Raw genomic sequence first — 122929 nt, forward strand, 5'->3', positions numbered from 1 at the left:
TATTTCACAGCTTTTACAAACAATCGCTCTGGATTTTCTTTAGGAATGTAACACAACAGTTTTAATTACATCATGATGTTAAAACCCTTTATCACATCTTAAATTGTCTGTTATCTGATATGACACAAAAAAGCACATTTTTGCTAATGTTGCCAAACCCTAACCACTAGAGCTAACAAGTGTTTAATTAAATCAAGATATCAATATTAAAGAGGAAAAACCCACACACAGATCGTTGTTTTCAGTCACCTGTGTTTTTAGGAGTTTTTGGGTACGTTTTACTACAGTAAATACAGAACTTAGAGCAGAGATTTCTTGCAGGGAATAGTCAAACCTAATTCTCATGGAATGCTTGTTTCCTAGTAAAATACCACTAGTTCAAGCCAAGTTTCTTTCTGTCAGAACAATGCAAATGTCATTTCCAAGAAAGAATGGAAGCCCCGCTCTCACAGGGGTTTATAAGAAAGACAGTGTCTCTTGCACTTGTGAATGTATAAATTACGTATAGCTAAATATGATGATGCATTCTCAAATGTTACCAGCCTACTGATCTAGGATGAAAAAACTTGAACTAAACATTTTTCTTCTTTTTTTACGTTCTGATTTTTTTTTTTCCGTCTCCTTTAAAAACAAGAGGTTGAATTCATACTGTTTGTATAGAGACTGGTAGGAACCGATGTGCTTTAAAAAGAAAAAAAAAAAAGTCATCCTTTAAGATAGAATGTAAACACAGTTAATTTGAAATACAGTTTTGCCTTAATGGTTTTAAAAAAAAAAAAAAAAAATAAAGTATTTTTAAAAGTGAATTTAATGGCTCGTGCTGATCTTCTGTTTCCCGGAAAGTAATTCACTGTAATGTCGTGGTTTTGAGACAAACGTACTTGTTACCCCTCGGCGCTGGCGGCCTCTCGTAGGTTATGCAGAGCAGCTGCCAAGCCTTAGCCGAGTCCCTCACCCAGTGACCGTGCACGCACGAGTAACTTCGATGTCCCCGAGAGCAGTTCTGTTCTGCGCTCTTGTACAACCACTTACCACCCCAGCCTGGGGCTTGGGCAAACCTTGGCAGCATCGGGACCTGGGAATGCTCCTTCCGCGACCGTACCAGGGGCATGAACGTGTGTTTTGTGCTGCTCTACTGTAGTTAAGAACTTAGCCTGATTTGCCTTAATTTGGTATACAGACCCCTGCTTCAGAAAACGCTTAGCTGCTTAACTTTATACCGGGGAGTAATCACGCTGATTTTAGTGGTGAACAAGAGTGGATAAGCAACCTTGGCGGGACTGGTGCCCAGATTTTTTTGGGCTGGCATCAAATAGCTGTTAACAAATTATATTAAGTATGTTTACTACATAATAAGATGTGTGTATTGCAAGGATCTTTTAAAGGCGAAATGGTATTTGAAGCATCTTTAAAGTGCTGATTAACTGTTAGACACACCTTTTAGATTAGGAATGTGTAACATATGTACATATATATATATATATGTGCAATGTATGTATTTCATCAGTTTGTCTGCCGACCCGCTGTCCTGCTGTGTCTACCCATTCTCATTGACATTATGACCAGCTCGAGACATTTATTGAATTCAACAAGCATTGAATGCACTTCGATGTGAAGTGTAGCATACTATACTTTGATGAGCACGGCTTCAGTTAAATCAGTTGGGAGGACGCGTCACAGAGAAATGGTTTCCCTCAAGAACCTGGGGATTTATTAAGCTGGTAAGAGAGTGCTGAAGAAAAATTACAGCAAAGGGTAAAGAGTCAGATTTCTCCCTCAGCTGTGCTCAGAAGCATTGAGGGCCTGATTTTGAGCCACAGACGGCACTCGGGGAACCCGATGAAACCAAACTAGAGGTTCTGTGTGTCTTGAAGAGTAGGCTTCACGGCTGGTAAGTTTGGGGGTGATGGCGTTTGGTGTGTGAAATCACACGTACACCAAAAAATTATGATTCAAAGACCGTAATGCCCACGTTCAAGGGGAATATGAGAATGTAGAATACCTAAGTTTTAACAGCTGGGCACAGCTAATAACCCTTTGTCATTCCAGGAAATACCAAACTGCACGTAGGTCAGACTTCTTGCCCTAAAGCGCGGACCAGAGATGACAGACCACATCGGACGACCCTGGGCTACTGAACCACTTTGTGGTACTTGCTGAAAGTATGCTTTTCTTCACCTAGGCATATGCGTATCCAGGTGACTGTGAAGCACAGGTATCCTTCACTTGGCTTTTTCTGTTGTACTCCAGCTAAATAAATGAGCTGTACTGCGCCAGATTGAAAATCCCGTAGTTACAGATTCTGCTCTCTCAAAATACTGCGTTTGCTCCCCCTCTGGTTCAACTTAACGAGTACTTAAAGGTAGGGTCATTTCTGAGGGTTTTAAGTGATTCTTCCATCACCTCATGATGGCAAAGATAACAATTTATGAATAAACGAGTTAGTTAACTTCCTTTTTCTTAAAGGGCACAGAGGAGGTTGAACAGGAGGGAAAACAGCTCAGGGCCATTAGATCCTTCCCAGCGCGTTGGGTGGGTGCATCTCCCAGCCCCAAGACAGGCCTGCGTATCATGCAGCCCAACGGCACCTTCTCGTTCCGACAGGAACTGTGCGAACCAGGCTTTAAAAACTTAGTTTCAAGCTAAGACACAATCTGTTGCAAACAGCGTGAGATAACATGTTTTAGAAAGACATTTGCTGGTATAAACACAGAATGTGATCTCGCATGGCGATGCTGCTTTTTGTCAGCTTGTTTATGACGACTACAATTTAAAGGTGGAAAAGCGCTGTGATTCTCTTTCTAGCATCTCTCACTCTTCTTACAGTTCTGGGTTTTAGGACAGGATCTGCCTGTTATTTGTACAGAGGAGACGCGTTACAACTTTTAAACTGTGTGGGTGTCTAACATGAAACTGAAATTTAATACCACCCATTCTAAATAAGTTTAATATCAATTTCTTTGAAAGCTTAGTCTCTTGTTACTACAGAAAGGAATGTGAAATGTTGACTTCCAACGTGCATCTTTCTTTTTTTTCTTTTTTTGGTAATTAAAGATGTATATGTATTTTATGTCTTAAAGGATCTAGAGCTTTAAAAGGGTAGTAATAGGTCTATTATTGCTCCTCTAGTAACTGCAAGAAATTCCAGTCCCCAATAGAGGACAGCAATATACTAAGTTCAGGAAAAATAAAAGAAAGATTTTTAGGGCACTCAAATGTCCTAAAGAACTAAAAGTAAATCACTGAAATCGTGTTGATTTCTTTTAACAGACACATGGTTCATTCTACTAAAATGATCAAGTTTCAATGTTGACATACGACAAATTATATGGATGGAAGAGTTGAGCAAAGAGATGTTAACCAAGGCATTAACAGGTTCCGAACCAATGACCAACGAAAGCTCGAGTCAGTAATGTGATCGGGTGATTAGGGCGCAATTCTAGACATATCCTTAAGGTGTGTGACTAAGTAGTTTTATATAAATGCCACCTAAATCTTCCTTGTAATTAAGACAAAGGCAACACTGATAACTGAGAAGCTAATTTTTGAGCTAAAAAACATGCTGTTTCCCTAATAATTTTTTACCCTTTTATGACTGAAACAATGTTTCTGAAATCCCTATTCTAGCTGCAGTTTAACTGCCCAGTTCAGGAAAGAATTGAGCTTTTTAACGGAACTTTTCTATTTCCAGATTAACTGATGGGAAAGTGAAAAGAAAGTCATCTTTACTTATAAAGCATAAACTAGACATATTAAGGGTCCTTAACCTCTCCTATTGCTGTATTGAAACGGACAGGAAGACTGAGTGGAACATGACTGCAAGCGCAAGTGACTTGTAAGTGTAATTTTAATTTTTTTTATTATACTGGTATTTTACTAGAAGAGCACCTACCTTCAGAAGTCTTAATACTGTGATGGTATTGGGATTACAATCTTGAAGAATCTAGATATTTCCACGGGTATCTGTGACATGTTCTCATAGCAGTTTTATTTTAGACTTAAACATAAAGCTTTGAATTCCTCGCCTACTATAATCTTATCAGGACAGCACCTGTCAGGTTAGCAACTGGGGTATACCAACTTCCTTCGATGTATACTGAATTAAGCCAGATAAATCTGTCTCAGATTTTCGTAACACTGTAGGAGTGTTAAGAACAACACAAAACATGAAAAGAACAAATGTGAAAATTTGGACATGGTTCCCATGCTTTACACTGTTTAGTTTTTTACTGCATGCGTCTGACGTGGTGACAGCAGGCTCGTCTGCCCGCCTTTCTGGCTCTTCAACACCTTAAGGCCGTACTGCTGGCACGGCGATCGCTGCGTGATGACGTTTGAAGCCAAGCTAATTGTAAGGAAATGTGTTACTGTGTCCTGTAGTAGTGAGCTGATGAAGGTCACCTCTTCAAAAGGAGCAACATGATACTCTCCAAAAGGAGAGAGGAGAAACCCCAGCCAAAGAACTGTCTCTCTCGGTCCTTCGGTATTTATGTTCTTGTATCGCCTTTTTTACAGGAGGATTTTTGTTGGGGCTTCCTTTTATCCATATCTTCTTGTATTTCCAAAGGAAAGGCCTTTAGGTTTTCATTCACGCAAGGGAGGCAAAATCTTTTGGAGTAGAACAGACTGCACTCCTGTAAAGAAAATAACATTATTAGCAGGATACACAAAATGGAACTGCTGAAGTTCCACTCTCACTAAACCACATTTATATTTAGAACTCTTCTAAATTAATTTTTTCTTCTAGGTTGAAATATTCCAGCAATTTTGCTTCTTCCTATTCATTAATTCTAACATCTGGTTAGAGCTAACCGTGTGAAAAATAAAAACCGGGTCTGCAACAATCGCGAACCAAATCGACTGTCATGTTGCTCCTTTTAAAGAAGCGACCCTCATCAGCTCCCTGTTACAGGGGACAGGAACACATTTCCTTGCAATTGCCTTGTCCCTCAAGCATCATTCATGGTTCTCCTGGCGTGATCACTAAATTCCAAACAGGATTTAATGGGTAAGCTGGAGCTGGTGTTGCTGACAGATTATTCTTGGGGAGTTAAACATGAATAAAGGCATCAGCACGGATGGATCAGGACATCTTTCTGGGTGTAATGGATTCCATGGGTTTTACCTAAATAGCAAAGTTTTCCTCTAAGAGATTTCATCCATTTAATCACCTTCACCTTGAATAAATGTACTTGCTGATTAAAAACTAAAAGCATACATGGCACTAAAGGTTGAGCTCATGTCTCTTATCTGAATTCTTGATGGCAAAGTATAAAAGCCATTGTGCACAAAGAAGGTATTTACCCTGCCCTTGAAATGCAATGACGCTATGATCTGACGTTTTGTTCACAGTTGATTTGGTTAGCAAGCGTTACAGACCAAATATTTATTTTTCACCCACTTAGCTCTAAGCAGATATTAGTTATTGACTAGGAAGAAGCGAAACTGATGGAATATTTTGATCTATTTGCAGTACAGAGTTTGGACAACTGGAAGCAAAGCTTACTAATGTATTATTCCTTTGCCCTGCGGCGAGACTGAAACCCACGGTTCTCCTGGTGTGCTGACCACTAAATTCCAAATAGGATTTAACGAGTAAGCTGGAGCTGGTGTTGCTGATGGATTATTCTTGGGGATTTAAGCATGAATAAAGACATCAATTCAGATGGATGGGGACATCTTTTTGGGAGTAATGGATTCCAGGCGTTTTACCTAAATGGCAAAGTTTTCCTCTTGCCATGGTCATTTGTGGCTGGCCTATCTCTGGAGGCCTTGGCTTGGCTATTTCTGTGTTTCTGTTCTTGCTTTTGTTTCCCGTGTCACTATCTGGACTTCAGCAGCAGATGATTATATCAAAATCACAATCAGCCTGCCTCTGTGTGACTTTCAAGCCCGAGGAACAACTTCTCTTCATCATCTATTGTCCTTTTCTGCACTGACTGTCAGGCCCCTTCATATTCAGAGCTAGTGTGAAGCCTTGGTCTCTGAAAAGCCCTGAAACTGGATTTCAGTTGCACAACCTCCAGAGCCTATTGTTTTTTGTCTTTTAGCATCCTTAATACTTTAAGCTGCCAATTAAAAAGGGAAGATTAGAGTTTAAGTTCTTCTTGTTTGTATTGCAAAATGGCACACAGGTCCCCCAGGCCGCCCGCCCCAGACTCCAGGTTAAGTTCGTGGCTCCACAGCGATGGATGCTGACCCACAGGCTGCTCCTGGGCAACGACAAAGGAGGGCAGAGGCTTTTCCCCCCATTCTGCAGCCGGGGAAGGCTGATGTTAAGATGTAGCTCCTGATGGATATACAAGTGCTCAACTTGCATTCTTTTAGCTGAAGCGCGTTGCCAACTTTTTCTGATTTTGGAGAATAGGACTCACGCAAATCATGAATATGAACCATTGCACACCTGGGCACTGGTTCCACATACCCTTAGTCCTCCTCTCTCAGTCGTGGGATTATTCAGCCTAGCTGTTGTTTTAGTGAATTACACTTATTATGTATAGTCAAGCCGTTATTTGGGCCTTTGACCATCATCCCGAGAGAGTTCTGGGTTTAATCAGATAATTCTTTAATATGTTTTACCCCTGCCATGACCACAGCAGGAGGGACCATTTCAATTTCAAACTTAACAGTAAAATTCAGGCAAAACTGAGCTGCAAAAGCACACTGCCAGAGTTTATTTCGGTTTTCACACAGATCACGTCTGAAAGCAATACATACAGGGATATTATCTTTACCACACTTGTAAAGGAAACTCTATGTAAAGGAAAAGTTCTGACTAACCATGTCCAGGATTGACCTCGCATGACTGGAAGTTGAGTGGAAAGCAGCTGTAGTATTACGTTTATCACTTAATACCTACAATCACATCCAAGGTTAGTGTTTAGTCACCTTCTGCTGAGGTGAGCAATAAGGGATGAAAACTTGGCTCCCTTTCCTCCTTTCTTCTCCAAAAGCCATGTCTTTTCTTTTCCTATGTTTAGCAAGTGTTGCAATAAAAAAAGAAATAACTGTTTCAAATGACTAATATGGTCAGATTATATAATTTCCTCCCCCCTTTTCTGAAAGGGAAACAGGAAGAAAGGCACTCGACCTTCCTAAGGAGTTTTTGAAAGCATTTTTATTATCTTCCTTTTTGTGGAGTTTTGACATGTCTTAAGACATTACCGATAATCGTTAGAATTATTTCCACTTGGGCTGGAAATAATGGCACTTACCAATACGCTGTGCTAAAGATTGGTTCAGTAGGGTGACTGGAGTAAATTAATTGAATGACACTTAAGAGAAAATCTGAAGTGAGTTTATGAGCATTATCAGAACAGTTGCTAAGTCTTGACTTTCATTGGCACAGCACAGCCAAGGAAAGACACTTCAGCTAGCATGGGTTGTCTCATGAAAAGCTTAAAAGCTGGCAAATTAAATCCAAGCCCTTTGCCACATCTAAAGTCAGAAGTGTCTTAATTTTGCCACAGGTTAGTCTAGTGCTATTTTGACTTCACATAAAAATGAAAGCAACCTGTCGCAGGAAAGTTTCCATCAAATTGGTCCAACTGCTTTGCCAAAGAGGCCCAAGAAAGCCTAATTTTCTTCAGCTTCAATTCTTATGTTATAACATTATGGAAACATTCAGCATAGGGCTGAGTTGATCTGCTTGGGTCAAGTACAAGCAGGAACCAAAACCAATCCACAGAGATATTATCCTAACTTTGGCTCTCTCTACTGCCTTGGGTAAGTTTTTACTTCTCTGGACTTTTAATTTTCCCTACATGAAAGAGGAATAGTATGTGTTTACCTATGTTGTGGTGTGGGTGTTTAAAGCACTAATTATCATTTCTGCAGATCTCTTTCAATGTTACCTAAGCTGTATTGCTAAATACATTTTGAAACCATAGTCATATGTGTGATTCACTATCTGGCCTGGCCAGTTTGGTAAGAAATTTATTCTCAATTATTTACAATCAAGGTTTTGCTTTGAGTGATACCGTTGGGGGATCTTGAAGACTCAGATAACAAGTAAATGATTGACATATTTCCACGAGAGGCAAAATAGGCAGGAATGTCAAAAAGATTAGAAGAGGCTTCTATTAGCTCACTGCTAATCTAGGGCATAACAATGTAAGAAGATATTAACTGAAACAATTATTAAATCTTTTTTTTTTTTTTAAAAGCAAGCCCCATCTTCATTCAGAAACACACACTGCGTGGAAAGATACTGAGAGGCTGAAACTCTGTTTCTGACAGATTTAACTGCCAAGCTTGGGACCATCCATTGAATCCTTCATAAATTCAAGACACTTAATTTGGAATGAAAATAGCTAACTGTGCTCAAGTTTGCCCAAAATGTATCTGAGTTGCTAATCCTCTGCTGTTAAAAAGGAGGGATAAACCTGACGTGTCAGGGCAGGAATCAAGCTCATAAGCCCAAACTATCTGACTTGCTGCACTTGCCTCTTCCTCTGGCTGTGCGTGGGAGTGAGTCAACTACCAGCCAAGATGAGGACATTGTCACTAGGAAGATCTTGCTCACATGTGAGTTTTGCCTCCACACAACTGCCTTGAGCTACTTGGCTCTGGAAACTTGAGCCGAACTACCAAAGACATAACCAGAGAGCATTGGCATTTCATCTGACTCCCATGTAGTCCTCAGGTAGTTCCAGAAAAGAAAAAAAAAAAAAAAAAAAAAAATCTCAGTTGCAATCTCTAGTCTGAGCTTTTGGTGATTTTCATTTATTTAAGTGACAGAAAAGACTTCAGTAATAGGAAACAAACCTGATCAGGAGAAAGGTGTAATTGCATGCTCCTCTTAGGACAGTAGACCAAATCCATCCTTGGTGCTAACTCCCTGCAAGTCAGAATAGCAGCTAAACTTGTCCAAGCGTGCCAATTTCCTTTTGGATGTGTCTGCCTAAGCCTGTAAGTTTTCTCAGTGTAATTTGACCCTTTGTTTTGCTCAGGAGAATTTCCTCAAGTCCCCACACAGAAAACTGTCTGGCATTGGCATATGAGCTGTGTCAGTTGCCCAGATTATATCACCTCATGCTCTGAGCAGGCCAGAAGTGTTACTTTGTCCCACCAGCAATATAACTGGCCACCAAACATCATGAAAAAAAAATTCTACATCTTCACAGAGTCTTTAACAGGTCTGTCTGTTTGTTTTAAAACTCCTGCTACTAGCTACTTTCATTAAGGATCACGTCACGGGAACTGGCCCCTAACCACTGTAATTAGAGAATGGGCTGAAAAGGTTGAATTTGAAAATGGATAAAGATGACACTTAAGACCAAGGTGTGCTCTCACACATGCTATTAGCTGCACTCTAGATTTAAGCACATCACTTTAGGATAGCAAACAACAACTTTGAAAGAGAAGGCTGGGATCTGGCTGCTGTAAGGGCAACGGTATCTGGTGATACAAATACATACTGTTGTCTGTGTAAACAATCAGGTGACGTCTCCTCACGGGTTGAGTCATGCTTGAGTCCTGACTACTGCATTAGTCCCAAATCTCTTTCAACCACAGAATTGGCTTGCCAAGGGAAAGGAGCGGAACCTAAGTTTTCTTGGTTCATTGTACTGCCTCAAAGAAGCACAGTACAGCCTCCAGACACTGATAATTGTGTAATAACTTGTCTTCATTTTTGCTTTGAACTCACAGCAAACAAAGGGACTAGTTCTGCACTGAGGAGGAATTAAGACAACTGTAATTTTACAGCACCTTTCTGAACCACACTCAGATTTCATAGCTTAAGGTTGCCTACCAGCTGCTACTCAAATTCATTCTTCATAGAGTTATCACAGCATCGCACAACTCCCCTCCCTGCTCACTTTCTCTCTCACTTAGCTTTTGCAAATAGGATGCACAGCCCTGTGCTGTGCATGCAAACCTAACAATCCACGGATCTTTAGATCCCCTTTACAAGAAAAAAAAAAAAAAATCTACTGTTGGTATATCATGATCTACCCAACGTTAAAGGTCTTGAAGTAATATGTGATATCCCTTGCATTTTCATGTGCTGAGAAAGTGGGAAAGAGCACTCGTTATGTTTGTGAGGCTAGACCATGCTCATCTCCAAATAGAACGCTTAAAGTTGCTGATCATTTTAATTGAATACAAAGAACTTTATATGGGGGAATCGTACAATTAGCTTGTCTTAAAAATCGGCTGGTTAGGTTTTTGCTGTTTGTTTTTTCTCTAACAGGTCACCAGGACTGAAACAAAATGAAATGATTGGAGAAGCTTGTTTCACTTGTTACTTACTGCACCAACGCACACTGATCTGCTACACAAACTGCAATGAGACCCAAGGATGAGGAACTTGTCCTTGTAAGGGGTGAAAGGATCCTTCATGACATAGCTTTCTTCCAAAAGCCTGCAAGAGAATAATTTCAGGCTATTGAGGGTAGATTTCACAGCAGGGGAGAGTTGAAATGGGGAACCTGTGGAGGCTGAAAAGGTATCATCTCTTTCTACTTGATTTGCTTGGTCTGGTGTTGTACAGGAGGCAATGTAGCAGCTATGCAGCTCCCTTCCTCTTCAAAACCAACATTGTGGCTGCCTTCAGTCCTATACTGCACTATCTATCTTCCAGAATTAGGGCAACTGGTGATCCTCTCAACGGTCTCTTAGTAGGTTTTTCTCAGTGCTCTACCTTAAAGTATTTTTTTTTTATCTTCCATTTTTATGACAGGCACTCCTTACCACAGCTAACTTGAGTACCTTGTCAAGTTATCATTTCAATTGCACAGCTTTAAATTAGAAGTTCTCTTCTGAAGCTGCATACGTGTGAGTATAAAATAAAAAGATTATACTGCTCTTAGTTATGTCACTGCTGTAAAGCTAAGGATCCCATCTCTTGCAAGCAGGTGCTACTTGCACACAGGCATTACAATGACCTGAAATATGCTTACTTTATGTCTGAGACGGTACTGTTTGCTTCAGGGTATTAAGGGAGTGCATTTATTAATAATTTGGCAACCTGCTTGGAAAAGACTAAGGCCTTATTCTTCCTGGGAGCTCCAGGCAAAATATTACAGAAGTCAGTTGGGTGTCTGTCTGCACAGGGCACCCTGCAAGGCTTGCTTATTCTTGGACTTAAGTCAAACTTGGATTCTGTAGTAATATCGAGTACAATATATATTTAAAAGGTATTCTGCTAACTCATACTGCCTTCTCCTTGTCTACATACATACATACACAAACACATATGTGTGCATCCGGGAGTTTATTCCTTTTTCTCTCTACTCAAAAAAAAAAAAGCCTCAAGCCTTCCATTGTTAGGAATGATCAGGCCTCTTAACATGGCAGATCACCTTGTCAACAAGTCTCCTAGTGTACGAAGACTGCATTACCTTTGCAAAGCTCCCCTGGCAAGATTCACAGTCCTAATGTAGTCATCATCAGTGCAGAGAACTGGCCATTGTACAAGCCTTCACGTCTGGCGTATGTTTCCTGCAGCACTGCATTTAGGACATGTGAGTAGACCAGAGAGCCAGCTAATAAAGACAGCGTGTAAAGCTCTTATATGCACGTACAGAAGAGTTATGCTTCAGCATTATTCTTTCGCTTTTTGAATCGCAGTAATCCAAACAGAGCTGAGATGTAAACACTGAGCTTGGATAACCTAAAGTTAAGAAAGTTCAGCTTTGATTCAGACTCCTTACAAATGGACCTGATCAAAGCTGGGCCATTGCTCTGCTGAGTAGAAGTGGGGGAAAACAGTGGGATTTGGAATGATAAAAATACAGCTGCCCAAGGAAAACAGCCCAAGCAGGTGGTGATCAACAGCTATTTCCATTTTATAAGAAACTGAGCAGTCTTAATGGGGAGTCTTAATGCTGAGTACACGCTTAACTTCCAGTTCCAGTGAGCTCCTGACTGTGGTTGTCTGATGGGTTTGTTGACCAGAATGGCCTCAACAGAGCTAAGTAAACTCATACGTTTAAAGCTAAGTGCTTTGTTTTATGGGGAGTTTAATGTCTGCAGACAAAGTCTTAACTGCAAAGTTTCTATTCAAATTATCCCTGCTTAGCAGAGATGGAAAAAGCTTTGGTCTCCTCAAATGTAAATATGTACTAAATTTCCACACACTTTAATGCCATACAATCTGCCAAAGAATTGTCTAATTCATTCAAAAAAAGCACTGCCGTTCAAAACTCCACATCATGTCAAACAGCTCTTAAAAAGTGTTTTTACCATATATATTTAGTTCATGCTGTGTTTACATGTTGCCCAGCTGACACAGCTGTAAGGAAAGGGCTATTCCCAGAAATGTTAGGCTGACAGTCAACAGTATTCTAGTAAGAAAATAATGGTATAGGTAAATAGTAGGGTGGTCAGTGGGGATAGGAAATAGGTTAACTACAAATCTTTGCACGGTATTGAAACAGGACAGGAAAGTTGATTTTTTTGTCTTTGCTATCAATGCTGACAATTTTTAACATTTTTTCCCTTTGGAAAAAGAACGTCACTTTAAGTAGCAAGCCTCATATTCAGGGGCAATATGGCATATTATTGGGTTTATGCAGTGCACTTCATTCCATAGTACAAGGCTTCTAGTGCTCACAGCATAAATGAAGTCTGTAACATGAAAGTCTGTACTTACACAATAGAGCGTGTGTTTGGTGGCTTCTGCCCATAGTACGTGTATGGAGCTGTTAAGCCACATAGCTGACACGTGAACTCTCCTGTAGGCCGAACTTCTTTGGGAGCACCCATCTTTAAGCTACCTACAAGAAACACAAAAATCCTTTAGCTCAAAAATGCAATACTGGAAACATACCTGCAAGAAGATTAAACTGATGTGGGACATCTGGCTATGCAAATGAAAATCCAATGGAAAATAGACTATTGCAAACCTTGATTAACATGTGTTTTCTCCCGAATCAAGTTGGTTTCCCAGATCTCAGTTAAATTTTCAAATTCCTTGGACAGGTTTAGAAATTGCAGCCTGGGAGCCTAACTATAAACTTCACCTATTAATTTTGAACTTGATCCATAAAAAGAATTTCGGTAACAAAGTATAGGTCTGTGATCTGGAAAACCCTTTGCTCAACCAAGGCCTATGCTCCCTAAGCGCTTCCCATGAAACAACTCCTTATCTGTTGTGCAGAATCCTAATCCAGTTCTGCAATGCCTGTCTCCTCCCACAGACTGCAAATGGAGCTGTGAAAGGGTTTGGGACCCCACTCAGGAGGCAGGTGTCGCAATGATTTGCTATGTCTCTTTCTTTGCTTCTGGACCACCTTTGAATAGAGTTTTGGGAGCTTAACCCTGGCTCCCTGTTCTTATCTGGCTTTCTTTGGAAATGAGGCTGATGTAATCAACCTCTGCCTAGATAGAGTGTTGGCCCATTTAAGCCACAAAGGACAGAGGAGGAGGTACCCTTAAAACAGTTTAGGTCCTATAACTTTTATTAAAATAGGCAGAAGACGGAGACTCTGCTTTATCCTCATGGAGGATACCCATCAGAGAATCTGCGCATGCAAAAGCTGTTGTCCATCTGTCTGAAAGATTTCAGACACCCATTACAAAGCCATAGCTATCAGTCACGAGATACAAAATGTAGGAAACCATGCTTCACCAGCTTTGGTGCTTACAAGAGGACTTGCTTAAAATCTTGGCCATTGATTTACATTTGGGAGCTTATTCTTCACTGACAGCACTTTAGTTCAAAGTCACACCCCGAGTTTTTCAAAAAGCATGGTGTGGCAAGTATGCTCTTAGGACGGAGTTTGGTATGTACGTATGATCAGATCAAACACAGCTAACCATGTGCCTGCCAAAAACCTGCACCAATCCATGCATAAAATGCAATCGCTTGTTTCCAAATTGGGTATCTTCAACCACCTGCACCATTTTCTTGAACAGACACATTCGCCTTGCAGTTAGCAAAAAACCTCACGCTTTTAGCTAAAAGCCCTAACACTTTTCATGGTATGCAGTCTTCTGCTGCAAGCCTGTCAGCTTTTTTCAGTGAAGCAGAGCTGACATCAAGCTGTTAGGAAGGTGAGCACTAGGATTTGGGCAGTATCTCAGCATTTAGGTTGTGTGTGCTCACAGCTGAGCAGACATACAGCCCGCCAAAGGACAGCAGGTCATTCCCACTCTTCTAGCTTTGGAGCCATACCCTTCCTTCCCCTGCAGAGCTGATTCAGTTCACTAAGGCCATGTCTCATTTATGCTTTAGCTCAGCTCAGGGGTTTTCTTTGGGAACAAACTGCCTGACTGTCCTCCCTTACCCCACTTGGTTTGCATTGTGGAGCAATCTTAAAGCACACAAACCGGACAGTTTCAGATGAAACTAAACTGAAAGATGTGCTCCAGAAGCACACCTAACACACTCCAACTTGAATGCCCAACTAATGGCCATTCAGTCTACACGACAGGACCAGAGGTAGTCTGAGACATTCCGAAACATCAAAGAGAGGGAAGCTGCTAGCCAACGCCAAACACCTCAGTCTATGGTTTCACTCTAACTGCATCACAGTAGTTACTAATGTGGTAACAAATAAAAAGAACCCTTTTTTTTCTTCCAACATCTTTTTTTTTTTTTTCACCTCTTGTTTTAGGGAATCAAACTGGCTTGCAGAGGAATCCATCTGCTAACAGTAGTACAAGGTAAGAGGCAAAACTGCACAGCCAGGAGAAAGCGGGGACTGAGCTGAGGGACCTGTATTTCCTTCTTTCAATGACAGTAAGCTGCTATTTCTGCTCACCCTATGTGATGAAACTGAATCCTTAGAGACATATGCTGCTAAGGTGAATTAGGGGCAAGGTGAAGCAGAACTGTGACTACTTGTCATCTAATGTTCCAGAAGAACAGGGAGCCCCAAGATCCTCAGAGGTTACAGAGGCTTTGTAACCTTCGTAAACTTCAGAAAGTCCTAGCCTCTTAAATCCTGAAACTTAATTTTGGGAATAGTCTCCCTCACCCCATCATTCGTTCACCACTAGCCTTTCCGCTGCCATTCCTGGCATTTCAGTAGAACAGGGAGTTCTTCAAATGTAACACAAATAGGGCTGGGTACTCGTTTAAATTAATCCAACTTGTGAATACTTTAGGCAACTACATTTTTTCAAAAGTGATGTAACCCTTGGATATCATGTATTTTCCCTACCTCACAGGGATGCTTGAGAGAATTTAATTAACTAAAGTGCTTTCAGATTTTTCAGTTAGATATAAGGCACATACATGCAACCTATTTCCCGCTGTGTATTAAAACTGGGATTCTTCAAACTATACACAAACTCAACTAAGAAGTCTGCTTTGAACTCTGCACTTTAGGTTTACCAGATAAAGCCCCCAAACATACCTAAATGTACCTTTTGTGTAGGTAGTCGGTGGCAATACCAAGACACCCACCTGTGTGAATGAGATTCAGTCCCAAATATTGTATGCAATTTTTTGTAATCAGTCTTTTTTAAAAAAGAGAAAATAACTGACTCCACAAAGGTGGAGTACAGAAAGTCACTTAAATCAAATACAGAAGACCATTGTGGTGATTTTTTTCTTTAAAATAAAGCAGAACACTAAGAACAACAACAAAAAAAGTGAGTATTTATGGCAGCGAGGATCATCGACTTTGGAATGAATGTGTCCTGATTCCAAGTCAAAATAACAGCCCTGGGTTCAGAGCCGAAGTACGTTAGATATAGAAACACCTGCTCTCTTACAGACCATTGGCATGTAGAACAGAATCTGTTCAGTGACTACCACTGGGAAGGAATGATATCTATGTACAAACAGATTTTTGGCTATGCCAGTTGAAAAGCATATGATCCTGCCTGCGAGGCACAGATGAATTTATGATGCTTTCCATTTTACCCCCAGCTTACAAGTCATTGGTATCAGCTGTACCAACTTTTATTTCACTGGGAACATCATTTGTCCTGAGAGCTTGTCTACACAGCAACACTTGGGAAAGCTGAGGTCACTAACTCAAGGTGTGACATTAACGAATGTGAACGTACACATTTCAGAGTGAACGCTCCCATTCAGAAGTAAAGTTTGCTATATAACAAAGTAAAGCCATTTTCCTTCTGAAGAAAGAAATTTAATGGCAGATGTAATAACATTTTGGTTTATGTATGTGCTTCACACCTTTAGTCTAAATCCCCAAGCAGGCAAGTCCTAAGACGCACTCTCTCACAAAGCTTCTAGTGCTTCCAAAACCCTTATCTGCAATTAAAGGAACTGCATCTTTATGTCAGACAGCAAACGCACAGAAGCAATTCTGGGACAAAACCACAGTCAAGACAGACACTGGTTTATCACAAAGTAAGCTCATTGGTTTGGCCCTATACACCATCTTAGCAAGATGCCTGATATGACAACTATGACAAGGTATCTGCCTCCCCTCTCCAAGCAGACATATGAAACATGAGTGAGAACTCGTTTCTCTTTAGCATACCAACAACAGGATGAAGGATCTCTTGGGGAGATAAAAGTCTAGGGCACTAATCCCTTCATAATCATTACAAGCAAATTTGTGACCTCAAGTGACTCAAATCATCATCAGTGCTAACACTGGCTTTTTCTCTTCTCTTTGAGCAGCACCACGTCCCAGTAACATGTCAAATATCTGGCTGGCATGTACTGCAGAAGTCTTTTAGAACAGCTCGTTTAGAACTCAGTTCTGCCCGAGCATTTGCCGTTTTGGCTGTAAGCCGCAAGGTACTTTAAACACATGCTTTAAGCACACGCATAGCTCTTCTGAAAAGAACACAGCTACCCACACACGCATGATTACGAAGCAATCACTGAACTAGCACGCTCAGCAGAAACCTGCCAAGTCAAGCCCTGAATGCTGCAGAACGTGTGTGAGGTTGGCCCACGTGTCATGGTGAAAGGTAAAGCACACAGATTAGAATGCCATACTAAGGAAATAATTGCAGTAGAAGAAAGGCACAGGTTAGATAGCAGCACTATAAGAGTGTTTCTCCACACTGTGACTGATCCATGATACGGATGTGGGGAAATGGCTCTCATTGCAGTTCTCTAGGGACTCCTAAAAAACTTCAGGGCAGTTCTGCTCGAAGCATTCTGCTAACAGGCCTGGAAGGCATGCCAGAAATAATAAATCACCATTAAGTTCTCAGGGTCAGTGGCAAAGTAGTGGCACAGATACGTAATCTGATTTTCTTTGCTTCAAACCTCATTAGCACAAGTCTTTACAATGCATAGGTTAAGCCCCTCTTAATACTCCACAGGAGAATCATGTATTTCTGAGTCACTGATAAACGAGAAACTATACAAGAAGCAAACTGCCTACAAACAGACGTAGACTTTGGTTTAAAGGGGTGTCAGATAAAACCAACACTGACACACCTTTAATCCTCTCCAATTAAACCCTTGTTTCTTTTTCCTGCCAAGATTTTCCTGCAGTATCCACTGTTGATGACGATGACCTATTAAAATATTCACAGCTTGATTCTCTACGAGAAGGCGTACTCCCTAATAGAAGGGTAGGAGCCACTGAGTTCATAGCCTGGTAAACGCCAAGTTATTTTGCAGTGTTTGGTGTGATATAAATTTAAATATACTTCAGCACTAGGAATGCACTCACCTCCTTCAGAAAAATCATCTGTTGCCTAACTGCTCAGGTAACAGACGAAAGAGCAGAACGTTCTTACTTGCTAGTTAATCCCCAGGTGAACAACTCTCTCCCTCCAGCTCCTTCATGTTATTGCCCTGAAGGTATGTTTAGGTCACCTGTTGGCTGCCTCCTTGCTCTTCTTTTGAGGTGACTTACCTTGGGTTCAGCGTAACAAATTAGCCCAGGAATGCAATTTCACCAAGTGTGGCCATTTGGAACTTTTACCCTTATTACCTGCCACAAAGATCACTTGACTGAGTTAAACCTTGACTTGTTACAGCAACTTCTCCCTTCAGGCCGGGGGGATTGTGCTGAGGTCACTGCAGCACACAGGCTTCCCTCGAGGTATGGGTCATATAGCAGACCCCGAGCCCTGCTTTTTAACAACAGCTTGTGTAGACTCCCTGTGGCTGTACGATAAACAGCCTAGGTGGTCACAGATGTGAAAGCATGAATGTTTTCTGAACAGCTGTAGGGAATGTTTGAACACGGTGTGTCAGCAGAAAGAGAGCAGACAAGCAAATCAAACCCCTTCCTTAGGTAAAAAGGCTTTCCGAACAGAAGATGAACCTCAAAAAGGCATCAATTGATGCATGATTTAAAGCTGAGAAACCAACACTCAAAAAAATCTAGCCCAAGTACTCCTTACTTTAATATGGCAGGCAGCCAGCTCCGAATTAGACAGCATTTAATAAAGAAGAATCTCAAATTAGGTAAGAATTTAACAGCTTCAGACAGGAATGCTGCAACGAGGCACCGATTAACCGGTGTGTACGACCGTCCTCTAGTGGACGCATCGGAGCTGTACAGCCCCGGCGACTGGCAGTATCACTGTTAGTGGCTGCGGGGAATCCTGGTGCCAGCACCTCAGCTGTTAAGAACTACACAGTTGTTAAAAGCCCAGCTAAGTGGATCACACAGTAAGAGTAAATGATAGGATAAAATAAAAGCAAGTTGCCCAAAAAGTTACGGTAGAGGCATCTCCATATCTGGTTGCAGAAGCAGGTTGCAAATGGTGGATATCTTTGCTGTTTAACAGAACAAACAATCCTGACAGAGGAGGGAGAACTACAGCGTCAGTAGCCCTTCCTTTCCTTACCCCCAGAATTAATCTATGGTCATATCTGGTTTCCTGCTCTCATTCCTGTTTCTTCTCCTCCTCCTACAACAAGCTTTCCTAAGCAGAGTATAATCACATCATCATCCATGATGCCATTCTAACATTCTATTGGTAAAACGCCCTAGAAATTAAAGGAAGGCAAAGCAAGCTTGTTGCTCTTCTCACAGCAGTTACAGCTACTTACTGCAAAGGAGGTAACACAGGAGATCCAAACATTGAAGCGTTCACTGAAGTGAACATCAGTTCCAGATTACAGTTATTCCTTGCCAAAACAGGGAAACCAGACCCGAGGTCTGATTTCATTAAATCTCCTTTCTGGTATAGACACACCAAATAAGCATGCTATGGCCATAGGTTACACCCTGCCCTAAACTGATTTTGCCTGCCTTTCAAACTGTAGCTCCCTATATAGCTTGTTAGATTAATATCCATAATGGGTAAGGATAAGGCAGTATGGCTCTATTAATATATGTGATGATGATTCCTTCTAAGTTGTCCTTAAAGAAAAGTTATGTAGGGCCGCATATGTACGACTGAAAGTATCAGCTTGGTTAAGCACAATCTAAACTTAGTGCAACACTTTCCAAGACTCTAAAAATAAGAGCACCAAGATTTTGTGGAAATACACGAGGAGAGGCTAACACTGTGTTTTGGGAAATAAAACACTGCAAGTTGACGTAATCCTGAAAGAAATAAATATAGCTTCAGTGATTTATCTCCCTACAGAGAGGAAAACTGGTACTGTAAGGAAATACTCAGTCCCCACTACGTGGGGTTGCATGTTACAATGTCCTTGCTGTGACTGCCAGTGCCCACTTTCCCCTGTTCAGCATTAATATACCCAAGGAAGAGAATTCTTTCCAGTAAAATGGGACTGGAGCTCTCGGTTTGTTAAGACTGAGCTCTAGTTGAGAGCTGCTTAATGAAGTAAAGCAAAACTTCCAAAAGGAAAAGAAAACACAAAACTACTGGGGCCGGAGGGGGGGCGGGGGGGGGCATTGGGTAAAGACTGTCACCCTCAGAAAAGCCAAGAATAAAGACTCGTACCTACTATACATATACTTTCTCATGCACACAGCTGCACATATCTTCTTACAGGCATGCCCATTTCCTCTGAAAGATATGTTTCTCAAGTTTTATTATCCCAGCTATTGCGAACAGCGAGCATGAGAAAACACCAACAAACAGGTCAGCGAGCAAGTCTGGATTAAATGTGAAGGAAAGGCATGTGATTAACCTCTCTCCTTAGGCAGAGAGAGCATATCTAGCATCACTGAGATATGCAGATATTTGCTGAAGTTCTCAGAGCAGATTCCGAAAGAAACTGTGGTACCCCATCTCTCATACATTTTGTGGGCTTCCTAACTCCCCCTCATTTTTCAAGGGGAGTTGAGTACCTGATTGTTACCATGGCTCTACGATCCTCTAAGTTCAAAGCTGTGACCCCAACACCACCTTGCTCAAGTGCAACCTCATACTGGAAATGCCTACAGATGACAGGAAACAAAGGTTTCCCCTAAGTTCCCTAGGTCCCTTAAAGTTCCTTTGTGCACATCCAAAAGCTTAAGTGCTCAAGGCCAGGCTGGATGGGGCTTTGAGCAGCCTGGTCTAGTGGGAGGTGACCCTGCCCAGGGCAGGGGGGTTGGAACTAGATGATCTTTAAGGTCCCTTCCAACCCGAACCATTCTGTGAAAAGCAGTGCCCTTGCACAGCTCTGAACTTCCCTGGCATCCTCTCCCCAGTCCCCTTCAAGGCTGCATCCTGTAGCTTTGACCTCAGCTCACAAAGCTCCGCATTAAAAGTGATCTGTGGCCGCTACATTCAATTAAACAAAGAACAGACGTTATATTAAAGCCCTTGTGTAGAAAAAAAAAAAATCAGAATCAAGCTTTGCCTCTAAATCCAAAAGCAGTGAGTGCCTCCTGTTAAGCAGTCACCCCGTTCAGCATGCTTCTCTCAGGAGACTCATGCTCTCTCTCACCTAGACTCTTCTCACATTTGCTTCTGGGGTGTGAAGGGCAGGGTCCCTCTGCTCAGTGTAACTTATTCTCCAGGAAGCCTGGCACTCTGGAGGTGTGAAGTGCGCATTTGAAACCTTTCCCGCTCCAAGCAAAGCAGGGGGGGTTGGACACTGCTCTCCCACCTCTGCAGCGAGGCTTCCTCTACTCGCCGTGTTCCTCCGCGATGGAGAAGCCCCGCGCTCTGCCTCTGCAGCAACAGCCGAGCCCGTCTGGGTCCTGCCCTAAGGAGGGCTCCCGCCACCCGTCTTCCAGGGAGGGATCACGGCTGGCAAGGAGAACAGAAACACCCTTCTCAGATCGCAGACACGCTGCTGAAGAGCGGTTAAAAGCTTCATTCACACCCATGCCCCTTCATTAGCAACAATATTATCTACCGGCGGGAACTGCTCCTGGGGAGCTCGGGTCCCCCGCGCCGCCCCTACACCGTGGCCTGGCTGACAGAAGGGCCTGACCCTCCGCCCCGCTCGCCATGTTTTCGGGGGAGGAGGCGGGAAGGCCGCAGCCCGGCTCAGCCACAGCCGCCCGATTTCCGCCCACCCGAGCTGCGCGGCACCCACCCGCGCCGCGGCGGCCACCACCCACGCGTGGCGACAGGCGGGTGGCTACCAAGGCAGCTTTCCCAGTTGCCCGCCCGGAACGCTGCGGTCTGAGGGCCCTGCGCCGCTCCGCCCTTAAAGGGACAGCGCCGTCGGGGACCGCGCCGCGCCGCCGGCAGGGGGCGCCGTGCGCATGCGCGGAGTCCCGTCGGCCGGCAGGTGGCGCCGTGCGCATGCGCGAGGACCCGCCCGCCGCCTCCCTCAGCGCCTTTCCGGGGCGGCGCGGGGTGGGTCGGTCTTGGCCGCCGCTGGCCCTGGGCCCGCACCGCGGTGAGGGACGAGCGGAGCCGAGCCGAGCCGAGCCGAGCCGAGCCGAGCCGAGCCGAGCCGAGCCGAGCCGAGCCCGCAAGGCCCTGGAGTTCAAGGCGGGAAGCGGGAGGGAGGAAGGAGGCGTTTTGCCTTCGGAAACAGCAGGTTATGGCTGGCCGCGTCCAGCGCAGGCAGGAGCGAGGGGCTTTAATTTTTTTGGAAATTTAATTTATTTAAATTTATTTATTTATTCCAATTATTTAGTAGAAATGGCTACTGTACAGAGAAGTAGCATTCCCACGCTGGAATTCCAGTTATTCATTACCTTATTTCTTTCTGGAAAATTGCAAATTTATTCTTGATAGAGCTCAGGCATAAAAGCTGTGTGTTGCACTAATGTGGAAGATGTTTTCCTATTACGCTCTCTCCATGCAAATAACAAATTAATGCAGCTTGTAGAGGAATCTAATCACTCTAATTCAACATTCAGGGCAGCAAAAAATGATCATGCTCATCTTCACTCTTCCAAGAATGACAGCAGATTTTAGTTTTTTAATGCATGGCCTATTTAGCTCATTAGTTTTAATATAGAGGTTTAAAAGTCTTGAGCAATATCTTCAAAACAAGATGTTAAGCTCTGCAAGTCCATAGCCTCATATAAAGATGTGGTTATGGCCTTGCAGTTACCCTGCTATTTTATGCCCTATTTTATGGCCGGTGGGTGAAGCTGCCCATCAGCCGTAACGCGCCCTTGTAAACTCATCACAGTGTGAAGAGCACGCGAGATTTAATAATAATAATAATAGTGTGGTCTGTTTGTATTCGAAGGGAACTGCCTGGAGGATGCCCCCAGCTTTATGAATAGGAAGTAGGGGGTTTGACCATGTTGACCAGTCTTCCCAGTTGACTTGGATGGTCTTCCCTTACAGGAGGTGACATAGGACCAGTCTGCAGGCACAGCTTGACCATGCAGAAGTCTGCACGTCCCCTGAGGCTGTATAACAGGATTTTATAGTCCAGGGTTAATGGCTTCCAAAGGGACACCGTCACAATGCTGCCTACGTGCAAATGCAGTGCAGTGTTGTGAAGGCTTATTTTTAATTGCCAAGTCGTACCCTGCTAACCCGCTCTGTCTCTTTTATTATTATTTCTTAACGCTCTGAGTAGGAAGGATTAATCAGCGTTTTCGGATCTCGGGCCGTTTTTGCTCTTACATGAGCATGTGCTCATCCAGAGACGAGAGTCCCGCTCAGAACCCCCAGCTACCTCCCAGTGCATCACCTCTGTGGAACGGGCACCAGTTTCCCTGTGTGCCGGCTCTGGCTGGCATTGAGTTAGTAATGCCATGAGATACAAGGTCATCCTTAGCAAGAAACTGCAGCGAGGGAAGTTATTTGAAAGTAACTTTTACTCAGAGACTGGCTGGGCATCCGTCTGCAGGTGGTGAATGGCTGCTTTTGCATCCCTTGTGGTTTGGGACTTTATTCCTCCTTCACTTCTTAAACTGTCCCTATCTCGACCCACAAGTTTTTTTCTTGCTTTTGCTCTTGGATTCTCTCCCCATGCTGCTGGCAGTGAGCGAGCAGCTGGGTGGGGGCTTACCTGCCAGCTGGGGTCACACACCCAGCCTCCCCACCCCCCATGACAGCCAAGTACCACTGAAATTGATGCAAAATAGTCTGGAGAAAATCTGAGCACAATCACTAGTAAGGGGTTGAATGTTAAAAAAATTCTTAAAAGTAAATTATTTATGAGCATTTATTTGAAATGCAAGTATTACAGAGTAAAGGTGGTCTTGGATACAAAATCCTTCCTTTCTCATATGACAAAATAAACCATTTTTTTCCATTCATTTTTCTGCTCTTGAGCCCTGAATGTCACTGATGTCTTCTCTCAGGCTGCCCATAGGGTACACTGTGAAAAAGATCAGGCTCGCTGGTTTTGGGTGTTTTACAGATCAGAAGATAAAATAACTTTCTGAGCCTTTGCAATACAAAAGTAACCACTTGTGCTTCATCGGATGGTTCTTCATATATGGGTTTTTTCATTTCTGCATAGGCAGACATAATAACAGCTTGGACAAGATTAATCAGGACACAGATCATCACCATCACGAAAGAGGCCAGGAAAAGACCACCCAGAAACCTGTTGGATGAAAATGCCGTATCTCTGAAAGCTGAGACACAGTAAGAGAATACAGTCTGAGCTGAGTGAATCATGCTGTTGTAATTCCATTCATGCTGCCCAAATACAAGGTAGCCAAAAGACATAAATACAAAGAAGTACACCACCACCACGAGGGACATTGAAGACAGTCCAGGAAGGGCTGCCAAGATCGATCTTTGTGCCAAGCGCATGCCATAAATGAATTGAAAATATTTTAGAGTTTTCAAAACTACAAGAAATAGTAAAAAGCCCATAGTAATCCTTAAAATCTGATCTAAATGAGAAACTGCATGAAAATAAATGAAATCATTTGGATGAAGTAAGTAAAACTTCACTATATCTGCACCCATCTTAAACTTTATGACCTTCAAAAAAACAAAAAGGAGGAATGCTGATTTTAAGCCAAAGTTGATTATATTGGAAATGTTTTTAATATAATCTTTTCTTTCTTGGCCTATGGTATGAAGCTCATCTGCAATGTAAATTAACAGAAAGGCGAGAACAATTACAAACAGAAACATTTGAGCTTTAGTTTGCTGATGAAAAATGGGGAGTGCAAAAGAGTGTACTGACAAACTTGGTTTTATGATCCCTAAATGAGACATTTCAAATATGACTGAAATGGTGCAAAAGAGATTTGCATCTGAGTTAAATGTAGTTAGTTCAATGATCACAACCCATGTCTTTTCGTCGAGCCAGTTGCTCTGTTGAAGAGCATCCAGCCTTGTCGTTGAATTAGATTTTCCTTCTTCAGGGAAAAAGTAAAACGTGTATCCTGCTGGTCCATATGTGTGCAAATCTCCATATGAATAATACATCCACGGAGTCCTGTTTCGCTGGTAAATGAACCCGCTGTAACTGCTGGCATCCTTGGCATCCCTGGAAACAGACTGGTTTGCAACATTTGTCCAAGTGCCAGCGTAGTCACCTTTCTCTGGGATGTCACTGCCATATTTGTGAAGACAGTGGCTTTTACTGATCACAAAGTTATTTACAAAGCTGTGAGGATGGAAACATTTTTTCTCAGTAGCTTTAGCCCGCACTTGCCTCATTCTAGGCAAGCCAATGATTTTGGACCAGCTCTCGGGAAGAAAGGTCGGCTGAATGTCATTGTGCATCAAAGGCAAGAACAAGTCTTTCACCCACACGTAGATATGTTCTAGCTTATTTACACTGGAGAGTCGTGGAGAGAATTGGTCACGGATGAATTGGTTGTAGTGGAAACTGTTGTCGTTCTCAGTGGAATAGGCAAAATTTAATAGCAGTGTCAAAAAGACAAGGTGACTGATTAAACCTTTTATGAAAATAAATGCCTTGGCTTGAATTTTTGCCCTTTTCAGCATGTTTGCAATTTCATCAGCTTCTAAAGGCTGATACTGCTTGGTGCTTCTGACTTCAGCAAGTTTCAAGTGCATCTCTCTCGTATCAGCACTCATTGTTTCTTTAGCCAACTTAATCTCAGAATACTTTTCCTGAGCTGACCATGTGATATTTTCACAGTATTTTGGACGAATTGTGCTCATAGCTGAGAAAAAAATTATTTTTAGAATTGAAAGGAAAAACACGTTCTCAATAAAGGAGGTTGCAGATGCTAAAAGCCACTCCAGTGAAGTCTGATAACCATAAGACAAACCATATACCACAATGAAAAATGATGATAGCCCAGTGACAGCTATAACTAGTGCCCATGAGAGATAGACGCACCACCAACAAAAAACTACGTGCGGTCTCTTGCGAAAGGGCATGGAGGTAATGTTTAGTGGTTTCCTTTCCTTCTGAAAGTTGCCCCCTTCTTCTGCGTAATCATTACTAAAATTGGAATTTGACGTTGGCCCTCTCTGGCAGACCTTAGCCATTGGAGGGGAATTTGCGGTTATTGTGCGCTCCTCTGTTACAATTACGTTTGCATCTCTTTCAGAAACTGTGCAATTACTCCAGTTTTGGGAAGCTGCCCTGCTTCTTGTCTCTCTGGAATGTGCCGGGCTCTGTAAGTTGCTGGGACAAGGAACGTTCTCCAAGGGAATAGTATTACTCAGTTGTGCTGAAGCTTTTGAAAGGTAAAATTTTTGCAAACGTTTCTTCCAGTTCTTAAGATTTCCAGAGAGGAGGGGTGAATTTACCTTTGGGTCTGTCTGAGCCACACCACGAGGAGAAGTTTCCTTCTGGGAATACTTGAATAAGGCAATTATAATCATTTCCACAGGTATGGTAAGCAAAGCACATTCAATTCCTACTGTTATTGATCTTAGATACCTCAAGTGTATTGGAGATTCTTCGTTCTTGTCAGCATTAAAGAATATAATGTTAACAAGCAAGTTTAATAATAATATTGCTAAACATGAAGACAACCTTTGGAGCCTGCTGAAAGTGCCAGTGAGAAAGTGAGCAAAAATTGAGAACCATAGATGGCCCTCTGCCAGGCTGTTGGAAAGATTAATCAAAAAATAGTCAATTCTGGGCAGAGGGGTCTTGAGGTTTGTGACGGAAAATGTCCTTTCTAGTAAGTGATCATCTGTGTCAAGAGAAAGCCATTTCCTGCATATAAAGAACCAGGTCCTCCTGGTGCACATATTCTCAACTTTGGCTCTGCTTAAGAACCAGCCTGGAGATGAGCCCTTGTTATTGTGCCAGACCCTGAGGGAACAAATGTCTCCCAAGTCTTTCTTAGTAGTTAACAGAAAGCAGTCAGTACTTCCTTGTTGGAAAGACAGAAAATCCGGGTGGCATAAACAGTGGACGTCACTTGTGCCATTCTGGCCAATGAGCTGAAGAAAGACATCTGCTTTGGTTCCAGATCCCCAGCGACTGCCTGTATATAAAGTGACCAAATAGCTCATTTTATCAAAGGGGTCATTGTCTGGCAGAAATAGAATCTTGTTTTTGCTGCCCCTGTCAGCCCTGTCTTTTCTCATAGCCCAGAGGGACAAAAGAAAATAGACACCAAAAATAAAGAGCACTGTTAAGAGGGTCACTGGGTTTTTAGGTATGTCTGCTATCAGGGTTTGTCCCAGATCTACTGTATTAGGGGTAACTATTACTTTGGCTGCCAGGAACCTGATGTCAAACGTGGATGCATTTGATGCAGTGTAAGCTGCCAGACTTCTGCGACCCCGCTTCATATTGCAGATACAGTGTACCTTCTGCCAGTCAGTCAAGAAGCCAAGCCTGCATGTGTCTTCTCTCCACAGACTTTGAACCCCATCTAGAAATAAGCACTGATCACTAAAAATGTGCATGCTCACCAGTCTACGGGTTTGATACCTTACAATATAGGATGTCATCAAGACAATGGAGATGTTCTGAGTGCCTGTACGGCTTCCTTGAGCTGTGGCTGTCAGCAATGACTCTGGGAGACAGATAATATAGGGACCCTTAATGTTACAGTCAGCACTAGCTGTCTCATTTTTGCTTGCAACTGTTGGCATGTTGTGAAAAGCAGCGAATGAGGCTATAGGATGAGCATGAGTGACATTGGCACCTGTAAATACTAGTACCTTGAATGTAACTTTTAATTTTGTCAGGATCTGGATGTATATGCTCTTAGTATTTCTGTTGACTTCAAAACTAAATCCTCCAGTTGTGTAAGCTTGTGTTTTATCAGGTCCTATTGCTAACTGAAAAGTTGAAAATTCCTTATCTTTCCTAGGAATAGTAATTTCTGCTTTTGCAGGCATGATCCCTAGTAGATCCCCATTAGTCTTGGTCTCTGCCATTTTGAACCCCAAGACTGTTGTGATTTCTGATGTGTAACCTAACCAAGGGAAGGGGTTCTCATCAAACTCAAAAAGGGCAGTGGAAATCACAGCATCCTGGTCCAATCCTGAATGATTTCCCTTTTCTAGTGATGGATAAAAGCAGTTCCTGCAGGTATTTCTAGTAGAGAAAGCATTTGTAATGTTCCAGGTTTCATCTTTCCTCAGTGTGATATTCCAAAGTTTTGTTTCCATTAGAGTTTCTATTTCCCCAGGGACTTTGCCCTTGAAAACGATCTCCGTTAAATATTCCATGATGGAGAAGACTTGTTTAACTCCACTTACATTGACATTCCTGCGACGCAGAAGAGCAGCTCTCAGGATGTTGAACAAGCATCTCAGTATTCCACTGGTCTGAATTTCTGCTTCCTCAGACCAATGGCTCTCATTCCTCTGCATCTTCAGCATTGCAGTTACTTCTGTCAGTTTCTTAATGGCAAGGTCTTGTGATCTAATGTCCACTTCATCAGCTTCCTCTGTGACTTGAGAAAGACAAGCCACTACTTGGTTGATTTCCATTGCATTGTCAACTGAAATATTCAGGGCTGTTTTAATCAGCCTTTGCCGAAACTGAGCCTTAGGGAGCTGGAGAGTTGATGCAGCTTTAATATAGTTTAAGACTGAGGCTGCCAGGTAAATCAAATAACCTGCGCTAAAATAATCTCCAGTCTGGAGATAAGATGTCATCGGTGCACTTAAACCGGTCACTGACATCAGCAGTTGGTGAAACACAAGAGCTAGTGGTCGACTGTTAGCTGGGTTCTGCACGTGGACATTTAAAGTCACTTGGGTAAATGCCCCAAGGGAATTGTGGACTTGAACGTAAAGTTTCAAGGTGTACTTCTGAGAGGGCACTCCAACTGGGAGAAAAGATGGAGGAGTTTTAGGCTGATAACCAAAGTACAGAATTGGGCCAAATGTATTTTCCTCCACAGAAGTTATTTTGGTAGTTTGGGGTACATTGGAAGCTACTATCACTTTATATGTCAGAGGTAGATTGCTGTCATAAAATCCACTGCACTGAACAACAAATTTTGTCAGAAAGGCTGTACCCCAGTGTGGGTTGATGGTACACTTGCCAGTCCTAGGAGGAGAATTTACCTTAAATGCATGTCTGTAGATTGAGGACCTACCATCCCAGGTAGTCACTTTTAACAGAAGTATGTAGGATCGATGTGCAGTCTTTGTAAAAGTCAGAGCATTTATGGACAGGTAAGCCCCAGACCTCCCCGTTGAGGTTCTGGAAGACCAGTCAAAGCTAATTTCTGTGGAGTTTCCTAAAAAAAGGGACCAGTAGTAGACTGTCTGGCTGTTTGATCTACAGTTTAGGCATTTTCCAGATAAGGTAAATCTCTCAGTTGGAATTAGAGTGCTACCACAGTTTTCAAGGCATGTCACATCTAGAAGGGGTGCGTAGCCAGGCTGCACATCTATAGTTTGGTCAGCATAACTCCTCCTTGTATCCTTTTGAATCACTAGACGAAAGTAGTATACAGCGTTTCCTGGGAGGGATTCTGGTGGCATTACTTGAACTGGACCTGAGGATGTTAACCATTTCAAATCTCTCTGTCCTGGATGGCATTTCTTTCCTGGGCTGACTGTCATGTTTTTATAGTCTGACTTCTCTTTAGTGCAGTACCAAGTAAACGTGATTCCCTTTTGTCCTTCCTGTGAATCAGGATCATAGGATGCAGAGCCATCTAGAATCCATCTATCAGAAAAACCCACTGTGCGGAACGAGCCTCCTGCGATATTTGCCACTAGATCAGTGCGCTCAATCAGAATATAAATTTTATCTGAGCCCCTGAGGACCTTTTTGGTATCAATTGGGATTACCTCAACAGTGAAATTAAACAGATACAACCCATAATCTAAAGTAAAACTGGGAACAGTTAAGAGGATCATATCTGTACCATACATTGAAGAAGAGTTTATTGGTTTTTCCCAGTCCGGAAGAGTTGTTGTGTCCTGAACACGATAGATTTGCCACAAAGGCTTGGTAAATACGCCAACGTTGCAGTCTAATAGCAATCTGACAAAGAGGAAAAATGTTGTCCCCCTTTTCTGGCGCAGGACAGAGGAGTGAAGAACAGGTCTCTGAATGTGCACTTTGTATATGTAACAGGGTTCTTTCTGGCAAGACACTGGTACTTCTATGGTTTTTGCAGCATAGTTGTTGACTCTGACTCCTAAAAGAGCCGATCTAAGCGGACTTCTGTTACAGTTCACTTTTGCCACAAACCCCGTGTATTTCTCTGGATCAAAGGGTAAAGCAGAGCGACGGACAAAACGTGTGGCATTTCTTACATGATCACTGTATGTGTATGTGCTATTCTGGAGAAGGTGGTCTTTTTCTGTTGCAAAAAGCTGCAGATGGAAGGTCCACTCACACTGTAGCATTGGATGTTGTGCAGGGATAAACCACACTAAATAAGTAAGGCTCTGCAGAAGAGGACGGCCGCTGCTGAAAACATGGACTTCAAGGTCTCTTTCTGCCAGAGACCTAAACAAAGCCCTCTTCTGATTCATATAAAAGTACATATTGAACTTGTACCACTGGAAGTCCACAAACTCTATGGAGAGTAAGTAGGAGAGCTCCTTGTGTTGGTAGAACACAGTGCGTGTGTTAGGGCCATCTGTGGAAATAGGGCTGTTGTTTTCTTTGGTTGTGTAAAACGTTCCATTGTTGGACATGAAAATGTAAGTGCTCCTGTCAGTCTTTCCCGGGCGAAGGTTGACATGTGTGTGAGTTTCTCTGCCTGCTGTTAGGCTCAGGGTACCATTGAGTAGATGTAGTTCTCCCGTCAATTCCTCGAACCTCTTTTCATCAACATGAAAATAAATGCTGGCCACCACGACTTCACTGGGGCTCGGAGGTGTGGGAACGGCACAGAAGTTGCTCTGCAGAGTAAAGGAACTGTAGGAATGGAGCCAACCTCCTATACCCTGTGTGTCCACCAGTCTGTAGGCCAGTGTCCTTGGCATAAGGGGCTGAAGCCTCCAGGAGAGGCCGAGGGGCTGTTGAGGAATGCTAAGGAGCTTGGAGCTGACACTGAGAACACGCAGCACGTCCGGCTCTACCTTGAGAGAGAGGCTGAGGCTTATCTGAGGCATCTGCTCAATGCCGACTGAAGCAACGTGGAGCCCGTGGTGCCTGTAGCGCACAGTCAAGCGGTAGCTGTAGTAGGTGGCACAGGTTTGTTGCAACTCGACTGTTGGGTAGACAGCAGGTGGTGGCGTCTCTTGGTGTTCACTGCTGGGAAGGAGAAGGGTAGAGGGGCTGCCTCCCTGGCTGCTGAAGCGGTACTGCCAGCTGGCACTCTTGAAGCGTGCACACCAGCCCAGATGTACCGGCTGCCACACGTGGATCAGGTGTGTCTGCGGCCAAAGCACGAACAGCCGCATATCCTGCCCAGACATCTCGACGCTCACGTTCTGGTGGAAGCACTTGGGTGCAGCACATGAAGCAGATGAGCATTGCACTGTAAGGAGGCTGGAGGCCACGGGTGGAGGAGTGCTTCCCAGTAGGAGGCGTGTCTGCAGCATGATTTGGCCTGACCAGCGCGATGTCTTCTTCATCCAGGCCGAGTTCAGGTACCAGAAGCAGCGTGGTGGGGGTGGTGGCTGCCCCTCTTTCCTCTCCGCCTCTGGTCTTGCTCCTGGGGCCGGCTGGTAACGCAGGGTCACGGTGCTGTTCCACAGGCATGAGACCCAGCTCTCGTTGTCCAGCCGTTGACAGACTTGCCCGTGAGGGCCCCAGCAGGTGACCAGGAGGGGCGGTGGCTGGAGGCGCGGAGAGGAGGCCCCCCAGCCTCGGGGGCAGCAGCTGAGCAGCTGAAGGAGGAGGAGACGGAGTGCCTTCATTGCGGCGTCAGGTGAGGGAGAGGAGGCAGCACAGCCGCTGGAGCGCAGCCTGATGGAGAGTGACGGTTGGGGAGTCCCAACTGCCGGAGAAGGGCTCCGGGGACACACGCGCCTGCCCCCACCCCCCCTCCCCGGGCACAGCTGGTGGGGGGAGGTATTTCACAACAGCAGATCGTGCATGGATGTACCCGATGCCGCAAGAAACAAGCGTTTCGGGACCAATTATTTACACGAAACACCTCCGACGCCAGCACCGCTGCCCCCCATCCCCCGGTAACACGGGAGGTAGCCAACGGGCCGGGCGGCGCACGGCCCCGCCCACTGCTGGCCCGGCCCCGGCTCCTCCTCCTGCCGGGGCGGGAGGCGCGGAGCCGCTGGATGACGGCAGCGGATCCGCCGCTGTGGGGGACGATGGCGCCGCTGAGGGACTGTAAGGTGAGGGCAAGGTCTGAGGCGGAGCGGGACGGCGAGGCCGGGCGTCCTGCCGTGCGGGTGGGCCCCGGGGAGGCCCCGAGAGCCTGGCTGGGTCTGTGGCGGGAGGGGAGCTGAGCCGGGCCGAGCCTGCTGAGGCTGACGGGAGGGCGCGGAGAGCCGGCCCCGGTGTGGTGAGACCTCTGTTGGAGCTGGTCTCCCTGAACGCCCCCGGTAGCCCTTACACTGGGGGCGGGTTTCAGGAGGGGTGAGGCTGCTGGGGGGGGTGTCTGCAAACGGGGACGAGTGGCTGCAGCCTTCCCTCCGGCGGGGGAAGCAAACTCGGCTCTGAACACCTCTGGGTCTTGTCCATAGTGCAGGCCGGTCCCGAGGGTGCTCGCCTGCCTTTTTTGTGGTCCTCAGAAGCGGGTCAGGCCTTCTTTTAACTCTAAACCAGCTTTAGGTCCAAGGGTTCAAAATCTGGCTGCAGGAGCTAGTTACTGATTAGTTGTTTGCGTGCTTTCTTCCCGCTGAAGTTCACTCTCCTCTTGTTTCTTGGTTAATTAGGCAGGGGGAGGTAAAAAAAAGAAGTCTTCAAGATCTTCTGAGAATGTTGTAGGTTCATGAGTGCCGGAGCTGTGGAGAGCTGCCACTCAAGTAATGGAAGATGTGCTAACAGCAACCCACAAAGAGCAGAGATTCCTCAGAGCCAGCTGGGATTCTAGCAGGAGCAAAAATACAAATAAACAGTCACCAGATCCTGTGACTAAACTCTCATCTTAAAGCAGGAGAAAGGGCAAGGCTTTGGTCTTGCCAAGAAGCAGCAAGAAGAGCCAAGGCCGTGGCGCTGTCCTCCAAGAAGCGTCATAGAGAAGAATCTCTTCTGGAGTTAGAGAGGAAGGCTGTGGGAAATTAGCGTAACAGAACTTAAAGGCAGCCTGTGCGGAAAGGGGAGGTGATAATTGTGTTACAAACTCTCCAGGCTGATTTTTGCCTGCTTGCACTCCCTCTCTTGTGGATTTCTTTACTCACAGTATGATACCTGTGTACAGACAAGCCCGAAGGCATGAATGTCCCAAGTAGTCTGGGCAGGACCAGTTGCGTACAACGCAGAGGACAAGGGGTGCTAGCTCTTCTGTGCTCCCTGTAGCTCCTTGGTTCTTGTCTGGCAACAACAGATTAGTTTTAGGGCAGATCTTTTATGTCTTTTAGGAGTCAGCAGCTGTTATGGGGTGGTTCTTCCATGCAGTCTCTTGTCCTGGCATGCTAACAGGAAGAGTAGTGGCATACATGACATGATGCAGCCTTGCTGCCATCCTCCTCCTGTTGCCAAAGTGGGAGTCTTCCAGTGAAGGGTGAGTTACCTGGGCTGTAGCCTTGGCAGAGCAGAGGCTTTCTAGAGTGGATGGAAACAGCACGTACCTCAACTAGATCAGCAGCATCCTTTGTGATGGATGCAGGCCTTTTTTTACTAACCCTAGTTCTGCTGGTTTTTCTCATACTTTTGCACAGGTGTTTTCATGCCAGTGAATCTTAGTATTAACAAAACTCCTCAAAATGGAATGATGCTTTCTACCTGGAAAGTACCTCAAGCTGTTGTGCAAAACAGTCAGTGTCATAGAGAGCTGCTTCAAACGGAGCTTGTTTTTGACAACTGGTGATGAAAGTGGTTTGTGGCCTATTTTGCAGGGCACCTTGAAAGGTAGCCTGTAAGTAGCAGGCCTAATTTTGCAACCCTCTTGACTTTTCTTTTTACGCTGTTTCTGGATATAGCATGGATTGTAAAGAAAATTTGTAATTTTACATTCCAGTCTAGTCTTTCTGGCATGTAATTGAACACACAAGTGCTTGAGCTGCTGGAATGTGAGCCTTTAATCCAATCACAGTGGCAAAGCTTTGGGATAGTATTAGCAAAGATTTCTTTGCCTGGTTACTTAAAATTTTTGACAGTTGGGTCATTAGAACCAGGAAATACCCTAAAGTGTAAAATGAGATGAACTGAATTCTTGCAGCATCTGCAAGAACTAATCCCCTATTAGGAGGAGTCTGAATTGGCTGCCTTAGGTCTTTTTTATGTCTGTCCTGTGTGTTCTGTGTACTGGAATAAAAGTGATACTGAAGTGATTGGGGCAGCTCCTAAAAGGTGCGTATACTTAAGCAGAATGTAAGTCTGTGCTTGAGAAGCCTACGGTTATTGCGGTACTGATGGGTGCAGTAAAGGAATGCTGAATGGAGAGTGTTTAGTAGAAATAAACCCAAATGTTATTAAACATATATGAGGAGGTTGCCAAGAGAAGCACCTCAGCTTGTGATATGACAGGCTTTGTGGTTGGGTGGCTGTCCTGAGGCGGAGGGAAAGGCCTGCAAGCGACTAGAGATTACATGCCTGTTTGCTGTAGGCACCCACATTGTAGGCATTTAGAAATAGGCATTTTGTTGGCTGAGTTACTTAAGAGAGCAGTCATGGAGACAGCCATGAACCAGGGTGCTATAGCTGCTGCAGCTTAATTCACCATTGAGTAAACTGCATGTCTGCCTAATGAACTCTTTTCATTCTCCGGTGGCTAGCCAAGAGATGGAGCACCTCAGTCAGTGTTACATAGCTTGTTAAGCAACTATGGCATCCTGATTCTGTTTTGCATTTTAGCTTTATCAAAAGCTCATGTTCTCCCTTTTTCTAAGGCTTGTGTACAAGCCTGTGGTCCAAGTTCTTTGTTGGCTGAACTCCAGTGACTTGGTGGATGTGCTCTGTCAGGCTGTTTGGCTTACAAGTTACTTAAGGTATTGATTTGAGTTATAAAAAACCAGGGGTTTATTTTACCATGTCTCTACTTCGCACAAGGTGTGTTGGGAGCAGGGGACTAGCCAAAAGTTGAGTTGTAATGAATTAAGAATGGGTCCCTCATTATGAGATGCGTAATCAAGGTCTTCTATACACTTTATAATTTTTTGCTTCTTTATTCCCACTGCTAACCCCAACTTACTGAGTCTTCAGATGTAACTACAAGAGCACAAAAGATTTGTGTATCTGCTTACATTGTTCTTCCAGCTTTCCTCTTTTTTTAAAAAGAAGCATAGTTGACGAAAATATCAGAGCACCATCAATTTGAAAATCTGTTGGCTTAGTCTAGAAAATGAGTGTGTAAAATGAGCAGGTTTTTATTTGTTTGTCATGCAGGCCTGGCAGGATGCTGGACTTGTCCTGTCCACTACTAGCAACGAAGCCTGTAAACTATTTGATGCTACGCTGACCCAGGTATGACCAAAAAGTGTAAGAAAATGTGATTTGAAGGGGTTTGAAAGAGTCTTTGCGGTAGTTGATGTTTAAATTTCTTAACAACTGGGATAGCCTCACAATCAGGCTGCTACAGGAGCTCAGCCATTAGCAAGCTGCAGCAAACTCTCGTATCAGAGGGCTGTGCTGGATGCTGCATCTGTGGGGGATGCACCTCAGCCAGTGTGTTCATCCTGCTTGACATGGGAGAATCAACCAGTAGACATAAGCCGCATGGAAATCCACAGTTATTAGTTCTGCTAGTGGCCAAACTGCCTTAGAGAAAACAGTTTTTCTGTTTTCCTACTACATTAACCCTATGTGAATCCAAAGTTTGTCTTTTTGTCTTGCTTACTTTTGGATTTTACACGTGTGGGAGAATGAAAAGAAGCCCAATATTATCGGGGATTCCTTGATCCTCTCTCTGTCTCTCTTACAGTACGCAACCTGGACAAATAATGAGAGCCTTGGAGGTATTGAGGGGTGTCTCTCGAAGTTAAAAGCAGCAGATCCAAATTTTAGTAAGTATAACATTTAGTTCTTAGCATAGAAAGTGCTGGATAATACCTTGTGTCTTGCTGGGCAAGTGGGAAGTGTTAGGTTATAGAATTCTGTAAAACTTCTTCAGAGTCTAGAGCAGGCTGGGATGGTTTTGTGTGGGTTGTTTTTTTTTTTTTTTCATTTCACATCTTTTTAAATGGTTAGCATGAAAAACTTGTAAAAACTTTAGGCTTTTGAGACTTCCCAGACCCCTGTGAGTATGAGTCTTCTTTCAGACAAAGAAGGAACCCCCCATCGTGTTTATGTAGAGGTGAATTACTGGCAATGCTGTACAGCTCAAGTTGTAATGTGCTATTTTCTGTAGCAATGGGACATGTCCTTGCTAATGGTTTGGAGTTGATTGGCACTGGAAGTTCAGTGCGGCTCAACAAAGAGCTGGACAGTGCAATGAGAACGATGATGACGCTTTCAAAATCACAGCCACTGACTGAGCGGGAGAGGCTTCATGTATCAGCACTGGACATGTTTGCCAGTGGGTAAGTTCACTGTCATCCCATTTAAAGGACTGTGAGGAGTTTAGCCACCACAGGTGGAAGACATAGTTGGTATTAGTGTTGCCTGACATTAGCCGACATCTAGCAAAGGATCGGGGTGAGATGTCAGTGGTTGTTCTTGAATTTCCCTCTCCAAACTGTAAGCACCGTGACTAGTTAGTGAGCAGCACCATAGGAGGGGAAGTGCTCTATTGCCACCACTTCATGTCATTAAGCACTCCATGTTTTAAACCTGTCATAGAGCCATCAGTGGAGTATATGGTTTAGAACGAGGAAACTAAATATTTAACTACAGTAAGGTCCAATATAATGTAACACAGACTTGGATCCAGGGAAGCAAAGCTACGAACAGACTTTTCTTCTCTCTGTTGTCTCCCTGTGTCAAAAACTATTTCCTCTGTAAAATAGGGAGATAGCAGACAGTCAGAAGTGGTGTAGAGGCTCACTGTTCCGTTCAATATGATGAATTTATGTGCACTGCAGAAGGTATGGGCTAATGATTCACTTTCATCATTTGTTTGTTAAACAAACAGGTGAGCATGGATTTGCCTTGTGTACTTCTTAGCAAAGGTAAAGAGGAAGCTACTGAGGCCCTGTTACTATGGGTTTGATCCTCACTAGAGGAGAGGGAAAGTGTCTTTGTGCATGTGAAATTATATTAATTATGGTAGGTCTCTGTAAAAACTGTTCAACTCTGTAGGAAAATCTTTAGATTTATGCTTTAAGCTCATTTCGCTTTCTTTGTGTGTTACAGTGACTTGTTCTAACCCAAGGACGTTTCTGTCAAAAGATTTCCCAGAAGGTGTTCAGTGAAGATAATGCCATTACTGCCTTAAAAAAGACTAAGAAATTCCTTCAAGGAAAAAACCAAAGTTATTTGATGTTGAGTTTTCTATTTTTCAGAACAGCATGAGGTTAGAACTAACAGTAGAGGCAGGTATGTGTGCCATCTCTCAGCAATCAAATTAATTTTTTATTTCTAGCCAGCTTCCAAAAGCTTGTGATCTATGGGAACAGATTCTGCAGAGCCACCCAACTGACCTCCTAGCCCTCAAATTTTCCCAGGACACTTATTTCTACCTGGGATATCAGATACAGATGCGAGATTCGGTTGCCCGGGTTTATCCTTTCTGGACACCTGATATTCCACTAAGCAGGTGGGTCATGCTTCATTTTGAAAATGGCTCTTTATCTAGTGTGCATGTACTTTGTGTTTTTTGAGTTCAGACACATCTAAATAGCAGGATCTGTTGGAAACAAACATGTCAAGGGCTTAGAAGTGAATAAAACCTGACGACAGCTAGAACATCTCTCCTGTATCCCTGTTGACTGTTGTTGAGGGTTTTTTCTTCAGTGAGCTGTGGCTTAATGAGTAGATTTTGCTGTCAAATATGGCACATGGCATGTAACAAACAGGATAAAATCATGTCCTCGCTGAGGGCAGTGGCAAAACTCCTTCAGGCTCACATTGTGGGTGATAGAGCATATGAGTGGAAGGAAGAAAGGAGCTATAACTTGGAAATGTAGTTCTGAAATAAATCTTTGCTGCACTAGCTGTTATGGTTTATCCCAAAGACTGACAGGAAGGCAGAATGAAGATTGTTGATTCCAACTGTTAACACTGCCAAGTCCACCACTAAACCATGTCCTTCGGCACCACGTCTACCTGCCTTTTAAATACCTCCAGGGATGGTGGCTCAGCCACTTCCCTGGGCAGCCTGTTCCAATGCTTGACAACCCTTTCAGTGAAGAATGTTTTCTTATATCCAATCTAAACCTCCCCTCGTGCAACTTGAGGCCATTTCCTCTTGTCCTATGGCTTGTTAAATATTCTTAAAATGACTGTATCAGGTATGTGTGTAAGAGCATATAACATCCCTAATTTTCCTTTACATTGGGTCCTTATGGCTTAATGGGGATGCTTCAGAACCAGTTGTAAAGGGCCACTTCACATGAAAGTGCTTGCCTATAGTTTTGTGGGCACTGGGGCAAGTGCAGAAGGCTACGCTTAGGTGTTGCTTTTGAGACGTGATGACTTTTGTGACAGCACTGTCTTCTAGCGTTCTAATTCTGCATCTTGCAACAGTGATCAGCAGATTGTTCTGGTCAACTTTTAATTCTACCTTACATAAAGATGTAAATCTCGGTTCTCAAAACACTGGTGATGTGCATCTTGTTACTGTTTCCCATGCTGGTGTCTCTGGGACTCATTTCCTATGAGAGCTAGCTAGTTTTTCTGTATTCTGCAAACTTGAACCTTCATTGTAACTTGAATAGTAAGGACTGTTTTGAGTTAAATGCTATTTCTAATAGGTTTTTCAGTCCTAGGTTAAATCTAGTTCTAAACAGATGATGTACTATTTTTGCCCTTTTGCTTAGCTACGTGAAGGGCTACTACTCTTTTGGACTCATGGAAACAAACCTTTTCGATCGTGCTGAGGAGCTTGCCCGTGAGGTAAACTGCCTGTTATTAGTGCTAAAAGGTTTTTAGAATTCTTAAACCTGGTCCCTATATCTGGGTAGTGGTTTGTGCAAGTGCCATGAACTGACTTGCTTCATCAACCCAGCCGTTAGTAGAAGTAGCAAAAAGTTCAACATGGAAATGCTCACAGAGTTTTATAAAACGCTACCAATAACTATTCCTTAGAGAGATTCCCACATCTATGCCATACCCTGGCAGTTTCATCTTGACTGTATTTCCTTCACTTGTTTATGACCATGCCTTGTCAGATGGTGTCAGAACACCTATATAAAACCCATATATTATCCCATCTGCTGTTTCCCCCATGTATAATTGTCTGTTTACTCCTATTAAAGAATGTTGGATTGGTTTAATGTAATTCGCTCTTCACAATCCATCCTGCTTGGCTTCCCTCTCCCTTTTGTCCCAGATGCTTGTTCCTTGATTATTGAACAATTAACTCTGCAATGTTCCTGGGGATCAATTTTAGCTGGCCTGTTTCCTTTTTATGAAGATAGTAATTATACTTGACTTTCTCCAGTCCTCAGGAGTCCTGTCCTCCAGGAGCCTCAGATACAATTAATTTCTAATGGGTGTTTTTGCCAGACTTGTGTTACATCAAATTCCTGAAAGTGTCAACAAAGACTGAACATTAATGTTTAATGTTTATGAAGTTAATGCCTAACTTCGCAAAATGCCTAAAACCTGTTGGGAGATATTGGAGCAAGAAAGAGGAATTTGATGAATAGTCAGAGCTGGACATGTTCTTGTAGAAGAAATGGTTACCTGCAAGGCACTATGTCATGGAATATATCGTGCCTATGCATGCAATTCTTTCATGGCTGATACTGATTTATGTCTGTGAAATAAAACATATAATAATTTTCATTAAAGCCTGCATTTTAAAGTGTTTTGCAGGTGTTTATCTCTGTGCAGTAGAAGCTGGGAAGTAAAGGCAGCCAATAAATATTTTCTTCCTTTTCTGTCCAAATCAATTCCTGGCTGTGGTTAGTTGGAACGGTACAGGGATATATTTAATATGCAGCAAGTAACAAGTAGTCTCTTGTTTCTATAGCATCAGTGATAAATATTGTTATTTGCAAGTTTGAAAGCTTCATCACATTTTCCCTTTTTTCATTCATAGGCTTTGGCTATAAACCAGACAGATGCATGGTCTGTACATACTATAGCTCACATAAACGAAATGAAAGCAGAGGTGAACAAAGGGTTAGAATTTATGAAGGAAACGGAAACCAACTGGAAGGTAAACATTCTTGTAGCATCTCTGAAAAAGCTCCTTCTAGGCCTTCTATATCTCCTCCAGCCAAATTCTTGATTTCTCTGCATGCAATTCCTTCCTATCTGTAGACATGTTACAAGCAATGAAAATCTTACATATTAGAAGAAACTGTCGCTTGAGGTACTGTTACTATCCATGCTGCTTTTGAACGAAGAGGCAGAATTATGAGGGGCGCATACTGTAGACCACGTTAAGCCATCGTTGCTATGACTGCTGAGATTACACAAACACCAAACATGTCAGTAGGTCGGGATTCACACAGTCTATCTCTCACACTGCCTTACTTTATCTAGGCATATTGTAATAAGGCTTTTCAAAAAGTGTGTGGTTTGTACCTCCATGTGTGTGCACACACCTCCCCCCCGCCGCGCAGTTTCTCTTTCCTGGTGGAGCTGATCAGGTATTTTACATCTCAAAGACGTGGCCATTGCAGATAGGTGAAACATCAGATGTGAAAATTGTGATTTATTGATGCATGATTTATATATGTGTGATTTATTGGATGGTTTATAAAACTAAAGTGACCAGTGATATTTTCACAAGCTTTTTGCTTAGACTGAGATGAGCACTGAGAGTCAGTTGAGGAACCTGGCTAGACCTGTTCATGGGAATCTAAGATGATGTGTGAAACGACGCAGTCAAATCAAAGGTTTTAGACGACTCATAAAATATTTGTTTGCTTCTGGATAGGGAAGGATTTTTAAAGGTCAACTGTAACGAAAAGCAAAATGATGGTTTTGTCTCTTCTCACGTACTGAATTTGCTTCATATATCCAGGAAATCTTAGTATCTCTCAGAGTATCGAACAGCTTAATTAGTCAGTAATACGGTCCTTTGCTGTAATTTTTATTTCTGTTGGACAGCATGTGTTTTCCTAGTGGTTAAATGTGTCATATTCAGAGCAGAAGGCTGAGAGGTTTGAATTTGTTAGAACCTGCAAGAGTCTATCTTAGAGGCATCTGAGCTGACCACTCCACCTCACCCAAAGAGCAGGGCTGGATAATGAGGCTAGAAGGACTGCTTATCTTGCGCTTGTTTTTTTAAGTTAAGGTACCAAGCTTGGAAGTGCAGGCAGAAAACCCTTGCTTGAGGTTCATATCTGTCATTTCTCAGAAAGCGTTTTGTCCTTTGATCTATTAATTTTAATGAAACAGTGATGCAGGGGGCGGACAGTTTGGATGATGCCTTAAAAAAAAACCCATCACTGACTTTTGGATTAATTTTTGAACTCTTTCTTAAAATAGTTGGGTGCCTCTGTTATTTATAGCCTTTATCCAACTAAAATAAAGTAACAAAGTACAAGATCAGTAAGTAGAATTGTCTGATGTACTTTTGTGCCTGATACAGTATAGTTAAGATTTATAAGAGCTGATGTCATACTGATATTTATAATCACTTGTGCAATATTTTTCATCTTAGCCATCATGAACACAGAGTGTTAAAATGTAAGTGCATTTAAAAAAGCAGGTCTCTCTAAGGGTTTACATAAAGTTGCTTGTATTTTGCCTGGTGATTTGGAATTTTTAATTTTTATTTAATGACCAGGATCATCTATCTGTACTGCCACAGTATTTGGCCTTCTTATGTTGTTTTTAATTCATCTTTCTCCTTCCCAATAAGAGTGGCAACGGTTTGGTACAGGTTTTCTTTACAGAGTACTTTATATTTTTGTTTCTCCACCACCCTCCCCAAAAATCAGATGCCATTTGTTTTATATGTAGATTTCAGCACAAAATCAAAAGGAGCAAATTGTTTTATCAGAGGAGACCTCTCTGCCAGTGCTGTTTAGTATTAAATAGGAATGTTGTTTCTTGTGAGCTGTTGGAATGAGTTCCCATAGCCTACTTTTATTTATTTATTTAGTAACCTGCAAGCCTAATTCTCCTTTAGCAATTTAATCTCAGTCAGAACTCAAAATCAGCAGCAGAAAAATGGTTTTGTTTTATTCAGTGAGGTGCTCCCATGTCCTTATTTTTATGACATTTGGAATCAGAGTATGGTAGCAAACTTGATATTATCAGCCAAGCACTTAACTACTTCAGTTGCTCAGGTTTGGTTTGTAGTTTAATATTAAGCAAGTAAAGATTACCAGAATGTTTATTTTAGCACCATAAAGTTCTCACATTCACTGGTAACCTTTGTGTTTCCTGGCAGCTGTCGCCATTTTCATGAAGATGCTTTTTCCACTTGTGAGAACATTAACTACAGCACTGGGAGAGAATGGGAGGAGAGGGACGAACCTTTTTGGTATTTTAATTTTCACCAAAGGATTATGGAATTATATTCCTGTTTGTCGACTGTCAGTGTGCTCGCAGAAGTGAACTGCAGTAGCATTGTCTTGAAGTGCTATGTAGGGAAGAGGATTGGAAGTTCTAGTGCCAACTGAAAAGGACAGTGCAAAGTTGGTATGGTCCAGCAAATACTCAGCTCATCTGGTGAACTGCCAATGTGTTTGGTATCTAGTACAACTTCTGTAGTCCATAGTAAAACATATGTTTAAGAAGTGATTCCTCTCTGTCTAAGCTGGGTGTCTAAATGGGTGGGATAAATGGCCCTCATAAAGGGGTATCTCTCTCCATTATATATCCAGGTTACTTTAGACAAAATGCCTAAATTTTAGATGAGACAAATCTTACTCTTGTTATAGAGATGGGTTTTTTTTTTCCTAAGGAAAAAAAGAAGTGCTGCAAAAGGTTGAATTCTGAGGCATCCAATCGAAATTCTTCTCTGGAAAATTATGTGGGGGAAGCCTTGTTTTTGAGGTGTCTCCCTGAATAGCTGCAAGAAGCAAATGTATCAATTGAGAAGGTGTCCTGGCCAGCTGATTTAAAGTTCTGGTCTCTTCTGTCTCATGAAGTACTTGGTTTTGCTGAAGAAGGAAGCAGAAATATGACTAGATATGTTTAAATGGGAAGTTATTTTGTAAATAATATTTTCTCTACTTCTTTTTTTTCCAGAACAGTGATATGCTTGCTTGCCATAATTACTGGCACTGGGCTTTATACTTTATTGAAAAGGTATGAGTTATTTTCGTATAGGTGTTTTATGGTCCAGATCGGTCATTCATCTAATGCTATTTAAAAGGCAGACCTAACATTTATAGGGTTTTTTTCAGCTATTTAAAGAGATGTTTTTATAAAACAGTATAATGCCATTTTTACAAGCTAGTCCTTTATTACAATTATTTTGAGAAGTTTTAATTACGTTGGTCAAAGTTACAGGACCTTTGTTAGAATGTTGAAAAATTGCTGTGAGGCTATTGCGCATTTGAAGATCAGAGAGTCTCACTAATTATGCTTGGCACAGTTATTTGGTAGAAAGATGAACTTGGATCTCTAATTTTCAGACAAAAATTAGGCAAAATTCTTTTAAAATTCAATACTAATTTGCTGCCCAAAAATTTGCTGACTACAGAGAAGAGGCAATGAGCTCTAAATTTGGTCAGCAATGTTATTAATTACTAATGTTACAAGTTCTTATTACTGAAATACTTCAGAAATGGTTGCAATTTTACCCAACCTGTCCAGTTGCAATGCTGAATTTCCTTGTATTTAATACTGCTTAGCACTTGTGGGGTTCAATTCAGCAGGGAGACAAATGTGACATCATTGAGGAGGCAGTGTACTTGAGAACAGAGCAACTTGCTTGTGTTCAGTATTATTAACATAGAAGGAGCATAATTCTCAATAGTAGCCTAATAGCTTGTTTATTTTGCCACCTTCTATCTGTACAACTTTTTTGTAGCCTGCTTAAAATTATTTTTCTTCCTGCCTCTTTGCATACACCGTGGGATGCACTAATTTTTGCAAAAATCCCTGAAAGGAACATTAGAATGAGAGGTAATACCTTGTCTTTCTCCTTCATGTGTAACTTACACTCGTATTGGTACCTATTATTAAATGAAACCTAACCATACTGATTATTTTGCCTAGTAAATCCTGGTTTATCTTAGGCTTCATTCTTTCTTTTAATACCTCCGGGTTTCTTTGACTGACTTGGTTTGTTTTAATGAAGTCATAAGGCAGTCGTGAAGTAATATTATGACAGCTATTAATTGTATATATGTCTTTGGTTACTACAGTCACTTTCGGTTACTGTTATCTCAATGTTAATCATGCAGTCCTCGTTTGCTTTTACAGGGTGAATATGAAGCTGCTTTGACAATTTATGACAATCATGTGAGTAGGGGCCTTTTTTTCTTTACTGAGAGTGTGCTTAAGACCATGATATGTTCTTTCTTCCTTCTGTATGAGATCGAAACTTACCACAGTGTGCCATATATGTATATATATTATTTACATCTCTTGTTACGGTTTTTTAGGGAAACTGTTTCTCAACTGGTAAAATGCCCAAAAGACTCGTGTGTTACATAGTTCAAGTGTTTCTTACACTTGTGTTTAAAGGAGCTCAGTGGCACTGTTGATAACTGTTTTCCATTCTGTCCATGTTTCTTATTCATGTTTTGTAGGTTGAAGTGCTCCTGCTGAAAAAAGCTTTTTAAAAAGATGTAAAATAATTTTCCTATAAAGCCAAGTTACCTTTACAAAGAACTGATTTTGCATGTTAGCTACTAAGTCAACAAAAGCATGTCTTTTCATTCCTAGTTAAATTATTATAGTTCTTTACTGTCTGGATTTCAAAACAATCTTTCTAAATAAGCAATATCAAATTAGATAGGATAACATATCTTTGTAAGGATTATACAAATAATGCAAGCATTAAGAAAGCTACAAGGCAGATTCCTACCTACTAACCTTGGAAAAGTGAAGTAATGTTTATGGCACTATTTTGGAAAAAAATAAAATACCCTGGTGACTACATACTTATGGAGTTTAACTTCATAACAGGGAAAACAACGGAAATGAAGCAATATAAGTGTTTGTCATTGCAAAGTGCTGTATTTGGGAGAGCTGCTACTAGGGCTATCGCAAAACAGGTATTTTTGAATGAATAAAAAGACAAAATTAATATCTGTACTGTGAAAATAAATTTGATTATCTGAATAAGTTCCTACTAGCACATCAGTTGGTCACCTTAGGAATACCTGTGATTACAGATTGTTCCCCAGTGTCTGTTGAGCGGAGGCATGCTGGATGTAGTAGATAACTGTTCGATGCTGTACAGGCTTCATCTGGAAGGTAGGATATTCACCTGCTGGTCTTTTTTAAATTGTAAGGGGAATGGGTTTTGCCTCCCCCCTTCCCCTGCCTTGCATGTTGGAGAAGTATTTAAAGAGCAAGCTTGGTCAGTGCTACAGAAGGAATCTTCTGTTACAGAATAAAATTCTGCTCTTGAGAAGAGTGTCAATGTGATATTCCTAATAACGTGCATAACTTTTATTCTTCCCAAGAATTTTTTTTTGCATGCCAGTGTTGGCTTTCGTTCAGCTCAAGCTAGCATAGGTCATATATTTCTGTTTTGACAAATTCACTTCTATTGTCCCTGGAGATTTGAGGCTGGACAATCAAGTACGTAAGCCTCTAAAAAGCTGTAGAGCTTCCTTGAAGTAAGTTTAAATTAGATATTTAACTTTTTATTTTGATACCAATTGAAATGGCTAGTACACGGACATTAGCCTCTGACTTTTGTCTGCTCTCCTACGTAAGTGGCATTTCTCCTTGCTAGTGTTTATACACTGGAGTTCATGAAGGGGGGAGAATATTATTTTTATGGTATTCTGCTGAAACACTAATGATGCATTGAGTGTGTTTATGAAACCCATCTTATCACTCTGTATAATTTGATTGCTACAGGCAGTTCATTATGAACATCTCCAAGAAGACATGAGTAATCTCATAATAGAGCCAGAACCTCACATAATGCAGTTTTAAATATTGGTTATAAATTATGGACAGTCAAACTCTTTACCCAAATATGGCAGGCTGCAGCTCAGCATTGCTGTCTAAATTTTGCCACATCAGGGAATGTTTTCTTGAATTTAGTAGGAATGCTATTTATGCTGGGTGACTGAATGTATATTGCAAAGCCATGCTTTTGCATGTGGTATTTTTATTGAGAAAATTACTTTTTTTACTGTCAGGTGTGAAGCTTGGAGACAGGTGGAACAATGTTCTCAAGCTTACGAAGCAGCACACCAAAGATCACATTCTTCTGTTCAATGATGTACACATCTTGATGTCCTCGCTTGGAGCCAAAGACCACAAAACTACTGATGAGCTTTTAACAACTCTTCAGGAGCTTGCCAAGTAAGCAAATTAATTAAAGTATTGTGTTCAATAAATATTTTCTCTGAACTTTAGGGTGATAGTGTCTTTGGCTTGCTGAAGCACTACAACATGCTGTTCTCTGCTTTAGCATGTCGCTGGGACATGTTTGGTTTCAGTAGGCCAGTCTCCAGTTAGGAGATCCCTGTAATTAATTCTTTTTTTAGTTTATGTCTAGAGGGGCTTCTAATCTTGTTAAGCAGAAATCTCTTATGTCTGAGGTCATGGACACTAACTGAACACTTGCTGTATATTTTCCTTTCGGTGGGTTATGTTACACACATAAGCTATGTTACACACAACAAATGGAAGTATTTCACCTGTATAAAGGGCATTTCTACAATATATGTCAGCTGTCTATGGTGGTTCTTTTTCGCTCTGCTTTAAAAGGTTCTTTAATAATAGAGCATTGGTAGTGATATTCCAGTAGCTACCGTTTGATGTGTTGTGAAGTACCTCTGCAGGAAATTGAATTTAAAGTTCTGCCAAAGTAATTCTAGAGAATATTTTGATTTCAAATTCAATTATTTGCAAAATTTGAGTATTGAAGTATTTAATCTAAACAATGTTTTTTTGGTGTTCCCTTTTGTATTAAATAACTGTAAATTGCCTTGTTTTTTTTGAAGGGGTTGATATATTGATGCTTTAAATGTAATTTCTTCCCCCTACACCCTGTTTTTCCTCTGTTTCAGCATCTGTTGCTTCCCTTGCCTTAAAAAAGAAGGAAGGAGAACCTGAAATTGTCACTGTTTGTTCCTAACTATAATGCCCATCAATCAAAAATAATAAAAAATAACTGTAATTTTTAAGAGTACGTATGAAAGCAAATAACTGTCAAATCAAGCCTAAGCATGTCTGATTTGACTTGAGTAGGAAATGGTGAATGTATAAAATGTATGTAAGTATATATAAAACTGCACAGGCACACCACTTCAGGGAAGCTTTAATGAACATGTGCTACTTATCCTTTCACCCAGTGCTTCCTTTTGCCTGTGTGTTCAGCCTTTTGTAGTAATACAGCTGTACGTTTTTAGCTGTAGTTTAAAGTATTATAAAGCTTAATTTTATTATTTGAGAAAACAGACTATGAGATGAAGGGATTACATTAACGATTGGCTTAATGGATTAATCTATGTGTATCATGAATATGTAATAGCTAAATGATACCTAAGATGCGTTTTCTATTTGTTAAAAAAAGCAGTCACAAAGCTTTGGCACAAACAACAGTCATTCTTGGCTTTTCATGACTATTTTTCCCTAACCTTTGAAATTTAAAGTCGACAAGAATTTTTTTGTGAAGTATTCCATGGCGCTCTCTGGTGGTTGGTATCACGTGCTTATTTTTGTGGATGGAAATCATATGGAGGTATGTTGTCGTTCATGAATCAATACCTCAGATCAGTTGCAAGACAAAGCAAAAAAAAAAAAAAATCAGTCTTCCATCTCTGTGTATTTTCTCAGAGTGCTGGCGCAAATGTTTAAATGAGTTGTTTCATCACTTACTATCTCGAGCTGTTGACTTAAAATGCACATCTGTTGTGCACTTCTAACTTTCCAGGACGCTGTATTTTGTTCAAGGAATGGTAACCACATAGGGCAATGCTGCATACTGAAAAATCAACATTGACCTCGTGGAAGAAATGGGCAATTTGTAATACTGACTCCAAAGAGAGCACAGAGTATGCTCTGTGTTTGGTAAATTTAAGGTACTAGTGTGGGAGTGTGCATCTCAGCTGTCCTTGCAAGCACTCAAAACAGAAACCAGTGACTAAGGTTCCTCAATGCTAAAGATATAATTGCAAAGTTAACAGAAAAATCTGTTCTTACCAATGGATGTAATTTACAGCAGTGAACTGTGCACTGTATTCTCAGGAATACTTTATATTGCTTGGGATAGAAAGCCCTCCTCTCCTCCTATTGCCAACCAACCTTTTGACACTGAAATAGCACTACCTCCAAGACCCTATCACTGTAAGTTCCTTTTGTAGCAGTGGAAAAACACAATTCCACATTGTCCCATGCAGGTATTGCCTGTAGACCAAAGAGCTACAGTTTGGTTACTTGTGTTTTTACTTTTTTTTTTTTTTTTTTTTTTTTTAATATTGGCAAGGATGCTTGCTAGAATGTATTTCTTCTGCAGGCAGATTGTCATGTTATATGCCTCTTCCACTCTTAGATGAGTTAGGATTCAAGCACTGAAAGTAGAAAAATAATAGAAAAACAAAACAAAACCAAAAAACTTAAGAGCTAGCTTGTGGGCCTAAAAACAATCTTTCATGGTTAGAATAAAAGAGCAGCCTTTGAGAACTGTCATTGGGAATACAGTTTATATTACAAAGACGGTGAGGCACTGTGCTGCATGGTGGGCTGTTTGCAAGGGACTGATTGTCGCTTTTAGCGGAGATAAGGACAGTCAAAGAACTAGTAGTAGGGTGTTCTGGTGAGATCATCAGATGAGAAACTTGTGCAGTTTTCTCACTTCTTCTAGCCAAAACTGTTCATTGCAAAGGCAGGAGGGGTTGGGCTTGTGCCTGTTGCAGGTGTATTCAGAAGAAATGAAAAGTGGTTGGTTGATGAGTAACAAAAAGGTGAAAGTAACATAACCACATCAAAAGATATTATCTAATTAATTATCTAAACCTGTAACATCAGGCTTTGTATGGTAGATTTTAATTTTTTTTTCTATCTGCAGGCAGTGACAGACTGGCAATGAAATATGCATATTTATAATTTGACTTACAGGAGTTAACCACTTTGTCGTTCTACAGAGCACCTTGTGAAGACCATGAGCTTTCCCTGGCTCCCAGTTTGGGGTTGCCACTGTGCCAGGCTTTTGTAGAGTTTGAAAATGGAAATTGTGATAAAGCTGTAGACCTGCTGTACCCAATCCGTTATCAACTAATCCAAATAGGAGGCAGTAATGCTCAGGTAAAGGAGATCAATAAAAGACTTTGATACGATTTAATCGTCTTTCAGTAGCCTCCATTAGGCACTTACATTATTAACACCACTTCATTCTTAGAAAGTGAAAAGCTAAACTGTGCTTGTGACTGATACCTGTTTGCAGACCCTTATTAGCAGCATTAGCTGTTCAATTTTTCTTGGTGGTGAGTTTACTTCCCCAGTGGTTTTAATAATTTGGTAAACAAGACATTGTAACTAGCAATATTTTATGTTACTTATTACTTTGTATTTTTTCTAACTTTTTTTTTTCAGAGAGATGTTTTCAGCCAGTTATTGATTCATGCTGCTTTAAATTCGAAATCACAAGCCAAACAAAACCTTGCACGGTGAGTATTTTTCCTGATAAATATTTGTGGAAGTAGTACTGTTACTGAAAGTAAGAAGTAATGAGTGTACTCAAACCTCTAAATTAAGGCTAAAATTATGCACAAGCATTTGTGTTAAATGTAGCAACGTTTAACTAGGATGAAAAGTAAAATAGCTTCCAGTTCCAAAAGTACGCTCTTGCAGTCTGGCTGTATTTGTCCAAGGGCGGTTGATTTTCAAATGGTTCTGTCTTAAAGGATGGCCTCCTTCCTGTTGATGTCTGAACTGATGAAAAATCGAATATGTCCTAATGATGACATCTGACATCTGCTTTATTGGGAAATAAGATGTACAGAGCCTCATAAGTGAGCTTGCCTTACTACAAATCTTAAGAGCTTTGTTTGGTAGAAATTGTAGATGTTGCTCATTGATCCATATTGAGTTCTGTTGAAACGTATTGACCGGGTCTGCCTGGACTTTGAAGAATGGATCCTCGGGACAATATGAAGCCTTCCCTGTTCACCTCCCAAGGCCTCTTTGAAATATATAAAAATTAGATAAAATATCAGAATTATTCTTCCATGCGCTCTGATCTCTGGGTGCTCGTGTTCCGTCTCTGTCAGTGCTGAAAAGAACACTGTTCTGCCTAAACTGACCACCAAGGCCAAATAAGGGAAATGTGCGCCTCAAGAGTTGGGTCTTTAGGTACTGTTTTCCTCCTCTTACAAGAATACTGCTGGTGACCTAAAGGGAAAACAGATGTTGTAGTCCTGACCTTCTTCCTGTTTCTCTCCTACTTCTCTTTTCTCAGGTGCCTCCTGAGAGAACGTGATGTGATGAGACCAAATTCACCAATGACGGAGCGACTTATTAGGAAGGCAGCAGCTGTTCATTCAATGGCATAAGTCTTTCCTTTGTGCCTCAGCCGAAACAGCAATAAGCTTACCAGTGAAAGTCTGGGTGCAGGGAATGGAGGGGTGCTGTACTGTAAACCATGCTAGAGATTCACAGTAGGTAAGAGTACCCTGTGAAACAGAGATCTGATGATTATTTCCTTTAGAAAAATACATAGCTGTTGCATTTCAGGAGGTTGTATCTTAGATGATTCCACAAGGAAAAAAGAAGATAACCTGCTGATAATGCACGGCTTTCTAAAGCATCCCGGGACACTGCTTTTCTGGAATATTTTCCTGAAAGTTCCCTCTGACCCTGATTATATACAGTACAGTAACAGTGCCTGGACTTCAATCGTTCATTGGCCCAATTTGCTACTTTGTTAATATGTTAAATAATCAGTAAACTGCTCAGGTAATTCAAATGGGCTTTTTAAACATAGCTAATAGGAAAGTATGGGGCTAGAGCCAATACTGAATTGGCATCAGCTGAATTCCATGTCAAGCTTCCAGTGCATTCAGGCAAGAGTCACAGACTGGCATTACAGATCTGTCTGCATTCAGGATCTCTTTCCAGATGCAATTTTTTAAACTTCCTCTCATAAAATGGTAAACTTTTTCCATTCAGTATAGCATCTCAGAGCTTTCTGAAATTACTATGTGAATGAAACCAGACAAGAGGGATAATAGCTGACTGCCACTATTCTCATGGGTACTGCCTTGGCACTTCTACATCTTTCAGGGAAAAAAAAAAAGAAAAAGTCTGGATTTCAGCTACAACAGCGCCATCTCTGAATGGTAGTTTAGACTGGTGTCTTTGTGCTTATCTGAGTTTTTGGAAAGTCAGGCCTTACTACTCAGTATCACGAGTCCCTACACGTTACCAAAGTAAAGTTTAAAACCAGTGTTAAAGCGTGCACTTTATAGAGGTATCTCAGAGGAGGTGAAGACTGGAAGGGAGTGTCTGCTGTAGCAAAAGAGCTGAGGGGAGCTGACACAAAGCTTTGTCCCGGCACAAGTGATGTGACAAGCGTTGGTGCTGCAAACAAGGGACGATATGAGCCATGTACCTCTGTGAAGTTCTGGTGCCTCTGGATTCCTGCAGTGTCGCAGAGATAACAGTGTTTTGCAACAGTAATCCAGAGATCTCTAATGAAGGGAAAGATGATATTTCAAACCAAAACTGAACAAATGCCGCCTCTTCTTCTTCCCAAATGGAAATGCCACAGTCTTCAACTGCCCAAGCTCTGGCTTCAGTATCACATCTGCAAGCTCTCCTGGACACACACACCTGCCCTTCCTTCCTGTCCAGCTTGGGCTCTTCCCCATGTCCCACAGCATCCCTGTCCCACAGCATCCCTGTCCCACATAGTTTCCTTTTGACCTAAAAATGCACTTTCATAGCTGCCCCTGCAGTTCCTGCATAGAGGAATAAGATGCAGAAGTGCCTTGCTGCCATCCTTCTTCCCCCAGCCCTCACTTGAGGAAAAATAGTTTAATTTGAAATCAATGATAATTTGTGAAACCAGGTAAGGGTACGGCATCCTTGCCTGCACCCTTTTGAATCCTGCACACAGTCGTAGTTCCCTGTTCTTCAGCTTCATCGCTGCTTTAGCTGTCCAGCTACGGCTGTGACTGGCTCGCTCTGCTGAAGTTCTGCTACATTTTTACTGTTATTTTCAGTCAGTGCATTTCAAGCAGTGGCTTTAGCCAGATAACTTTTTACTCAAGGAATGTAACAAGTCTTATTAGGGAACAAAAGCCCGAGAAATCTGCTGGCTGTTTATGACGTGTGTGGTTTACGTATGTGATCCATTGCTACACAAATTTAAGAATGATATTTGTAGTACTTTTGATATAACGTGGTTGAGAATTTTGTCTGCTTTACATCAATAAATTCAGATGTGCCCAGTTGAGCAGCAAGTATATGACTTTTTTGCATGTACAGATGAAGCTTTTAAACGGGTTATTCAGCTTAATTTCATAAACCTGTATCAGCATGCGTCCTCTTTACTTACAAGCATGTGACTAGAAGCTTTTTCATTCAACTAGTAGTACACATTTCACCCCTAAACTACATCTTCTGGTTTTCTGCATTATTTTTATCTCGAATACTGAAATCATTCTGTCTTGCTTTACCATGCCATGCTGAATCATTTTCAATTACCATTATGGAAAATAATTAACAAGCAGGTAGCTCAGTGGGAAGAACAATAGGAGAGGAAGAACTTCACCAAGGACCATGCCAACTCCGAAAAGCTCCCCTTTTCATATCTAAGCAGAGCAGTTGATACAAACTTTGTATCTGCAGCTTACAAAAGAGATACTGGTTTTGCACAGGTTTTTACATACTTTTGTTTTATCTTTGCTACTCCCGTCAAAGTTAGCAGGCCATCTGCCCCAGCCTCCTTTTTCTGGATTAAGAGGGGCTGAGGTGAAGTCCTTTCTGCTGTGCATCAGAATTTGAGCCTGGGCAGTAACTCCCTGCCAACATTACATCAGGAAACATCTGCTTTTAACTTTGACGGTATTTTTCATGATCCCTAGAGTGGCTGCAAGGGCAATACCCCCCACTTCACAGGCCTTTTCTGAATGGTTTTCTTAGTCACCTGTGCTGAGACCATGCACACCATCAGCTCAGTTACCTCTGCAGCTCCTTCAGCATTAGCTGGTTCGTGTAGCTCAGTGCAGTAAAACAGGGAGCTGGTGCTGTTCTGTTGCACTTCACTGCTGTCAGAACTGCTACTGCAGTATTTTTAACAATTCTGCTAACATCAAGCAAGCTGAACCAAAAGGTTATTTATCAAGTCTTTGCTACAGTGGGTCTAGGTTTTAGGACCTGTTAAAAGACTTGTTAGACCTGTCTGGTTAAGACTGTTAGTGCTGTCAAGCTATGCTAACACCTACCGTGATGATTTGTGGTAGGTATAGGAGACTGCTGTGACAGTGCAGCTCTCGCCCGTCATCTGAGGCCTTGCCTGGGCTCCTGCCACTCAGCCCCAAAGCCCTCCGCTACTACAGCTTCTTGGTTTTGTTGGCGAAGAAAACGTATCACAGCATCAGTGGTACCATGACCAACTAGCGTAGCAGGCACATTGGTTTTGAGTCATTTTTTTGTTTGTTTGTTTGCAAATCAAGACCAGATTTATTAAGCTAGGGTGAAGCATGTTTTTTTAAACAAGTTTTCAACCTGTGTTTTCCTGATAAAGGCATAAATATAGATCTTTTCAAATACAAAATAAAGGCCTCAGACAGCTGCAGGAATCTGTGGAAGTGATTGATAGCTTTTATTTCTTTACATGCATAGCTACCAACCAAGACTTTTAGAGAGGATATTGTGCCTACCTGTATATACCCACCAGGCAGTCTCAAAGGCCGCAACAACGCTTGGCAAGAGTGAACGGGCTTGTTCCAAGGCCTCAAGTCTTTTACCAGAAAACAGCATTGCATTTTTCTCACAGACTCCCACCGCAGTCGCCTTGGCATTGAGATGTAAGAACCCGAAGAGCAGCCATGACACAGGGCTGCACGTTCACAGCTTCCATGTCTTCAGAGCTGTCGCCAACGTAGCATCTTTTTTTGCAGAGTCTTGAATATGCCAGGGAGCGAAACAAAGCCCCAGAGCCTTGCAGGGGCAAGGAAACTGTGCTCACATCATTCACTACCACAAAACACACTCAGTCTTTAATACTGGAAGGGTTTGGGGCAGGGCGGAGGGAGGAGACACGACTAACAGAGCTGCTGACTGCCAGGATTGCATCTGGCTTACGCTTCGTTGTAAGCAAACTAGCTGGTTGGCACCCCAGCTGACAGGCATTGACTGAAAAAAAATTATATTCGGAAGTAAAATGCAAACAACTTGCTAAATTGTTTCTTTTCAAATAAATATTTACACGGCTTATAACACATTCCATGATTCTATTCTATGAAATCTGTGTCTTGAAACATGAGAAAGAGTTACTCAAAGACAGGAACCAAAAGAAGGCATCCAGAACTCAAGAGCAGCAGTATCTGTGCTCATGAACAGCCCCTATAATGCTGTGCCTGAAAGAAGGTGAAGCTACTGGATTAAACACAGAATGTGCCCTTAGCAACTGCATTTTTAGCCTTTTCTGAACAAGCTCGTTCTGCACCTGTTGAACTCCCTGGAAGCCGTTAATCAGACTATAATATAAGGCTAGTGAATGAGGCAGATACAGCAGGGCGGTCAGTAACTGGCTTTTGGCCAATCCAGAAATCCAAGAAAAGCAGCAGCAGCAACAAATCAAAGTGCTATTATCACACATAGGCTATTTCAGACAAAAAACGTGGCCCACAAATGATAACTCAATAGGCACTGCTAGGATTGCTAGGAAAAAGCAAATATGGTTTCTGCTCAGAATCGCTAGGAATGAAAAAAAAAATTACTTCCAAACTTAGGTTGGTTATCACAAAAACATGCTTTGATTTGGTCTTACCTTGAAGCTGGCTTGTTGCGGCAACACGTGGAACCATAACTCATCCCAGTGGCTACACAGCTGCTACAGAAGGCGTTTGCCTTTCCTCTTACACACGATGCCTTTTACCAATCTCAAAGGGCGAAGGATTCCCGTCAGCCTGTGGCAAGCACAGCATTTATCTTGCACGGTTTTTCTTGAGTTCCTTTCAGTTAGGAAGAGGCTGAGGTGCCAGCAGGTGGGAGAACCATTTTTTCCCTTTGTGCTCCATCCTCCTGCCTTCAAAGTATGTTTTTTCTAGCTTTCTTCCCTCTTCAGCTCACTTACCAAGACTGAAGTTCTTGTCTTCCTTCCTTCCCCAGGGCAGGTCTCGTCTACACTCCAACCCCGCACCCATTAAACAGCCAATATCCTGTGCACGAGAGTCGTACCCCCACCTGGCAGCATTTCCTGCCAGACCTATGGAAGCGCAGTTTTGACGATGTGAAGCACAGCACTGGAGTTCCCGTTTCTTTTGTCCTTCTTCTAGATTTTGTGGTTTGGACCGATTTTAAATTGTCAGCATCTCACTGGCATTCTCCATGTACCTGCTTGCGAAGTGCAGCACTGTGTCTTACAGGCGCTTAGTTCAGATTCTTTAAAAGTTACTCATTTTGATGTGCATCCTTAGAACAAGGCAATACCTGACTACTCCTACATACTGCAAACAGTAGTTCTGCTACTACTTCACCTTATTCTTTCCCCCTTTCTTAGGACTCTGACAACTGCTCAGAGTAGCTGTTTAATTACAAAGAATCCAACCAAACTACCACAGCACATAATATTATGGGTATCTTAGGAAGTTCTTTATAGAAATATTCTTCATGAATCAGACTGTATTCTGTCCTTCATACTTAGCTCGGCATCTACACTAAAATGCAAAACTACATCCACACAGTTCCCTGGTTTAGAAACACAGATGAAAGGAAGACGCTGAGCACATGTTTTAAATGGCTACTTCACTAGGTCTGTTTCGTTATGCCATAAATTCATGTACGGAGACAAAGTGCACACTAACAAGCAAAAGGTGAGTAAAAATAAATTTTATTTGCAAATATGGCAAAACTCAATGATTTAAGAACTCTACAGGCAAACAAAAGTGAGAGAGGTCTTAAAAAGTTCTGAAATCTTCCCCTTTTAATACATTACTGACATGTTTTTCTTTAGTTCTAAGTAATTTTAATAAGGTTTCCTAGTTCTCTATATTTCCCTGTCCTTTTGGTAACTTGGAAACTTTGAGTGGTACATGCGGGATTTCAGATCTGTATTGAAGGTGCAAATAACTGGGAGGCTATTCCTGTTACTGTAAGGCTTATCCGAAAGCAAAAATTACTGCTCCTCTGTCCTCAGCAAGTTTCCCTCTTAACAACCAGACTGCCCGAATAAGACATCTTTGTGCAGAGGGTCTTCAGTTCGATTAACTTCCAAACTCCCTATTAAAATTCAGTAGAAATTCTATAAGAGTTTCTGTATTTTCTTTTTGGGACAATAAAAAACATGTAACTTAATAAAAAAGGGCTTAACCGCTGTTAGTAAGGTTGTACATCACTGACAAAGGCAAAGCCAGCGTATCAAAAAAACAGACCCAGAGGGAAGCAGTATCCAGGATCACCCACAGCGACCTCAAAACGCGAAGAGGAACCACACTTAACAGCGAGTTCTCAGTGAGTTGCCCAACACAACGTGGGCAACAAAACACATATATGAAGTGTCTTAGGACAGCAGTTCTACCACTGGCCTCTAGAGCACATAACTGGTCTCTTCCAGTCATGTCGTATTTCTGGAAAAACAAAAATTAGTCTATACAAATAGGACAGAAAATATCAATGCTTCTTAAGATGTTTCTCCTGTCCTATTGCATTTGCTAAACAAATGTCCACGTTGAGAAAATCTGTGGTCACATTCACTTGAGAGCCTGGCTTGTTGTGACACAAGGTCATGGTTTTGGCTGGGATAGAGATAACGTTCTTACTAGCAGCTGGTGGGCTATGTTTTGGATTTGGGATGAGAAACAGTGATGATCATGCACTCATGTTTTTGGTTGTTGCTAGGCAGTCAAGGCTTTTTCTGCCCCTCACGGCGCCCTGCCAATGATCAGGCCGGGAAGGGACACAACCGGGACAGCTGACCCCAACTGACCAAAGGGATATTCCATACCATGTGACGTCATGCTCAGCATATAAAGCTGAGGAAGAAGGAAGAGATGGGGGGTACATTTGGAGTGATGGTGTTTTGTCTTCCCAAGTAACTACTACGTGTGATGGAGCCCTGGAGATGGCTGAACACCTGCCTGCTGCCGGGAAGCGGTGAATGAATTCCTTGTTTTGCTTTGCTTGCGTGTGCGGCTTTTCCTCTAGCTATTAAACTGTCTTTATCTCAGCCCACAAGTTTTCTCATTTTTACTTTTCTGACTCTCTTCTCCATCTCACTGTGGGGGAGAGTGAGCGAGCAGCTGCATGGTCCTAAGTTGCCAGCTGGGCATAACCATGACACACAGCCTTTATGTACTCACTGCCGTTTGTTGCAGCCAAGCCACCAAATTTTAGTACCTGCTTATTCATAGGTTGTTACTTTCAGAGTTTCACTTGTGCTCGATTTTTGTATAGGTTACAGGTTTGCAGATCTGCAAAAAGAATTTGATCCGACAATTTTCTGATCCAAACAGTAACCGCCATCGTACAGATAAAACTTCTCGACTTGAGAACTTATGACACGGATTTAAAATAAGATTTTAATTTTTTTTGGTTTACCATTTGAAACTTGAAACTAGTATCAGCATTAAGAAGCAGAATTTTTAAAACTAAGTCAAGTCATTCTTACGTATACTGACCCGTTTAGAACTGTGGTAGACTATTAGATCAAGAACGGCCATATCCTGGACTGAAAAGAATCTCTGACTACTAATAACCTGAAAGTTTGCTTAAGAACTACTGAAGTCTCAATTTTCCCCTTAAGTGAACTGTTTGCAAAGAGAAACCCTCTCTACTCTATTCCTAAGAAAGTGTGTTTACGTTTATTTGCCCACAGAAGTCATAACATTCTATTTCCCATCCCATGATTCTGATTCTTCTGCTATGGTTATCCAAATGTCTATGCTTCATTTAAGAGAGGACGACAAGAAGACAAGGCAATTAGTCTCAACAAATGTCACATCTGTTCTGCCAGCCCTCCTCAATACAGAAATTCTTTGGATTAACATTCCAAGGGATTGTATTAAAAAGAAAGAATTCACAAAGTATGAGAACACCTGCAATATGGCAAATAAGATGAGTGATACACACAGCTCTGATTCTTTTAAGATATAACACATCTCTCTCCCTCCTTATAATCTATCACATACTCTGGGTAAATCTGGTATTTTTCAAAGACAACGAAAATGGAGGGATTTAACTCATCATCCACACAGCTGTCATAAAAGCGAAGCCCATCAGCAGACTTTGTTGGGGGGCGAACGTAGGCTGAGTTGCCTTTCACATAATCTCCAACCAATACACGAGCCACGAACATGGTGCTTGTTTTCACTTCAGGCTGACAGTACGCATGGGAATAGGAAGCATCTCTAGCAAAGTAACTTCCTAGAAAATGATATGAAAACATGGTTATAAGAAGTATGTATAAAGTTACAGCAAAAACTGAGCATCTCCTGAACATCCAACTTTCAGGTCTCCTCTTACTCGTTTACCTCGTACCACAGACATTTTTAAAAGAGAAAGGATTTCGCCACAGAATTTCCATTCAGAATTTGCTATTTAAAGAATAATTTTTAAAAACCCAAACCATATCAAAACACTACAGGTATGTGTGTTATGATGAGAGAGAAAGACAAGAAAACACGAGGACCCTCCACAATCATACCGAGGGAATGCACAACCTTCTGGCTCCCTGCCATGAAGACTAGCGGCTGTTTCTCTGGCAAGTTCAAACTATGACCTTGAGCCTTCGGAAGATCCCACCTACAGCAACAGAAGCTTTTTCAAATCCCTACATTAACTCTCTTAAGAACTGGTGAAAAGACTTACCCCTGCACCAAGCAAATTCTTGTCCTCTCCAGAGGGAAGATCATAAAACCAATTCCTACCTCTTTTTTTTCCACCCTCTCTAGTTAAAGACTTCAAAACTTTGATTGCTGTAGTATCAAGGCAGTCTAAGTAGACATCTAACACACAGAGTCACTTCCTACATACCTTTTCCATAGTTAGTTCCATTGCTTCCACAAATTCTCCAGTCAAAGTTGTGAACGCAGATGGATTCCACAAAGGAGGTCTTGGTTCCGTGGAACAGAAGCTTTTCATTGACTTCCTTCCCTCCATTTTCCCTTTTCATCTGCTCCTTTTGCCTAACAGAAAAATGCAGGGGAGGAGAGTGTGAGCCATGGAAAAAAAGTGAGAAAGGGTTTTAAAAAAAAAAAAAAAAAAGGGTATAGCATGTACGTGTAAATATCAGTTGCATGAGACTTCCAGTCTGCTTTCTTTTCTCTCAGTTTAGAAGAGATAGACTAATAGTATGATGCCCAATTACAAGATGAGCAATATACTGATACCACTGCCCAGCAATTCTAGATAATTCTATGAATTTAAGTAAGCATTGACACTATTGCAGTCCCCACTCTTGCTCCTCTGTAGGGTCCTAGTAGTTCTGCTTTAATGTCTCTGGTCCCTTCCCACCCGCAAGCTCGCTGCGGAGCGGAGGTGGTGCTAACCGCAGAGCCTCCACGCTCCAGCAGCCAGAGGCACCTTGCTCTTCATTCCCCTAGCGAACTCAAACTGCCCTACGCCCCGAGCTCCTGCACCTCGTTGAGATCAGTGCAGCTGAGGAGACAAGAGCCAGAAGGAGAGACACTGAGCCTTCTTCCACCACTTTCACCACCAGAGTCAGACCGAGCTTTGACCAGCGTCAAAAGAGGAATCACAATGGAAGGCTCAGATAGTATCTCCCATCACTATTTCACAGCATCCAGACATCCCACGGGTTTGCAGAAGCTCTTGAAGTGGACAAAACAGTAATATTCTTCATGAAGTGATCAGCTACAAAGTGAAGAGCCGGAGAGAGGGGAGAATCCTTCCAAATTGTAAACTGTGTAGAGGAGAAGTTAAGAGCAATGGACTGAAATTTGTTCATTGAGAACTTGGCAACGTTAAACTCTGCCTGGTCAGCTTAATTATCTCATTGGAGGAGGATAAAAAATACGCACTATTACATGTTTTGAAGTGTCTGAAGTTTTGCTAGATGGTTTTATGAAACTCTTAGCTGAGAGCTTCCTGGGTTCAGGCACTTTGCAATTGAAAGCACTTATTCGAGGAGTATTTTTTTTCTCTACTACCATTCCATACAGTCCTTGAATACTTCCATTGAGTATCAGTGCTTTTGTTTCAGACTAGACAACTGTTCTACGCAACAGCTTAATCTGCTACCAAATTAACCTGAACATGGTCATTTATTGTCACTAGCACCTGGTCAAATCTGTTGGTATCTAGCTTGGCGTTAAGTACCTGGAGTTCAGTATCACTGGTGCAGATGTTGAAAACCAGAAAGGAGCTCTGGAACTCAGAGATCATTGATTTAAAACACAGGGATTCTTTCTCAGTGAATACTGACTGCCATCAGTAAAGGCACTCAAACTCTTGAAAAAGCCTTAAATAAATCTGACTGGGGGCAGGGGGGAAAAGACCCCCACACCCTTTACCCTTACCCGCTTCTTTTTTAGTGAGCATTTCGTATGGTCTAATGGATAAACATTTGTAACAGACAGCGCGCATGCAGCAGGCAGTTAGCATTCAATCCCAGGGACAATACGCCAATACGCTATTCCACATCACTGTGGGTATCCTCATCCCAATTTTGCATCATTCATGTCTTTCTGTCCATTCCCCACCCTCATCTTCCAAGAAGCCCTGCAAAAAGAACCTCCCTCTGGGAGCAGACAATTCTCTGTAAGGTCTTAGAGACTTAATTTCACTCCTGAAACTGCCCCTAAGAAGGGAACACCAGTCACGCTAAAGGACGGGTGGTAACGTCTTTCCTTTCCTAGGAAGTAGATACAGGACACCAGCTCTTGGAGAATCCCGCTCCATAAGGATAAGGAAACAAATACTAACCACTGAAACACTTTCCAGAGGGACGGATTCTGAACCCTCCGTATTTTAAGGACATTGTAGCCTTTCATAGTCTGATGAAACAGCTGTTTTATTTCATCGTATTCCGGAGTTGTGTTACTGAGCTCCACTGTCTATAAAATAGAAACCAAAGCAAAAGAAGACACGAGGCTTCAGTTAGCTCATAACACGCGGAACCTAATGATAGCAGATATACTTTCAAAAGGGTCCCCAAACTATACTTATGAAGGTTAATTTAATGCTTTAGATCCTGACTACGTGAATAATTAGGACAGACGCTTAATATGTAAATCAGTATGTCACTCCTGCTTTGCAAGGACACCTCGCCTCTCTCCAGGAAGGACTCTGAAAGCGAAAGGATGAATCATCATCTCCAAGTAAGAGTTGACACTTGTAACTTTAAATCTCAATGAAACAGAAATTCCAAAAAGAAAACTTGACTGATTATTCCAGATAATACTGGTTTTATATTATAAAGCTGATTAAGAAAAAAATATGTTAGACAACAGTATCATTTGTAACCAGACATATAAGGGAGCTTCAGCTATTAAAGATGAAACAAACAAAATACAGATGACCTCTCAGCATCGTAACTTCTTAACTTTTCAAAGTTAAAACTTGGAAAGTTGCACTTAAATATAGACTTAAGGAAAAAAGCTACATTTCTAAACATAACAGAACAATTAAGATTCTAATAGGAATGTTACACCAAATACCTCCTTAGGAAAATATATCCCCTCCTTTCCTAAAGGAAACAAGTGTATTTACCCATACTTTTCGCATATAAAAATCCACCAAGAAATGCACATTTTCCCCAAAGAAAAGTTAATGTAAAACATAATGAAAACATGATTTGAGCTCTTCTGCTTATGTCATGCATAAATTTTCCATTTTTTCCTCCAGTGTAATCTGTGTCTTTATCTTCTAGAACAAACACTTTTCTTCCATAAACTTGACTGAAAATGCATAACGCTGGCAGACCGATGTCACTTGGTAATACTTTCCATTTCACCGCTGCCTAAGCCAAATGGGGACTCGAGGATTTCAAGTGAAATGCCCAACATCCCATGCATCAACGTGGCGTTTTAAGCAGAAAAGCTGCAGTCATCCTAGGAGGCAATATCAAATCAACATCTTAAACCGAGAGGCAAAAGCTCCATGTTTTGGAAGTCTGAGTTTAGAGAGGAGATAAAATACGATTTATATTTCACAGCTGCATAAAAATAAAGAAGTGAATTTCTGGACACCATGTCCAGCTTGTGCATTAAATATTTACTGAAGAAGAGGCCTATCACAGGAAAGTCTTCTATGGATTAAGAATAAAGTCATCTGCACGAGAAAGAATTACTTCTTTAAATTTATTAAAAAGCTTTTACAATGTTGAATGAAGTTTCCCATGTCTTAATACAAGAGTATTTTCCAAAGTTTCTTTACAACACAACACAGAAAACAATTTGGATAGGCGAGTATTTATTATCTGTGTGCTCTGTGACACCACAGCTCAAGTTGCTTACCATCACCTACACGATGAAAATGATGTCACTATATTGCAGTACTACGTCTTTTATTTATACATAAGCAATTCTTACTTAGACTACAAGTAATGCTTTTGCTACGATGCATCTTATACCGAGGAACTGCAACCCTTCTGGGTAAAGCAGAGGGTCAGCCACATGGTACAAGACCTAACCCTGTAAGAAAGGTACTTCAAGTATTTTGTCATATGATGGCCTCCAAGCAACAAAGCTAGTTCCCTTTTGCATGAGAACTTTGTGGGATTCTCCTTACCTCCCCAAGGATGCTTGCCCTGCTAATAAAGGATAACACCACATTGCTATTGCAGGTTGATACTTCATAGCAACATAACTTCTTTAGCTCTTTTCATCTTCAGGCCTAAAAAGGAAAAGCCTAGAGAAGATAAGCATTTGCTAACCCACTATCAAGAAGGGGAGTTTCTGAGGCAGAGAAAGAATCACTGCCCTGACGGTAATTGACAGCCAATGACTGCACAGGAACAGTGCTCTGTGATATCAAACCTTGATCTCTGGTTGACTTAGGTTTTGGAAGCAGCATAGTTTGTATTAGTGACAGTGACCCAACTAGAACTAATGGTCATGAAGTACACAGATAGACTGTTTACATTGCATCAGCTCCCATTCCTGCCACAGCACAGCAGTCTTGTCAGGATTCGGCAACACAGCAGCCGCATGATGACTAATCCTGACATAAAAAAACCCACACATTCATTGCACGCATTCCTCAGCTGTACATTAAAGAAACAATTTAAAACCAAGCACAAAGTTCCAAGACAATACAAGTTCTTTTTTTTTTTCTTTGGCCTTTAAAAGGTTTCCCAACTACTAATTCCACTTCGTTAAACACAGACAGAAGAAATCCACATCAGCTTTTCAACTGGTGTTTCCAATTTCCATTGTGCATTTCATACACTCTACTTTCTATAGAACTATGACTCGAAATGATTTAGAGATTAAGACACAGCAACCCTCAAAAAATAAGCAATGTTACCAAAACAGAACTGCTCTTTTTAAGCAAAGATGACTTTCTCCCTATCTCATAGAGGTGTTCCTTTTTAAAATGGATCACTTCCAGCGCAGCAAATTTTGCCAGGATTATTTGTCAATGTCTGAAGAGAAGGGAATTCATCAAGTCGTAATTGTCAGATGCTACGATGGTCATCACATGCATGCAGAATCCCAGCCAGTCCCAATATTACCTACTGCAAAAAAACAAGCTTAGGGTCCCACAAAAATATTTAATTTAGTCCAGGCTTTCACTTTTAGTACCAACAGGTAGTGCAGGCTTTGTCACGTTTTAGGTACAGAACGAACTCCTCCTTTCCTATGAAAGTCACTCAGTTTACAAGTTAAGAGATGGTTCTCTTAGGTGCCAACTCAGCAAGCAAACTGAGCTCTAGGAAACGAGACGATCCTTCTGTTTCATGCATCCCCACAAGTCACCACCAGTGATACCATGGATCTGCACGTCGCATTCCAAAGCCTCTCACACTCACCTTAGTGACTCCAGAAACACCTCAAATAGACCCAACTAAAATTCAGATTGAAGTTTTCAGAGTAAATAAGGGAAGTAGTTAAGTACATACAACTTGGAGACGTAAAAAGAACTGAGCTAGCTGCCTTCCTGGCATTCTTTTGAAAAATTTAAGCTTATGTTAATCAGTTAAGCTGCTGATTAGTAGCCAAACAGGCCAAAGGAAGAGGTGGTTAGCTATACCCTTTATTATTTTGACAGACCTCAAAATATCACAGGCCCAAATCTTCAAAAGGTCTGGCTGCCACATTCCCACACAAACTCATTATTAGTTCGTTCAGCAGGTGCTGTGCCTGACACTTTTACACTCTTGAAAAATTAGCGTTTTTTGCTGATTTTGAAAAACAGCTATTCAAAGGCAGCTAACGTACCGAGCAGTTGACTTAAGTTTTACTCATTGATTTTTCATCAGAACTGTATTTAGCTGAATTTGCTATACACACGCATGGCCAGATACAGGTGTTACACTGAGTAAGGCATAATCCAACACAAGAGGGTAGTCGGGGTATCACGAAACATTCGGCACAAAGCAGAATAACAGAAACCAGCCCACAGAAGCTGAGACATGTGATATTTCTGGTTCTTATGCCACTGCCAATGTAACTACATTAGGGAAAATAAAATACAAAGAGTGAGAGTATCAATGGAGCTCTCTGTCAACTGAAAGTAGCCAGAAAGAATTCAGGAAATGTGATTATTACTTCTGTCCTGTCCCTAGCCATCATGATATCTGTGCCAATACAACTTGGTCAGCATCACACAAGATTCTGTGACACAGTCAACAAGAAAAACCTCTTATGCTCCACATTATGTGCTCTTCCTTAATCAGGGTCAAAACCACTATAAAAAAGGACAAGTGTAACACTGAAAAGCCTTTTTTCTAGCACACTGTAGTACTTCCATAGTCTGTGTTGCTCTTCCAGAAGGATTGCTTCTTAATACCCTTAGACCTAGTAATTTAAAAATTGGTAGACCAAATAGAAACATAGACTTTGGGCTGACAGGGGTTTGTTTTGTTGAAGAGATCACTGCAACTGCTTTTTTGATATTATTGGCTGTAACTTTATTTCTGCCATTCCTTGAGGCGATGGTCTGTGCTCAGATTCTGGATGTATGTGACAGTACTGGGTGACTTGAAAGAGCATATAGAGATTTCCTTTGCTAGATCTCCAATCCAAACTTTATCCACCAACAGCCATGATGGTATTAATATTTAATGGCTTTTTAATGACCTACACAGAAAGGGTTTGGTCTCAGCCCAGCTGCTGGTGAAGAAATACCCACTTCATAAAAGCCCCTTGTTTAACTGGTCCACTAAGTCACCAAAGTAAGCCATTTTTTTTTTCATCTTTAACAGTGAATCTTTTTGTCTTGAATTTGGTGAGGTTTGGTTTTGTGTGTAGATAGATGCCTAAAATGCACCTGAATTTCATGGGAATTTGGCACCTTTTTAAAGAGCTGTTGGGAGATCACCTAGATCTTTAGAGCAAACCCACCCAAGAAAACACTCCTGTTTCTTTTTAGCATCTACCCAGTTACAATTGCTTCAGTTAAGCAGCATCCTCCTCTGACCCGTGCCTTTCCATCACAATTACAAGGGTAAAAAAAAAAAAAAAAAAAAAGGAAAAAAAATGATACCTTGTATCCCAACTCAGGCAGTGCAGATTGATCCCAGTGGGTAGGACAGGCTTGATTTGGAATAGAAGAATCCCTCTGGCTGTTTATAAACAGACAGAGAACAAAGCGTTAGTAATTCTATTACTGCTCTGAACACTCAAATTGGAAGCAAACCCTTTGGCCAATTCCTACACTTAAAAATAAACAAAATAAATCACGGAAACAGCCTCAGTCTGTGAGCTGGGTTTTGCATGCTGCCACTTAATTGTCATAGTCCCCTTTCACTTGCTTCTTTAAGAAAAAGCTGTCCATCACCAGTCCCATGGATGCGGTACTTGGAGTAACATGTACCCCAGAAACCAGGTGATACACCAAGCCGGCAGTTTGTGATATAGCTTCTGTTCAGTCAAATGAATAAGTTTTCTTCTAGCAACAGCTACGTTCTTTGCACGATTATTGCCAGCACTGCTAGCCATTTTGCCTTACTTCTGAACTATGAAAAAACCAACAATTTAAAGAGCATCATTTACCCTTTCTTTATCTTCTGTACATCTTCAGAAGACAAAAACTTTGGTCGCCTGCAGACCCGTCTTTGAGTTCCATAAGAGATGTTTGTCTGGGTCATTTCTTGAGGAGAAAACAGAAAGAAAAAGAAAAAGTCATGAAAAGTCTACACGATGGGTTTATTAATGAACGACAGTCATTCGTTAATGAAAAGTGGCATACTCATCGTCAATTCCATCTGCTGAAGAATTGTTGCACAAAGCCTATATAAGCTTCCTCTCCTTCCCATAACACTGTTATTTAACCGGTGCCTATCTTGATTGCTCCTTGAAGTCATTCACACTCTTTAAATGTTGCTCCAACAGCACAGAAAGATGCTTCGTTTTTCATTTTTACCATTCACAGGGTTAACTCACTTAAAGTTTACTATGACTTTATGTGAAGACTATGTATCTTTTTATTTCTGATCCTGTGTGAACCTGGATAGTGTCAATGAGTAAAGGGGAAGGCAACTTTTGTATGGAATTTTCTCTGGGCCATCGCTATCTTGCTTTTCCTTCCAATGAGTATATCTGGTAATGTTAGTAAAAGAAATCACAGTTTCCAAAAGCTGGGATAGTTTGGAAGTAAGGCTTTGTAAAGCACTGCATAGTTGTAAATGAAAACTTTTAAAGTGAGTACCTTTAAAATTGAGCTGGTAATGATGCAAGCCAGCCTGGAAAGATATGGTGGCATCTGGATCTGCTAGATACAAATTCTCAATAATAGCAGAAGACGGCGCATTCACACTATTCTCTTCTCCCTTTGGGGGGAAAAAAAGAGAAAAAAAAAAGAGAGAGAGAGAGAGAGAGAGAGAGAGAAGAGTAATGAGTAAACACAGTCAGGACTAAACCCTGGATAGCTAGTTTGGGTAGAGGGAAAGAAGAGGCAAAGAGCAGGATGAAGAGGAATCTACTCAGAACTATTGTAGTTCCAACCTGTTCCCTGAAAACCCACACAGGAACAAGGTGACGTGGTGAGCATTGATGTATATGAGCTTGGAAACTGGAACACTGATCATGTGATTAACACCTGAATAGCAGGTGGTTCTTCCAAGTCTAATTTGTCAAGGAACAAAGGAAGTTGTGGGTACAAGAAGTCTCATGCTTACCTTTTCTACCACATGTAATTTGACTACGAGCCAACCACTTTATCCCATAAATATGACAGCCTGAGTGAGCTTTTTTGAGCTCTCCCTGCTAAGGAGCAGGCCGCACAGCAGTGATCTCTCCCTGAGCTTGGATGCCTCTCAAATTACTCCTTGAGGCTGAGAGACCCCTTACCAACTGCAGATCTTTGGTAAGTGACCAATATCGTGCATAACCTTGTATTATAGCGTACTAAGCTTTTGTATTGGTAACTGTATTATTATTGTTATTATACCCTCGTGCAGTAAGTAATAGAGTAAACCTTGTCATTGGGCTTTGTTAAATCTCACCTGTGCAACATCCTACTTGAGTAAAACTACTTTTGCTGCTACTTCGGCAACGGTTCTTTAAACAGTCTAAAATCTCCCCCACAACAAACTGGCATAGTTGGCAGATTCTAAATCCGCTCTGTGACACCAGGGTTAAACCACAATGCAAGTATAATTCTCTAATGTACAAAACAATGTCAAATATGAGGGTATGCTGATGGAGACACTTTCCATTCAAGCTATTTACTGAAACTAAAACCCACCATTATGAGAGTCACTATATCCATCATCTTTTCCTACCTACTTTCCCATGTCCCTGGGCCACCTTTGTGTTCTGCCCTTTGTGCAGCTATACTGTAAACCAGATGGGGAAAATTCATCTGCCTTGGGGGGGAAGGAGGACAGATTCCTTATTTATTTCTTTTCCCGCATTTTTCAGATAGATCACTCTCAAAGAGGACTTGGCCACCCAAGGAAAAAGGTAACATTTGATCTGAGAAAGCAGAGCAATCCTTGCATGTCCAAGGAAGCATGACAAGGCTCAGAAGGCAAGACTAGTTCCTGAATAATTTAAAAGACAATACATGTCAAGGATAGTGTACACATGTTAAATCTGCATAGAAGCCATGGACAACTCCAAAAGGGAATGTGACGAGAGACACGAGCATACATCATCAAAAACAATTGTATCAATACAAGCTGAAAAAAAGGAATTTTGCTTTCCTGCATTTGCCAACAAGGTCTTTGTCAGGAAAGCAGTCTTAACAAATCAGCCAGACACAAAGACAGACAACTAGTCCTATTGAACCTCACTGCAAGGAGATTAGGTGTGTTTCCTCCCCTCCAGCCTGTCATCATTTTGTCACATCTGTTCTGAACATCTGTAGCTTCACTGCCTTACTGGATGCTATAGAATTCAAGCACAAGTATTGGCTTAATTAACCTTGCTAAGTAAAGGGGAAGGAGGGGGAAGAGGCTCCACACATTTCTTAAGAAGTGATCCAAAGCACAGGATATGGACTCACCTGTTCTCCATATTCAATCCACTGGCCTTGGTCATTCTTCCAATACCAAATCCACTGTGTAGTCAACACAAATGTGGGTTTTGTGACTGATGACGGTGTAGAGAGGCGTCGAAGTGAAAGAGAATGGCAGGTCATTGTCTCGAAATTAATGTTCCTATCTGCTGTGCTGTAAGGACAAATTCAGGTTTATTATAGTTAACAGTATATATTTTATCCTCTAATCCTCAGTTTAAGATGGTGCAATTTTCTTTGATATAATATGACTGCCTGAATAGGTCTGAAATAAGAGTATTTCCCACAGCATGGATGGCAGCTCTGAAAACCGTTTCCAGTCTTCAGAAGCAAACTATGGCCTCTGAGACACTGAATGCCATCTGAATTGCTAGCCAGATGTTGCACTGCTGGCTTTACAGACAACTCAAACTTGAGGTCCTCTACAAATCCAGGGTGACAAATTACAGTGGGGCTTTCAGAAATAAGTTAAAGGGAAAATGAGCTCTCTTAAAAAAAAAAAAAAAAAAAAGAAAAAAAAGATGGGCTGCTTACACAAAGGGCATTTCATAAAATTCCTCTAGGCACATTATAGATATTATTACAGGTACTAGTTGTATTAGGAAAGGAATAGCCATACAGCAGGGCCATCTCTGAACTGCTGTTAAAAGGCCTGACTTAATTATTATAAATAAATTATGATTCATTATCTGAAATACTAATATTCTAAGCACTAACTTCCACCCACTTCTTGTTACCCTGTATAGAATTTAAAATGCAAGATGTTGCTGTATTATATTTAGAAGATAAAAATTAGGTGATATTTCCATGCAATCACTTTCACTTTTCTTTTTAAAAGAAAAATTCTCATTTGTACATCCTCCCAGATTCTGATTAGCTGAGAATCAGAAGTCAGACATCTTTAGGAAGAAAACAAGAGTTTTTCCTCAGGGGCCTAACCACTAAGCAAGCAGTCCAGCATCATTATACCTGCTGTTTTTTGGGTCACAATAGGCCTTTTCAATCTCCTCCATCATGGAAAGGTCACACCAGGTGATCCCGTTATATAACTGCCATCGATACGGCAAATGGTAATGAACAGATTTGCATTTATCTGTAATGACATCAGTCACAGTAAAGAGCTCTGCAATCATAACACAGAGAGCAAGACAACGACGGAAAAAAAAGCAGCATTTTTTACACTCTGGCTTTATCTAACGGGGTTTGGTATAAGCAATAAAGACAGAGTGCTGAAAATAGAAATATGTATGAACAATAGGGGCGTGTGTTTCTCCAGTCTCATCTAGGAAAGCAACATGAGCTCTCATACTGCCAAATACATTTCAAAGAAACCACAACTCAACATTGGCAGCTGGGTGAGCAGGGCCACAGACAGGTGTCTCTGCATCACACCACCATGTTTCTCAGCTGTAAAAAGTCTAGTCTACACATCACATAAGCACTCCGATATATTTTGTTCCTCTTTTCACTAGTCCCTTAGAGCTTATGAGGTGGTTACCAAGGCCTGAATGTTTTTTGTTTTTTTAGGCCCAGCCCAATGAATGAAGCAGCATAAAGGACTGCAACACTCCACAGAACATCCCCCAAGAGGGACCCTACACTCACCCCTGAACAGGTAGCACGCTGCCCCACTAACAAACTGCTCGGCACTGTTGGAATCGATGCTTTGCTTCTCAGAAAATGGGAAGCAGCAACTTTTAACTGCTTTGCATGCAAGACCTGCAGCAGTGCTATATAGCTTTCACACAGAAAGAGGGAGACTTCTGTGTTTTTTTGAAATCATCTATGTTTTCAATGCATGTATGTCTGCGTGTTTGAGTTTGGACCTGCATAACACCCCTGCATGTGTGCATGCTGCTGGATACAGGCCTTTCAGGCCTTTCTGCTGGGGGGAAGCTGATATACACTCCACTTTCCTCTGACTGCGTTTGTAATTCTGACAAAGTTTATTAGTGACTTGGAAACAAAGTGAATGAGTGAGAAGGCATGATCGCCACTGCCACTCCATAGGCCACCACTAGTCCGAACCATTAAGCAGGGAGTGTCTCTGCAAACGCTGCCCTCCCAAGATAACATTACTTTTTATAAAGCTTACCTTTATGTTTGCAGAACTTCCAGACATGAAACACGCATATTTCATCAGAATTATCTTCTTTGTCATCCTTCAAAGCTTTAGCAGAGGAATTGTCTTTTTTATCTACAAGAACAAACACATCAATCCTTATTTGCCCTAACAAAATACAACTCTAAGAGAAAGACATTGAATTTGGTATTTCATCCCAGAAAAAACAAGGAGTTGATTGCAGTAGCCAAGTTAAGCACTTGGGGATCTGACTATCCCCTGTACAGCCCACTGCATGAGCTAGGGCTTTGTAACTGACAAATAAACCCGTACAATGGAAGAAGTCTCAGTACAGATGGGCAAGGGCGATATCATGAAGCTGTTGTGACTTGACCACAGCTGTTGCAAAGAAGTTGACTTGGTCTCAACACAAAGATGACCAAGAGAGTGGCCTCTGTTGTAGATAAATGGCTAAGTCAGCCGAGTGGATCAACTGGTGGTAGAAACGTTTCTTTTTGAGTTCATTAAAAGAGCGCAAGCCTCTGCCTGAGTTGGCCAGACCAGCATGGAGGAAGTGAGTATGGAGCTCAGCCCAACACAGTAGTATAAAAACTAAACAGTTAGCAAAAGAATTTCAAAGACAGAAATGGGCTTGAGCTGGCTTCAACCCACGTATTCCTTACTAGGGACTGGGGATACCCAGCATCGTGATGGTAAGCATATTATACAGACCCATAAAGGGAATCACGTCGGTATTGTGATTGAACTGTGTATTGCAATTGCTATATTTTGGTAAGTGTAACTTAGCATTTGTACTGTGTTTTCAGCACAGTACTGTATTTTTGTATTTTGTACTGTATTTTGCAGCACATCAGAAATCTCACTGTACTGGGCCTGACTAGGATAGAGTTAATTTTCTTCACAGTAGCTCATATGATCCTGTGTTTTAGAATTTTTAACCAGAACAATGCTGAAACACATGATGTCATAGCTTTTGCTGAACAGTGTTTGCACAGCATCAAGGCCTTCTCTGTTACTCACCCTTCCTCCCCAGTGAATAGACTGGGGGGGGAGGGGGGCACAATAGGTTGGGAGGGGGCGCAACCGGGCAGAGGACCCAAACTAACCAAAGAAATATTCCATACCATATAACATTATGCTCAGCAATAGAAGGGAAAAGAGGGAGTTTTAGTAGAGTTAGCTATCTTTTGTTGAGAAACTGGCATCGGCCTGTCCATGGGAGGTGGTGAGTGAATGCCTTTGTATCACCTGTTTTGCTTTGTTTTCTTTCTTCTTCCACTTACCCTTCACTTACCCCTTTCCCCCCCAGCCCCCGCCATCTTGACCCTCAAGTTTTCTTGCTTTTATTCTTTCTTTCCTTTTCCCCCTCTTCCCCTGTCCCACTGGGGGTCAGGGAGAAGTGAGCGAGTGGCTGTGTGGTGCCTAGCGGCCCACCAGGGTTAACCTACAACACCCGTGTAAGATCGACTATCTTTAAATAAGTAAATTTGATATTAAACATTACACCCTCCGTGTGTGGAGTATCTAAAAGAATCTAAAAGTTCAGAGGAGCTGTAAGGCTGTGTGAAACCAAACCCCAATGAGAACCACTGATCTCAAGACTGGAGGGTTAGAAACAATCCATACCTTTGTCTTTACCTCCAGCTCCTGTCGGCAACTGGCATTGGCTCTGACCAGGTACATGGCTACCAGGACCTGCATGAGAAAACACTGAATGAACAGCACTGCTGGACTAGAACCTCAGCTAGATGGCAAAATCCCAAATTGTGTGTTGAGGATTGTGTCCATCACATGTACAACTTTTGACTGGCACTCCACTGCTGATACAACAGCTCGGCAATAACAGTTACAAATCCCTAGTCACAGTTATTGGCAACCACTCGATAGCAATTTTGCATGAAGTATTTTACACAACAGTAATGCAGCACTCTCTCCCACACAACTCAGCCATAACTTACTCCATTCCTGAAAGCAGATCAATGGCAGAAGGGAAAAAAAACCTACGTACACATTGTAAGAGGGGAAATAGGGAAGCTGATTCCACATGGAAGCAGTTAGTACTTACTTAGATATTTACCTTCTGAAGGTGGTGTGTGCAGTGTTTGCAAAGGTCCCGTCAGTTCTTTACTCCTTCTATCTGCTGGTTTTTTCAATAAATTTTCTCCTGGTTTGTGGTACTGTACTGAAAGCACAGAAAGGACGACAGGGTTTAGCTGTGAGGTAAGGCAAGAATGGCTTCTACCTCTCTCAAACTCAGAATCCTATTTAAACCCAGTGCTTCTTACAACTTACTTTTCCCCTTCTTCAGTTCCTTGTTGAATTCCGCATGCTTGTGATCATATATAGTCTGGATGTTTGAAGCTATGTTCACATCAATGCCTTCCTTTTCCAACAGTCTCAATGCACGGGTAGTCAAGAGGTTATGGGACCTCTTGCATGGAAAAAATCTACATTCCCCATGGAGAAAGTGTCGACAAACATGAAGCTTGTTGCAATTGTTTTGCTGTCTGCAGGCATCATCTTTTCTGTTGTAAAACTGGCAGACCTAGAAATGGGAAGGACAGACACAATACGAAATGGAAAAGCACATTAGAATTAGCAGTTTTTTTCTTTGTTCTACAGGCATGCAGCTTTAACAGTGGAAAAGAAGTGACTAAAATGCATATGTTCCTTGTGATTTCTTTAATTTGGACAAATTTCTTGCCTGGAAGAGCAGGCATTTTCAGATGACTCATGCATTTTGAATTTTGAAGTTGTGCAGAGGTTTTTTTCAAAGAAAAAGAAAAGCCAATCCAACAAGAATTCATTTCTGGGATGCCTAAGTAAGGCAGGTGCATAACAATTGACTATTTTACAGTTATTCTATTTAAAAAAAAAACCACAAACCCAACAAAAAACAAACCACACAAACCAAAACCATAACAAAGAACAAATGCCTCCATAAAAACATACTGTGTCAAATGAGGCATTATTTCATGGAGCTGAAACTGCATTTGCACTTCCTATTTGTAAAGCTCATTCTACATTGAAGATTGGGGCATCTAAAAATGGTAAAGAATGTTGCTTTGAGTACATATGGAAAAAGCAACACACTTCTTTATTCCTCTGCTCACCAAAAAAGAGATATGCAGTGAATTGGACCCAGGGAACAAATCACACACCAAAAAACTCCTTCGTATTGCCCACCAAGCACCACAGCAACGCTTCCACTCCTGCAGCACAAAGCGGCAGCCCTTAATAAGAAAGTTGCTTTGAGGAACACGCAGCGGTCTGGCAGGTAGCCCCAGCATCACACCAGAACCGTCACAGATCTCCTCCCAGTCCCCCTTCCAAGCAACAGTTTCTATGCCATGTTGCAAATGAATAGATACAGATTTATATCTCAACTAGGGAACTGGAGATTGCTGGGATGGCAGTGTTTAAAAGACTGAAAAATCAGGCCAGTTTCAACTGCAAAACAACTCTCTACCAGATTCATACTCATTAACAATACCCATTGCCAAAGGCGAGTTCCTTATCGCCATCAGTCAGCATCATGTCCAGAACAACTCGCCTTCACAAAGTTGCTCTAAATTAGGTGGCAGCATACGAAGCCACAGAACTGATGTCGTTTCAGTGAGCGCTGATGGTTACTGTCCTTGACAGTTCTTAGCCTCTGAGGGAAGCAGAAACCAAATAGGGTTGTCTTCCTTCTTCCCCATCTTCCCTCTGTCATTGTGGATGCTTTATGCTTTTCTACCTCTAACACCCCAAAGAATGCTCTCATTTGCTTTTGACATCTTATTTTTGGGATCTGGACTTGTTCTGGTTTTGCTTGTTCTACTGGATTATGCTGCTTCCGTCACATACCTTTCTTGCCTGCTCTGCAGGATTTCAGTTTTACCAGACACCTTGCAGATTTTACTTACACATGTTTTCCTGTACCCTGTTTGTGCAACTGTATCACAACTTCCCATTTACCCCCTTACAATTATGCCTATTATTTATATATTCAAGCTCAGCTGCATCATAAAACGCTTTCAGTAGTTTTACAATCTGTTGGGTGCCCATGGCAAGGTGCTGGCAGTAGGGGTGACCTCTGTGAAAAGAAGCTAGGTGCTGCCCCATGCCAGACACAGCTGGCTCCAACAGACCCACTGCAGGATACAGCTGAGCCGTTCAGCCAAGCTGGTGGCACCTCTGAGAAAACCTATTTAGGAAAGGGCAAAACACCGCATAGTAGTGAGGGGGGCAGCAGGCAAAGAGTGAGAAACAGCCCCGCAGACGCCAAGGTGAGAAGGAGGAAGGGGAAGAAGTGCTCCAGGTGCCTGAGCCGAGAACCCCCTGCAGGGCCATGTACAACCGCTTTCCCAGCATGGTGTCCAAACGACTTCTGAATATCTCCAAGGGGGGAGACTCCACAACCTCTCTGGGGAACCTGTGCCAGTGCTCAGTCACTCTCAGTAAAAAAGCATTTCCTGATGTTCACAGGGAACCTCCTGTGTTTCAGTTCATGCCCATCACCTCTGGTCCTGGGCACCACTGAAAAGAGCCTGCTCTGTCCTCTCTACACCCTCCCCTTCAGGTGTTTGTAAATACTGACTGAGATCTCCTGCGCCTTCACTTCTCCAAGCTAAACAGACCCAGCTCTCTCAGCCTGTTAGAGGTGCTCCAGTCCCTTCATCATCTCAGTAGCACTTCGCTGAACTCCTCTTCCAGTAGCTCCATCACTCTCTTGTACTGGGAAAATAAATTTTGGAAAATTAATTTTGGAGCTATTTTCAGCTAATGTAGCGGGCCACCATGGAAGACATTATAACGAGGACATAGTGCCTTCTAGGAAATCTAGGCAGTTTACCTGTAGGCCTTGGTTGCAGAGGCCCATACATTATCATTAGTGACAGCCACATAATAAGAGCACATGCCATGCCATTAGCATAGACTGCCTTTAACAATACAACCCGTATGTACTGTTTGTAAGAGCTTGTTCCTATAGAGATGCATAAGAGCATAATGCTCTCGGTGAACTTTGGTGTACTATCTAGAACATTCAGACTTATATGGATAGAAGACCAATAGCTTTTGGGGTTTTTTTTTCAGAAAAATACTATAAACACATGAAGAACATCAAGGGTGCTGAACATCACCATGGATGGGAATTCTGCCCAGCAAGCCATGGTCCCACCAGTGAGGTCTGTCTGATGCTGTCTTGTTGTGGGTTCCCACAACACCAGAAGGGACACAGAAGATTTCTTCTCATTATAACCTCTAGTAGTAATCAGCTATTTATCTTAAGTATCATGTGCCTTTCTTAGTGAGATCCAGAAGTACCAGCACCTGCCAATGCAAAGTAATTATTCACCTACTCCAGAATTTTGGGTAAGTCACCTCATTTTTCTCTCCTCCATTTTCCTAACTCTGTCCAAGGAGAATGCAGAAAGGCTTATCATCTACAGAGCACTCTAAGATCTATGTATCAAGAACATATGGAAGTGCTAGGTAATAACGAACAGTGTTGTGGGAGATGCGCTGCAACTTCAGTCTCTAAAGAAATCAAATCTTACACCACTGCCAAGGGATGGTCTTCCTCAGTTGAAGAATGTTGCTCTATTTTGGGGGCCCCATACCACCCAAAGTGTTACCCTCATCTAAAATGTACGTGCCTCATATCAGTGCCTAACTAAGAAGAAAAATAAGTTAAGGCTTCAAACATGCAATTTCTTCCACCCCTCCAAGTGGAGATCACCGTTCAAGTTACCAAGCTGGAAACAAGCAGTTAGTCCAACATCCACCAGAGACAGACAGTCAAGCACAAACTAAGGGCTGTGATATAAATTTATACAAAAATCTCTTGTTTCAAAGGAGTAATATAGTTCCCTGGATGTTTCTAGAAAAACTTAAACTCACTGCTTCCTTAATAGGTCTTTTCCAAACCCAATCTTTCCCCCTTAGTTTCAATATCCTCTCCTTTCTAGAAACTTTCTCCTCCAGGAATACTGCTAATCAAAACCAGAAGCAGAGAGCACAGTTTGTCATGCAGCCTGAAGCTAGTTTAAGAACTACCAAAAAAAGCCTAAGACTTATGTTAGACACTGGTTTTGGGCGCCAGAGCACAGGAACTGCTTTCACGCTTGCATCTTCCTGCTCAAGAGAGTAGGAAAAAAAAAAAAGGGCAACTAAAACATAGAATCAGATAAAAGCTGAGAGAGTACTCAAAATATAAACACTTTGTGTGGAACATCCATTACACAAAATATCACCTTAGAGTAGTGGAGATACCAGTCACTGAAGTTACAAAGTAAAGCTCCCAGAGATTAAAGACACTGAATCTGGTTGAGAGCAATTTTGTAGAGCATCTAGAGGAAGATGTATTAAAAGATAATGTCAGTATGCAAGACAAGATTTTTACATGGGAGCATCAGAATAAACTACCAAACCAGAATGAAGTGCTGTGTCAGCTAAATAGGGAATCCACTATTTAGCTGCATCAAGAGAGCACACTGCTCCTTGCATTTTGCCAAGAAACAAACAAACAAAAAAGCCAGAGAAGGTGAGAGACATTGTAAAAACCCCTGATTTTGCAGTGCTGTTGTGTTTTTCTTAGCCGGCACCCCAGTTCAGGTCACAGAAGACCAAAGTTTCCTCTTGCTTGAGAACTTCATACATGCCATTTGTCAGCACACGCAAAGCCAGTCAGCATTTCTAAGCAAGAAACAGCCAAGTCGGCTTTCACATCACCCTCCTCAGCTCTCAGGAATATGAACAGCCTGCATCAATCACTGTTTTCTGTCATTTCTGCTATTTTACTCCGTAATAGGAGTTAAGGTGCTCAATTAGAGGTAATTAATGATGCCTGCCAGCGGTGAGGGCTGAACAGATCTATAGACAAGAGCTTAAGAGTAATACCAATCAATGATGGTTGCTACCATCTGCTCATTGCTGGGAGTAATTAAACAAGAAACACAAGTTTTAGATGCGGCTGAGCAGGACAAAGATATTATTAATTCTCCCTGCTCATCACCACCATGCTCCTTGAATCTGCCAGCACAACATATTTTAAAACACTACCAACAAAAAAAATAATTTATTTTGTCAAAGCCCAGCACTGTCACAGCAGGGAATAAGAAAATAATATAACTATTATGCCAACAGATCTGCGGAGATTATAACCTCCAAAAGACAAGGGTAACAGGCAGTACTCCGGTAATTTCTTAACCAGGAGCAGCTGTAGCCAGAAACAGGCTATTCTTGTCTTTGAAATAGCCATACCTTGAAGATAGCACTGCCCTTATACACACATCCAGAATGGATTGTTCAGCCAAACTTAACAAAATCGATGACTTGCATACAAACCAGACAAAGGTTGCATCATAGAAAATTTGTGTACAAGAACTCAGTGCACTTTGGAAGCGGCAGATTTTACACAAAAATGATTGCAGTGATTTGGTAATTTTCTCAGATTTTTTTCTCACTTCCCTATACCCTCAAGCACCAAAATATGCTGGAAGAGGAAAAGGGCCCTCCCTTCCTAGTCTCCATCATTTCTTGGAGAAGAGCCAACAAACTTTGGTCTTGGTCAGGCCTTTTATCCTGACAAGCATGTACAATTATTGTGATCTTTCACCTCCGTCTTGCTTACCTCACCATCTCTAAAACTCTGGTGAAGCTGCTGACTTTGTTTGCTTGTTTTGAGTAACTTTATCGCTATCCTGTTGGGATAACAGGAATGGCATGCAAATCGGGCTGTAGCCCTGCTGTCCACTTCCCGCTGTCAGACGACACATCTCCTGCTGACAAGTCATAGATGACATGGCTGGCCTTATCCACATGCAAGCCTTCTAGTATTTATGTAAGCAAAACACTCCTTAGTGTTTAACTGTTTTATTGCTGTTACTTTTTTCAGTTATAAGTACACAGAACTTTCACAACCCTGGCTCTATAGTGTTTCTTCTGGTGCTTTCAGACAGAGCCATTCCCATTTGTACTTCATCCAGACTAACCTTAATATTATTGTTTCGTATCTTAACAGCTTGAAATTGAGATCAAAACTTCACATTCTCCTTGCCCTCTCCCATTCCTAATTAACAAAAGCTTAAGAAATCAGTACAACTCACATCAGGGAGGAAGAAAGGGTCATTTTGGAGAAGCAGGACTCGCAGATCACTCTCATCGAGGCAAGACAGCTCATGGGACTTTAGAACCTTTTTGTTCTCAGCATTGATGATGTCATGTGAGTACTTACAAGATCTACAAGAAAACACCCAGGAATATAAATGTTTACTTCTTCAGTCAAGTTGATTTAAAGAACCTCAGATAACATGCAACTTGGGAAAACCCATGGAGAGAAAGGTAGTTTGGCAAGTCTCTGTGGACATTTAGATGGTCTCTGCAATTAGCTAGAGAATGGAGCAAACAGCATAGCAACTCTTTGAAATACAGTAGCATTATTACCCCCATTTTAAACATTAATGTGGCCAGACCACTTTTAGGAAAGCTAGCAGCACAGATTTGAAGCCAAGTCTGTCTACCCCACGCTTTCTTCCCCTCCATCAAGAAGTAAGTCACACAACCTGAACAGCTGGAGGAAAAGCTAACTTCAGAGGAATACATCAACAATGGTGGAAGTAGCAACACCCTTGATTTTGTGAACATAAAAGGTTGTTGTCCCAGGGATGGCATGTAAAAAAAGATGTGAGTCTCAAAGCACAAAACAAAGAGATAATGCAGCTGAAAACAACACAATTCCTTATATTTGCTGTCTGGGAAGTTAAAAAAACCCACAACCAAACTCCATGAAAGTTCATTAACTTTGGAGTTTTGGATAAAGAAGCACTTAAACAACAATAACAAAGACACTGCTGCACTTACTAACCTAAGAGAAATGTCTGAAGTGAGTATGAATCAGAAAGAGCAAGACGGCATTTTTTTTTTGCATCTATTTTAAAAGATACTGCAAAACAATAATAAGAGGAAAACTATGGTCAACCTGTGTATTAATTCAATGCAGTAAAATACAGCTTGCTTCTATCTTGCTCTTCAAAAGCATGATTTGATACAGCCTTAAGACTAGACATACTCAACCAGTAAAAGTACCTGTTAATCTATCAGACTCAAGTCTCTGTTCTCTTTATCCTTTTAGCCTCCAGTTAACTCCTGAAACTCTCCTCATGAAAGCATTTTTACCTCATGCTGTGTCTGACCCAATCCTTCTGTATCGACCTTCGTGTAGTTGTTTTGCCCCTGACACCCACTAACTGCTGGACATGTTGCTTTTTAAGCAAATAAAGAAGAATGTGAAGTTCGAAGGGCAGAAGTGTGCCATCTTTGGTCCTGAGTAATGATCTTCTAAGGATACTAGATTCTGCAGACACTTGATTAATGGTTATGAAGGTAGGTGAGCTACAGAATATTCAAGGTAGGAGCCATCACCAGTGCTCCTCCACGGTTAACTTCAGATTCCACCGACAGTCACATGGCAATCTACATCAATTGAGTACATACTTCTAAGTCAAAGCTTGAAACAGTCCACAAATACAATGATAACTAATCAGCTGAGTTTAATAACACATTTAGAAAAAAGAAAAAAGCAGTGAAAAGTTACTCGCGAGACACATGTTAGAAACAGGTTTAACTGGACTAAAATCCTGATTCCAGTAAATAGGAAGACCCCAGTAACTTGCAGACATTTTTCTTTCCAGAGATTCTAAAACAAAAAGGATGCAAGAATTGGAAGCAAGGCTAGATTTTACCTTATCAGTTAAAAAATATTCTGTCTTGATCCATATTGTCCACCTAGCGGTATTTCTGCCCCCTCATTTTCCCCCCCAATCAACCTCCCTCCCACGAAGGGCATACTCTTCATTTTATTATCACATACAAAGGTGATTTAAAGTACTTAGTGCTACTGAGAGGGCAGAACGATTTATCATTGCAAAGGGAATCACCTCATCATGCATTTTAGTTCACGGAGCGTTATCCAGCACACGTGCCAGCATGCATACGTGTTAGAAATGCAAGGTATTTCTAACAGCGAACCACCTGGAAGCCTACTGCACCGTCAGTGAAGTGAGAAACGGGGAGAAAGTCTCAGCATCCCAACACTTTGCTAGCCCCGTTCCGAGACAGACGCGGCCTTTCCCCCTCCGCATTCTTCAGACCTGAGGGCACAGGGAGGGGTTTTGCTGGGGCAGAAGAGGAAGAATCTGGTACGGCCTCAGCACATTAACTAACACGGCAACAGCGCAAGGCCTGGGGATGGAAGAGGGTGGGGTGGGGGCTTAAACTGCAAATTCTTCCATCAGAGCTCGCTTCTGCGTTGATTTTTGGCTCCCTTTACCGTTAGTTTTAAGCTAGGTACCACCTCTGGCCAGCCTGTGCTGTAATAGCTAAAAACTTACTTACTTACTTACTTCAGGTGCCGGGGGTGGGCTGAGGGACAGGCGAAGCAGCCAAGCGGCTTTAACAAAAAAAAAAAAAATCAAAACAAAAAATCCCCCCAAAAAACCCGTAATACCGACAAAGAAAACTAGGCTTTAGAAAACCTCAACCTACCGCCGTCACTTCAGGCTTTTACCCAAAACGGCAAGAAGCGCAAACGGGCCCTTGGCGACCAGGAAACGCCCAGTAGGAGGCTGCACCCGACGCCAGGGGTGAGGGGACGACGCGGGGAGCCGGGGCAGAAGGGGCCGGAGTGGCACTTCCAGCGGAGCCGGCGCTCTCCGACCGGCCGGCTCCGAGAAGAAGCCCGGGGAAGGGGTTGGGGCAGGGGGGCGGGCTGCCTGGCCCCCCGCCCCCCCCGATGCTCACCTGGAGCCCAGCCCGCACTTGCCCATGAGGTGTGCCTTGCAGAGGTGCAGCCCCTCGCAGCCCCCGCACTCCTTGCGGATGCAGACCCGCACGCCCGACACGGCCAGCACCGAGGGGCCGCCGTCCCGCACCACCAGGAACCGCTGGGGACCCGCCGCCGACAGCGTCTCCCCCAGCTGCTGGGCCGAGAGGCCGACGAGCTGCTGGAACTCCGTCAGCCCCAGCCGCCCGCCGTGGGCGCACAGCGTCTTGGTGAGGAAGCAGCACACCGCCGGGTCGCTCATCTTTCCTCGTCGCCTCGGCTGGCTGCGACCGGACGGCGGGAATCGAAACCGGGGCGGCCTCGGCGGCGGGCGGCGCCTGGGGCGGAGAGGGGAGGTGCGACGTCGCCGCCAGGCCCGGCCCGGCCCGGCCCAGCCAGCGGGTCTCGGCGCCGCGGGGGAGGGCGGGGAGCTCCGTCGGCGGCTGGAAAACGGCCAGGAGGCGAATGGGATCGCCTGGGTTAGAAGGGACCTTGAAGACCATCGAGTCCAACTGTTAACCTCTCACTGCCAAGTCCACCACCAAGCCGTGTCCCTCAGCACCACATCTATCTGCCTTTTAAATACCTCCAGGGATGGTGGCTCAGCCACTTCCCTGGGCAGCCTGTTCCAATGCTTGAAAACCCTTTCTGTGAAGAAACTTTTCCTAATATCCATCCAAAACCTCCCCTGGCACAACTTGAGGCCATTTCCTCTTGTGCTGTTGTCTCCTGGGAGAAGAGACCGACCCCCGCCTCGCTACATCCTCCTTTCAGGTAGCTGTAGAGAGCGATAAGGTCTCCCCTCAGCCCCCTTTTCTCCAGGCTGAACAATCGCAGCTCCCTCTGCCGCTTCTCACAGGCCTCATGCTCTAGACCCCTCACCAGCTTCATTGCCATAATATGAGAAGTGATTCTTTTTTTCATCTTCCTTTTTTTTTTTTTTTTTTAAGTGCCACCAGGATGAAATTCCATACATAGTGTTGTTATCGGTCCCCATATATCAAGTATGGATCCCAAGTCCCTCCCAGAGTGTGTATGTAGAGCAGAGCACCAGTGTCCGCTGAAGGATTTCCTTGCCTCCCTGCTAACTTCTGGCCTCTATACCTATAGGTAACACTAACACAAGTGTGGTACAGAGCATTAAGCCTATAATGTAGGAGAAAAACTGAGCGTACCCAAATAATTCCAGCATTTATGTAGCAATGCTATTACTTTTCTTTCTTCCAGGTTGGCAATCAGCTGCTGGTCAATGCTAGTTGCGGAGTGGTGTCCTGGGCAGGGGGCATGAAGCCAGAAGTGACCAAATCCTGTTAATGCTGAAGTAAGGCTTGGGAAGGTCTGTGGGACTGGGATGAAGGATGGCAAATACTGAATTGGAAAGATGGGGAGATGGCTGAATACAGAATCCATTTGAGATGAGCTTTTCATATTCAAATCTTCAGCAATGCAAGCTTAAGAAACAGTAAGTACCAACCACTCCCTCTGGATCAGGAAGTTAACCTCAAAAATAAAGTGAATGCCAGCCTGTGTTGCCCAGTGCTAATGCCTGATTTGAAAGGTATGTGAAACTACACAGTCACAGTCACGATCACTGTTCAGGTCATAGAAAGAGAACCACCTCAAGAAATGGGACCAAGGTGGTACAGTCTGTCGTTTTGCTCTTTCTTTGCTGAAGGGAAGGTTATGGAAGGATCTTTTCATTGGGCATATTTCCCTTGTGCTATGATACTTGAACAAATGAAGTAACTTTTAAAAAGCAATAGAAAGGAGAGGTAGAGGAGGAGTTTTCTGCAGCTAGAATGCTTTAGAGAAGTAAATTGATAGTTCAGGGCTGGGTTATGTTCTAGGCATGCATACGTGCATTCTCAGGTTGTCAACAGGTTGTCGAGGATGATAAAACTCAGATCCACGCTCGATGTAGTTTCAAGACTGACAGGTAAGGTAGAAAATGATTCAAACAGTGAGTCGGCACTGTATTGCCAACTCAAAACAGTAGATAATAATCATGAGTCAGGCAAAACTTTCAGTCATTTGCTTGTATTTATTTGTCTTCGGTTTTTCAGCCATTTCCAGTGAAAATATGCATTAGTGCATTAATCCACTCAGAAATCTGAACTATGTGGGCAGAGGAGCTATACTGGATAGTTTGTTGGAACGGTATTAACAGCATGGAGCAAGAAAGTAAAGTGAAGCACTGCAAGCAGAAAGAAGCTGCAAATACAGCCTTGGCAAGCGTGTTGTATTCTACGCTTAAGTACACTTCAGAAGGATTTTGGATCAGTCCTGACTGAAAGCAAAGAAACGCTACTGGATTTATTCTGTTTGTTGGTATAATATGTTGCAAATACAAATGCCTCAAATACTCGACTTCCTTACCAGCTTCAAACAGAACCCCTTTATGTGAAAAAATACAACTGGGTGAGGCAGAAGGGGTCACTGTATCAAGGAGTTGCAAATTCTTTTCACAGGGCAGTAAGTGATTCCAGCCCTAAATATCAGGCCATTTGCTTAAAGTTAGAAACCACTGAAAAAGTGGCTGGGTTGATGTAACCTCTTGCTGCTGCTAAAAATGTAATCCCTGCACATCTTTCTCTCTGTTGTCTTCTATTTCCAGCTGTAACGTCTCTTTCTTTGCCCTGGCTCTGGTATTCACGCGACTCCGTAATAAGCTGAATAAGCTTTCAGAGACTGAAGCTGAAATATCAATTGGTATGAGGGAAGTATGAATGGAAATGGGTGTGTGTAAGCACCAGAAGAAACAGGAGAACAAAGGTTAAAAGAATTGCCTGGGTTGGTAACCAAAGACACAGTTTAAGGCAGTAAAATTGAGAAATACATTGTTTCTCTCAAACCAGGAAGACCTGCACTCTGTATCATAGACAACTTGTCTGCAGAAGACCCTACTGTCTGACAGCTGAGCATGGCAAGAAGATACAGCATGTCACAAATGCCATTTCTTTTCTTATTAGTCCCACTGGAAGCAGACCACAGCCTCAGAAACTCAAAATGAGGAAACACAGAAAAATGGACAAACTTGTTGCCTGAAGTGTGTGGAGGCAGAAGCAGCCAGACTGTGAAGCACAAGGGTGCCACCGTAGTAACTGCTGGGTCCCACTAGCTTCCATACCCACTATTGGGCACAAAAGACCCGTCCAAGGCAGTTTGCCACTGCCAGTGAAGAATAACTTAAGAGGTGGCCTAAGGGTGCTATAGTTGGTGCCCATCTTCCCTTGTGTTGCACACAAACATGGGTCCTGGCCAGACCCGCTGGGCACACGCACCTCGGTGCTTGTGAGTACGGGGTTTGACAGTGTGAATGAAGTTGAAGAAATGGAATGAATGTCAATGAAAGTGGGGAACTGAGTGAAATGAGTGCACGCTGAAATGCAACTTCTGCAGCTTAACTGGAGGCAGGTGGATTTTGAAAAAAATTTTGCCTCGCCTGATGTATCCGCAGTCTGATTGCGCATTATGTTGTTGTGCTCCTTCCTGTGGAACTGCTCTGCTGTGTGTGAAGAAGAGGCTATTCCTACTCTAAATAGCCTGTGCAGCCCGGCTTGCCTGGTAGCTCTGACCACATCGGCAGTTCTGTCCCTGTGGGCATGGCTAAAGTATGTGGAAACACCCTGGGAATGGTGCTGCCAAGCTGATTTCCCCTCTTCTCCAGCATGTGGCTAGTTCAGTTTCTCTCATCCTTAGCACCATTCTATTCCTTGAGAACCCTCTTTCAGGTCTCGGCTTTGGCTCACCTTATAGTTATTCTTCCCTATGCAACCGTTACATTGGCTCTGGGTTCCCCAGACAGTTTCAGATAGCATTTTGTAGAACGTGCTGGGACCTTTGCTCTCTTGTCCCTCCCCCATTTCTTGCACAACCCTCCCCCAGTTCTGTACTGTCTGCTTAATCAGCTAATGGCTGGGTATACATTTGCCTGAGGATTTCAAAATAATTTTGAGGTTTTTGTTCAGTGGAGAGTGTTACGTTATGTGATAAAAGCTCACCTGGTGGGAGGTGGGAGCTCTCCTCTTACCCGAAAAACCTGCCTTCGCCTCTCAGCCCCGCAATAAATTCAATCAATTCAGACCAGGTTTGTGCCTAGCACGGGGACTGGGCTGAAGCTGACACTGGTTTCACTCTAAATCGTAACCGTGACCCTGCACGGGTCCCTTGCTGGAGTGGGTCGAGGTGTGGGGCTGGCTGGGCAGGGACGCCCCTCCCAGGCACACTTGGATGGGGACTTGACCACAGGGACCTGCCTAGGGGTGAGGAAAGGGATCAGGATGGAAAAGGGGTGGGATGCAGGGGAAAAGCAGTTTGGAATCACACACAAGATTATGAAATTATTAAGAGAAATTTAGGGGAGGAACAAGTGTGGGAAAAATAAAGGGGTAGCCAGTGACTGGGGCAAGTGCCTGACAGACCAGTTGGTGGACAGTTCAAGTGTCCAAGTGGCCTGGGAGTTGAGGGTGAGTGTATCTTTAGGGACCAGCTCTGGGTGGGAGGGGACCTGTTTGTCTCCAGGGGTGAGAGCACAGTGGGGTCAGCTAGGGGACCTGGAAAATCCTGGCCAGCTCTGTATGGGCATGCGCTTGCGTGTCTGTGTGGTGGTCTGTACTGAAGCAAGGCTGTGCCTTGGGGGCTTGTATGTTCAGGTGCCAGCAACTGGGGAGACTGGAATCCAGGGGCAGTGACTGGGCAGACTGAATGTCTGAGTCCAGTTGCTGGAGGGATCCACCTTGTACATATTTATATGTGTACAGCAAGTTTGTGGCTGACACCAAGCTGAGCGGTGCATTTGACGCTCCTGAGGGACAGGATGCCATCCAGACAAGCTTGAGAAGTGGGCCTGTGTGAACCTCATGAGGTTCAACAAGGCCAAGTGCAGGGTCCTGCACCTGGGTTGGGGCAACCAGTGTCAATACAGGCTGGGGGATAAAGAAATTGAGAGCAGCCCTGCCGAGAAGGACTTGGGGGTACTAGTGGATGAAAAGCTGGACATCACCCGGCTATATGTGCTCACAGCCCAGAAAGCCAACTGTATCCTGGGCTGCATCAAAAGAAGGGCGCCCAGCAGGTCAAGGGAGGTGATTCTGCCCCTCTACTACACTCGAGAGAGACTCCACGTGGAGTACGGCATCCAGCTCTGGAGCCCTCAACACAGGAAAGACATGGACCTGGTGGAGTGGGTCCAGAGGAGGGCCACAAAAATGATCAGAGGGGTGGAACACCCTCCTTTGAAGACAGGCTGAGAGAGTTGGGGTTGTTCAGCCTGGAGAAGAGAAGGCGCCGGGGAGGCCTTACTATGGCCTTTCAATACTTAAAGGGGGCTTATAAGAAAGATGGGGATAAACTGTTTAGCAGGGCCTGTAGCTATAGGACGAGGGGTAATGGTTTTAAACTAAAAAAGGGTAGATTTCAACTAGATGTAAGGAAGAAATTTTTTGTACTGAGGGTGGTAAAACACTGGCATAGGTTGTCCAGGGAGGTGGTAGATGTGCCATCCCTGGAGACATTCAGGGTCAGGTTAGACAGGGCTCTGAACAACCTGATCTAGTTGAAGATGTCCCTGCTCATGGCAGGGAAGGTCGACTAGATGACCTTTAAAGGTCAAACTATCCTATGATTCTATGATATATACATATTCCCACTAGTGGACTATATGATATATATATTCCTGACTAGAGGCTGTTGGTGCCGTCTGTGTTCATGTGAGTGCTCTGAGTGTCTGTGATTTGTGCGACTCGCCATGTGTCTGTGTTTGTATGTGGTGTGTGCGTGTTGCCTGTGTGCCTGTGCCTGCTGGGAATACGTTTTCAGCCTTGCTACTAGTTGGACCTGGGGACAGGGAGCCGCAGCAGCCTCACCTCTCTCAGGCTGTTGCCTCTGGGGCAACATTAGGTGTTTTCCTCTACCAGAAAAAATTCCACTGGTTTTAGCTTCCAGAGATTACTGTAGAGGCTTTTGTTCCTATGGGTTTTAAATCTGTGCTGGGGAAATGACTTTCCTTAAAACCAGAATGGCACTCTGACGTTTAACCTCATAACATGAATGTATTCCTAGCAGGTTTTTATTTTTTCTGAGAAGTTACTTCTCTACAGAGGAAAAATAAGCTCTGTGCATAAGGCTGGTTGTGACTTTCTATTAAAGCTGTACCAGCATAGGGTTTTAAAACAGAAATACACAGATTGATATGAATGCAGCATGAATGGAACTACGTGCATGTGAAAGCACCAGAAGAAACAGCAGAATGGCCTGTATTGCCAATGCAGATCCGTGTTCCCAGGACACAGCTCCTGTGACTGTCCTGCGACAGACAATCCTGTCCAGTTTGACTTCACAGAACACGAGCTCCTGTAACAAGCCTCTGCTCTTTGTTTTCCTCATTAGCAAAAGGGTCTTTCCTGAAGCCCAAACCCTCTTTCCCCCTCTGTTCTGTAGCCCCCCAGCTGTCTTCCCATAACCGTGGCAAAGGGAACAAGAGCTACAAAGACAGATTACAAGCCACCTAGGACAGTAGCTGGAAAGAAAATGTAAGGCAGACCCTAATCCTGCTCGTCATGGCTGACATGGAATCTCTCTTCCAAATATGCTTAAAGTGGTAAAGGTGGTTGTCACTTTGTAAGCAATTGTTGATTTTCCTGCAGTTACATATCTATAAGGATATCAATAAATAAATATAAGCACTTAATAACTCTCTACAAATAAACGTGTCACTTGTGAGCTTCATGCAGTCATTTGCAGAGGTGGCAGAGAAATGTATTGTTTTCCTGCTGCTCAGCTAGCTAAATGTATTCTGTTACGTGGCGTTTTCCATCTTCTTCAGAAGCACCAGTGTATGGCAGCAACTAGACCTCAAGGTTACCGCACCCCAAAGAGAAGTGGGAGCACAAGGGTCACAGTGAGTGTGTTTGGGGAACAGCACAGCAGAGGAGGCTCTGTCACTTCCTCTGTAGAAGCAGCACAGTTTGGGGCTGAGCTCTAATGCCTGTACACAAGTGCACGCAGCATGGGGAACAAACAGGAGGAGTCAGAAGTCCACGAGTAGTTGCAGAGTTGATGTCATTGAGATTACAGAGTCATGGTGGGATGGCTCTCCTGACTGGAGCATTGCAACCAGTGGATAGAAGCGTTTTGGAAAAGACAGAGTAGGAAAGCAAAGAGGAGGTTATACACCTACTGTACACCAACATGGAAGAACTGATTGAAGATGTGAAGGTCAAGAGCAGCCTTTTCTGCACTGTGGAGTTCAAGATCCTGAGAGGAATGAGCAATACAAACAGCAGAATTACAACCCTGGACTTCCCAAGGGTCCCAGTTCCGAGGATTTTGGCCTGTTCAGGGACCTGCTTGGCAGAATCCCGTGTGAAAGTGCCCTGGAAGGGGAAGGAGCCCAGTGGAACTGGTTGATCATCAAGGACAACAACCTCAGAGCCCAAGAGCGGCCCATTACAGCGTGCAGAAAGTTGAGCAGGCATGGCAGAAAGCCAGGGTGGGTGAATGTGGAGGTCCAGACTGAGCCAAAACACAAAAAGGAAGGAAACAGAAGGTGGAAGCAGGGACAGGTTGGGAGTAATACAAGCATTTAGAAATGTGGTGATGAATGCCAAAGCTTAGCTGGAGCTGGAATTAGCAAGGGAGGTGAAGGGCAGCAAGAAGGGTTTCTGTAAAGACATTGATAGCAAAAGGAAGGCCAAGAAGAGTGTGTACATACTGGTCAATGGGGAAGGAGACCTAGTGAAAAGTGGTATGGAAAAGGCTGAGATTCACAATGCCTTTTTTTTTGCCTCAATTTGCACTGGTAGGGTTAGCCCTAAGGTCTCTCAAGTCTCTGAGCCTCTTATCGGAGTCCATGGGCATGAAGCAGTACCCGCAACAGAGGAAGATGACGTTAGGGGTCACGTAGCCCACTTGGACATACAGGACACCATGGACCAGAGCAGATGGGTCCAAGGGTGGTGAAAGAGCTGCCTGATGTCATTGCAAGACTGCTCTCTGTTGTCTTCAAAAGGTCATGGCAGCTGGGGGAGATTCCTGATCACTGGCAAAAGGCAAATACCACACCCATCTGCAAGAAGGTAGCAAGGCAGATAATCCAGATCAATCAGCCTCACCGTGGTCCCTAGGAAGGTTGTAGAGCAAATCCTCATAGAAGCCATTTCCAGGCATGAGAAGGGCAAGAAAGTAACTGAGAGCCGTCCACATAGTTTTACTAAGGGCAAAGCATGCTCACCAACCTCATTGCTTTCTCTGACAAGGTAACCGTCCCTATGGACAAGGGGAAAGCAATGAATGTTGTATACCTTGCCTTTAGCAACGCCTTCGACTTATTCTCCCATAGTTTCTGTTTAAACAAATATGGGCTGGGTAAGGGAATGATAAGATGGGTGGGAACTTGGCTGATCTGCTAATGACAGAAGTGTAATCAGTGCAAAGTCCAGCTTCTCAGCATCTTTTTGTGTTAGTATTGAAATTTGTGCTCCGTATCTATTAAAAACTTCACCGATTGTCCTCGAGGACCAACTGGAATTAATAATATGTATTGGCCATCATCATTATCCACTGATAAGCCTCCACTTTCCGGACAGGCAGGCCCAATTGCCTTCCGGACATCATTCATTTTTTTTACTTCATGTCCTGCAATTCCTCCCTAGCTGCGAGAAAGGAATTATTCTCCCTTCAAAGCATTTAAAATACAGTTCTTGCTTTAACCGTTATCTTGTTTCTGGAATGCTTTAGTCAGACTCAAGATAATGCCAGTAGGCTGACCTTGAATCGCGGCTCTGGGAATGCCTGGGGCTAATGCTTTCCTCCATAATTCATTCCTCCATTCTCGAGACTCTGTTTGCAAGTTTTAAATTTTTTTCCCTTTGTTTTAATTTCTGTTCCCTGTTTCATGGGTCTTGCTTTGTGATCTCCTCCCCGGTATTTCTGGTTTTGTTTTTCAGCTGGTGCATCATCCCAGCCCATTTCACGGCTGTAGTTAACAACGCCGTGCATGAATTCTGCCCATGCAGGGAGTTGCTTGGGAGCATTATTGCCCTGTTTATTATAATATTCAGTATCTCTTTTAATCTCATCCCGTTTCGCAACAAGATGGGGTTTCAGAATTGCTGGGGCTCCACTAATCAGTGGTTTTAACATTGCAAAATCTACTGTAACAGATAGTGAAACATCATGGCATCCTCATTCATGCGTGGCTTGTATGCAAGCAGCTTTTGTGATGGCTGTAGATAGCTCACTTAGAGATTTAATGGGAATTATGGAGGGTTCACCCCGCTCCATGGTGTCGATTTCTCCATCCCAATAAGCTACTCGGCTGGTGATAGAATGGGGTGTATCTGTTGGGTCTAGTCCTAAATTTAAGAAAACTCCCAGACCCCCAATAGCCATTTGCCTCGTCCTCACTCAACATTGTTCAGCATACTCTCCACAAGTATTCAGTTTCAGTTTCACCTGGGTTTCTGCCATACCTCTCTTGCAAACTGCCAATTGACAAGGATCATTGTCTTCTGGCTTGCTATCATTGGGATCACCCCAAATGTCTCCATCCCACTCTTCAGGGCATACCATTAGTTTCCTGATCCATTCAATGTCAGGGGGGTGGGGAGCCTGTATAAGCATTATTTCGACCTCATCTCCCAACTTTTGTCTTTTTCCCTTTTCTTCCTGGAATTGTTTTGCAGATGATAAATTTTTAAAGACGACAGTAACTCAGTTGCCTTCCTACTCTCTGTTTCCTTCCCTAGGACTTGCTCCTTCCTATTTCTATTCTCCCTTTCTTGGTAAGTGGCTTCTAAACATCTTGCAGATAACTCCTTTCCCTTTTCCATCCTTTGCGTGGCCCCTAATTGCTTTTAAGTGCTCTTCAACGACTTTCCAATTGTGGCAATTGTCATGAGCCCATTCCCCTGAAAATTTGGGATTCGATTCACTCCATGCTTCTGTAAATAACCAGTGATACTACTTGCCATCCTGTTGAATATGCCAATCTGTCTCGGGTGGAGTGATTCACTTCACTCATAAGAAAGAAGCAGCAAAATATTTCTTGATATAAAACAGCGATTGAACAAATTTTCTTAGTAAATGCAACAGTGTTTTAGCAAGATTCGATAGCAAGGCACACTTGGTTATTTACTGCATAGAGGACAGGGTCAGACAAAACTGTCAGGGAGACCCTCCCATTGAGTAGAGGTTGAGAAAGGACCCCCTTGCTTTCTAAACCCCTTCTCAGAGAGGAGTCTAGGTGCAGCTGGATCCAGTCCTGGTCCCAGACTTGGTCAGTGGTTTATGTCTAAAGGATTATGTATGTGCAATCGATCCTTTATATCACTTAGCTATAAACTGAGTTTAGCATGTTATAAACCACTTACCAAGGATCTGTTGCGGCAAGGAATTTCTTAACCTCAAGGAGTAACCTTGAGTGGCATCCCTACTCAAGGGGACATCCTGACGTACAGCCCACTGCCATTCAGGAGAGCTCCAAAGCCTCTTGGGCTGCTCACTGTTTGTGAGGGTACAATGATTGATTTATAGTCATATTTGCATCTTGACCACAGTACCAGTATTGCTTAAGTTAGCCCTTGGCTATTGTGTTGTTATCTGTCTCCCCAAAACCACCTGTGAGCCCTGGGTGCTGCCATCATGACTAGATGCACCCATTATGACCACCACGGGTGGTTATCGCTTAGGCAGGGTTACAGGAGAAAAAGGTCAGGTTGGGGCCCGGGGGGAGCACACAATCACAACTTGCAGAATAAAATAATGGGACATAAGCTTAACACAGTTTCTAATCATCATGAAAGATTTCATGAAAAACCAAACCTTAGCAGATCTTCTAACCACTCCTTCAGAATTGGCAAATATAAGAGATAGGATATATGTTTGAGCTTTCTCCTAAGGAAAGGAGATTCTCTCTTTAAGCATGTTTTATGCATGTGCATTTTTAAACAAAATCCAGCAGCTAGTTCCTTCACACTAGACTCGTAAATCTTTTTCTGTGGGAATACAGTAACTTCGGAGCATTGCACTTCAGTTATTATATCACTAGAGGCATAGTGTTGTCAAAGACCAAACCGTTAGATATATTGGAAAACGCTCCCTATTGTGCTATTGCTTTTGAAGAACACTTGATGTTAAAACATCTCCAGAACCTATTGTACATACTCTACAAGGTTGGCTGCTCTTATTACTCCATTAATAGGGACTGTATAACCTTTCTTACCTTAAACCATTACATGCTTACTTCGCTCTCAGTTCGGTTGCTCTCAGTTCAGAACCCAACTGTCCAACTTAACAACGGTAACTTGCTGACTGTTGACCCCTGCAGATCCTTCAGCTCAACTTCTCTCAAACAAAACTGGTTTCTGCTTGTGTAGCTGTTCATAAGTGGTATAAGCGAGAGTACCTTAATGCGTTCCCTAGACTAAGGGATCTAACCATGCCCTCCCTCCGTTACACAGTACTCTTCCTGCAGCTGTGACTGCAGGGTTATAAGTAACCATCAGAGCCCTGGCAGCATTCACTCCCCACCCCATGGCTGCCTGGACTCTAGGCCAGTGCTGATAAGCAGCTGCCTGGCCTTGAACAGAGCTCCTGAGACAAAGCTGGCCGGCGTTTCTGTGGGGGCTGCCCTTGCTTCTTTTGGGAACCATGTTTAACCCAAGCGTCTTGTCCCTCACCCCTACCTGTGAATGGGCTGCAGCTGCATTGGCAGTCATGCCTGTGCCTGGCCACTGGCAAGTGGTGTGCAGTGGTGGCTACTTGTATGGCTACGGCTTCTCTCGCTCTCTGGCTGCTGCGTTGCACCGCAGGCATCAGGGAGTCAAGGGAAGGGGAGCCAGCAGCATGGTGTGGCAGCGAGGGGAGCCAGCCATGAACAATCCACCGACAGGGAGCCCCAGTGCAGAACGGCAAGTCCAGGTTGGGATCAGGGCTGGAGACAGCAGTCAGGGTCAGACACAGCTCAGGGCAAGTGACGGGGTAGGTCCCAGGTCAAGCAAGGAAGCAGAGCTCCTGGGTCTGGGTCAGGGCCAGACCAGTGAAGGTCTGTACCAAGCATGGATGTAGCTTCTGCCCAGCTGCAATGTAATGTGGGCAGGGGCCAGCGGTAAAGCCTGAGCTTAAAATCAGTTTCCAAGGGAAAGGCCCTCACTTCCAGCTTTCTTCACAGCAGCTCTGGTCAGCGAAGGAGCTGGCCTTGGACTCGGCCAGCTAAACTGTTTCCTGTGACCAATTAAATGACTAGAAGGGGGATGACATCAGGATGTTGTGGCTAGTAACGCTGTCTGTAGCAGTTCTGTGCCAGCAGTCTGTGCTGTTGCCGTGAGGGGTTTGTTTGTGCCCTTCCTTACTAGGAGTAGAAGAAAAATTATGACCGATAAGGCGAAGCGATAGTGCACTCCTATTCAGGTGTATTCGTGTAGTGTGGCCTCATGCTAGCCCGTGACATGAGAATGTTGCTGACACTTGTTTCTTACTCCAAAGCTACTTTAATTCCTTTGGCACTGTTCATGGCTGACGTTTGCCTGAAGGTCTTGCTTTATGTTGCCTGGATTTTCTTGAATAACTTTCCAGAAAGCTCAGATACACCTTCTTTCTGTAGTCAGTGACATGACCAAGCTTCCAGCCTGAAGCAACCCAACTGCCACCCCTCTTGCGCGTGCTGTAGTGTGGTGGTTTGTGGGAGCGAGAACGGGACGCGTCTGGCTAGTGCTGATGCCTCAAGAACAACACAGTGGGGCGGGTATTTTTAGTCACTGTGGCTTTTGTGGGTTGGTCCCAACAGTCAGCAATGAAAATAAACCACAATGTTAGGACTGGTGGATCACCATTGAGCCATTCAGGGAGATTCTTCCATGGTGAAGACCAAACCTACCCTGCTGACAGCTCCCAGGCTGGATTTGGTCCATGGATACTTCTATCAAATCCCCTTTTTTCTTGAAAAAGCTTACTCTCCCTCTCTCCCATGCTTTGGGACATCTCCTGTGCCTGTCAGGGCCCTGTCACTGTGCCTGTGCTACACTAGGAGCCATCATGTCTAACATGGCACCCCAGCAAGGAAAAAAGGAAGTTGTAGCACATGCAAAACAAAGTCCCAATGAAAAATCCACCAAAAGAGGAAAATTTAACCATATGGCCCCAAGTCACCAGGCTGATCAGATGCTGTGGCAGACATACCTGTTTTTTTGGTTTTCAGTACCCTTTTTTTAATAGAAGAGACGACTTCTTTTCAGCCATAAGACTTATTTTGCACAAAAATAAGCATGCTGTCATGCAAAGCATACACTTTTTGAAAAGGTTAGCTGAGTCAGAAACTACCAAAGCCAATTTTGACAGAGTTTTCAGCCACCCCCCTGTTTTTACTAGGAGGAAGACCCAGATTAGAAACTTCTTTTGTAGAGCAGCCAAGTCTGGCACTAAATCACTCCAGCCTTTCCCTAGTGGGTGGGGGATTACCCTTACTCGGAGTTAGTTATAAAATATTATCCCTTTGCCATGTGGACCATTCCTACAACCTCTGCAGAATCTAGAGTCACTGTAGCTAAAACTGCTTTGTCAGCAAAGACTGTGCAAATTTAAGCCTACGATTCATGGGGAAGTCTGTTCAGAAACCTCTGGCTTGCTTTTGAACTATTTCCAGTCACTGTTTTTGTTGGCTTCATGGTGGAAGTGAATTTTAATAGCTGTCTTTAGCGACCTTTATTTTGTGTATTGCATACGAACCGGTCTTTTCATTCATCTGTTCAGTTCTTTCTGGACTAGCAGCTCTCTACAAATTTTCTAGTTCAGAAAGTTAATTTTTTCTGTTTATTGACATTTAGAAAATCTGAATTCCTTTGCAATCACTAATGAGGAAAAGTTTTTTCTCTATTGCTGCTCACTACGGGGAATACTTGTATTGGAGAAGCTTTTCTGGAGGAACTCATGTTGTCCAGGGGATGTATTAATTACACAGGCAATGGACTTTCTACAGCTTCAACTGATGTTCTGCCCATAGGTTTGACAGGGCATGACAGACAATGCCACAGCTTATAAATATGAGTCCTTTTCCTTTTGTCAGCTGTGTGCTATTCCAGTCTTTGTTATAGATGACCCAGTTATGGGTAGAGCTATCAGCCATTAATATGTTAAACAAGCAGACATTTAAGGAGATATTCACACCATCTAAAGTAAAGCATCTTTCTTAGACAGTGCTTCAGCTGGACACTCCGGGACTACACAAGGAGCTTGGGAGAGCTGACTGAAGCACCCTGTTCTGTGTAGTTAGGCAGATAAAAGCTGGTGATGCAAAGACAGTGCCAAACAGCCAAGGGGCCAGAATAATTTTCTTGGCTTTCTCCCTGGACACTTGGAAGCTCAGGGAGCAGACGATAACGTAGAATTGATCCATGCATACTAAGAGGAGCACGTATATCTGGACTCCAGGGGTGAGGTACTGTATGTTCCTTACCAGCTTGCACAACATGTTCCCTAGCATCCACCTGCCTCAGGTAAACTGGAGCAGCATGAAGGGCACGCTTGCAACACTGATGAGAAAGTCTGCACAAGCCATGGAGACAACAAAATAGTTGCTGGTGGATTGTGTCCTCCTGCTCCTGTGGATCACTAAGCAAACGAGGGAGTTTCCAAAGAGAGAAACCAGCCACAACACTCCCAAAACCATGGCGAAATGAGCTGTTGGATGAAGTTCCTCATCTCTGCAACCTCTACCATAACTGTTTCACTGTATTTGGTTTCTAGTGTTATTATTTTGGGGTTTTCACTTTCCTCTTTCAGCCTAAGATAGAGCCACAGAGGCCCAGCAGCAATGTACATCACCACATTTACTAAATGCATAGTGACATTCATGGCCTGACCTCTGCTTGAGATGCCCTCTATCATAGAAGGCGGAGATCATTGTTAGAAGGTTGATGCAACTGGGCTAATCCTTGCTGTGAGCGTTGTCTCAGGGAAGAAGTGCTCAGTTCAAATAATTTAAATAAAAATTAGGATCAAAGTATTACTAATTTCAAGAAATTATAGTTGCACACACAGAGTGTTACACAGGTATATGCACAAACCTCTCCTCTCACAGGACAAGCCACCTCCCTGCCCCCATCCTTCTGGAAGTAAGGGTTCTCCTACTTGCACTTACATTTCTCCAGCTTTATGGGTACCCATGCCACCTCCTACCACCTCCTGGTCCCCAGGCCGGTGAGAAAGCTCCCCACAGGCCCACATACACAGACCCAGGTGTCATCCCCACTGGCTGCATCGTGTGGTGACTCTGCTGTCTGGGTGCAGGCTCCTCATGGCGCCCGAGAGGGATGCTGCTCTCTCTGGCCAAAGCAGGAGTTGGGATGCCGATTGGGTGACTTCTGGGAGTGCCAAACTTCCAGATTTTGGCTCCTGCGGTTTCCAGTACAAGTTGTCTCCCTCTTGTCACAAATTTTCATGCTTCTCTTACGTCTTTTCATGCTGCTTCTTTGTTTCAAAAAAGATCCTTGAAATTCCCTGATTACTCTTTGATCTGGGTGATGATCACATTCCCCTTTAACATAATCAGTTTTGGGCACCTACATTCCAGATAATTTTTATATTTGATCCATACACTCCCTGTATGCACTCATATTTTTGTTCTAACAACAGGTGAGTTTCTTCAGGTCATTTGCCAAGGCTTGGCCATGAGCCCCCCAAAATGGGTCTTGCTGTCATAGTTACAACTGCAAATCCTCCAGGTAAGCTTCTGTCAGCCAAGGAAGACTTTGTGCCAGTTAAACCAAAAAGCAATTTTTCCAATATAAATGACATTGTCATGGTTGGTGGTAGTAGGAAAAGAGGGGGGAAATTTCATCCCTGGATCCCGTTTTTCTCAACCTGTCTGAGGAAAGAGGTACTAGGGAAAACTTCACAGTCCAAGCCCTTAAATGAAGCAATGTTGAAATACCCTGCATGTAGAAATAATCTCAGCTCAAGCTGCAGTCTCCTAGATGGTTGTGGAACAAATCCTCCTGGAAATTCATTTCACATGGTGTTTAATGTTTTATTAAATAATGAACACACCATTATCAAGCTCACAGGTCACTGGGAGGAGCAATTGCTACACTGAGAAGTAGGTCTGCTACCCAGAGGGCTCTTGACAGGCTGGAGAAATGGGCTGACGGGAACCTCATGAAGTTCAAGAAGACCAAACGCAAAGTCCTGCACAGTGAATGGAGTAACCATTTGCCCCATTTAGGCGGAGGCTGACTGTCTAGCAAGCAGATCTACAGAAAAGAACCTGGGGGTCCTAGTGGACAAGCAGTTGACCATGAGCCAGCGATATGACCTTGAGGCAAAGAAGCCCATCAGCACCTGGGCTGTGTTACTAAAACTGTAGCTAGCAGGCCCAGGGAAGTGGTCTTTCTCCTCTGCCTGGCGCATGTGAGACCATGTTTGGTGTTCTGTGCCCAGTTTTGGGCTCCCCAGGACAAGAAGGATAGTGACATACTGGCACAAGAGTAATGGGAGACCACCAAGGTGGTTGAGGCTCTAGCATGTGATGTGTGAGGAAAGGCTGAAAGAGCTTGGACTGTCCAGCCTGGAGCAGAGAAGGCAAAGGTGAGACCTTATTGTATACTCTACTATGAAAAGCGTGGAGGGAGATGGTTAGACAGAAGAAGGATCCAGACTCTCAAGATGCACACAGAAAGGACAAGAGCCAACAGACATGAATAAGAGATATTCCAATTAGATATCGGGGAAAAAACTCTTCCCAGTGAGGGTGATCAAACACAGGGACAGGTGTCCAGAGAGGATGTTGGATCTCCATCCTTGGAGTTATTCAAAGCTTGACTAAGCAAGGCCCTGAGCAAAATCCATCTAATCTTGAAGGTGGCTCTGCTGTGAACAGAAGGCTGGGTGAGCAGACCCCCAGAGGTCCCCTCCAGCCTGAATTATTCTGTGATTCTATAAGGAGGGGAGGATGTTGGTAATAGCTCCCACCCCCCATTAAAGATTTTGGCTTGAAACCTCAGACAGTTTACTAACAACTGTTACGCTGCAGTCATACAAAGACTAGACAGCAGGACAGTGTGGAAAGGATGTGTGGTTCTCATCAGCCCTGTCTGGTAAAGCACATTCCATGTTCTGTTACAGGGGCTAATCCTTCTAGCGCTGCCTATTGCCTCCTCCAACACCATACCCACACCTGGGCCCCGCTGTACTGCATTACCTCGGGCCTCTGCGTAGCTTTCTATGACCTGCCTTGTTACAGATGCCCATTTTTCTGGGCTTCCGGGTTCTCTTGCTTTCTTGAAAAGGTCCTCTTTCAAGGCCAGCTGACCTTGTGTCCTGCTCTATCTATCTATCTATCTATCTACACGCCTACCTACCTGTCTTTGAACTTCTGAAGGACAAACAGACTGTCCTTTATATTCCAGTGTTCCCCTTAGCCAGGTCCCTTTTGTCTGCATTGTGCAAGATTACAATTTCCTCCTAGTGCTCTAGTTCTGCACAGGCCAAAACCCTCCAGCCATCAGCTAAAGGTGCTTGTTACAGTGGCCAGCATGCTCTGCTACTGCCATTTTATCCCAGTTGCTCATTTGCTCCGTTAGTAGTCTTTAAAAGCATTACCTAATATTTACCAGTTGGTAGCATGAGCCTGAATTCACAAGAGTTAACAGTACACTGAAGGCAGCATGGCGAATCTCCTGAGCTCCTCAGTCTCTCTTCAGTAATCCCCCTTGCTGTCAGACAGTGGGATGCTGGAAATCTGCAGGAGTTGCTTGCAACTCTTTGGGCTAGATGAAAGATTGCTATGAGTTAGAGACTATGGACTAAGCAATAGTAGAGGAATACGATAAGAATTTAAAGAAAAGGAAAAATTAAGGTAATGAAAATGAAGCTAAGCTCCAACCCAAACCAAATATTTAGATTGTAAGAAAAAAAAAAAATCCACAAAATTTCCAGTTGTAAAGGATGTAAACTGAATGAAAAAAACCCCATCAGCAATAACAGGGCAATTTGCAGGCTGGATTGTTCTCTGCTTGATATCAGACCCATCAAATCTCATGCTTTCAGTGCAAAGTACAAGAATTTTTCACTTAAGTCTTCCTAATCTCTTTTTCCAGCAGCAGAACCAGGATCTGGCACAGCTGTGGTACCAGGCTGGAGCTTTTCTCCTCACTGTAGGCCTCCTGGCCCACGAGTGGGGACACAGCTAAAGCAGTGTCTGGGAGGCAGAAGGCCTGTGGGTGTCAATGGGTCAGAAAGCCAAGGGGTCAAAGACTGGTCATAAATTAAGTTAGGGACCAAACATGCAGTGATGACATAGTAAAAATTGTGTTATGTCACAGCTACATGGCTGCTCCTGAGTGAGAGGGATGGAATAAAAGCAGCCCATTGGAGACATGGCTGCTGGTGAGTTTATAACCACCAGATGGAGCCCAAAGTCTTCGCATTAATTCCTTCGTCAGCTGTAGGGAGTCAGTCCTGATTCTAGGTGAGGTTGTGGCTCTGCAGCAGAGTGTCAACACCTGTGCTCTGTAGCATAAGGCTGTTATGGAAATACAGTGAGTGCTCTGAAAATGCGGGTAATTCATTTACTCCGGTGGGCAAGGGCACTGAACGTTTTACGTCCAAACCATGGAAATGTTACTGGTTCCTAGTGGCTGGCACAAAAGCCTCTGATGATTTGATGACAGAGCGCTGGGATACATCCTCTGTTAGACAAACCACCAGTACATGATTTTGGGTAAGTCGTCAAACCTGACTGCAGCTTGGTTCCCCCTTTGCTAAAGTGAGTTTTGGAACTATCTGCATTGAAGTGTGCCGAGTGTCCAATGCGTTATTCTTGAAATGATTTAATACTCTTAGGTGGGGTACCTCGTGCCAACACAGTGGCAGACAAAAACGTTGTCATCTAGAAACTGCAGATCTACCACAAATCCTGCACTCTGCTGTCTTCCAGGGTCTGGGCTGAGGAAGAAGAGATTCCAGACTTATTTTCTGATAGCCTGCTAAATAAAAAAAAAACAACAAAGGAGACTGACCACTCATTTCTGAAAAGCTTATAATGTTTAATTATTATTAAAGAATAACCAATATAACAAAGTCTGGAGGCCTCAGGCGAGATCAGGTCTCTGTTGTACTGTGTCTTGTACAAACACAGAGTAAGAGGAATTCCTTCCCTTAAGCAGCTTACAGTCTTCATAGAAAAAAAGTACCTGGGGACAAAGAAAGCAAGCAGTGCCCTAGTAAATGCAAACAAGCCATCGCTTTATGTAAGGGAATTCAGAGGAAAAAGAGTAGCTCAGCAGCTGGTGTGAAGCTGACAGAGCACCACTGATGCTGTGAGTTTACAGCAATTTATGCCAGCTGAGGGTATGCCTAAGGTAGTCGAAGTGTCTTTCTTAATGTCACATTCAAAGCCTCGCCTGGAGTTCAGAATCCTAATCACAAGGCTTTCCTTGTCATGTGCTTGCTTTCCCACCGGCCAGCTCCTGGAAGGGTGGCTTGCTTGTCTCAGATTGCGGTCCTCGAGGACTCAGACAAAACATCAGTGCGCGCAGCTTGTAGGAACCCAGTTGGGACTTTAGATGGGCACACAGTATCACGGAGAAAGACTGGTTCGAATCTAAAAAAGAAGAGACTGAAAAATTCTAATTCGTGGTTTTAAAGGAGTGTCAGGTGGAAGACAAGTAGAATTCTCGCTATTACCAAGCAACCTTTAAAGATAAATGCGTATTTTATTCGATGTTTGATTATTAAATGTTGTCTTTTTTTCACTGAATACGGTGTGATATATTGCTTTCTAACCTTTTATCAGACAATTGAGTTGTGTATTAATTGAATATATTGTTCCAGATGAATTAGGAGCCTGTAAAAGTCAGAAAAGATTATTTTGCCTTACCTGCATTGGGGTGATATTGTGACTATATTAGTAGCAGCCATGCAACACAGTGCAGTATGGAGATACCTGGTTTCTCAAGACACTTGGGAGGCAGATGGCTCCAAAATATTGCTTGACAGTTACTTTGCATTTCAAATAAAATAAAATAATACACCACCACCACCACCACCCCGGAATAACTGGTAGTTATTCTGAGAGATGTTTATAAGGTATCCAGCTGAAGAGTAAAAAGAGATCATTTTTATCAATTTGTATGTATAAATAAAAGGCACACCAAGAAACCAGTGAAAACCACCAGAATATTGAAAATGGAGCAGAAAAACCTACTCCCTTAGTAGGAGACTAAGGATCCCTGTAGTATACTGTCCTACAGGGAAAGAAAAGCCAAACCTCCCACAAGTACGTTTTGCTGTGCAGGGGAAGTCACGGGGAAGTTAGTTCCCAATTTAATTTGTCGATTAATCGGTAGCTTATATAAAATGCATTAATTGATAGTGGAGCAGTCTAAAACTCTAACTTAAGCGTTTGTAGAGCGCTTGGTCTTTTAGAGTTGCAAATTCAGCTAGTGGGTTTAACAGGAACAGTTTACAGAACCTAATTCGAAGCTGGTGCAGTTTCCTTTGGAGGGGGTTCAACTAGGAGGGTAAAACTCCAGATAAGAAGTTACCAAGCAGAGTTGCACCAGTCACACAAAAAAGGTATAGAAGAAGACAGAGGATGAGCGCTATGCAAGCCGCAAGCCAGTCCTCCTGATTCACAGGCCAAGCAAAGGACGTTACTTTCCCACTTTTGTCATTTCTTCCTGTCTGTGTGGTGTTATTAAAGCAAGACGCCAAACTTTCACTTTGCAATGCTAGTGACTGGAGGAAGATGAGTCAAATGAGATACTTGAATTGAGAATAGGTTGAACAAGGTTTGGATTTTTTTTTTATTTTAATTGAAGTTTTGCTCCGCGCATGAATTCTGAATTTCTTGGCTTTGGTGAGTGCTCTTCTTCTGTTTCACAAATGCTAATAACAGAACAACTCCATCCTCCAGCTCTTGGAAAAAAGCAGTTTGCCTCAGAGACTTTCTGCAGTATCCTCGGAATTAAGGGCAGAAATTAAATGAAGCAAGCAAATGGCTTGTGGAAAGGGAGTAGCAGGGTGGTTGTAGCAGTCTCAGCATATAAAAGCTTGTAATGATACATTTTATTAATCTGATATAAAGTGTCAAAATTCTAAAACAGTAACGAACATTTTAACGACGCATTGCTGATCCTCCTAAGAGAGTAAATAATAAATGCCCATTGAGCTCTTTGTTCACTTTCATAAAACTGTTTTTTACACTGACCACGCAGAAATATTGTCTTCCAGATTGAGACTGCTGACACGCATTCACAAGTTGTGCTTAATTATGAAATCCCTGTGGTCTTGGCTGGAGACAGTTTTCCTAGACTTTGGGCTTGATTATCTTCTGTGATATGCAGGCATCTGTTTATTGGAGGGCACAAGTCCGTATTAAGAAAGCCTGTTACTGATGTGCAACATTCGCAAGTGATTAAGGCTTTAAATTTAGTTTAATCCTGTTTCTATTCTGGAATAGTTTTGCCTCCAGGAAGGGCCAGATAGCTGATTTTAGTTTTCCAAATAGTAGTTTAACAAACAACAAGTTTAAAAATTAAATATAGGATCATGTGTTTCTCCAAGTGCACTGTACTCTCATGCTTGGGAAGAAATTGGAAATTGCATGGGGGTTACATACTACTAAAGTGTGATCTTGCTAGCTCCAGGATGCTTTCAGTTCCAGCTCTGAACGCCTGCAAAGGCAAAGTGAGAAGATGGTGAGTGCTGGATCAGAAACAGAATGGGGAGCGAGACGAGTTAGTTTTGGTGATTCCAACAAAAAAACCCAAATGGTGTAGATTTTGTGAAGTTTTTTTTCTATTTAGCCATCAGTTGTGATTATAAGCCAGAATTCACAACACGAGTTGACACAGGCCCTTTGTGTATTGTGCAGCTCCATCCCACTAGAGTAGGACCAGTGACAAGGTTCTGTAGGTGGGACTGAGTTCAAGGAGGTGTGCATGATGCCTGTGCTCCCCTGGTCTCCATAGTCAACTTAGTTCTAGATGATGTAACTGAAGCATCCCAGAGGGTGACTCATCTGACGAGCCCATGAAGTGACTTCTTTAGGGTGAGGTGAACTGTTCTTTAGTCTCCCTTGACCATATTGACTAGGAGAACAATTCAGTTTCTCAATCCCAGATACCGAGGGCCATCTGAGATGTCATGCCATATGTGTCAGCTTTCCAGCCAACGCTAAAGGAGGTCAGTGAGCCTCCCACAGACCTTGTGTCACATCCAGCAGTCCCAATACCCTGTTATCTCAGCTTGCTTAGGTCACACGTACAAACTGACAGATGCGTATAGGTGTGTGTCTTTATCTGGAGACAAATTTCCACCGTTTTTCACATTAATGTTATGAGGCAAACACCACCTTGAAAGTCCAACCTTTGCATGCAGAGCAGTGACACTTCAAGTCAAAAGCATTGTGCATTTGGTGTGCATTTGGGCCACAGTGTGACAATATCACAGAGGAGCTCTGTACTTCCCTAAATGTTGAATGAACAGAAAGATGAATAGAAAGAACTACCTTAGACCACTGACTCAAGCCAAAAAAACCTTAAAGCCCCAAATCTTCATTTCATAAAATACGAAGTATGGTTGACTAATAAAGGCAAAACTGGAAGCTTTGGTCTGAATCAGGTGTCATAAAAAATGAAAGATGGCTCAAAACTTTTCCTATGCCATGGTGACTGATGGAGAACAAGAGCGCGGTAATCATTTGCAAACGAGTCCTGGAAACCTCTTGACTGTTCTGAGGTGCAGAAACTTGACCTGAGGATGATGCAATAGTAATCAACATTTTACCTGAAAAATATTACCAACAGTCTCTTCTTTGGAGGCTGAAATGATAGGAAATATAAATATGGCAAACTCATGTATGTTAGAATGGACAAAAAGCTGAAAATGAAGAGGAAAATATCAAGCTGATGGCAGCATTTACTCTGGATTAAAAGGCAGTGGTGTTTTTCAGGCTCATAGGAAATCACCAAGCCACTGTAATGTAGGACAGATTAAAGTTGTGGCAAAAAACTGGAATCAGCATTTGAAGTTTTTCGTTTTCCTGCAATTTTCCTTTAGATTTGGTCATCGGTTGGACAGGTTTTTACCTATATTTATATACCTAAATATCTAAAGACACACTTAGAGTTGTTTATGAGAGTTTTTAGGGGGTTTTTTTTGGCAAATCTGGCACACTTTCCTGCGGCTGTGAGCATCCTGTGGCTAAGTGGAAAGGTGTCCTTTCTTGTTGTTTGTCGTGTGTTGTGCCGAAGCAGCAGGGCTGTTCAGGATCAGAGCCTCAGTGGTTATGCCAGTTCACAGAATCATGGAATGGTTCGGGTTGGAAGGGACCTTAAAGACCATCTAGTTCCAACCCCCCTGCCATGGGCAGGGTCACCTCCCACTAGACCAGGCTGCTCAGTTCAGTGCCTGTAAGCACTACACAGACCAGCCACTGTGGCTGCGCCTGTACTAGCCGTTTAAACAGTGCCAGGGAACATCCCCAGCTATGGGAACAGAGTCACCTACCCCGTTCAGTCGTTAGAGAAGTCCTTGGTGGCACCTGTTGGTTTGTGCCAACCAGCAGGCTCCTGAGCAAAGCCCGGGCATGGTTCAGGAGTTAGCGTGGGACAGGGACCATTCCTCAAAGGAGGTTTGGGTGCAACAAGATTGATTTTGAGGGGTGAGCTTAACAGTGGGGCTGTCAGCTGTCCCGTGACAGTTGGCAGCAGGGCCAAAGAACTGTCTCGGGGACACTATGTTTACTGGTATACACGTTAGCTGAGAGTACCAGATACAGTCTGAATGCACTGGCTAATTAACCTTGCTGGGAAAGGGAAGATATTATCCCAATTAAATCGCCACACTAACAAGGTTGCAGCACCTCCATTACCTGCAGTGCCCTTGGCATCTCTAGATGTCCCATTATGACAGGCACTGTCCAGACACAGATCGTTTCTGCCTGTCAGTGGGCAGGAAGGCTTTGCATCCAGCAGCTTCCCTCAAGACTGGCGCCATGTGCCAAGGTAGCATATTTTTTAGCATCCCATCTGTGGACGAACATAGACTTTTGCAGCACTGAATGTGTATGATATGATCGACTGGAGTTCTTCGTCAACATTTGCAGGAATGAAGGAAACAAACCCTCCTGTCCCATAAGCTATATCACCCTTAAGCTCCTGGTGACACTCGCCAGCTTTCTCTGCTCTCAGACAGAGCACACAGGGCTTTCTCCAGGGCTCAGGCTTTCTCCTACGCTGTCGACAGGCCAGCAAATTAGCCCCTAGACATCTCTCTTGGCTTTCATCCCTTTCTAGCTTAGGCGAAACTAACAGATGTGCCCTTTTGCTGTTCTGCTCTGAGCTCATTACAGGTTTCCAGGCAGGGGAAATTAGCAAAGTCTCCTTAGCATCTGCCTTTTCCAGCCAAGGAGGAGTCAACACACAGACAAGCTCCTCAGCCCTGGCTATCTGATCTTATTTGGGCACAGACCCCTGTAAGTTCGCCACCCAAACCGTCCCTTTCCTTTGTGACTTGTGCCAGCCCCAGCTGGTCCTCCCGGATGTGTGTGCCTTTTGTCTCACGGGGAAAACGAAGTTGCTGTGCTTCAAGAAGTCAGGGCCTTTGTGGCGCTGCTCCAAAGAATTTGCAACTGGTTTAGATGAGGAGTCAGAAAACTGGAAAAAAACCTCTAAGGCTTTAGGTATATTTCTTTAACAGTGGTAAAAGAAGCCATGAATCTGTTGTCAATCTGTTGCCATGGTTATTTATTTTTCTTAAAGCCTCAGGTCCTACAGCCCAGTAATTACCTGAGAAACTTGGTTCTTGCTTTAAAAGAAATAATAATAACAGCTGTGGATATAGGCATGGAAATATTCTAACAGGCAAAGCAAGAAAGTTAAAAAAACCGAAACAACAGGACAACAGGGGCAGATGCATGCATGTAAAGGGGGGAGGATGGCAGCTGACTGGGCCACATGCTGGGTGGCATGTCCACACACCAGATCGTCTGATGAGGAACAACCTCAGTGTCAATTCATGCAACAAGGGCCCATGCCAGACCCAGCCCTATGACGGAGAAGGGGAACACCATCCTCTCTGCCAGGCCACACGCCGAAGGCCAGGCCATCCAGTTACGCAAAGAGGAAGGTCTCGTCCTCCTCCTCCCCTCTGGCTGCGTTGCCTATTCTGGCTCCTGCAGAGGCAAGCTGTCATGTTGGGCTTTGACCCGGAGACTTATGAGCACTTACACCAGGGAGCAGTAGGCAGGGGAGGGCAGGTTAATCACAGACCCCTCATCTGGGAAGGAAACATCATGAAGTAAATTTTGCTGGTGATATTTTCGAGCTTGCTCGTTTTAAGTAAGTGTCTACCTGGGGAGAAAACCCTTCATCATTGATCAACCATTATCATGACTGATAATCACAGGGACCGTTAACACTGTTAACATCATGGCGGTGCCTTAGCAAAACGTATGTTCTGTAATGTAAGACAACACCTTTGCAGTTCTTGTTCACTTGTAGCAACTTCAATGTTAACAATGAATTCTAGAAAAAAGCTTTACACCTGTATATTTCACCAGCAGAATCACTGGGAATCAAGATGGTATTATGACAGTGTCTGATAGTGGGGCAATGAGCTATAGGAGACTCTTCCTAGGATGTGGAAGAGTTAACTCACAATGCGGGGGGCAGCGGGGGGCAGGCTTTGAACCAAGAAAGGATATTAATTTTCTGAAGGAGTTGGTCTTATTGAGCCTCAAACTGCTAAAGCTCAGTGTAGGAGTTATCAAGGGAAGTCTATACATCCTGTAAAATGCATTGGGGTGGGCAAGATAATCGTAACAGAAGTAGGGGCTGATGAAGTCACTGGAGCTTACTCCAGTTTTATGTCGATATAAATCCTCCTATGCTAAGCCACTGGCCTTATTACAAGAGATGCCGTGATCCTGTAACTGTTTGCGCCTCAGAGGGAGCCAGACAGCACCGCTTCCTCTGCTAGATATACTTTTAGCCTTGGAGCAGTGACGGATCTGCCACGGTAGTATGAAGCAAAGGCAAATACCCTGCAAGCACAAATGGGACAGCCTGGAATATATGTTTGCATGATGCTGGCTAACTGCTTAAACTCCTGCTATAGTCAGTGGCGACAAAGAGATAGCTCGCCTGTTCCTCTGACCCATTTCAGACACCTGCGGTAGGATGAGATGAACTTCCAGTCACTAAAGTAAGATCTTTCCCTCTCAGTGCCACAAAGTGACAGGGGTACAACTGACGTGGACCCCCAGCTCTATTGAGCGCAATGGGTGTTTGCTTTTTTTCTTGGTATCCATCGGTAAAGGTGACAGCAGAATTAAACCCCATTTGAGGAAGGAAAGGGCATCGGAATTTGGTATGTTCTTTTTCTACTTTGAATTCTGCTTGGTCATATTAAGAACTGATCATTACTGAATGAGTCAACAGAGGTAGGAAATTTAGGAAATATTCAGGTATCAGAACAAACAGATAAGAATATTAATATTGCAATTAACCATTCAGATTGTGTGAGTGGGAAATTATATAAACTGAAATCCGGAAAGACAAGATAAATGTGGTAAATTTGACATTACAACAGTGATCTCTGCACTGGGTCAGTGGCTGCTCCATGAGCTGTGCCAATGGCGACTCCATATGGGCTACTTCTGAAATGCTAGACAATAGACTTTGGCCTTTTTGAGGCAAATTGAAAAAAATATCCAACAAATTGTAATTAATCAAATTATATGATGGTCAAAACAAAGAAAAGATGAAACTCTCCCATTTAAAATTAAATCAAATGCCTTGTAATATGACACTGATAAATACTTCACAATTACGGGATGCAACATCTGTGCCCATAGGGAAATACAGAACAATATATTTCCAATGCCAGACACTCAAGAGACTAGTTATTTAAATTGCATGAAGATTTACACTCCACTAATCTCATTACGAACCATACATAGGAAACATGGGTTGAAGCACATTATACAATGAAATTGGACCTTATAAGATTATCACATTTGTAAGGATCTTCTCCTAAATAAAGGTAGCAAGACACTTCATATTTTGCAACACCTGGCTCCAGAGAGTAATGCTGTTAGAAAACACTAATGCTGTTAGACTTGTTTAACGAGCAATTTCTCTACCAGGATTCCTTTTTCAATTGAAAGCCATCATTAACACCTGTCAGATCCATATAAACACGTTCACCTTTCAAATCATGTGACCCAGTATTATAGCTTACGTGCGTTCTGAATTCGTGTCTCTGAGGGCAGTAAATTAGTGACAAAATAAACCTTTTCTCTTATGCAACGATAGTATCTAGCTCCTGTGCTGTCTTTTTCCTCGTACGTGCTCAGCTGCTTTCCTGCTATTCTCATTTATGTTTTGTGACAAAGCTGTAACAGCGAGGTGAACTCCCATGCACAAATTTCCCCCAGCAAGGTAGTAAACCCCAAGCTGTTGTGTTCTCTGGCACCCTGGAGGTGAGGGTGGCACTGTAGTACCACACTGCTGATGACACCGTGACAGTTGTACGATCTGGCGCTCTGGGGCTGACCAATGCCTCCAGGCACATTGGAAAATGTAAGATCAGCAGTGGGCAAAGTGGCAGCTTTGGTTTAAAATCATGTGCCTATTTGAAGGGACCGAGCAGCTGTTCCCATCTTGTTTTATCAGCTGTCCCACTGGCATTGCCCAGCGGGGCACTTCACCCACTGTGGCTCACTGCGTCCAGGTAATAATATTTTTTTACAGAATTGTCAGACACGTGGATCTGTCTATTCTCATCAGGCCGCATCAGCACATGCTCTGTACAGGCATCTCAAACTGCTTCAGCTCCTGGAGCCCAGATCAAAGCTTTGTACTTTCCACCTGGTGCAAAGAGGCCAAGGAGATCCTCCCACAGATAGGCATGTTTCAGCATAAACACTGCTGGAACATGAAACATGCACATGCCTGATCTATCTCCTAATTATCTTATCTATAGAATCAGGGTATGTGTACATCCATCATGTTGCAATCCAGTTTGGGCCTCGGTAAATACCAAAGTAAGCGTTGGGAGAGCCATGGCAATTAATTCAAGGTTCTGGCCTGGTTCAAGGACAGACAGCTGCCAAGTCTCACAAGGAGACCGTGAAATTCATGCCCCTGTTTTATCAGCCCCTCTTGCAGCCTTTGCTGCCGCTTCTTTGCTTTTTGCCCAGGGGCCACCGACCTGCTGGTGGTGTGCTGGTGACCACCGACCTGCTGACCCACCACACGTGGCCTGCAGGCTCTGAAGCTGTGTCCGGCAGTTGCAGACCCACGTGGGGGAGAGGATGATAAGAAACCTCCCCCAGGTCCAAAGTGACCCGCTATGGAGGGACTCAGCTCCTGTCCTGTCAGGTGGCCAGGAACGTGACTTTGGTGACCATAGGCTCATAAGATCAGAAGATATGGTTAGTGAAGGACATCACCTCTAGAGCCATTATGCCTGTGGCTCTTGCCTGCACATTTATTCCCATTTGTACCTGTGCCTTTGCCTCAGGAAATCTAATGTCACATCGACTGGGAGTTTATAGTGTAGACAGGCAAGGACCATGATTTAAATGACTGAATAATAATACTAAATTTATTAAAGGAGGTCCATTGAATTAGACTCACTCATATGCAAAATAGATTAAAATACCTTGACAAGATCAGCTGTTTCAATTTTTCTTCTCTAGAAAATAACATAAGATTGCAGCATTTTCCTTCATAAACTATCTCTGGTTCCCAAAGACAAATTAAATTCATAAAAGTCTCAGTGCACGGAGAAATCGCCTCTTGTACACCTTAAGAGAGTCTTCATGGATCCATGTAACTTACTTTTTTACAAACAGCTTGAGGTAACTTCTTTTCTATTTGCTGTAACTGAACCATCTATAAACTGCGGATTTATAGACAATCTGTATTTTAAAACGCCAAATTATGAAACAAGCTGCTTCTGTATTTCCATCTCCCTGGGAGTCCAATAGGACTCTGCTGGTCTTGCTGCCAGCCATTTAGCCTCTGGAAGAAGTTGAAGTGTTATTTCATAAAAGAGCAGCTAAACTTTATTCTGATATTATTACTTTTTGGAAAATATTGGCAGATTTTTCACAACTGATTTAGGTCACTTAATGCTTTTAGTTAGATTAAAGCAATAAATACTCTTAAGTTTGGGCTTTTCCTGCCCACTTTTTTGCTTTCATCTTTTTTGATTGGGAAAAGAGATGAAAAATCTCGTAAAAGTCAGCTTCTGATTTTTATTTTCATTTGGAGTGAATGTTTTTTTCTCACTTGAGCACATACACATCTCCATAAAAGCAAACTGCAGAAAGTCTTGTCACTCATCAAGCACTCATGGCACTGACCTCTGCAGTTTTGCATGATTTGAGTTCTGTCTCACGCAAACGAGGAAGCCACCTTTCAATCAGCTTCTTTTTTTGTATAATAATGTGGCAGTTGGCATCAAACAAGGCATTTTAAATAGAGCCAGCTGGTGGAAAGTATTTTCAGGGAGGAAGCCTTGGACTTGTGATTTTCCTCACTTTCCTCATTACAGATTTGATATCTTTAAACTGTAATGCTTATCGATTTTCTCCATCCTTCCCTCTATGCCGTGTTGGTCAGACTTGCTGGCTGGTGAGTACCTAGAAGGGTTTGGGGCTCAATAAACGATATAGGAGCCAGCCTATTGATTTGGGATCTTCGGAGACAAAGGTATTGTAGAAACTATACAAGCTGCTGGGGGGTGGGGGGGGCAGAAAAAAGTTATTTCTGTTGCAAAGACATTCTGAAGTTTTCCAGCTTGTAAGGAAGTTTGAGAAAGGACTCTCTACATCTTGGGAGATTCGTTTGTGGGAAGGTGTATCTAGGAGGGGCATCTAGGACATGCCCTCTTCACCTCTGCTCTCTGGGCAAGTTTTGATGAAAGACATCTATCTACCTGTGAAGCACGAGGTTGTGTCATTCAGCCTCGTACATGTTTTTATCCACTCAGCTAGTGAGAGATTTAGAGTAATAGAGCAAGAGAAACCAATCCCTTATCTTGGTTACAAATAGGTGGTGTAATTTCCATCAAATGTAATAAATGAAGTAGAGCACCCGTCTCCCAAAAGGAACAGACATCATCTGAGAAAATAAGCTGCAGCATGGGAAATCCTTTACTGATGAACTTAATCTTCTTTACTGGATGATTAAGTTGTGTTATTTTGGGGTTTTATTATTTAAGGCATCATGTCATCAGCATTAGAAAGTGGCTTAAGCAGCAGTGCCCCCAGAGTCAAACTATGGCATAGAGAGCCAATAGATTTACTTGCCTGAAAGGGATTTATCATCACCTGAAGATACACACTTGCTGTTGGTCCCCGGAGAGGAACCAAAGTTAAAGTACAGTCTTTGTAGAAAGTTCCTTCACCTTTGAAATTTGTTCCTTTCCACAGCCTGTGACACGCCAGTTTTGGTCATTGAAAAGCGTGATGCCTCAGTTTGCCATGGCTCCCTCTTCATCTGGGCAGGTAGCCAGTATCTCTCTTGTGGGTGGAGGTGAAAAAGGGAACGATGAGTTCCGATGTGTCAAGAGCCGCTGCTTTGAAAGTTGTTTGGTTTTAATTTTGTGAAGCCCATTTCCATAGCAAAAACATGTGGTTTGTTTTCTATTTGTTTTTGTTCTTTAAATAAATAAAAAAAAAAATAAATAAATTTTGTTCTTTAAATGTCCATATAACCCTTCTGGTTATGGACAGAAGGGTAGATGAGAAGGAAATAGGCGGTAGTTTATTTTTGAGAAGTGTTAGAGATGCTACTGGACTTTTCTCTTTTTTTTTCAAAGGGGAAAAATCTGTGAGCTGCTTAGTATTCAGATATGGATAGAGATTAATTTATATACATTTGTCTCCTGAATTTTACTAATGTCAGCCTAGCACACAAAATTTACACCTCTATACAAGGGCCCTCCTCTAGAAGAGAAGGAAAGAGAAATGGATTTTTAAAGAAAGAAATAGTTTATGTCTTTACGTGTCACAGGTGGCCAGAGTCTCTGGGCAGTGATTGGGAGTGATCCGAATTTGTGAAAAATGAGCCTGGTGTTGATCTCAGTATATCCACATCCACCTGTTGGAAACTATGGACCTACTCGGCTATACACTGTTATATATGAGATAATATATGTGTGGTACAGTGGCCTTGGTATAGTGAATAGCAACTGTGCATAAAACTACCGTTGCATTTGGATAGGTTTGCTTCCCACAGTGCAAGTGGCTGCCCAGTGGGGAATCGACAACACATGATGAGCTGATGTTTGTGTTTATGTCTCTTCAGCTCAGCAAGCTATGGTAATGAGACCTGCTCCTGACAGACTGGGAAGCTGAAGTACCTCTGGTTTCCCTGGGAAGGGCAGGGGGATATAATAGAGGTCTATACTAACCATGAATACCATTGACAGAGTGAATAAATCTACTCTTTTTTACCTTTTCCATTACAAGAGCCAGGGGCCACCAGATGACGCTTTTAGGAGCCAGGCTGGGAACAAACAAATGGAGGTCATGTGGGTGTTGGTAAACCTCTGGCACTCCTTGCTAAAGCATGTAGTGCATGCAAAAACCTTACAGGAGCTCAAGAAGCAATTAGTCAACTACTTGGAAGAAAACTCCATTAAGGGTTGCTGACAAATGACATGAGGTTCAGAAGATGCTCTGAGCTAAAAATAGTCAAAGCTTGGGAAGCAACTCAGGGGAAGCATCACATGTACTTCTCCTGTTATTACTCTTCCCTAGGTGTCTGCTTATGGACCCTCTTGGAAATAAGATGCTGCACTAGGTGGATCCTTGTTCTGAGCCAGTACAGTCGTTCTTATGTTTTTATATTCCTCTTGAGGCAGCCTTGGAGTGCCGTACCACCTGCAAGTGTGGTGTCTGAATGGAAATTGGCTGCTTGGGAACTTTTGCTTTCTGAGACTTTCCTGTGTCTAGAAGGGGAAGAATGTAACAAACCGGTCTCCATTTCCATTGCTTTCTAGTGCCAGGCCCACAGGACTACCCAGAGGCTCTCTAAACAAAGAGATTCCTGATCAGTGAGAACTTATGGTACTAGCAACCCCAGACAGGATCTTTTTTTTTCGGTCAGCTGTTTGGATCAGACCCGTTTCTGGTGGGAAATCCAGGGTGGGGAACACAGAATAGTTCCCTTTCCCAAGGACATGTCAACTGCTACAAATGGAGACACTGTTCATAAGATACAATGGAAATTGAGAGTCCTCCCACTTTGAACCTAAGAAATGAAATAACATTTCACTTCTATTCAGTTCATTTCACTTCTATTCACTTCTATTCAATAGCATTGCTGGTACTCAGGGGTTGTCTACACGTAGAAATTGTAGGACTTCAACTGTCCTGCCCTTGGGACAGTAGTTTTAAACTTCTAATATGGATTTGTGAACATGTGTATAAAAATACTAATGCCTATATAGCCATTATCAGGCAAAAAATAGACCATACACTATGGATACACTTTCGTTGGAATATTGGTGTCCACACAGAGAGTTGTACCATAATATTATTGCACCAAGGAAAAAAAAAACCAAACAACCCAACAAACCACTTCCAGCATGAATTGCTCTGCCAATAGAAAAATCTATGCACAGGTTTAAATGACTTACCGGGGCAGCTAAAATCTTACCTGAGTGAAATGGCCATTCCTGACATCTTACTGAACCAGGTTCTTTACAGGGTCACTGAGATGTGGCCCTGTATGCTTCCACTTGGCTCCCACCTGTATGCTGCTCTCACAAACCTAATAGCGTCTTTAAAGAGATTTTGGAGAGCCAAGTGAGGAGTCTGGGTGAAGCTGCAGTGACCACTAGACAGTCGAAGCCCTCCTTGTAGCCTTACCCTCAATGCTGGTAGGAAAGGGTGTGCAGACCTGTCACCTGTAAGGAGGGGCTGTAACAAGGACACGATAAAGAACACTGGATGCTTTCACTGCTCCTTCAAACAAACATGGCCAGAGTGATCCTCCGTCACTCCTAAAGACCTGTAAAGCTGGTATGATTCTGAAGGAAAGCACTTTGTCACTTATGCTCCCCACGCTTCCTTGTCCTATAATGTTTGAAAACAGACCTACGGTTTGTTTGCCACCATAAAAACATCACGCTGGAATTTGCCCTTTGAATTTTGAAGCGATCTTTTTGCTTCTGTGCCTGTTTTTCCCTCTATGTCTGCTTCCATTGCATAAATGCATAAAATAGGAAAAGTCGGGATTTTTTCGGTAAAATAAGTTCAGTCTTCTGACATAGTAGCAGTAAGCAAAATAGCTTTCATATTCTAAGTACTTCGGGCTTTGGTCACAAATTCTTTTTTAATCTTCCAGTCCTTCCCACCCTGTAACTTCTTGCTGCTCTTTGGGAAATGAGCTAGTGGTCTCAGTGCAGCTTCTGGTGGGCAGAAGGTGCCCCCACTGACAAATATCTCTCCAAGGAGTCTCAGTGTTGGTAGTGCCAGTTCAGCATGGCACGGACAGACTGCTCCACAACTTGGCATTTTTATATCTTCATGCCCATGCAATCAAAACCACTAATGAATTCATTGCGGCAACATCCATGTACAAGAGCTAAGGTGTACAATCTTTGTTTTACAGCTGTGCAGCTCAGGTGCTGAAAGACAAAGTGTCTTGCTCAGAGTACGATGGGAAGTACCATTCTAACACTTTAAGCTCAAAATAACCCTGGAACGTCTCATCCCACAAGAGACACCCTCTAAGTAGGAATCAGCCACCATTCTAATATGGATGGTGGGTCCTTACAAGGAGTCATGAGGAAATTAACCCACCGGCCACGTGCACTGGACCATGGAGGACCCACACATTTGTAAGTGTCGACCTTTGCATCCTTCACCCAGATGAAATCTCTTTACAGAAGCAAGTGGCCAAAACAGGTGTTGTGTAGAGCTGCATCGGAAACCGTAAATCACTGTCACTCTTTACTGGGTGCACGGAAAGGCAGTTTTTATCTCACAGAGAAGATGTTTGAGGCAGATGATTGAGTGCAGGGCACTCCTGCAGATGGAGGACTGTGGTGTTGACGGTGGCCAGAGGGTGGTAGCACTGCACAGCTGAAGTGCCACAGCTCTCTGCACCAGGAGGAAGGAGGGGTGGGGTGAGGGAGCCTCTGATGCTCCTGAGGAGCTAAGGAAGAAGAAGAGGTGATGAAGCTGGAATAGATGGTGGAAACTTTAATACCAAAAAAGTGTTACTAAAAACAGGCCTTATCTTTTACACTGCTTTTTCCTAATTCCTTTGGTATATGTGTTACACTGGTTTCTTCTCTTACTTTATACTGGAGGATGCTTCTCTGCCCCCCTCAAGCTAAGGTAAAAATAGCTGTGGCTTCTTCAATTCTTGTGACGAAAAGGAGGAAGAAGAGGTGAGTAAAGGTGGTTTTTGAAATGAAGAGGAACTTTTCCAAAAGCATCTCACTTCCTTACGCCCTAAAAAACCTGTGCTACCTCAGACAGTACAATCCACCAGTAATGCCCGTGGCTCTTTTCTGGGGTTTTGCTTTTTGAGATGACATTCCTTCTGGTGTGGCAGCCACAGGCTGTCAGACATATAGTTTCTGTCCTGTGGCACATAACGACCACAAACAAATGACCCCACCAGGATGGTGGACATGTGCGGCTTCTGGACAAGGAATCTCAAAGCACTTTCGGAACCTACTTGGCGTTGTGAAAGTCTCCTGGAGTACAGGTGTGTCTCCATTTTGTAGGTAAGAATCGTTACCTTAATTTTGCTGAAAGGAGGAACCTGAGGAAATAACTTGTCTAAGAGCACAGACCACACCAACGCCAGCGTCAGGGCTATTGTGCGCATGCCTATTTGTGCGCGACTGCATCTATCAGCGTGTCTGCCTGTTGGTATTCCCTAGCTTGTAGTTTAAAGCACAGAGGATCCAAATGTCACAGCCTCCACCTGTAATTTTACTTGTCTTTATGTATTCCAAAGCTATAAAAAATAGATCTGGGCTGCTGACATCTCTTCTCTTTTTCTCTCCTATGCCACTGAGAAACGTGTGTCCCTGTCTGTCCCACTTGTATTTCAAGTTGCATTTATCATAATAGTTTAAACTGGGATAATGCGTTGGCCTCGCTGTGTGACCATAGGCAAGTGCCTTCACTGCTCCTCACCTTGGTTCTCCCATAGGTGAAATGAAGGTAGTGATGCTTACCCGCCTCTGTGGAGGGCTCCGAGGGCTCCAGCTGCTGTGCAAGCGACAATAGTGTGGTTATAATTGCCCAGGCACTGTAAGACCCCACACTCAGTGGCATTTCTTTGTCTGTCTCTTAACACAACAAATTTCAAATGCCGCCGTGCACATTCTCATTGGATTTTTTTCTTCTTCCCCATCCCCTTATTGCTCTTTCCTTTCCTGATGCCTCCCCTCCTCTCCCCTAGGCCCCTCTCAAGAAAATCTACCTTCTTTGTTGACCCATTTTCCTCCCCTGGTTTGTTGGCTGCCTTCCCTTCGTAGCCACTCGTACCAATAGTTACTTCACCACCATCCCCCTTCCCACTCCCCTCCTCCAAAATTCTCCCTCAGCCCTGACGCTTTCTCTAGAAAGAGCCGGAGGCTATTCCTAACCTTCCTTCTCTCATCAAAGCGCTTGAGAAATCAGCTCACTTTCATCTCTCAGCAGGGAGGCTGCCATGCCACTGCGGTTGCCGGGCTGGGCTGGGAACTGGGAGCTCCTGGTTGGTGATGGCAGCACCGCCACTGACTCACCCCCCGGCCCCTGGCAAGCCGCTTGGCCTCTCTCCTCTCCTAGCTTTAAAACAGGAGTGATAATCACGCACTTACCTCACATGGGTGTTGCAAAAATTTAATTGCCGCTTGTAAGATGCTATCTGAGAGTTAAATGTGTCTTTATCTCTCGTGGTGGTAGCTGTGACCACCGCAATCTGCACTTAATTCAGGCCCTGGCATATAAAACTGTCTTCCCCGGGCAACCAAAGCCTTCCCTTCTTCTGGTCACAAAGGTCCCGGTGCCATAGTCCTCTGACACAGAGGAGTCTCCCTGGCCATGGGCCATTCTCCCTGGATAACAGGCAGAGAGGCTGAATTCCCCTCCAGTCAAGGTCACCTATCCAGCCACTCCTCCAATCACCCTGTCCCTCTGTCTCCCCTTGAAACAGCTGGTGAGGCCTCTCCTGAGCCAAGATCCCAGTCCTCCTCTCCTCTTGACTGCCTTTTCCATCCTCACCCATTGCCTCAGTCTTCCTCTCCCCTCTGCAATGGCTGACAGGACCTGTCCAAGCTGCCCTCCCTGCTCGTGGGACTCCTCCTTCCTGGCTGCCCTCTCAGCCTGTCTCAACTGGTAGAGCCCAAGATCTGTCTAGTGAGATGCTGTCCACCTGTGAGGGTGGGAAGGGGCGGTGGACCACGTGCCGAGTGCACAGCAGCGGCGGTGCTGCCATCCCACCGCTGTCGGAGTGACGAACCATAGGTTGTGAGGACAGTGTAAGGCAGTGAGCAACACTTCAGAGGCCAACACCTCTGTCCTTCTATGCACGCGCATGGGGGGTCCACAGTCTGGTCCTCCAGCACCACCCATGCCCAACATTAAGTAGGAGCAGAGGCATCCTCAGATACTCCCCCCTGCTTGTTGCACAGAAAAAGGACACAAAACCCACTAAGGTTGAAGTTGCCAAGAACAGTCCTCAAGCTGAAATCCAGAGGAAGGGGCTGGGGACCCTCTGTAACCACCAGAGACCTGTGCAGAGTTGGCCCCAGTAAGGTCAGGCCTTGGCACCCAGGTCCACCCACCTCTGCGCCTCTTCTCAGTCATCTCCCAAGCTAATATTGGGGTCAGCTTGAATTTCTGGTCTTAATTACACCACTCCCTACAGGTACCAAAAAAAAATCGTCAGCAATTTGGGCTGATTACCACCTCTCTTCTGTGAGAGGGCTATCTGTTTGCGGTGATGGAGACTGCAGAATACGCAGCGCCTGAAGAAGCTGCAGTTAACCCTTCTGGGTGCCGACTGGCTTTTTTGGGAATGGAAGACAACAACAGAAATAAAGGCCACTTTAGATCAGGGCGATCTGAATGAACTGTAACTCAATGGGAATAAAAAAGTTGTTTCTTTTTTGTATTCTTGGCCAAAATCTTTGTCTTTGTGGTGTATTTGGCAGTTTCTGAGCTAAAGGTCGTGAGGATGGAGTAAGACCTGTGAGTGAAAACTGCTGCTTAGCTATAGAGAGGCTACTGCCTATCCATAATGCATGCACTCTAAACTATATCCATAAATGTCAGGCATGATTTAATAGGCTATAAAATCCTACATCATGATGCCACTGGAACTATTGAAAATAAAAGCAGATAAATCACAATTCTGCGCAACAAGCCGTACTCACGCTGCTTTTTTTCATTTGCTGGGGTTTCATTCTGCTGTTTACTGAGCACTCACTAGTCTCACTCAACCCTGTTAAGTTTCCGTTTCCTTTTCCTTTTCCATTTCTGAGCTTGAGTTTCCATTTCAGCCCACTGGCTTTGCAGCTGTGTGGTCACGCCGCTGTAAGCCCTTGCCCCAGGGGGTGCAGAATTGGGCAGAAAGGTGCTGAGCTTCCACAGGATTGGAGCAGCAGTACCCAATTTTTTTTTCCCCCAGCAGTACCGGGCCATCGTTGTAAGCAGATTGACTGCTGTTGCTCATATAATGTTATTCCTCACATTAGATTATGAGCATTAAATCTCCTAGACAATGTTTATCTGGCAGGAAAACAATTTGTGTCACTCTTTTACTGCCAGCAAGATATAGAGTTACAATGACATGGATGACAGAGTGTGCACCACAACTCGGAACGGGCACGACAGCTGTAATCCTGTCACCCCGTGGAGAAAATGATGCTGAAAAAGGAAGAAGGGAGGCAATCCTGTGAAAATATTACTAATAGGGAGGATTGGGTTTTGAGAAAAGTTTGCTTCACCTCTGCAGCTGAGGTGAGTGAACCGGAGAAGTAAAAACCAACCATAGTACATGCAAAATGTAAGTGAATTTGGACTTACCTGACACAGAATTTGAGCTCTGCTCCTTCAGCTTCTATTTCTTTGTTTATTTTTGTTTAGAATGCTTTGCAGAAACAGCAGCTTGATGGGGTTTTTGACTTTTACCTTAAGTTTCATCATATATGTTATTACTCCTTAATTTTCCTGGTTTGAATCATGTAATTACACACGAAATAGGAAGGCAGGTGGGAAGGCAAGAAGGGAGGGATGGAGGGAGGGAGGGAGGAAAGGACAGAGAAAAATAAACAGAAGAAAGAAGAAAAGAAGGAAAGAAAGAGAAGAAAGAAGTTTTCTGGCATTCAAAATTTGGGGGAAAAGTTTGAAAACTTGTACTTTACAAGACAAAATCCAGAGACAAGATAAGAAAATGCAAACACATAAAATTCACATAATTCTTGGAAATAATTTTTCCCCTCAAAGTCTTGTAGTTTTGGGGTGAGAGACAACTAACTCATTATTTTGAATTCCTGAGGTTGTCAATATTGTCAGGCACTTCACTGTTCTGGCCTAGGCAAGAACAATGAATGAAGGTATAGCTTATGTCTGAAATTGATAGCTGGGGATCTAGTGCTTTGCAGAATTTTCTTCCAGAAATCCTATTTTTGGTAACCTTTTTTGCTTTCCCTCATTTACCGGTGGTTTTGCGCACCCTGCAGAGCCCTGCCTGCTCAAGAAATGAGCCCATGTCCACAGTAATCTCTCTGTGGCATTGAGGACCTTGGTCCTTGGCTACACAAATGCTTGGCTGGTGTAGCCCTGCCCCTGTCACTACGTGTCTTCAGGTGATGCCAGGAAGTTCCTCACATATCTGCAGAGATTTAAATTCCATTTAAACAAACACCCCTGCTAAAGTAGGTCGAGCAGGGAAGTTTCGCCCGGGACAGGCCAGCCTCTTACTGCAGCTCCTCTGCAGACCCTTGCTACCAATCTTCCCCCAGAATACTTCCCTCCGTTCCTCTCAGCCCTCCCAGGCTCAGGAGCCGCTCTCCCTCCTCCGGCGAGACTCCGACACAGCCTGCCTGGTCTTGCCCATCTCCAGCCGCAGGCAGAGGTCCCCTGCTTTTAGTCCTTGGCCCTTGCATGCCTGGCAACCCTTCCACACTTTCTGTCGGGGCAAGATTTTATAGGGTCGGGGCAAGATTTTATAGGGTCAGGGCAAGGAGTGGTGCCTGGCCAAGCCTCTCGTCTCTTTGGTGGTGAGCAAGAGGGCTACAGGCATGAGCTGAGCTGCATCCGTGACTTTGAGGGACCACAAGATTCCAGTTTAAGGTATCCCTGCCAGTCTCCATCTGCTTGCACCACAGCAAAGGGAACTGAGCTGGCTTTAAACACAGGGGCACGCACACACACAGGCACACAGACGATATATTCCTTGTGCCTTTTCGCAGGGCTAAAGGCAGCTGCTGGCACGGCCAAAGGAGAGTGTGCCGCGACCTGCGCAGCACAGCAGTGTGGGATGGGGCACTTCTACAGGGTGCTAGCCCTGGCAACTTTTTTTGTGGCACCACACTGTAGCCACAACACTAGAAGAGGTAGGCAAGGACTTGGCTGTAGCAGCCTCCTGGTGCCACGGTGTTGCTCCAGAGTGGTATGAGAGGGGCCCATGGTCCCATGCAGCTTAGCCCAACCTGATAGTCAGGTTTAGCTATTGCCAGGTTGGTATCACTGGCGTTAGCGCTCTCAGGAGCTCTGTCAGGGCCACTCACTGCCTCATTTTTACGTGCTGCAACATGAAAGTACGTACCAGGAGTAGCACTGTCAACATGTACCTAAGCAGTCACTTGTGCAATGAAATCTGCTTCTGAAACGTGACTCTAAACTTGTCTCTCAGGAGACGCTGCACTGCTTTGAACAACAAAGGGGTTAAATCAGCACAGTCCTCGATCCCCCTTCCCCTTTCTCCCAGCAGAATAGTTACACTTACAGTAGTAGAAAAACATTTATCTTATTTACAGAAGCAATATACTAAGTGATTCAAAACAATCCAGTATATGACAATGTGTGAGGATGATATAGCTTAGAGCATCAAGCATGTTCAGGGTTACTTTTTTATGTATATTTGCTGCTGGATGAATAGGTGTCATACTGGGATTTTTGTGTTTCCATTCTGACTGTTGTGGGTTTCTGAAATGGGAAAGGTATGTGAGTGCCTATTTAAATTGTACAAGCATCTTTATATCAAAATGCCTGCAGCGTTAGGGAATGCACTAGTATTACTATTTTGATTTAAAAAAACAAATAAACAAACACCAAACAAACCTTTTACCAAAATCATTATACTGGTGCAAATCCTATTCATAGAGCCACCCCTGAGCACTTAGAAGACCATTGAATCTCAAAGAAGATTAGGCTCTTAGGTGAACATGCAAGAACGCAGACAATATGCATATAGCAATTCTCACTCTTACACCTTCCTAAAAAGCCAAGGATCTGGGACTTCTACCACAAGAAACATTAACTTGTCTGAATCTTGGAAAAAGGACTTGCCTGAGAACACGAAGTGAAAGCTGATCTTACTGGTAATGATAAGAAGCAGCATGACTGATGCACACTATGGCCATAAAATGCAATTAGGTTTCAGAAACCAGTTTGGTAAGGGGAAAAGAACTGCAGTGCTAAATGTGCAATGGGGATCACTGACACAGAACCTCTGTGCATCAGCTCTCATGGATTTCCTGGTGCGTCCTCAGGACTAAAAACTCTGTTGCATGCTAACATCAATGTATCCTTGCATGTTCTTGGAAATTACTACTGTCTCCTACCGCATTTTGTTCCTTAAAAGCTTGATCCTGTCCTTCAATCTGGAAGAGCCATCTCTGTGGAGGCTCAGTATTGTCAGCAGGCCCATCAAGTCACGTTGACTATTTGTATCTGCTCAAACATTGGAAGACAAAAATAAAACTAGTAATACAAATGGAGCAAAGAAGCGAGCACTAAATAAGTGAGTCAGTTAAGTTGTGCTGGGGAAAGATAAAGGGAAGGAAAAGATAACAGTGGAGAAACAGTAGAATGAGTTAGTGATAACTGGGCAGTGGGAACTAATGAGTGCCTTTGCAAATATAAAGAGGAAAGAAAAAATACTACCATGAACAAAGTCTCCCTAATAAAAGCGAGGTGAAGTCAATGATTATTGCAAACATCTGAGGTACTGCTCTACACTGCTGAAACCAGACAACCAGTACAAAAAAGAAGAAATTAAAATCTTGGTTTTCAGCTGGATGTAAGTTCCCAAGTGTCTAACTCCTTTGGGAAAAAGGCTCCAACATCCTCTAGGGACAAATGAAAAAAACTAGCCTAGCTGTTGAGAAAGCGCAGGTAGGAAGACATTGGGAGTCTCATGGCTGTAGAAGAGGCCCCAGGTGACAGATGACCAGTGGAAGCTGGTATGCGGATGCACCGCAGTGGACAGAAAGTGAAAAGTCACAATGAAAGGTTGGTTTGTCTCCTTTTTTTCAGGGCTTGCTC

At 43.2% G+C, this 122929-nt stretch overlaps 4 protein-coding genes across 15 annotated transcripts; 1 reads left to right on the plus strand and 3 right to left on the minus strand.

Annotated features, from left to right (window-relative positions):
- Positions 1-3646: 3646 nt before the first annotated feature.
- On the minus strand, positions 3647-21439 carry CDPF1 (cysteine rich DPF motif domain containing 1). Of its 6 annotated transcripts, none has more exons than XM_054218922.1 (5): positions 21270-21355; positions 20855-20997; positions 12599-12718; positions 10255-10366; positions 3647-4634 (listed from the first exon to the last, which is right to left on the minus strand). In XM_054218922.1, the coding sequence occupies exons 3-5, from the start codon at positions 12709-12711 to the stop codon at positions 4488-4490; spliced, it is 372 nt and encodes a 123-aa protein (XP_054074897.1). In that variant the 5' UTR covers positions 12712-12718; positions 20855-20997; positions 21270-21355; the 3' UTR covers positions 3647-4487. The 6 variants fall into 6 exon arrangements, with proteins under 6 accessions (XP_054074897.1, XP_054074866.1, XP_054074889.1 ...); XM_054218891.1 differs by having other exon boundaries at positions 12599-12722; XM_054218914.1 differs by having other exon boundaries at positions 20693-20997.
- A 1973-nt stretch (positions 21440-23412) lies between these two features.
- PKDREJ (polycystin family receptor for egg jelly) lies at positions 23413-31359 on the minus strand. The gene has a single exon (XM_054218685.1). It carries the CDS (start codon positions 31357-31359, stop codon positions 23455-23457), a length of 7905 nt encoding a protein of 2634 aa, XP_054074660.1. The 3' UTR covers positions 23413-23454.
- A 322-nt stretch (positions 31360-31681) lies between these two features.
- TTC38 (tetratricopeptide repeat domain 38) lies at positions 31682-52158 on the plus strand. Its single transcript, XM_054218881.1, has 14 exons — positions 31682-31794; positions 34949-35026; positions 35484-35565; positions 35910-36081; positions 37083-37256; positions 38479-38554; positions 39705-39824; positions 42818-42877; positions 44000-44038; positions 44917-44998; positions 45901-46066; positions 48853-49012; positions 49301-49374; positions 50166-52158. Exons 1-14 carry the CDS (start codon positions 31738-31740, stop codon positions 50257-50259), a joined length of 1434 nt encoding a protein of 477 aa, XP_054074856.1. The 5' UTR covers positions 31682-31737; the 3' UTR covers positions 50260-52158.
- A 5858-nt stretch (positions 52159-58016) lies between these two features.
- LOC128916700 (zinc finger CCCH-type antiviral protein 1-like) lies at positions 58017-81728 on the minus strand. 7 transcript variants are annotated; one of them, XM_054218709.1, is made up of 14 exons: positions 81387-81685; positions 78695-78827; positions 72894-73146; positions 72679-72783; positions 72228-72296; positions 70614-70715; positions 69488-69641; positions 68507-68672; positions 66707-66827; positions 66052-66148; positions 65543-65621; positions 60818-60948; positions 58907-59058; positions 58017-58297 (listed from the first exon to the last, which is right to left on the minus strand). In XM_054218709.1, exons 1-14 carry the CDS (start codon positions 81668-81670, stop codon positions 58017-58019), a joined length of 2127 nt encoding a protein of 708 aa, XP_054074684.1. In that variant the 5' UTR covers positions 81671-81685. The 7 variants fall into 7 exon arrangements, 6 of the variants coding, with proteins under 6 accessions (XP_054074684.1, XP_054074693.1, XP_054074675.1 ...); XM_054218718.1 differs by having other exon boundaries at positions 69488-69611; positions 72667-72783; XM_054218700.1 differs by having other exon boundaries at positions 72667-72783.
- Positions 81729-122929: the final 41201 nt, after the last annotated feature.

Source organism: Rissa tridactyla, chromosome 1 (assembly GCF_028500815.1).
Source record: "Rissa tridactyla isolate bRisTri1 chromosome 1, bRisTri1.patW.cur.20221130, whole genome shotgun sequence".
Lineage (NCBI taxonomy): Eukaryota > Metazoa > Chordata > Aves > Charadriiformes > Laridae > Rissa > Rissa tridactyla.

Bases quoted from the DNA above. Each gene is read 5' to 3' on its own strand.
- LOC128916700 (XM_054218700.1), bottom strand. From the start codon at position 81,670: ATGAGCGACCCGGCGGTGTGCTGCTTCCTCACCAAGACGCTGTGCGCC. The intron at 69,642-70,613 runs GTAAGCTTTATA...TTATGATTGCAG, and splicing joins GAAGTTCTGCAAACATAAAG to AGCTCTTTACTGTGACTGAT. The intron at 65,622-66,051 runs GTAAATGATGCT...GTTTATAAACAG, and splicing joins GTACAGAAGATAAAGAAAGG to CCAGAGGGATTCTTCTATTC.
- TTC38 (XM_054218881.1), top strand. From the start codon at position 31,738: ATGACGGCAGCGGATCCGCCGCTGTGGGGGACGATGGCGCCGCTGAGG. The intron at 31,795-34,948 runs GTGAGGGCAAGG...TTTGTCATGCAG, and splicing joins CGCCGCTGAGGGACTGTAAG to GCCTGGCAGGATGCTGGACT. The intron at 49,013-49,300 runs GTAAAGGAGATC...TTTTTTTTTCAG, and splicing joins TAGGAGGCAGTAATGCTCAG to AGAGATGTTTTCAGCCAGTT.
- CDPF1 (XM_054218933.1), bottom strand. From the start codon at position 12,711: ATGGGTGCTCCCAAAGAAGTTCGGCCTACAGGAGAGTTCACGTGTCAG. The intron at 10,367-12,598 runs GTAAGTACAGAC...ATTCTCTTGCAG, and splicing joins CCAAACACACGCTCTATTGT to GCTTTTGGAAGAAAGCTATG. The intron at 4,635-10,254 runs GTAAGTAACAAG...TTTTCTTTACAG, and splicing joins GATCAGTGTGCGTTGGTGCA to GAGTGCAGTCTGTTCTACTC.
- PKDREJ (XM_054218685.1), bottom strand. From the start codon at position 31,359: ATGAAGGCACTCCGTCTCCTCCTCCTTCAGCTGCTCAGCTGCTGCCCC.